The following is a 144,179-nucleotide window of genomic DNA, read 5'->3' on the forward strand; positions in this document are numbered from 1 at the left end:
TGTTCTCAACTTGCCTACCTGGTTAAATAAAGGTTAAATATATATATATTTTTTTAAATAAAAAAATCTGCATTAATGCTAAATTGTAATGATTTTGCCTCTATGGCTTATTTATTGCCTTACCTCCCTACTCTTCTACATTTGCACACACTGTACATACATTTTTCTGTTGTGTTATTGACTGTATGTTTGTTTATGTGTAACTCTCTGTTTTTTTTGTCGCACTGCTTTGCTTTATCTTGACCAGGTCGCAGTTGTAATTGAGAACTGGTTCTCAACTAGCCTACCTGGTTAAATAAGGGTTAAATAAAATAAATAAAAATAAGTAAACATGGGGCAAATAGGCAATTGCTTCTAGTGGGAATTAAACTTGAAAAGTACACATAGTCACCTCTTCAAACAAGTAAAAATATACTGTATTTCATTGCTAACAATAACTAATTGCAGTAATAATAACCCAGTGAGAACCCAGAAAAAATGTACTTTCAATATTGTTGTATCCCTTGTCTGTTTGTTTAGCATTCTCAGTGTTTGACCCTGTATTCAACACATTGTATGTTTTTGTTTTCATTCAAAATATCTAACAGCTGCTTCCAACAAATCTTTCTTGATGACTGTTCCTGAACTATGCTTATCCAACTTCATCAACTCACGCTCATGGTTACAAAATGAGGCCAGAGTTCAATGATTGTGCATAAACATTTCTGCAATGCAATTTCTCTCAGATTTGTTCATGCTATATTGGAGGTGTTGACTGCCAACGTTAAATCAATATAGAGGATGGTAACTTTTTGTACACAGTGAATTGCTAAGAGCAATGAATACATGCTGGCCTAAGAGCCTTGATTTCAATTGTAAATCGGCAGTCATTGAAAGCAGAGCAATAACAATTCTGTCAGGGGACTCCAATTTAGCGCAACATTTCACCTAATTAGTTGTTTGAACATCCGTATCTCAGTGCTAATGGACTTTTTAATCGTTAAATCAAATACTGTTTTGTTGAGGAAGGTTCTTTACACCAGTGTTCAGTGTCTAGTCCCTTTTCACTTCATGCTGTATTGTAGAGCTATTACATAACTATGATGACTTGACAGTGAAACCTCATCTATCAACATAAGGGCTGGATACTGTACTGGACCCCCATCGTCCCACATCACCATCAGCCACCGCTTGGGCTGACAACAAAGATCCTAATTCTCTCCCGAGTCCCCATTTCACAGTGGAAAAGAATGATTTGCTTATGGCTGCGCTCCCGCTGCATGCCCAGGGGAAATGCATGCTCAACTTCAAAAAGGAGGCATGATCCCAGGACAAGATCTGAAATAAGTCAGGGAATATAACATGCAGAGCAACGTGGTAGAGGGTCCCCCTCGCTGCGTGAGCTGACATGACTGATGCTCCAGCTGAACTAATTCTGTACTTCGTGGAGTCGGGTCTGTATCGTCTTAGGTTGACAGAGATGCATCAGTCTATTAGGCCAGTGTTCCTAACTTCGGTCCTCAAGTACCCCCAACGGTACACATTTCCGTTGTAGCCCTGGACAAACATGCTTCATTCAACTCATCAAGGGCTTGATGATTAGCTGAAAAGTGGAATCAGGTGTGCTTGTCTGGGGATACACTAAAAATGTGTACTGTTTGGGGTACTGAAGGAGTTGGGAACAGTGTAGTTAGGTGAAATAGTCACATTTTACTTCATACTTTTTTGTTGTTGTACTTTTTGTATTTTATGTGTGCTTTCTATCAGTCCATCAACTATATGAGAAACGCATCTCAAACTCCCCAATAGCAGCAGCATCAGCTCACTTCTGTCTGTCTCCTGTCTTTCCAGTGAGAAGCAGTGGGACTGAAGTGACAAAGAGAGTGATAGAGAAAGAGGAAGAAAGAGTCCTTCATGTGGAGAGGGGGCTAAGGTGCTCAGCACTCCCTTCTGAATGACGTTTTTCAGGGCGTTCACTGCTGGGATTTTTGGGGACTCATATTAATGTTCTAAAAAAAAATCTCAGAGGAAAGGGGTTAAGCTCTAAATGGATCTTAGAGGTGGAGGTGTGAAATTTCTCCATTAACCAAGAATACCCCTGTGTCACCCTTCGTCCCAAAGCTGTCCTCCTCACAGTCCAGAGAGGTGTCCTGAGAAAGGAAGTGATTTCAACTTTTCGAAGTCTATTAAAACTACAGTGCCTTGCGAAAGTATTCGGCCCCCTTGAACTTTGCGACCTTTTGCCACATTTCAGGCTTCAAACAAAGATATAAAACTGTATTTTTTTGTGAGGAATCAACAACAAGTGGGACACAATCATGAAGTGGAACGACATTTATTGGATATTTCAAACTTTTTTAACAAATCAAAAACTGAAAGATTGGGCGTGCAAAATTATTCAGCCCCTTTACTTTCAGTGTAGCAAACTCTCTCCAGAAGTTCAGTGAGGATCTCTGAATGATCTAATGTTGACCTAAATGACTAATGATGATAAATACAATCCACCTGTGTGTAATCAAGTCTCTGTATAAATGCACCTGCACTGTGATAGTCTCAGAGGTCCGTTAAAAGCGCAGAGAGCATCATGAAGAACAAGGAACACACCAGGCAGGTCCGAGATACTGTTGTGAAGAAGTTTAAAGCTGGATTTGGATACAAAAAGATTTCCCAAGCTTTAAACATCCCAAGGAGCACTGTGCAATCAATAATATTCAAATGGAAGGAGTATCAGACCACTGCAAATCTACCAAGACCTGGCCGTCCCTCTAAACTTTCAGCTCATACAAGGAGAAGACTGATCAGAGATGCAGCCAAGAGGCCCATGATCACTCTGGATGAACTGCAGAGATCTACAGCTGAGGTGGGAGACTCTGTCCATAGGACAACATTCAGTCGTATATTGCACAAATCTGGCCTTTATGGAAGAGTGGCAAAAAGTGTCGTTTAAAGTTTGCCACAAGCCACCTGGGAGACACACCAAACATGTGGAAGAAGGTGCTCTGGTCAGATGAAACCAAAATTGAACTTTTTGGCAACAATGCAAAATGTTATGTTTGGCGTAAAAGCAACACAGCTCATCACCCTGAACACCCTATCCCCACTGTCAAACATGGTGGTGGCAGCATCATGGTTTGGGCCTGCTTTTCTTCAGCAGGGACAGGGAAGATGGTTAAAATTGATGGGAAGATGGATGGAGCCAAATACAGGACCATTCTGGAAGAAAACCTGATGGAGTCTGCAAAAGACCTGAGACTGGGACAGAGATTTGTCTTCCAACAAGACAATGATCCAAAACATAAAGCAAAATCTACAATGGAATGGTTCAAAAATAAACATATCCAGGTGTTAGAATGGCCAAGTCAAAGTCCAGACCTGAATCCAGTCGAGAATCTGTGGAAAGAACTGAAAACTGCTGTTCACAAATGCTCTCCATCCAACCTCACTGAGCTCGAGCTGTTTTGCAAGGAGGAATGGGAAAAAATGTCAGTCTCTTGATGTGCAAAACTGATAGAGACATACCCCAAGCGACTTACAGCTGTAATCGCAGCAAAAGGTGGCACTACAAAGTATTAACTTAAGGGGGCTGAATAATTTTGCACGCCCAATTTTTCAGTTTTTGATTTGTTAAAAAAGTTTGAAATATCCAATAAATGTCGTTCCACTTCATGATTGTGTCCCACATGTTGTTGATTCTTCACAAAAAAATACAGTTTTATATCTTTATGTTTGAAGCCTGAAATGTGGCAAAAGGTCGCAAAGTTCAAGGGGGCCGAATACTTTCGCAAGGCACTGTAGGTGACCTGTTCCCCATCATTAAACAAAGTCTGAAGTGCTGAGACGTACACCTTTCAGACACAAAGTTTTCACCAAAGACCCATTTTTAAAAATGTATTATCTGAGGACTCTTGTGTAAAAAAAATTCATTTCAATCAGGGAACACATATTTCTGATTGAATCGAATAAAACCAATAAACTAACACTAAACACAAAAGGCTCTCGCGCTCTGATGTTTTTCCACACAAACTATAAATAAGTCATTCTTCATGGGATCCACTGCCTTGACAATGGCCTCAATGGACTGTACATTTCCAGGGATAATTACTGGGTAGCAGATTAAATAAACAACACATCACAGAGAATAAACATGTTAATTAAACACAGTCTCTTACGACTCATGTCTTCTTGATCAATGGTTTAGCCCTTTCCCAAAAGTTCTCTTTAAATGTACAGTTGAAGTCGGAAGTTTACATACACCTTAGCCAAATACATTTAAACTCAGTTTTCCACAAATCCTGACATTTAATCAGAGTAAATATTCCCTGTCTTAGGTCAGTTAGGATCACCACTTTATTTTAAGAATGTGAAATGTCAGAATAATAGCAGAGAGAATTATTTATTTCAGCTTTTATTTCTTTCATCACATTTTCAGTCGGCCAGAAGTTTACATACACTCAATTAGTATTTGGTAGCATTGCCTTTAAATTGTTTAACTTGGGTCAAACGTTTCGGGTAGCCTTCCACAATCTTCCCACAATATGTTGGGTGAATTTTGGCCATTCCTCCTGACAGAGCTGGTGTAACTGAGTCAGGTTTGTAGGCCTCCCTGCTCACACACACTTTTTCAGTTCTGCCCACAATTTTTTTATGGGATTGAGGTCAGGGCTTTGTGATGGCCAGTCCAATACTTTTACTTTGTTGTCCTTAAGCCATTTTGCCACAACTTGGGAAGTATGCTTGGGGTCATTGTCTATTTGGAAGACCCATTTGCGACAAAGCTTTAACTTCCTGACTGATGTCTTGAGATGTTGCTTCAATATATCCATATAATTGTCCTACCTCATGATGCCATCTATTTGGTGAACTGCACCAGTCCCTCCTGCGGCAAAGCACCCCCACAACATGATGCTGCCTCCCCCGTGCTTCACGTTGGGATGGTGTTCTTCGGCTTGCAAGCCTCCCCCTTTTCCTCCAAACATAACAATGGTCATTATGGCCAAACAGTTCTATTTTTGTTTCATCAGACCAGAGGACATTGCCAAAAAGTAAAAATGTTGTCCCCACGTGCAGTTGCAAACCGTAGGCTGGCTTTTTTATGTCGGTTTTGGAGCAGTGGCTTCTTCCTTGCTGAGCCGCCTTTCAGGTTATGTCGATATAGGACTAGTTTTTACTGTGGATATAGATACTTTTGTACCTGTTTCCTCCAGCATCTTCACAAGGTCCTGTTGTTCTGGGATTGATTTGCACTTTTCGCAGCAAAATACGTTCATCTCTAGGAGACAGAACACGTCTCCTTCCTGAGCGGTATGACGGCTGCATGGTCCCATGGTGTTTATACTTGCATACTCTTGTTTGTACAGATGAATGTGGTATCTTCAGGCATTTGGAAATTGTTCCCAAGGATGAACCAGACTTGTGGAGGTCTACACATTTTTTTCTGAGGTCTTGGCTGATTTCCTTTGATTTTCCCATGATGTCAAGCAAAGAGGCACTGAGTTTGAAGGTAGGCCTTGAAATACATCCACATGTACACTTCGAATTGACTCAAATTATGTCAATTAGCCTATCAAAAACTTCTAAAGCCATGCCATCATTTCCTGGAATTTTCCAAGCTGTTTAAGTGCACAGTCAATTTAGTGTGTATAAACTTCTGACCCACTGGAATTGTGATACAGTGAAACTTAATTGAAATGATCTGTCTGTAAACAATTGTTGTAAATATTACTTGTGTCATGCACAAAGTAGATGTCCTAACTGACTTGCTAAAACTATAGTTTGTTAACAAGAAATTTGTGGAGTGGTTGAAAAATGAGTTTTAATGACTCCAACCTAAGTGGATGTAAACTTCTGACTTCAACTGTATTCCAAAATGTTCTATTTTAGGTCTGAATTGTTGGATGGCTTTTGCCCATGTTGGACCATGCCCAACCTCAACACAAGCGGGGAAATGTCTAATCAGGGAGGAAACTTGAAAGCATTGTTACACACCGGCACACCAGCGCAGGGGTCGTGGGCTCACAATTACACATACGGAAGGCAAACTGATGTAAGGGCCTGCAAGGTGAAGATAAATGACAGAGAGCTTCCTCTTATTCTTTATTTTTAAACCACCACCCAACAGCTTACACTGAATCACATGAGCCATGGTCTGAATGCCTGTTATGTTCTGCAAGTCTGTCAAAAGGTCTTGAAGACATGTGGTGCTTTAAGGATACACTGAACTCATTTGAGATACTGTACTCGTCTGAGAAAAGACACTACATCCATGTGAGATTTCAAATTGAAATAAACACAGAGATTGAAACTCAGAATTTGTATCAGTCGAGAAGTTGAAGCAACAATGCATTGAGACTAATAGCTAGTTTAGTTTAATTAGGAAGAGATAATGTGAAAGCTACAAGCAACAGACTGAGATATTCAACTGATAGAATGATTATATATCTGAGAGATATTCATGTCAGGGAAAGTCTGTTAATAAGGAGTGTTAATGTGATCAGAAAAAAATAACTTGATGTACCTTGATTGTTTCTTAGCCCTTGGTCTCATGATAAATAGTGTTAGGTAAAGATTAAGCCATGTTGAGTGGATGATTCTCTAACTAGCTAATGTGCAATCTAATCCACTGCCGATTATAGTGCACATTCTGGGACATGAGGCTACGAAACCGCATTATGGGTTTGATACAAACATAAACTGATGTAACTTAGTCTGTATTGCTGTGGCTGATCAGTTTCTGTATTCATGACAGGTTTGAAGGCACCGATTTGTTTATTTTAAGTGTTAAACTTTTAAATCGACTTTGGTCAGCACTATGCTATACGTGGTATTGTTTGTGCTGCTTTTTTTGTGGTAGAGAAAAGTGCTGTCCATGCTCACATGGCCTTGTCTGACATTCCATCAGCTTTACCCCTTTCCCATAGAAATCATACTGTACTGTTGCCTATGTACTGCATATGAAATTCATGAGGGTCATGCGATCTACCAGCCTGGTCTCATAGACCAGACGTAACATAGTAAAGGTAAATACGAGACATTCAAATTAGTATGATATGTTACGTTTGGTGTTGTTACTCAAGACAGATGGTTACTTAAGGCAAAAACTAAAGTGGGGTGGATGGGTGGGTGTATAACGCAAACATCTAGCAACCCAAAGGTTGCAAGTTTGAATCTAACCATGGCCAACTTTAGCATTTTAGCTAATTAGCAACTTTTCAACTACTTTAGAGTGTGAAGGTGAACGGAAAGCCTCTAGAGCAACAAACCGCCCTTGCTGTCTCTGCCTGGCCGGCTCCCCTCTCTCCACTGGGATTCTCTGCCTCTAAACCTATTACAGGGGCTGAGTCACTGGCTTATTGGTGCTCTTCCATGCCGTCTCTAGGAGGGGTGCATCACTTGAGTGGGTTGAGTCACTGACGTGATCTTCCTGTCTGGGTTGGCGCCCCCCCTTGGGTTGTGCCGTGGCGGAGATCTTTGTGGGCTATACTCGGCCTTGTCTCAGGATGGTAAGTTGGTGGTTGAAGATATCCCTCTAGTGGTGTGGGGGCTGTGCTTTGGCAAAGTGGGTGGGGTTATATCCTGCCTGTTTGGCCCTGTCCGGGGGTATCATCGGATGGGGCCACAGTGTCTCCTGACCCCTCCTGTCTCAGCCTCCAGTATTTATGCTGCTGTAGTTTATGTGTCGGGGGGCTAGGGTCAGTCTGTTATATCTAGAGTACTTATCCTGTCTTATCCGGTGTCCTGTGTGAATTTAAGTATGCTCTCTCTAATTCTCTCTTTCTCTCTCTTTCTCTCTTTCTTTCTTTATCTCTCTCGAAGGACCTGAGCTCTAGAACCATGTCTCAGGACTACCTGGCATGATGACTCCTTGTTGTCCCCAGTCCACCTGACCATGCAGCTACTCCAGTTTCAACTGTTCTGCCTGCGGCTATGGAACCCTGACCTGTTCACAGGACGTGCTACCTGTCCCAGACCTGCTGTTTTCAACTCTCTAGAGACAGCAGGAGCGGTAGATATACTCTCAATGATCGGATTTGAAAAGCCAATTGACATTTACTCCTGAGGTGCTGACTTGTTGCACCCTCGACAACTACCGTGATTATTATTATTTGACCATGCTGGTCATTTATGAACATTTGAACATCTTGGCCATGTTCTGTTATAATCTCTGCCTGGCACAGCCAGAAGAGGACAGGCCACCCCTCATAGCCTGGTTCCTCTTTAGGTTTCTCCCTAGGTTTTGGTCTTTCTAGGGAGTTTTTCCTAGCCACTGTGCTTCTACACCTGCATTGCTTGCTGTTTGGGGTTTTAGGCTGGGTTTCTGTACAGCACTTTGAGATATCAGCTGATGTAAGAAGGGCTATATAAATAAATTTGATTTGATTTAGTCACTTTGCAACTACTTAGCATGTTAGCTAACCGTTCCCCAAACCCTAACCTTAACCCTTTAACCTAACTCCTAAATGTAACCCTAACCTTAACCCCTAAACATAATCCCTAGCCTAGCTAATATTAGCCACCTGCAAATTTGTTTGTCAAATTCATAACATATTGTACATTTTGCCAATTCATAACATATAATACGAATTGTAATTCGTAAAATATTATATGAAATGGGTGATGGACATGAATGAATGAATACATACCATACCAAATGTTACATATTATACTAAATGTAGTGTCTTGTATTTACATACAGAATAATATGAAATGCTCTGAGACCAGGTTGCAGCAATCCACATGTCCACATGCCTCATGCAGCAGCTGCACCAGGAGCAGCTGCTTTTTATTGGAGGTTTTTACAAGCTTTCTGAATCCCCACAGAATGTGTCTGGCTTTTCATGAAATGATAAGTGTTAATCAGAGATCAGAGTCAGACCACGTCAAGGTAGCTGAACGCAATGACGGAGAATCTCAAAGAATCATCTAAATACATTCCTAGAAGTGTGTGACCTAGATATAATCGTATTATCAACTCCTGCAACTTTATTTTTTAGTGGGAAAATCAAACCTCTGCTGAGGCAAGTCAAAACGGCAAGAAAATTGCTTTACAAAAGGTTAGAGGAAACCTGCCCTTATGGACTAGAAAAACACAATATTTCTCATGGTGCAACAGTCTTAATTAAATTGACTTATTCTCTCCTGTGAGTCGATAGCCGTTTCCCCTGTCTCATCTAGCCATGGCTGATTTATGATATTTCAAGGCAGAGTAGTTTCTGGAGAGTAGTTTAAATGAAGCTTTCTTAAGTTATTATTGTTCCATTCTCACAGCCCTGAGAGCACTCAGGAGGGAGGGGGTCCTCTTGTTCTCTCTCCTATTGTGGGTTATGCATATTCAGCAATAAGCTCTCTCCTTGAGAGGAGTGCTCGCCTTTACTGTCATAGCAGATAAACACAAAAGCAACCATAATTGTGCCTCTAGTTCCATAAAAATCCCATTAAAACATCCTGTCATTGATTCTATAATGCCAATGTCGTGGTATTGTTCAATCTTCCTGAAAGCCAAGCATTAGTGGGACACAATGGCCCCCTTTGAAGCAACATTTTAAATATTGGATGACAAGCAAATTGCTAATTCCTACAGTTTTATAAATAATTGATGACACATTTTAGACCCTATAATTACACAGGCCCTAAGCTGGAACGACACACTGCAGTAAAGCCCTTTAGTTTTACTCACGTAAACTCCTATCCAAAACAACACCACTCTTTCCTTTGCTCAGACACACACCGAGTTATGTGCTCTTCTTGAGTAATGTGGTTTATGATTGCCCTTTGGAATATTATCTTTTCCCAGATAGAACCCCTTATTAATTTGGATAGACACAAAACCACTCAATGAATTAAAACTAAATGAAAGCTGTAGACACAAATTATATCTCTGCATTCTCTTTCAGTTATCTAAGTTGTAGATTGTATCATAAATTATTCATCAGAGTTGACTGCACCAAAGGCTAATTTCCAGTAGGAGAGTTCTCTAATGACATCAGAGGCACATCCATGGCTTTCAGCGTCTCTAAAGAGCTGCTAACATCAGGGCCATAAGTCACCTGTGTGATGTTGCTTTAGCTCTCTCTCTTCCTCTCTCCCTCTCTCTGAGTGTTTTGCAAATGCGGTCACTGCTTATATTTGGACAGGTTTGTGTTTTGACTAAACTCACTGGCTCATATTCTGAGGGAAAACAACAACTTCTGATATCTTTCCAGTAGACTCACCGCCACATTCTAAAACCAAGTGGGAGCCATTCAGTTTCATAACTGAGTTATGAGGCCAAACATATGCAATCATTTCATAATCAATACACCATCTGCTGATATGGTGAGAGGCTATATTTTTTTTATTCCTTCCCACAGCAACTTTAAATAGTTACTGAATTATAGATAAAGCTAATGCACACACTATCCTTTCTAACATCAACAACACTTTTTTGATAGTCTAAATCGGTACAGCGAGGCAGCATTGTAAGGGGCTTTTTAGGGGAATGTAAGAATGTGATGCCGATGTCATACAGTACCTTTACTAAAAGGGCACAGTATGACACCAGCAGGGACAGGATTGCCACACAAATGGTTAAAATGCTCAGAAACTATGTTTTCTATCAGACCATTTATTACAGTATTCATCTACCACCTCAGCCAGTTGTTGAGGTCATCTGGCTGTGCATCGATAACCAGCTAAAATGAAGGGGAAATCTACAGCCAAGAATAATCTAAATGAAAATATCTAGTCACAGTGGCTGCCTTTCATTGGATATGGATTTGGAACCATCAGTCTAAACAGTCAGCTGTACGATAGGACTGTCTAAAAATGGCTTCTTAGTAACTGAAAATAGTCCATACTTTAGCAGCAAACTAATTTACGGACATTCCATTCCATGTTGCCAGTGCTGTCCGCTGTATCCGTGTACCTCTTACTGAATGGCAAAAATGGCTTGAACTGATGAGCATACAAACAATAATTTACAATATTTGTCTGGTTATGTGAATGGCAATTGCAATCTGAGAGTAACTCCACATTTTCCACTTGACATAGAATTATACAGCTGATTATATTCAGTGAAGCCGTGCCTTTCTCAAGGGCAAAACAGCAGTGTCTACACCTGGGAATTAAACCTGCACACCCTCTGGCCACATGCCCATCCTCCATTGCTACTCCATTTTACCACTGGATCCCCTGAGCATTTCACTATATGCCTGAAAGGTATTTTCAATGAGTGTCATATTCAAATTAAGACCTTTTTGTATTTTCCCTTATTCCCTTATTACAAATGTTGACATACATGCTTTGTTAAGGAGGTTAGAGAATATTCTACATAGTCTACTGTCACAATATGATATCAGGTTAGATCAAATAAGCAAACTGCAATGTAAAGTTGCTATTATGTGTCTATCCTAAGTAGGTCACAAATAAATCAAACATCTAGTTTAGAGCGAGGAGCTATTTTTAGAGGATGAAGCCACAGCAATATGAAAAGGTCACATATTCCTGACTTTGCAGAGATGCATTGAACGCCAACCATGGCATGAAACACAACTATGAAAACAGCTGTGCTTTTACTCACAAATTTTTGTATTAGTTAGTTTTTTTGGTGTATAAGCATAATCTTACTAGGTAGCTTTGGTTAAGAGGCAAAGGGAAACAGAGATACATTTATTTATTTTTCTATATTACTTTTGGCTATATACAGAAATATTTCAGCACTTTTCTGCCATTCAAGCAGGAGTGGATTGGCCATCTGGCATTTCGGCTGGTACATTTTTAGTCCAGTGGGCCTGTCTAACTTTGGTTTTTAGCACAAAATTATAATTGTCTGCCTAATAATGGGGGACTTAAGGAAAAAAATGGGCTGGTATGGGGGCCTCAAGGAAAGAAATGGACAGGTGTAGGGGCCTCAAGGGGAAAAAACGGGCCAGTGTGTTAGAAATGCCAGGGACATTTTAGGTCCCAGTCCACCCCTACATTGGCACGTTCATAAAGAGATCCCAAGAGACCAAGGAAGGCCAAAGGAAGATAGTTTTACCTGTGATTTGATTTAAAGCAGGAAATGATCAGTATATTTCTATTCATGTTTATCTCCATAATAGCCTACATTTAAATGCATTTTTTTACTATCTCCATCATAAATGATGGTGTGCAAAAGACATCCATGTGTTTAGCCTTGTGTTGAAATTAGATATAAGAAGAAATAATTTACATTTGAACCATATCGAGATGTTAATCAATAACGAGTTCCTAAAAGGCAACAAACTTGGAAACATCTGTTTTGCTCTTTAATTACGTGTTACTTTTATTCCTTATTATTATACTTATTTTATTTATTTATTTTAAACTGCATTGTTGGTTAGGGGCTTGTAAGTAAGCATTTCACTGTAAGGTCTAAACCTGTTGTATTCGGCGCTTGTGACTAATAACATTTGATTTTTGATTTGTAAGAGCAAGTCTGACCAATAATGGCTTTGCAATGGGCTGCCATAACTTTGATAATATACATAATTTGAATTCAAATGCATCACATATATTACTGTCAGAGAAACGTTTTAGGATAGAAGATCATAGCCTAGAATATAAAATAATAAAATAAGAATAGATGCAGCAAGATCCACTCGTGATAATGCTTTCTGTTTTCCCACAACGTTTCCATCCTTTCCGATAGAGGGCAACATTGTCAATAGTAATACGAGCCATATTAGACAAGAGTCACAGACTACCATCTTTAATTAATGAGAGACTCATCAAAAATATATGTTTTTGACTATATCAAACACCTTATAAGTAGTCCATGTAGTGAGCAACATCCTGTAATAAATGTATCATGCGCTGCTATATTAAACCTTATAAAGGCTAAATGTATTACCTGTGTTGATTGTGGAGACATTCCCGGTGCAGGCCAACATATTCACCATGTCTAATCAACACATATTTATACAAAATAGTCCGCACATATGTTGAAAATGATAAGTATCTCTTAATTGCCATGTATTCACTGTAAAAGGCCCAGACTGTACTCTGCCGAGTCCCTTCGGTCAAGGGAATGATGAACAACTGAATAATGAGAGGACTCCGCCAAACTGCCTTGATTGGTTGGGAGGTCAGGGCTATCCAAGCGTTGCATTACGTACGCAGCAGTGTGTGCGAAGGAGTATTGTATGCCAGTTTGGAGTGTGCACTGTACGCTGGAACTATCACTGGAAAAACTCCTTGCGAGTTCAAGTTAAATAGGCACAATATTTAACTTTATTTCCCAGCTGTTTTCTTTTTTTTATAGATTCTAAACTGGATTATTCACCCGTAGCCTATCAATGTCGTGATTCATGCACTTTGGATGAAGCAGTTCAGAACGGACTTCGAACATGAGTTGGTGTCTCCAATATACAGGCACACTGTAACATCTCAAGTGGATTGGAATTTCAATGCACGGGAGAGTAATTTCCACCTGAAATAAGGATTTTGCGCATTTTATCGCGAGTGTTTTGGCGTCTGCTACTACACATATGGAGTAGGCTATTTTGGAGATACGCAAAATGTTTTCTGTTAGAGCGTTATTATAGACGATACAATGAAATTGACTTATCTATAGACAACGGGTTCACCATACAAAGAAGAGTATAAGAAAACAGACGTGCCAGAGATCTTTCCTGAAGCAAGGACAAAGGGGTCACATTTACAGTATCGGATTGTTAAATGTGCATCAGCAACTGTAAAACGCACTCCAGCGCACGGGTTCGCGGGCGAAGACTCCACTTGTTAACCGACTCAACATTATTTTCTGACCAGTGACATTTTGAAACTTGTTATACCAAGGAGTTAAACGTACGCATACCTTACACATCTATTCGACACTGGAAGGTGATGAGATAAAGAATCCAGAACATTGTTTTACCTGCAATATACTCTTGTTCTGCTTGCATAGCCTGCACGGAACAGAGGAAACAGGATTTCACGATATCTATTCAGTGATGGTTATCATTTGTCATTTTAAACGTGATTTTACGCATGATCTACATGCGACACTAGCGAATGGGATCTAGAATTGTACATTTACACTGTATCCATTTTTGTTTTATGATTTCATCGTGCCGTTGATTCATTTGCATCACTGAATAAGCGTGGAAATGGCAGGCTCCTGTTCCAATTGGAAGTACTACCTTTGGTTTTTGACAGTCTTGTGCAGGTCGCTGTTGCCGGTGGCCAAAACGTTGGAATCGGTGGTTTGGAACACACAAAACCCAAAGTAAGTGTTAAATGTGCTAATCTAGGATATATTAGACATATAGCCTATATCTGTATTATCATGCATTGAATACAACATAACGCTCATGCTATTCTATTAGCATAAAGATGTAAAGATGCTAATGGTCAATACATATGCATAGGCGCCTGGACATGTTTCCAACTACTATTTGCGCTGAATGACATTCAGGGCTCTGTAATGTGCTGGCTCTGATGCCTCACACGGTGTTGAATGGAAAAGCATAGGTCTACTGTAAAACAATATGAAGTGGAGTCATGGGGAAAGCCAGACATGGTTTGATAGCCTATACATCATAAAGGCCATATTTTAAACCATCAATAAAAAGCATAGTTCAGTTTTGCCTAGTGAGTCATTCATGGATTTCTAGATGTTATGGTAAATGTATTTCATTCAAGCTATGTTCATTATTTAGATAGGATTCATTAACTCGTGTTTGTCATTATTCAACTTCCAACCAACATTTATGAGATGCCAAATTCACCTAGAATCACCCAGGCCCCATCATTTACTGTTAGGGAAGCCTACATCTACTGCAGCAGATTGGTCTCTATAATCAAGTGAGAGGCAGCAACTGCTCCTGTGTGTGTGTGTGTGTGTGTGTGTGTGTGTGTGTGTGTGTGTGTGTGTGTGTGTGTGTGTGTGTGTGTGTGTGTGTGTGTGTGCGTGTGTGTGTGTTTTCAGGTGCTCTCCTCTGGATGGATTGACACATTTATAAATGTGTTTTCCAAGTTTAACCCATATCTTTCTGGCTTTGAGGATAGATACATTGCCTAATATAACATCCCCACTCAACATACTTCAGTCCTCAGAGCGTAACAGGGATTTTTTGAAAATATAGGCCTTTAGTGGTATTTTGTTATTTACCACAAGGTAGCAGTGAGTGATGTCTCTTGCATATATTTGTTATAAAATATATATTAATTATATTATCCAAGCATCCAATTAAGCTGATAAGGTGAATCACACCTTTTTATAATTCACTTAAAAATTGGAAATATTGAGAACACATCTCTATTATTCTTGAAAGCAATAACCGAGGGCCTTGGTATTCAGGATTTAAACACCAGCCGTGGATGGAGTCAAGTGAAGTGGCCTAGTCCTGAGCTTGTTCACTCAACAGTACACATTTTAAAATAAGTCACGACACGGAACAACGTAAAAGTGCTGACAGAGACAAGTCTTTAATTGCCGTTGAGCAGTTGTTAAAAAAGGGCTGTTTTGTTTTACAACAGTTGGTGGCTGTTTTCTCAAGTAAGTTAATGTTTGTTTACTTATCCACCGAGTGGTATTGCTTTGCTTTGCCTACAATGCTGGTAGCTAGGTCGTCCAGAGTGCAGCCAGCCACTTAAAAGCTGATTACAGATCTATTGGGCCATGAGGACATGAAGACTTGATGATGTTCATACAGGCATCAAAATAAGTTAATTGATATGTTATAAATTGAATTCACACAAAAAATATTGATGATTGCACCTCCAGAGAAGCTAACTTCAAAGCATATAATAGATATATTTTCTTTCCAATGTATAAACTAAAAGTTTTCATTTTATTCAGATCTGAGGCACGTTTATTTTGTTTATTTTGCTGAATTGGTTCAGACTAAGTTTGCTCCAACTGCACCTGTGGTTTTTGAATTGGAATGTAGCAGCCATTTTGTATCAAGACATTGTATGTCAAACAAATTTGTCAGTAGTTCGGATGAGTTTCATTGTGTGTTCAGTGTGGATGTAAACTCAAACTTCAGTTCTCAAATGATCAGAGACCACACAAAATGTCAACGTAAGTAATGTATTTCGAAGAAGACATTGTCTCAAGTGTTTAATATTGCCTTTTAACAAAACAGGCCAAAGCAAGTCTTTTCAGGGACACTAAATAAACATTGTTTGAGTTCTTGTTGACTGTAATAATTTTATGACTCGAGGTGATGGCCCAGAAATAGGCTTAATAGATGTCTAACTCGGACATATGGAATAACACTACCCCCATGCAAGCGCAGGCAAATCACTCAGGAAAGCAGCTTACAGGGCTTTCCACAGTAATTCCAGGCAGATCGACTCACTTTTTTTTAAAGACACATTTACGCAAAGGCCCCTGGTACATACTTTTTTGTCTGTTAGTTGTGCAGGTTCGACAGCACTTCTTATTATATGTTAAATATAATTTACGATTCTGTGATTTCCACTTTTTTCTCAATACGAGACTTGACGTCTCTGTCAATGTTGACTCAAATTGTCTGCATACAGTTTCAAATAGGACATATAGCCAATATTGATGGATCAACACTGAACTTAGCTGAGACGTACTGTATGTTGGGACTTTTATTTTGGCACTCAGTATTTCTGTTACTTGTTCAGAGTAACAGACTCTACGAGTGAGGAAAGCTTTAGGGTTGCTACTATTCCCTTCTCCACTCTTTATTATTTTCCCTTATTAAAATTATGTAGCTGGCCCACCACATTGAGTCATACGCACTTCAGACACACTGTCTGCTGATTCCTCCCCAGTACCAGAACACTGGCGTGGATAGCCCACACTAATTTGACAGCTATACACTTAAGAAAAGCACTCCATTCATGTAATCACATGAAGTCACACTCTAACACGTAGATAGGCCTACTGTGATACAGAGATCAAAATCGTACAGCATTGAAAAGCAGATCTAGTGATTGGGTACATGAGGAACAGCTTGTGGTAGACCAGGGAACTTCACAGAATGTGTAAGAGTGTAAACACTAGACACAATACAAAGATTAATGCATATAAATGCAGTTGTTCTTTGATCACAAGTCAACATTTTAAGATATTGTTAACATTTTGGAAAAGTTGTTTCTGCAGACTTCTAATTTATATGTTCAAATCCACAATAGATAAAGCTATTCCAAATTCTATTTCAGGCATATATTTACAAATATTTACCATTACAACCAGTAGATTTGTATTTTTTCTGTGATATTACTGTAGGAGTATTGTTGTTGTTGTTTTTTTACAAGAGGGATGGATAAGCATAGATGATATTTTCCAATACATTTTTTTCTACCTAAGAGAAAGAAGGGGATATAGTTGGTAATTGGATTTATTGATATTGAACAAACTTGTTCCTTTCTAATTTCTCAGGAGGGAATAAAATTAGTAGGTAATTGAAAATCTGTCTTTCATTAACAAAGGAGATTTCTCTAAGTTCCTCTGAGAAGTGAGCTCACTGGCAACTTAAGATAGGTTTACCTGCATTTACTATATTGTAGATCTACCATGAAAAAAAGAGAGAATATTTTGTTCAAAGTATAATCAAATATATTATGACAAACCTTTCTTCATTTTGTTATATGAGCATCTTGTTCTAGCCATAGAAAAAATACTTCATGTCATATTTGTCATCTTAAAATGTAGTTTGTTGTAGCAATTTCCATGTTGGGCTCACTGATATCCCACAAACATTGAGAAAGAATATAGTAGTTTTTCACCTAGATTGACAGTGGTTATCATACATGTTTTTCACATTTTGTTGCATTACAAAGTGAGATTGAAATAGATTTAATTGTGCTTTTTTGTCATTGATCTACACAACATGATCCATAATGTCAAAGTGAAAAAAACTCTACACATTTTTACAAATTAATGCAAATTCAATAACTTAAATGTAGTCATTGCATAAGTATTTACCCCCTTTGTTTAGGCAAGCCTAAATGAATTCAGGAGTAACAAAAAACATAATAACTTATTTGGACTCATTCTGTGTGGTTGACATTATTTTTTAAATGACTACCCCTTATTCTCTCCCCCAAACATACAGCATCTGTAATATCCCTCAGTCGAGTATTGAATTTCAAGCACAGATTCAACTAGAAAGACCAAACTTTCTGAAAGCCTCATAAAGAAGGGCAGTGATTAGTAGATGGGTAACAATAACAAATCAGACATTGAGTATCTCTTTAAGCATGGTCAAGTTAATAATTAGGCTGTGGAATACGTATTAAACCAACCAGACACATCAAAGATACAGTCGTCCTTCTGAACTGAGCTGAAAGGACAGGTAGGAAACTGCTCAGGGATGTCACCACAAGGCTATTATTTTAGAAATGAGATCAATGGCTGTGATGGGAGAAAACTGAGGATGGACCAACAACATTGTAGTGACTCCACAATAATGACCTAAATGACAGAGTAAAAAGAAGAATAAAAACAAACAGAATCCAAAACATGCACATGTATGCAACAAGGCTTAGTGCAATACTGCAAAAAAAACACTGCAAAGGAATACACTTTTTGGCCTAAATGCAAAGCTTTATGCTTCGGGCGAACCCAACACCTCACGTCACTGAGTAACTGCCTCCTACTTTTCAAGCATGGTGGTGGCTGCATCATGGCATGGGTATGCTTGACATCGGCAATGACTGGGGAGGTTTTCAGGATAAAAAGAAACGGGATGGAGCTAAGCACAGACAAAATCCTAGAGGAAAACCTGCTTAAGTCTGCTTTATAGCAGACACTGGGAGAGGTGTTCACTTTTCAGCAGGACAATAAATCTACAACAGAAGGTCAAATCTACACTGGAGTTGTTTACCCGGAAGACAGTGAATGTTCCTGAGTGTCCAAGTTGCAGTTTTGACTTAATCTGCTTGAAAGTCTATGGCAAGATCTGAAAATGGCTGTCTAGCCATGATCCCTAACACCTTGACCGAACTTGAAGGATTTTGAAAACAATTATGGGCAAATATTTTTAATAGACTTATCTAATAAGACTCACAGGGGTGAATACTTATCTAATCAAGATATATTAGTGTTTTATTTTTCATTAATCTTAAAACAAAATTAATACTCAAAACAAAATACATTTAACAAATTATATGCATATAATAATCATGGCCAGAACAGCTACCATCTAGCCACACTACACAAACAGTACATTTCTCCTTCTCCTCCAGGCATTGTGAACAATCTGAGCAATCTCAAACACGCCCTGTCTGAAACAAAATTCAAGCCTCTGCTCGCCCTGTAAGCAGAATACTTCAGGGTTATTGCCACATTTTTTTATATACAAAAAAGAACATGTCTCAGATCGTCATACAGAGGGCTATAAAACACTAAATTGATTTCTTCAAGATCACACAGTAGGCATGTTCTAAAAATTATCTTCAGGCACTCTGTTAAATCTACACGTCTTTATAACCAGAGGGGGGGGGGGTGCCGGATCTGAGTTGTGCGCTAACTGACCTTCGGCTTTTTGTTAGGTTCAGGTGGACATATGGTTCAGTGATGTAGTTCTCTTTGATGAGAGTGTACGTTCTAAGTTTAGGTTTAAACCAAATATCAGCTGCTCAATTTTCCTTTTGGATCAGAAAAGGCTTGTCCTTGATTTGGTTAACGCCACATGGAAATTTGTTCCTGAAATTACCATATTTTTGGTGAAACTGTATTTCAGTTTCACAACAAATAGATAATTCTCTAGCCCATGGATAGTTAATGAGTAAGGTCCCAGTCCAATTTGTTTTTGTGATTCTGTGTTCTGGCATATTTATCAGTCTATTCCATAGACGTACCATGTCAGTTTGTCTATATATTGTAGATGTGGTCAGTATAGATGTGATCATTGATTTTGTAACTTTGTAACACAATAAAATGTGAAGAAGTCCAAGCGGGGTGAATACGTATGATAGGCACTTTACTACATGTAGGATGCTGTTCTGCTTTTGAGACCCATCACTGCTGGACCTCATAAATTCACCCTGTCATCTCTCTCCCTTGTGAGAACAATAGCAATGTAATCCTGTCCTGTATTTGTCAGATAGAGCCAAGCAGGTGGTGGCCAGTTAGTCCTACTGTATGTCTTCAAGAGACTAGATTAGCTGTTTTTAACCATTGGTGCATGTGAAATACAGGCAAAGGCAAGCTTTTAGACAACTTGCATTTACACACTAACAATACTAGTTTCATAATGTTGTTAAGGTCTCCTCGCGGAGGTTATGATAGGATAACAGGACAACAGGCTGTTAATTAAGAAGAAAAAAAGTTTGAATGCAGTATCATTCCATTTGATGGGGCACTTCATACCATAATTATACTGTAGTCAATGATTCAGAAATGATCTTTGCCTTTTAAAGCCAGGGAGTATTATTTTTGTCTGTGCTCAGTGCGCTATCTTGAAATCAGACCCTCTAACTAGGTAATTTAACTAATCCCATATTAAATCCTCAGTCAAAAACGAGAAAGGAGACACCAAAGGTTAATGTTTTAACTATCCAGTTAATCTATTATTAAAGTTATCAATTAGGGAGTGAAACCTCTGAAATCCCACACGGTGAAGACCAATATGAGAGACTATCTGTCTTCAGTGACTGGTTTATGGTTATGTCAACAGTTCGACATGATGTTGTAAAACGGGAGAAAACATTGCATTTGATTTGTGTTTTAATTATTTTCACAAAGTCACATATAGACATTTACGGATATAGCTTGGTCCGGAGATTTAGCAGCGTATGATAAATGGAGAAGATATCGAGTGTCCTGTGTGTTTAATACATTAGAGCCAAGTGGAGTAGCTCAAGCTTTGCCTGACTGTGCCATCATGATCAATGCGCCTGTGATTAAAAGTGACAGTCTAGAGATTAACTCTGTCACTGTTTAAATAGGCTGTGCCAACCCTCCAGCCTTTAATAAACCCACCCATGCCCCTGCTCCCTAGGTTTCAGCCGTAGTTTACACAAGAAAGAGATTCCTTTGAGAAGTGTCACAGGAGTGGTTTTGTTCTCTTCCTGCCCTCATCCCTTCATGCTGGTTCTGATAACGTTTCACAGAAACCCAGACCCCATCACAAAGAGGAGAGACTTAGAGCCACCTCAGGACGGCTTAACACAAAAATGAAAGGAAAGTAAAAGCAGTCATTGTGTCATTAGGCACTCTAATATTCCACTTTTAGAAAGTAGTGGAGCTACTATTCCAGACAGTTGTCTGAGTCTACCTTTTTCAGCCATTAATGGCTTGATTCTGATCAACTGTGCACCTGAGGAAGGTCATTGTACGTACATACCATTGTGAGATATATAAGGCATGGTTTTAGACATTTTATTATCTTGGTTAACCCAGAACTAAAGTTTTGCGTAATTGGTTAGATTCTCAATTAAGTTCTGGGTACATACATTTGAAGTTGGAAGTTTACAAACACCTTAGCCAAATACATTTAAACTCAGTTTTTCACAATTCCTGACATTTAATCCAAGTACAAATTCCCTGTCTTAGGTTAGTTAGGATAACCACTTTATTTTAAGAATGTGAAATGTCAGAATAATAGTACAGAGAATGATTTATTTCAGCTTTTATTTAATTCATCACATTCCCAGTGGGTCAGAAGTTTACATACACTCAATTAGTATTTGGTAGCATTACCTTTAAATTGTTTAACTTGGATCGAATGTTTCGGGTAGCCTTCCACAAGCTTCCCACAATATGTTGGGTGAATTTAGGACCATTCCTCCTAACAGAGCTGGTGTAAGTGAGTCAGGTTTGCAGGCCTCCTTGCTGGCACACACTTTTTCAGTTCTGTACAGAAATTCTCTATAGGGTTGAGGTCAGGGCTTTGTGATGGCCACTCCAATACCTTGACTTTGTTGTCCTTAAGCCATTTTGCCACAACTTTGGAAGTATGCTTGGGTTCATTGCCCATTTGGAAGACCCATTTGCGACCAAGTTTTAACTTCCTGACTGATGTCTTGAGGTGTTGCTTCAATATATCCATATAATTGTCCTACCACATGATTCCATCTATTTTGTGAAGTGCACCAGTCCCTCCTGCAGCAAAGCACCCCCACAACATGATGCTGCCACCCCCGTGCTTCACGTTGGGATGGTGCTCTTCGGCTTGCAAGCCTCCCCCTTTTTCCTCCAAACATAACGATGGTCATTATGGCCAAACAGTTCTATTTGGTTCCATCAGAACAAAGGACATTTCTTCAAAAAGTACGATCTTTGTTCCCATGTGCAGTTGCAAACCGTAGGCTGGCTTTTTTTATGGTGGTTTTGGAGTAGTAGCTTCTTCCTTGCTGAGTGGCCTTTCAGGTTATGTCGATATAGGACTCATTTTACTGTGGATATAGATACTTTTGTACCTGTTTCCACCAGCATCTTCACAAGGTTCTTTGATGTTGTTCTGGGATTGATTTGCACTTTTCGCACCAAAGTACGTTCATTTCCAGGAGACAGAGTGCGTCTCTTTCCTGAGCGGTATGACGCCTGCGTGGTCCCATGGTGTTTATACTTACATACTATTGTTTGTACAGATGAACGTGGTACCTTCAGGTGTTTGGAAATTGCTCCCAAGAAAGAACCAGACTTGTGGAGGTCTATAATTTTTTTTCTGAGGTCTTGGCTAATTTCTTTTGATTTTCCCATGATGTCAAGCAAATGTAACCGATGTGAAATGGCTAGCTAGTTCGCGGGCTAATAGCGTTTCAATCGGAGACGTCACTCGCTCTGAGAACTTGAAGTAGTTGTTCCCCTTGCTCTGCAAGGGCCGTGGCTTTTATGGAGCTATGGGTAACGATGCTCAGGGTAGCTGTTGTCTCTGTGTGCAGAAGAGGGTCCCTTGTTCGAGCCCAGGTAGGGGCGAGGAGAGGGACAGAAGCTATACTGTTCACAAAGAGTTACTGAGTTTGAAGGTAGACCTTGAAATACTTCCAGAGGTGCACTCTAATTTACTCAAATGATGTCAATTAGCCTATCAGAAGCTTCTAAAGCCATGACATAATTTTAATTCTGGAATTTTCCAAGCTGTTTAAAGGCACAGTCAATTTAGTGTATGTAAACTTCTGACCCACTGGAATTGTGATACAGTGATTTATAATGGAAATAATCTGTATGTAAACAATTGTTGGAAAAATTACTTGTGTCGTGCATCCTTGTCCTAACCGACTTGCCAAAATTATAGTTTGTTAACAAGAAATTTGTGGAGTGGTTGAAAAATGAGTTTTAATGACTCCAACTTAAGTGTATGTAAACTTCCGACTTCAACTACGTGTTAAGAGAAGATAGAACGAAGATCGGAACTGGAACAAATAGCTCCACTATCTCTCTCTTTGCAAGTTTCAGGCAAGTCTATGGGCCAAATGTCCCATCCCCTTCTGAAATAGAAAGAAGCTAACACCTGCAAAATTGTGATTTGTCCGAATAACCAGTGAAGAAAAACCCAACCTGGAACTAATGCTGCTCATCTCACGCATCCCGTTGTATCATGACAGATCTACGGTCATAGAGATTCTATGAAATGACTAGAGGGGCTATGTCATAAAACCTCAAAGTTCCAGAATAAGGTGAAAATGAAAACCATTAAACGCAGAGTCAATATTCACGACATAAGAAGGAGTTCCCCTCGACCACGCCCACAAATTGGGGAAAACAACATTCCTTCCCATTCACCCCCATTGTAAAAGAGACATCTTCGTTGTTGTTTTTTAGTTATACAGAAATAACAAAACATGCCGAAATGTTGATGTGTTGTTCAATGTACATGTAACCAAGTCAAAAATCCCGACATATGGATCGCAATGCTCCTATTTAGGAAAAAATAGAGCATGCGAAAAGAGCCCTGTGACTTGTAACCTAGGTAACCACAGGTTGTTTTCCCAACAGGCGGGCATTCTATTTAATACCGATCGGGACTATTGTTTGAATGTAATGTTGGCATATTGGCAGTTTAAAGGTGCACTATGCAGAAATCGCTCGGCCATTTCCTGGTTGCAAAAATTCTAATAGTTACCTAATTTCAGTTTATGTGACAAAACAAGCAAGTATAGTGTTGAGAATTATTGTGCCATCTAAACCGATGTGAAATATATTTTCCATAATCCAAAATATTGTATTTTCAGCTGGTGTACAAAAGCGAAAGTAAAAAGACGCAAAAACGAAACCTAAAGCATCAATATGTAATTTTAGAAATGTGATGTATTTTATATATGTACTTCTCATTGAAAGCAAGTCTACAAATGTTAGATCAGTTCTATATGTGCTATTTTTATGCTTCCTGTTTTCAAGTTTTGGCATCTTTTGCTTTCAGTTTTGTACACCAGCTTCAAACAGCTGAAAATACAATAATTTGGGTTATGGAAAATATATTTTACAGTGGTTTAGATGATACAATGATGCTCCACACTATATTTGCTTGTTTTGTCACATAAAGTGACATTTGGTGAACTATAAGAATTTTAGCAACCAGGAGATGGATGAGCTATTTCTACATAGTGCATCTTTAAGAACAGGAAGCATAGAAATAGCGCACATAGGACAGATCCACCGCTTCTTAGACTTTCTTTCAATGAGAATGACAGATCTATAACTCACATTTCTATATGACTTTAGTCAGATTGCCCAAAAAGTTGCATATTGGAACTTTAATAATAAAAAAATGGAACCATTCCTCGGTCTGGCTAACAAACATACAGTGCAGATAAACTATTACAATTAATTATTTTACATAATATCTTATCACATAACTGGAAAACCATGATTGACCAAAGTAGCTGACCTTTATCCCATCATATGAAGGTTCATGTCCATTTGTGTGTATGTCTTCTGCCCACGAGAGATTAGACATTTTGAGATGAAGACTTGAGAACTGTTACGTCATCTTATGTCTATGAAAAGATTGATGTATCACCATTCTCATGTGGGCCACATTCTCCTATCTGAGTGCTCTGTAACAGACTGATAAGGTCACTTTAAGTGGCCTTTCCCTTTTAGTTACTTATTTAAATCAATACATGAAAAGGGAATATTCAGGGGAATGTTTTACAGCATGTTTTCTCAGGGCTACTCTGGGGAGTGAGCTTTCCACCCAAATGCACTGTTAATGGATGACCCAAATCTCTTGCGCTAACATATGTATTTTCTAGCTGTTACAATTACATTTTTTTTCATGTGACGACTAGTATGTGCAGGACCTTTTATGAATCTGTTGACAGTCTGGATGTAAAGTTCCTTAGCACTGACTCATGCATTCACAGCCCTTTTAAATGCAATGAAAGATTCCCAAATGCTGAAGGGGCAACTAATAATTCATGTTGTCTGTTAATGTCTGATTGTTGAACATGTGTCATTAGATTGGACCCCAAAGCAGTTACCGTTACAAAGGGGCTCATATGTAGACAAAGGAAGCTGAGAAGCAAAAATCAGTTATTTCAAGTTTCTGGATATATTTGAAAGGCACATTCAGAAGCATAGTACATTAGTGGTAGTCCTATAGAAAATTATATCAAATAGCCAGTGGTGTGTGGTTCGGAAAGGTTATATTTTCATTACCGACATTTTGTATAAAGTTGCATGAGAAAATGGATGCATGCGTTTTTCCATCTCTCGTCACAGCCGTTACATGCAGTTGACTGAAAACCATTGAGTTCATATTTATTGGCAGAGTAGGCTGAGTCATTGTTGAGCGCCACAAGAACGGCATTGTTTGGCACCCTCGATCCATGACCATTCCTAAGTTAACTACAACATTCATTTAACTCTACTAAACAATCAAGGGCTTGGGATAATGCGGTTGGGGGTTGTCAGTTCTACATGCCTAGCTCATGCTTGCACAAAAATGGCAAAGAGGTTACTGTACAGAATGGGGATTGTGTAGCACAAGGGGAGAAAAACAGATGTTAGATATCAGAGGCACAGATCACACAAAGGGTATTCCACCAAACACTCTCACCTTGGAACTCAGCACACACATCGCCCCAACCAACTGTTTTATTTTTTATTTTACCTTTATTTAACTAGGCAAGTCAGTTAAGAACAAATTCTTATTTTCAATGACAGCCTAGGAACAGTGGGTTAACTGCCTGTTCAGGAGCAGAATGACAGACTTGCCAGCTCGGGAGTCTTGAACTTGCAACCTTCCGGTTGCTACTCTAACCACTAGGCTACCCTGCCGCCCCAACTGTGAGATTTGGATACAGATATTGCTTTCCACAAATGCATATGGTACCCCTAACTTAGTGCTCTTTGTTGTTGAGGGCTTCAACAATATAATAGTTTTTGCATTCACAGTTTGTAGCAGAACTTATTTAACTTATGGTGGTTGTGTTAATACAAAAAAAGTTGTTTTGAATCGTTTTGTTTTAATGGTAAGGACGGCTATGTATAGACATGCTATGTCTCTTCTTGTATTATCTTGTATCTTAAAATCAATGTTATACACACACACACACACACACACACACACACACACACACACACACACACACACACACACACACACACACACACACACACACACACACACACACACACACACACACACACACACAGAGACTCTGATCGGATCTGACTCCATTAGTTACACTTATGTATTGAGCAGGATCCCAAACAGGGAAGCAAGTGGTTTGATCTTCTTCATGGAGAGGACAGCAGTAGGGAAACCCTTGTGTCTCTCTGCATTCCAAATCTAGTTCCTGGCTCTGGAACGGATGGATGTGACAGCCATTCCAAAGCCCATTAGAACTGGCGTTTCAGAATAGATTTAACTAAATGGCTGATGCCGTGAGCCTGATAGGCCGAGTCTTCCGTAAGTGTGTCACTGCGCCAGATGGACTCTTTGCTAGAATACATTTTATTATTAATTATGAAACAGACCCTTTAATTTGTACCGTGCATCATGAAAGAAATCACACAGCAGAAATGGCATAACACAGACAGAGTGATTATAACTATATAGACCCTGACTGTGACAAATAGATAACAGCCACCTTTCAAATTTCATGAACATGATTTTTCTCCCTCTCTGAGGGTGCACGTCAGATGGGAGCCGCCTTGAGGTTTGCTGAGGTTTTCCTCTCTCCTTTGTCTGGCCGTCCAGCTCTATGAAGGCTAGTGATCCAATGTGTCTGTAAACCAGGGCTTTCTCCATGCCACCTTTAACCCATTCTACTGGGGCTCCTTGAAGGCCCTCTCAAGGCGTTGCTATGTGAATGACCAGCATGAAAGGATTCCCTAGTCCACTGCACAGAGTTTGGGGGGAGGAGGGGGGTGGATTAAAAGTCACGCTGTTAATGGTACAGCTCCCAAGGATTGGCGGACCCTCAAACCGCCGAGTGCCCTGGCAGCTGGAGAGGCCAGCTCAAAAGCCCCACGCCGGGAAGCATTCTCTCCCGCTCTTTACAGGAGGCTGCTAAGGAATCTGCACATACACAGAGGGGAAAAAACAACCCCCTTTTCTCACATTTCTGACAGAGTTTAGGCAAACTATAGACAGCCCATAGTAGATCATTCTGCACATTCATCTTCTGCCGATCTACCATTCCAGTGTTTAATTGCTATATTGTAATTACTTCGCCACCATGGCCTATTTATTTCCTTAACTTACCTAATTTGCACTCACTGTATATAGACTTTTTGTTTTCTTTTGTTCTACTGTATTATTGACTGTATGTTTTGTTTATTCCATGTGTAACTCTGTGTTGTTGTATGTGTTGAATTGCTACGCTTTATCTTGGCCAGGTCGCAGTTGCAAATGAGAACTTGTTCTCAACTAGCCTACCTGGTTAAATAAAGGTGAAATATATATATTTGTTAAAATCATTTGTTGTGCATATAACTTTTTACCATGTGGATTTATTTGTAAATATAAAAATACATAGTTTTTCTTTTTAGAGATTCTGAGAATAGTGGTTTTGATCTTTATAAACCTTCTGTTAGGCTGCAGTTAAATCCACAGCGGCTTAAAGCAAGTGGGATTTCAGGTCTATTAATGAACTGTTTTCATTGCTGGTTTGAATGATTAAGTCAGATAGTCACAGATTTCGTGCACATTTTCTCTTTTTATGACCCTGATGTAATTATTTTACCTGACAGTCAGGGATATGGAGAATATTGAACACAATGCAGGCATACCAATAGAGGATTAAACCTGCAGACAAAAGCATTTGTTTTGAAAAGAGGCGGTGAGCTGTCAGGTTAAAGTTTCAGAGAGAAAAGAGGACAATGAAGTCCAAATTGAAATTCCTCCCAGTGTGGCCTTTCACATTAAAAATAAATGACATTGTTTGGAGACCAGGTACTCCTCCGGGGGACTGGGCCATTGTCTGCCTGCAGTGAGGTTACAGTGTGGCCACAGGTCACCCCGTTGAGGCTCTGACTGATGATGAGGCTGTGACATAAGCCACCGCTTCTTCCCACTGGAATGGCCTTTATGGATCTGGCAGCTTAAAAACTTTAAAGGCACTCTGAAGTAAAATGGGACTGAGAAACCTCAGGCTATGCATCTCTGAAGCTTGTTTATCATAATAGCATCAAAATATATGCACCGTTTATCATCTTGCATCAGTAATGCCTCTTACTAAAACAGTAATAAGAGACAAATGTTTTGATTCAGATTTTTCAAGCAATTTTTTCAATAGGGTGGTCATTGTTATCATGTGACTGTATTGGCTGGAACTTGATCGCTTGACAGCCACTGTTATAGGAATAGTGGGACACTGATTTACTGAGTTTAGATTATGTGTAATGAAATGTATACTCCAGTGACTGATTTAACCTAATATTTGAGTTTGAATTTTCTCCACACTAAAACTGTCTTAAAGCAATTAGTCTTGGAGCATTTGTCATGAGTGCTGGCTGGTGCCCATACGTAGCTGTAGGGGAAATTAAACGTGATTATGTAAACTAACAGATGTATTGTAAATCTAAGGCAAAGGCAAGGAGCTCGATGGGAGGGGGGAGTTGGAGCACTTGACACTTCAAACAGCTCCTTCAGCTCAACATCTGCCATACTAAAGCATCCAACATGCAATACCCAAGTCCTAATGGTTATTTAATACAGGCAACAATATCCAAGCATTAGACTTCTCTCTGACATATCAGGGGAGCTGCTGTGCTCGATTCCGATGATTCCAGTTTTCCCAAATTTAGTCGGTCTGAATAATCTGCTGAAAGAAGAGGTAGGAGGAAGCTCTGAAAACAGCAGTCCTCTGGTGCATTGTGTTGGCATTAAGGTTGCCAGCTGCGTGACAAGTGTTATTATAGTGTGTCAGCATTTATCCCCTCAGAGTGAGGTTTGAAAAATAGCCTGGCTTAGCACCCAGAAAGTCTATTCAGGATTTTTAATGTATTTCTTATTCTCTGTGGGAAGGAAACAGAACCAGGGAAGAATTAAGTCATCAAGAATCAAATGTAGAAAATATCACATGGTTAGAATAGTTTAATTTATAAATCCCAATAAAGAGAATGAACTAGTCTTATGCAATATTCCATGAAAACTTTTTTTCCTGGGAAGAAAAAGTTGCCAAAGAGGAAACTTGCTGTGATTGGACAATATGGCTGTGGTGGTCTTCTCCATTTAGCATTGTGTCTGCTCAAGCACATCAACCACTTTCTATCTGTGTTCTGGTCAAGTGCTAGATGAACAGTGCGTGTCCACAGTCACATTGCAAGGCAAGGTTGCAGCTGTCTCCACAAAAGGGAAGACTTGTTGGGTAGAGGGAGTCTCCGGTGTCAGTGTGGCCAAACTCAGTGAGATTAAGGCCCAGTATCTGTTGCAGATGGTAGTAATATAGCTTGGTGATAATATAGCTTCCCTAATAGCGTGTCTTTCCCCCTGCTGTCTTAAGCTATTAGCCAGCTGTTCCTCAAAAGCAAAACCAAATGGTATCTTGAGAAGACTATAATTAAAAAGGAAATAACCCTACTGAAACAAAAACGGAATAACTGGACTGTCATCTTTCTGTCTGTCAGACCAGAGCTGTAATACACACCACAGGCACTAAAACAGACCTGTTCCAACCTTATCACAACAGCTTTGTTTGGATTTCTCCTGTTTCTTGTTGCTCCTGACAACTGTTGTTGAAACTTTGGTTTCACAAGAGAGAGATTTGCCTTTTTGCAATTAGCTATTTAAATGAAATGATGCAGCAGCAGCAAGTTTAGTATGTTCCATACAAATAGTCTGTATGTCTAGTTTTAACCTACACTGAGTGTACAAAACATTAGGAACACCTTCCTAATGTTGAGTGGCAACCCCCCTTTGCCTTCAGACGAGCCTCAATTCGTCGGGGCTTGGACTCTACAAGGTGTCAAGGGCATTCCACAGGGATGCTGGCCCATGTTGACTCTAATTCTTCCCACAGTTGTGTCAAGCTGTCTGGATGTCCTTTGGGTGGTGGACCATTCTTGGTACACACAGGAAACTGTTGAGTATGTAAAACCCAGCAGCGTTGGAGTTCTTGACACAAACCTGTACGCCTGGTACCTACTACCATACCCAATTTAAAGGCACTTAACTATTTTGCCTTGTCCATTCATCCTCTGAATGACACACATACACAACCCATGTTTCAATTCAATTTCTCAAGGCTTAAAAATCATTATTTAACCTATCTCCTCCCCTTCGTCTACACGGATTGAAGTGGAGTTAACAAGTGACACCAATAAGGAATCATAGCTTTCACCTGGATCCACCTGGTCAGTCTGTGTCATGGAAAGAATATGTTCTTAATGTTTTGTACACTCAGTGTATATTTTAGTTTACTGGTTGACCTTTCATCTGAGTGAGTTGTTAATATTGAGATTATTCACCCTTATTTAGCATTGTTCTGTGGTCGGCCTAACTTGTTTCCAACCAGCATGACAAGGAATCACACAAAGTGTTGAAAAGGTCAAAGTTCAATAAGTTGTTTTATCCTTGATTCCTCTTGACAGTAAACAGAAGGTTCCAATCATGTTGGGGTGGCAGGTAGCCTAGTGGTTAGACTGTTAGACTAGTAACCAAAAGGTTGCAAGATCAAATCCCTGAGCTGACAAGGTAAAATCTGTTGTTCTGCCCCTGAACAAGGCAGTTAACCCACTGTTCCTAGACCAGTTAACTCACTGTTCCTAGGCTGTCATTGAAAGTAAGAATTTCTTCTTAACTGACTTGCCTGGTTAAATAAAGGTAAAACCCCCAAGAAATGTGTTGGGTGGAGAGTCTATTTGCATTTATATAGATGTGGCTGGCTCTATCTCTCTTGTTAACTGACATTGTTGCGGTCAACAGGTTTTTCAAGACAGACCTGTGGTGTGATATGTTGATATAATACATCACAGACTATGCCCTCTAATCAGAAATACTGTGATCACCAGCAGTGGAATTGTTACATTGTGCTACTCTCAATTAAACAATATGAGATTGAGTTGTCTTTCCCAATGACAGGCTGTCATTCGATCCTTTTTGGTTCCCCTCGCCTACTATTACCCCGTGTTCTTTTCTCATCCCGACTTGACTCTGAAAGGAGTCTCTTTGGTGTGGTAGTTAATAAAAGGGAGTAGGGGCAGTCAGATGCAAATCTGGTCAGGCCAAGACATGCACTTATTTTGATTTATGTGTGCGTTTAGTGGGTTTTGGTTAAACCCATTAGAAATGACTTCTCGGTTGTGCAGGGCTCAACGTGTGAAGTGGTGTAATACTCCTCTAGAAAATGATCTGTTTTTGATTAATGCAGTCTTACTATGCACCTGGGACAAGTCTTGACAATGAAATGGTTGTTGTCATAGATGTTTGAACTTGCTCTGAGCCAGGTATTTTGTGAGCATACAAGGCTTTTTTCCTTGGAGAGGTGTTAGCTAGACAGACTAGTTACATTCTTACTTGTCTACATAGGGTTAGCATGGAGACGGCAGCTTCGATATCAGCTCTTACTGCCAAATTAATTAGTTCTGTCTACTGTAATGGTGAATTAGTGCTACTGATTCCTCTTGTAGGATAGAATACACTATTCATGCCAATGCAGCCCACTGAGCGAATCAACTAATCACATTTTCCGTCTGTTTTAAATCCAAGGCAAGGGACTTTTTTTGGCCCCTTCTCTTTATTCACGTTAATGGAAGTTATATTACAATTATTGACATGGGTCTCTCAGGCTACTCAGGTTATGCGTTCTTCCAGTCTGCTGAGTAAAACCTGTTTATTTGCTGGTTCTTTGGGCAGAGGGTAATCAGTTCTCAGTGTGTAACCTGATCAGCAACACCATTGCGGTGCCAGATCCTCATTAAGTCCTTCCTGTAACAGTAAGTCTATGGAAATTCCCGCTGAATTCAGATCACCCTCAATCACATCAAATTCTGCCTGAGAATGTCAGTGAACAATATTCTGCATTAACTGCAAGGTTTGTTTTCCCCTCGAGCGAGACTGCAGTCTCTCTGATAGGAAATATAGAGTATAGCATTGAGAAATACCATGAATAATATTATTTGTTGACAAATGCAGCTTAAAGGAGTATGTACATTGCTGATGTATTAGCTCAAAATCATTTGGAAAATGTTCTTATGAGTCTCAAGGTTATAGGAGTTTATAGGAGTAAGTAACCTGTTGCCAGTGGGCCGGTTAGAGATTGTATTATTGAGAGACTTTCCCCCCCAGTCAGAAACATAAAGAGAGCTGCCAATCACGCATTCCATGTCAACGCTAAAGGGGGATGGAAGGAGCCAGCCTCATCGTCTCATTCCTCTGACCTGTGGCATTCTTTCCTCCTAACCAAAGCGATGGGAATGTGGGCAGAAGTCATGGACGTATCTGGGGAACCTGCCCCAGGAATGCTCCGCTTGTCCAATTGAGTCTTGGACAATAGTTGTGATGGTTCATTTCCTAACAAAGAACGATAAATATTGAACACTGTTACAAGGGGGTAGAGAATAAATAAAAACCATTATACCCTCCCTTGTTTGTTCAGTTGGATCATAAATCTTGTCTCCCGTCAGGTTTTGTCCTGAACTACTGTTGCCATGCTTTTGCATATGGGAACTGTCCTAAGGTCATATGTGTTCTTTAGACTTATTACCGGCAAGGACTTGCTTCTGTGCTGCCGGGCATGAGCAAGACAAATTATGCTGCCTTTCTGGAGTCGAAGTAGCTAATTATCTTCCCCAAACCAAGGCAAAACTGGGAAAGAAGCAGAGAACACATGACCTGAAAGCAGTGTTGAGGAGGCGACTTTTAAAAATAAGTTTAGTAAAAGAAAAACAAGTTTTGTCTCTTATATGCAGTGGTGTAAAGTATTTAAGTAAAAATACTTGAAGGTACTACTTAAGTTGATTTTTTGGGGGGTATCTGTACTTTTACTTTTACTTCACTACATTCCTAAAGAAAATAATGTACTTTTTGCTCCATACATTTTCCCTGACATCCAAAAGTACTCGTTACATTTTGAATGCTTAGCAGGAAGAAAATGGTCCAATGCATGCACATATCAAGAGAACAAACCTGGTCATCCCTACTGTCTCTGATCTGGCGAACTCACTGAACACATGCTTTCTTTGTAAATGATGTCTGAGTGTTGGAGTGTGCCCCTGGCTATCAGTGAAAAACAAGAACATGTTGCCGTCTGGTTTGGTTAATATAAGCAATTTGAAATGATTTTATTGTATTTTTGATACTTATTTTTGATACTTTTATTTTTGATACTTAAGTATATTTTAACAATTACATTTACTTTTGATACTTAAGTATATTTAAAACCAAATACTTTTAGACTTTTACTCAAGTAGTATTTTACTGGGTGACTTTCACTTTTACTTGAGTAATTTTCTGTTAAGGTATCTTTACTTTTACTCAAGTATGATATTTGGGTACTTTTCCACCACTGCTTATGTGTACCATTGGTTTGTATTGTTTTCTTTTTCAACTAGCTTTTTCCTAGTGGCCTTGAAGGGATATAACAGCAGAAGAGACACAATCAGAACATCTTTATGGCGGTTTTAGTTGAGCATTTCTGATGAATGGCAGCCACTGTGTAGGAGTATATTGAAAAAATTAGGTTGCTTTAGTTTTGCCCTCTTTGATATCACAGATAAGACCAAACAATGAACACTGAGTGGTTGAACATTTATTATATGCCCCTGATTCAAATGTCTGTCCATAACTAGTGCTAGCTAGCATTTCCTCTTGTAAATTTGTGATACATTTATGTCCATGTGCCATGCAGCCAAATATATATGTGGTATGTTCTTCAGGGCACCTGCCTCAGAAACACATTACAGAGAAATGTTGTTAAAGCCCTTTTGATACTGAACAGAAAAACTCCCCCTCTTATCGAGTAGCAGGGGATGTCAGATAAATGTAGCACTAGTCTTAATTTACACCCTCCATTCACACCTTTATCTCCAATCCCAGGTAATAGCCTGCCTTCCTCTGAACCTTATATCACAGAATGTCTCATCATGTCATCCCCATCTCCATGAGGCCACACTGATATATCCTCATTAGAAGCACATACAGTATTACAGTCAGAGGCAGACGCCCAAATTAAACCCATTTAAGGAGCATCCTTCCCTGAGGACCTGTGTTTTGGCCACCGTTCAGATCAGGGCTGGGCAGGCTGGGCTGCCACTAGCCCCCGGGTCTGTAGTGGGTTTCCTCAGCTGATCAGAGTCCATCTGGGGTTGGGCTTCATCCAGGACTGGAAACATGTCTCTCAGAACCACAGTGACCCTGGTATGTCTCTGTCTCCAGACAACTTAGAATGGACCTAGATTTGATTGATTTATGGTACAAATTTGTACATTATTTGATTGATTTATGGTACAAATTTGTACATCTAAATTGAGGAGTGTAGGTAACGATCAGTATTTTCACATCTCAGCAAAAAATATTAAAGCAAAATGTACAGTATGAGGTCTTTGTGGTCAAAGTTGCATAGTTAAGAGTTGCCAACACTCAGATGTAGGCCCTAACCACCCATTGATGCTCATGCTGGCTTCGCTTGCCAAGTTGCATTTTTACGGTGGTACATTTTTTTGTGATGAATCCCACCCTCATTCCTAGGCGGAATTCATAATTTAGCAATCTTGTTGGTATTCTACAGCATAGGCTGAGACATATTTAGTCATACAGGCAGCAGGAAGGATGTGTGGAAAATCTTCAGTTGAAAAGGGAGTGTCTAAATTAGTCATGCTGCAGATACAGTACTTTACTGCTTCTGTGGCTGATTCCCTATAGCTAGTGTTTTCTGCAAGTTTATTAGTGTGTAAGCACTGTGTAGGAGACTATGATATGATTTCTTCGTATTCAACTACAGTCTGCAGTGCACTTCTATGATGTGACTGATAATTATCCAGTGAATTATTAGGTTAAGCCATTGGTCACTTTTCGATATGTAGTAAAATGCTGCTACAGTGAACCAAACCCCAGTCACAGTGACACAACTCTTCATACTGCCACAGAATCCTCAGCCTGTTTGAAGGTAATTGGTATAATGAGATCATTCACACAGCCAGCCCTGGGCTGCAGTCTCCAGCCCACGAGAACTGAGAACTGATATACTCCAAACTGGGCTCTTGATCTGGAGGAGTCACAGCCATGTTGCCAATTACTGTATCCCTGGTAATCTCAGGCAGCTCCATGCACTGCAGACCAAAATAGACGTCAAAGCAAAGCAGATGTAATGGAGATAGTAAGGAGGGTGATTATTTCTCTCTACCTGTAGGGGGCATCTGTCGCTGTTGCCCCTGGGCTCGCCGAGTCGCCGTGTCCCCTTCGATATGTAATTGAACATTTCTGTGAGGGTATTGCAACTTTAAGATAACACATTAACACCCTTCTAACTGTTTATGCGTGCCTGATCCTCTGTCTACGTACTAACTGCCCATTTGCTTTTCAAAGCCGGGTTGAAGGTAAAATGTATTGAAATTGCTATGATACTTACAGCAGAGCACTGTGATGCATGTGCCTTGAGCGCCTCTGTAAACCAGACTGTAGCTCATTGACACAAATGCCATTATTCCACACTGAACTCACTAAACAATGAACAGTCTGTATTTGAGCAACATTAACCAAGGAATTGGTTTGGTGTGAATGCTATCACAGGTCTTTTTTATACTGTACCCCATTAATGGACGTAAATATACCCGTGTTAATGTGTATTTGCTGTTAAAGATACAAAAAAGTTATGTTATTTTTGGCAATTATATGAAGTTCAAACACAATCAACCTGATTTGAATATATAACATGTGTACAATATGGCAATCGTTTAATAATGCTACACATCATTTATTGACCAGTACCAACAGTTTCAGCTGCAATTGTCTGTCTTTTGGACAGGGTTGCAACATCCATATCATGTTGTAAAATATCGTATTTTAACACAATCACAGACTTGTAGGAAAAGTTTTAAAGATTGGATGCAATGTTTAGAGCGTGTTGATTTGCTTTTTTGAGGCATTTATTTTTCTTCTCTCACTGCATAACAGCTTGTTTGGGTTGCGGTTACCTTACCCTCAAATTACTGTCAAAGCAAGAATATGTTTTTCTGTTAGTTAATGATTTGCAGGCTTGAAGGAAAATAATACCTGCCAATCTCCATTTTTATCCAACCTTAAAAACTAGGACCACAGGAAAACTACTTCTGGTGAAATAAACAACAGATATTATTCAAAGAGCCCAAATCCTTCAACTGCAAAAAAATGATGAGCAAGTTTGCATTTGTCAATTTTGTCTTCAACTGGAATTGACTGATAATTGTAAATGTTAAATAACTAAGTATTCAACGTGCACGTTTGAATGTTTAGAGTGTATCCTGCCCTCTAGCTAGCCTGAGGCCTATTGATGGAGTTGTATGAATGGTGACGGCTTTAGAGTCCCAGACTAGTTGCACCCCTCTCTGATATTCCATTGGATAGCCTAAATCCTCCAGCAACGGGGCATTGTGGGATGGAAGGGTCTGCCAAGTCATGTGCTTGAATTCCCCCTTGGAATGTGTGATGGGGAGGTGGGGTGGGGAGAGTGTGGCCATGCCACTCATGAGAGATCTTTCCCCCGTTGGCTGTGTGAAGATCTCAGTAGCATTGTGAGAGCATGTGAATGAATAACCTTCATTTGCATGGACTACGTATAGCAGCTCTTTAATTGGTTGCATTCAAGCCAGTCTTAAGTCTGTGTTCAGTTGTTTAAAAGTGTGTGTGTGTGTGTGTGTGTGTGTGTGTGTGTGTGTGTGTGTGTGTGTGTGTGTGTGTGTGTGTGTGTGTGTGTGTGTGTGTGTGTGTGTGTGTGTGTGTGTGTGTGTGTGTGTGTGTGTGTGTGTGTGTGTGTGTGTGTGTGTGATAGAGAGAGGCAGGGAGAGAGTTTAAGTCATGTGCGTAATGTTAAAATAGGAAAGCAGACTGCTGTGATAATGATGCACTGTGAAGTTTATCGTTCGTCTGAGCACGCCTTGGGGAGGGGCGATTCTGAGCTCACTCTATAAGTGGGGATGGGGGGGTGTTCCATTCAATCACATGAATTACTGTGCTGTTGATTAATAAATATAATCAATAACAAATGCAACTGAAAATAATTGTGTGTGACTACAATGCAAATTAAAACTTACACTTTATATTATTTTCCTGGCTTTGAATAAATTGACTTTAGTTTTATTCACAGAAAAAAAGTATTTACCTTCATTTTGAATAAGATTAGAAAATATTTGCTCTCCTCTCCCTGTGGACTATGTAATCATTTTTAATCAGAGATGATGGTTGGAGCGAGAGAATGTGGGAAAGGGAGAGAGGAAGCGGGAAAAATTGCACAGAAATCATAACGTTTCTATGGAAACTTGTTTATGCCCGACTGGTGCATCTTGTAAATCCGATTGGCGAGAGAATGAGGCCTTGTCTCCTCCAAAGCCTGAAAGGAACTGCCCAGGCTCTAAGTGTGTAGGAGGCCCAAATGAGTGAAGAACAAAGGAGGGCTATTTTTTCAGTCTTTCACAGTTGATAATGAGCAGCGCAGACAATGGAGATGAGTTTGCTTCTTCAAGTTTCCCATATTGCTTGAGCTTGTCCCCTTGCACCTGGTATATTTGACACATATTTGATTGTCGTTTTCCTAGCAGTGGGAAAGATACTGGGACATATGCATTTTATTTTATTTTTATGCCTACTTGGTTTGTTCAAGCAAAAACGTGCATCAGTGACAGTTCACAGAAGTTGATGTCTTCATTGACAGGCTGAATGAATGTCTCTGATTCAGTGTTTGACCACATTAGTTTCCTGGTATAATGGAGCCAAATGTCTGCCAGAGGTTGTAACCTTAGGAAGCTGATTTTAATGCAAATATGTTGACTCCTAAACCATCCAATTTAAGATTTGAATAAAATATTGTCTTCACTTGTTTTTCTTGCAAAATAAGGCCTTAAAGGTGGGTTAATTTGGTTTATCACTCACTCAATGTTTTTATAATGATGAAACTAAGATAACAATGTTGTAAAACGATAACAGAAGCTGGATTAATCCGGTGGCCCCTTATCTATAAGTAATCATTCCCCACGGCTTAAAAGGCTGTTTTTTTAATGATTACTATACTAGATTATAGACTTTGAGGGGCTGTGTCTTGAGATTGAGAGCAGCAGTCACAATATGTCTTTGGGACTGTGTCTCTGTTGGACCCCAGTGATTTTTATTTAGCATGTGAGGCTGAGATAAGGTGTTGGCCTGGTACCTAATTATGTTAAACAGTATCCCAGGGGCCTTGAAGTGGAGGCAGCATCAGGCCTGTCAGGTCCAGGGTGGCAATTTATGGCAGGAGATGAGGCAACATGGCTATGGAGGATTAGCTCAATATTGAAATCAAATCCACTGTTATTTTTTAAAATCTGTTTTCACAAATGTACTCAGTGCAATATTGCTATTTGTCCCTGCCCTGGAAGACCCTAAAAATTGAATTGCAGATAGTTGCAGATGTTATACTTGCTAGTTATTGTGCTCGCCATCATTGTATCATTATCCAGTAAAAGGACTGACCACCCACTGTTTTCCCCCACTATTGTCTGTGATAGTTTATTATGTAAATGCAGGTTACTTGTTATAACAATGAGTTATGGTGATTCGGACATGCTTGTAACCATATGATATATAATGCATTTTATTTGAGGATCACCATGCATCCTAAACTGAATGTTTATGTATTACAAAAAGATCCTGGTGTGCTAGCTGCATGTAACATCACTTTAAAACCCTACTGACCGTGGAGAAAGCAGTAATAACACCATTCTTTCTCTGATGAAAAATGACCATTGAAAGGATTTGTAAGATGGCAAACGGAATGAAATGGCAATCATTTAGCACCCCTGATGAATATGCTAATCAATCTCATTAATATTCATTACGCTTTAAAACTCACATAATACCCCACTGTGTCTGCTGATTTCTGTCCCTGAAAATAATAGTGATGAAAACGAAAAAACTCTTGCCTGCCATGTCAAATTGTCACTCTTTAAACCGCATTTCCTATGGAAAGTGGTGGGAGGATATTCAGAGCTCAAAGCCCTAATCGTAAAGATGACCTGTAATTTCCAGTGTTCAGTCTGGAATTTGAACACTGTCTTGGCTTTGCTTCTTAGCTCAACAGAGCAGCAGTCCTGTTTGATCAGCACAAAGGGAATGGAGGATCTGTTTGGGCATCCCTTTGGTAGATGGAGTAGTAATTGGTAGATGGAGTAGTAATAGGCAGTCAAAGCTTTACAAAACCTGAGACATCTTAATCGGCACAGAGGAGCAGCAGACAGGGTATTGTGTTGTTTTTAAGGTATCCTTGTCTTATATCCTTCTCTGACATGTATAGCTACTCGATCATTGTTGTTGTGCATTTAGTCAGGGTTGTGTTTTTGTAGGTGTATTATTCTCTATTTTTGTTGGACCACACATGGTACTGCAGGCAAGCATCAACACAAGTTGCTCTGACACAGTTTATAGAGAAATACCTAACATGGCTTTTGTCATATTGTTCTATTGATGTACTCTATTTTGAGGTGCTTGTGTCAGACCATAACTGTGAACTGAAGAGGGGGCTACTGAGAGACAACAGAATGAGACAGGCAGTGTCGGTGTTGCAGACAGCCATGAGTTATGTGTTGCTCACTTTAGTTTAAAATACAGTTTGTTTTTATTTCTTTTTTATATACTGCTAGTCGGCAGCTACCTCAAATGCAGTGAATCCTTTGTTAGGTGCATGACTTTATGCTGGCCCCTGGCCGTTTACCTTATCCTCTGAGGATCCCATGACCGTAAATACAGAGGATTATAACAGAGAGAGCATTGCTGCTTTGTGGAGGATTGAGTGTTAGTTTGAGAAAGTTTGCTAACAGAGCTACATTATATACACACTTTGAAGAAGGCATTTCCATTGGCTCAGAAATACTTTGGAGACAATACGGAAACTAAAGCCAGACACCTGATCAGTCTCTGAAGAAGCCTGAGGATAAGGGCAAATCAAACAGGTTTGGGAAGCCAAACAGAGGACCCAGTGTCTGAGAGACAAAGACAACACCAATCTAACCGCAGGCCCAGGCAAGCTGTGCTCACTCCAGGCTGTGCACTCTGCTTCGTCTTTATGTACAGTAATAGAATGCTGTCGTACAGTTCCGCTTCAGTATATAGTGAATAATAATGCATCATCACATCTCCTAAGCTGTTAGCGAACGCAAGGGACCCTTTTTTATGTTACAAATCACGAGTCCCATCATGCATGGCAAAGATCTGTAAATCCACATAGAACATCATGACGAAGGGACGAGAGAAGGAGAGACTAATTACTCGTGAGCGAATACAGCAAGTAGAGAGACCGGGTTGTTGCAGACTGGATACTAAACGAGCCATGACGGATTGACATAGTGGAACCAGGGCACATACTTTTGTCTAAGATATCATACTAGCATACCTTAGTTACTAAGGTTTCCCACAGACAGGCAGACTGACTGACTTACAGACAGACATAGCTTACTGTTGATTAATTTTAGTGTTGGGAGAATTAGTCGGCCTCCTTCTATCCACCAGGGCCTTAAGATGAATGAGTCATGAAAGCTGTTTTCTTGTCTATTAAACCATGTTGAAAGTGGTTGGGAACAGTGTGTATGCAAATGAAATGTAAATAAGGATCAAGTTGTACATTTCCGTCTCCATCGCAACCAAACACATCATCATCATCAAACTGAGCAGCATCTCTCTAGTAACTAGGACAAGGTTGTTTGGACTTTAAGCTGAACAAAAACACATTCATCACAATACCGATTTGTTTGACTTCTACGGGACCAGATCAAAAACAGACAACATCAGCTCTTCTCTCATTTTGGATTAAGCATGTCAGCAGACCTAAGGGTTCTTATCAAAAAAATAAAAAGAAACCACTTGAGAAGTATGATGCATCAAAGGCAATCAGCAGGCCTAAATCCTCAAATAGAATTCAGCAGGGCCTGTTGCTTTGAGTTAGAGAGAGAAGATATCAAAATGAATTTTTTGAAAGATAAGGCGTGGAGCATCTAGATAAGGCATGCATGCCATCTGTCCATCAGCGCTTTGTGTTTATCTGTACTCTCTCCTCACTTGCCGCAGATTAAGCTCAATCAGGGCCCGGGCAGCCCTCTGTCATACTGATTTCCTATTGACATCTGCCCTGGTATTGTGCTGTATGTTTGCTGAGGTAAAGATATGAGATGTCTGCTTTGTTTACAGTGTTTTAAATCAATGGGCATTCATGTAAATGAATGCAAGTGTTTACATTATAACAGCTTGGGCTCTTGGTTGTTATCTGTGTGTTTGATGTTATCAACCCCAGATGTAAAAGCATGTCCCAAAGCTGTCCTCGACGGTCGGCCATGTTTATGTGGCGTTGTAATCTGCCTTTGGGCAGATAATGTCCAGCTTGTCTCCTATCTCGGGATACATCACCAAGCCGCTTCCCTTAACCTGTTCCTTACAATTAATTCACCCATGATTTGTTTTTCACCGGCCTTTAAGTGAAGTGAAATAACAAAAAATGTACATTAAATTAGTCACTGTTGCTCAAGCAACTGCCAGACAGACACGGACAACACTATTGTATTCCCTTAACCTGTTCCTTACAATTAATTCACCCATGATTTGTTTTTCACCGGCCTTTAAGTGAAGTGAAATAACAAAAAATGTACATTAAATTAGTCACTGTTGCTCAAGCAACTGCCAGACAGACACGGACAACACTATTGTATTAACCTGTCACATGATTTGTTTTTCACCGGCCTTTAAGTGAAGTGAAATAACAAAAAATGTACATTAAATTAGTCACTGTTGCTCAAGCAACTGCCAGACAGACACGGACAACACTATTGTATTGGGTAGAGAAGAATCACATTTTATAGAGAGTTATAACACACTGTTATGCAGTGCATGTGATGTATGTCCAGACCTTATATGCATTTCTGTTATTAGAGTATTTGATATTCTTAACTTTCTCTGTCATATTTTGTCTGTTTCAGATTTCAGTATGGGAAGGGCTTGGTGATGTATCCCGAGATAGGAGACAAGCTGGACATTATCTGCCCAAAGGCAGACATGGGGCGGCCGTATGAGTTTTACAAGCTATACCTGGTGAAGAAGGAGCAGGCAGACCAATGCAGCACAGTCATGGACCCCAATGTGTTGGTCAACTGCAACAAGCCTGAGAAGGACATCAAATTCACCATCAAGTTTCAGGAGTTCAGTCCAAACTACATGGGCCTGGAGTTCAAAAAGAACGTCAATTACTTCATCACATGTGAGTATCTGGTATTTAACCACACCGATGCATCTTATTTTATACCATCTATAAACTTTGTATGGATGCTTAGAAATTACAACACGATTGTTCCTAGATTATTCATTGTTTAATACAGCCCCGACATGGAATAGAATTGCGAACAATTCACAAGGCTTTTCCTTAATCTGTCATTTAGAAATGGGTATTGTAGTGCTGCGATAAGATCAAACAGTTGTATTTTCCATGAGCTTAAAGGGGTACTTCTTGATTTTGGCAATGAAGCCCTTTATCTACTTCCCCAGAGTAAGATGAACTCGTGAGTCTTGGGATACCATTTGTATGTCTCTGCGTGCAGTTTGAAGGAAGTTACTAACTAGAGTTACCGCAATTGCTAACTAGTGTTAGCGCAATGACTGGAAGTTTATGGTAACTGCTAACAGGGTAGTAGATGTACGCTAACACTAGTTAGCATTGGCTTGCGAAACTACCTCTAACTTCCTTCATACTGGATGCAGAGACATAAAAATGGTATCCGTGAGTTCATCTGACTCTGGAGAAGTAGATAAAGGGCTTCATTGCCAAAATCCCGAAGTATCCCTTTAACGTTCCTTAGTATGCCACATATAGATACTGGCTCTTTTTCTTGGAATACAAGGCTTCTGAAATATTTGCTGTGATCTGAAAGAGACCTGTCTAGTACAACTGAATTGATTATCCTTCTGCTGAGCCTGAAATCATTACAGCTCACATTAAACTCCCTCAGCACAACATGAACATTTTCTTAAGGTCATCTGACTATAATGTATGTTGAATGAAAATCTTATCAGGTAGTCCTTGGTCGGGAATGCCTGAGCGTCCTTGAGTATCTTTTGACCCGTTGTTTTTAAGTGCAGCCACTACTAGCCTAGTTCTCCCCGCTCAGCGCGACTCTAAGCGCAGAGGGGTCTCTGAATTTTCTGAGGTGAAATCGTTTCTGTCAGATCCGGTCAGTTGCAATAACACTTAAACTCTGGCAGAGGGGTCAGCTCCAGTCAAGCAGGCCTGATTTGTTCTGTTACACATCGCTGAGCCGAGCCCATTGGCTCTGACACCCTAACACCAGCATATAATCGACTTCACCCGACTCCACAGGTCCACAGGCCCAAGGCTTCTTTTCTTTAACCCTTTGATCCACATGGTATGTCTTTAGATCATCACTGGTGGCTGGCTGGGGAAGGAGCTCTGCTATTGTCCTGTCCTCTCACAGATCTAGCATCAGAACATCAATGACACCATAATGTCCAGTCTCAATGATAACTGGTCTTCAACCCAACGTGGATGGCCCATAAAAACACACTGAATGACTGGTGAAGCATGAAAAAGTGCTTCCAGCTTTGATACTTCTCTAATAGGAAAGCAAACATATTGTGTCTTTGCCACAAACTGATTACATTTCTGATTATCCTTGAAAGTAGTCTGTATATTTTCCTCATGTTCTTTAGTCCTGTTCCAAAAAGAACAATTTATGATGTGGTTGCAAGAGTAAATGGGCCACATTTATCAAATCATGTGTGCAGACTGAATGTGTAAGAGCAGTCCCAGCCACACACGTACAGAACGTTGGATAAGGTGTCCGGTATTCTTGTGACAGTGACTCTTGTTAAACAGTGACTCTTGTTAAAGGGGAAATGAGCTCAAGCGCTTGTTTAATTAGTGAACTCTGCAGCTCTCTGAGTATTGGTGGATTAGTGATGAAGATGAGAGGCAAGGCACAGTGCACTCTACACTGCTGATTCACTTGTTTCTTCATAAATCAAAGTGAGGTTTGATAAAAACGCACAACTTCCATTGCCAAGAGTGCTGCTTTCTGTGAGAATATCTCTCTGAGATCTGACTGACTTTGTCTTTGATCTAATCCAGGGTTTCCAAAACTCGGTCCTTACTTTACCCTCTGTAACAGTATTTCAATGCTTGGTTTGTTACATTTGAAACGCAAAGGTGGCTTGTAACGTCCGTTTTTTTATTTTACTACGTTTTCTACTTGAATCGTCTTTCTCTCTATCCTGGTGCATGCTACTTCCCACACAAAGCCCTGCTCCCTGTCACTCAAGGAGAGCAGTTGCTCGACCACAGAATCACAACCACTTTCTTGCTGTTCATTCTGCAGCCTGCATGGTCAGATAGATGCAACAAGATGTTGGTGACACGCTGCTATCCACTATTCCACTATTAGTTAGTGTATCTTACTGTCTGCAAACTACTGTCTGCTAGTTTGTCTTTTCATAGCAAATTGTGGCTCAAATAAATCTTGTTAACCGCTAGTAAGCTGGCTAGCTAGCTTGCTAAATGTAGTAAGAGTCAGAGCAAACATAGCTATCGAATACAGCATGGTACCAGTAATGGTGTATGCATACAAAAGATAGGTCTGTTATTTGTGCAACAATATCAAAGAAATGAATCATAGTGGGCAGAACAAGCAAGGAGGTGGGCAGAGCCAAGCATGAGCTAGTGAGATCCTATTGGCGTGTTCTAACAATGTGTAAAACTGCAGCATCCAACTTAAAACATTAAACTGGTCCATCTTTTCCCGCTCTTCTTTATTATTTATGTTCTAACCAGAAGCACACAGCAATGCTGACCATATTTAGCTTTTATGAGAAATTTGCATTCAGAAATGCAAGCTGCCTCACTTTCGAGGGGCTGACGCGGTTTCTTCACTCAGTAATTATTTGTCCCGTTTTCGAAAAGACCCTCTCAGGGGGAACAGATGTGGCCACTATGCAGAGTCTCCCTGTCATGACTTTAGTAAGCCGTGGGTAGACAGAGGCCTTGTTCTTCCACCAGCGCAGAGGATCTGCAGACCTTTGGAGGGGCTCCTCCAAATAGGGACGGACCTCCATTATGGCATCTGCTGAGGGATTCCTTCGTGCTACATCCCCAGTTGTTCTCTCGTCAAACAGCATCCAAACAGCAGACGTTTGTGGCACTACTGCTGGTGCTTCTGCTCCATCTGATCCCTCTTCTTCCTGTTGGCCTGGTGCCTGAGCCAACTGACTGCTGGGGCTGTCCCTCCCTGCTGCTGAGGTTATTCTTTGAAGAGCCTCATCAATCGCTCTGGCATCACTGAAGGCTGACTTCTTAAACCTGGGGTCAAGTGCAGCGGTTTCTGATAGCACGTGATTATATTCCATTCTGTGGATCTTTCTGTCCATTGATGAACATAGGGTGTCCATCAACTCTGTCACATGTCCTGTGGTTACATTTGCTCTCTCTGGCGACCCTTACACAGGAGTATCATTTCTGAAGCTGTCGCATAGCTGAAAAAAGAGATCAGTAACTTATTAGTTCAGGTTCATGTTTTGTCGACTGATACTACATTCTCATCTACCGGTCATATACATATATAATACTGGATTGATGTAGTAATGATGTAGTAATAACTGCCTACTGTACCTCTCTCCACTGATCTCCACAGTGACCTGCTCAAAGGGTCCCAGGACTCTGCACACCTAATCCACCACCACCTCCCATTCCTCTTGGGTCAGAGCATCAACAGGTGGATTGACAATGTCCAGGGTAGAGATGACGGCATTCTTTGACTCAAGAAACTGCTTCAACATATAAAATGCTGAATTCCACCATTGTCCATTGTTTAGGCCCCAGCTCAGGCATCCCCATCTGGCGTTGTGTAGACTTTTTAGTTTTTCAGCACCTACTGTGCCCCTGTGGAAGTATTCCACAGCTGCTTTCACTTTGTCCACAGTGGGCTTCATCGCCTTCAGAGCATCTCTTTCAATCAGGTTGATTGTGTGGGCAAGACATGGATGATGGGTCCATTTTAAAATGTTCATGGCTTTGGTCATGTTAGCGGCATTGTCGCTAACACAACAGAACACTTTTCCATTTACTTGCCACTCTCAACAGTTCCTCTCCCAAGTTCTCTGAGGTGTTTCTATCGCTGAACTCAAAGCAGTCCAGAAGACAGCTAGACATCGAAAAATCTTCAATGAAGTGACATGTAACCGACATGTAAGAAGTGGTTACCCTTGATGTCCAGCAGTCAGTGGTAAGGAAAACTGCAACTTTTTGGACTCTTTCCCGTACTGAAACCTGTGTGCTCTCGTACAGTTGTGGAATAAGTGATTTTGAAAGGGTTTTCCTGCTTGGAATTATGTACATTGGATTTAGACTATTGCGATAATTCTAAAACCTCTGTCTTCCACGATCGAAAATGGCTGGAAATCGGTGGCAATCATTTTAGTCAATGCAATATCAATTTGGCCTTGTTTTGCTACAGACATAGACCTTGGCATAAACTGGTCCATAGAAGACTGCGTTGCTGTGGGTCGCGGAATAGGCCTACTTGACTGGGTGGATACTGGCTCTACCACTATCACTAGCAGGCCCGCTAGTTTCTCGAAGCTCCGCTACAGCTAGCTTCACAGTTGGGTGCACAGTTCACATATGCTGGTGTAGGTTGTGCGTAGAACTGGCTTTATATGAGATTTTGTTTTGGCAAATTCTACACTGTGCTCTAACATTGTGTACATTATTAAAATGCATCCAAATGCTACTGTGCTTCCGACTCATTTTCCAGCTGTTGTTTTCACAGCTGTCCTTCATCTCTCTCCTCGGCTGCTAAGTGTGTGACTGTGAGTGAGTTGGCTCGGCCCTCCCTCACGCATCTTTGGTTCATTGGTTGACAATGCGTGTCTGATTGACAGGAACAACAGGTGAGGCTGTTAGTCTGAGCAGACAGTCAGAACGAATGTGTGTGCGATTCAGCATTTAGGCCTATATTATTTTATTTATTTTTTTGTTCTTTGAATTAGTTAATTATATTCATTTAAATCTTTTGATTATTCAGATCTTAATTTTTTAAATATTTTTATAAATATATCCGGCTCTTTTGATATGCGAGTTGGCTCCCAACGTTCACCTACAAGTGCTGGCTCTTAGAGCCGACTCGTTCGTGAACGACCCATCACTACTCTGTGAAGTACGCGTGTGCAATAACTCCATTTGCCCTTGCTCTCCTTCTAAACAACACCGCTTTTGTAAACTTTGGCATAGGGTAAAGTCTACAAAAACGCAGTCCACTCTGTTTGTTACAGATTATCATTTTGGAAACAGAAAACTGTATGGAAATCAAATGTTTCATTGATGAGAAAATTAGAAGAATGTCGGCCAAAATCCATCTCACTCCATCTTCTCCCACTAAGGGCCACTGGGCATCCTCTCATCACCTAGTTTGGTAGTGAGTGGAAACGCCAACCAGATGCTTCACATTTATACACGAGACAGAACATGCTGTCTCCTTGTTCTATCTGTGGCAGTGTCTTCTAAATCAGAGAGGAATAGGCGAAGCATGTATATGTTAGCTAGCTACATGAGGTAAGAAAACGTCTAATGTAACATCTAATTAGTGTCACCTGGAAACACTGGCCAACAATTTTGGTTGTTGTGTTGTTATGTCAAACAACAATGAGCCCGGTTACATGCACACAATAATATGATTATTGTGGATAATCAGATCAATATAATGTTTAGTTTTAAATGTTTGCATGCTTTGCGAGAAGAACGATTTTCCTAATAATCCTGTTTACATGGACATATCTGAAATCAGGCTACCTGATGGGACTTAAATAAATGCAGAAAATCAGCAATGAAAATAAACGTTCTACCACAGTGACCATGTTATTTTTGCAAAGCCTATTTGATTTTGTGTTTGGACAACTATTTCTAAAATGTTCACTTTCAGTTTATCCGAACCCACTTCACTTGCGCATGAGAGAGAGTTTTGCGCTACCGGTGCTTGCACATGCGCAGATCAAATACACCACTGGAACGCCGATTAAGCTGTTTGCATGTCCTAATAATTTGAAAGATTGCTCAGAAAACCAAGTGTTTTAATTGGCGAGTGTTTAATTCACCAAGTGTTTTAATTGGCGAGTGCTTACTTCGATTTTGACCTTACACCGATTAACCTCTAGCGCCCGTATCCGGGAGCGTAATCATAGCCTCAAGCTCATTACCATAACGCAACGTTTCCTATTCATGAAAATCGCAAATGAAATGAAATAAATATATTGAAACACAAGCTTAGCCTTTTGTTAACAACACTGTCATCTCAGATTTTCAAAATATGCTTTTCAACCAAAGCTACACAAGCATTTGTGTAAGAGTATTGATAGCCTAGCATAGCATTAAGCCTAGCATTCAGCAGGCAACATTTTCACAAAAACAAGAAAAGCATTCAAATAAAATAATTTACCTTTGAAGAAATTCGGATGTTTTTCAATGACGAGACTCTTAGTTAGATAGCAAATGTTCATTTTTTCCCAAAATATTATTTGTGTAGACGAAATAGCTCTGTTTTGTTCATCACGTTTGGCTAAGAAAAATACTGGAAAATGCAGTCACTTACAACGCCAAACTTTTTTCCAAATTAGCTCCAATAATATCAACAGAAACATGGCAAACGTTGTTTAGAATCAATCCTCAAGGTGTTTTTCACATATCTATTCGATAATCTATCAGTGGTGGCAGTTGGCTTGCACTTCCTGATTGGATTTTTATCTGGGTTTTTTCTGTAACATCAGTTCTGTGGCACTCACAGACAATATCTTTGCAGTTTTGGAAACGTCAGAGTGTTTTCTTTCCAAAGCTGTTAATTATATGCATAGTCGAGCATCTTTTCGTGACAAAATATCTTGTTTAAAACGGGAACGTTTTTCATCCAAAAATTTAAATAGCGCCCCTCTTTATCCAAGAAGTTAAGATAAGGTAATTGTATTACAGAAAACCTTTAATGACCTGAAATTAGTACTGAATGCAGGTAAACCTAAGTCTATGTAAATATAAGTATGATGATTTAAGCATGTGTACTTTGGATGGTGTCCATATTGATCGTGTCCCTGCTTACAAATATCTGGGCATCTGTATAGATGAAAAGCTGTCTTTAAAAAAGCATATTGATGAGTTAGTTAAGAAGCTGAGAATAAAAATGGGTTTCTTCTATAGAAATATGTCCTGCCTCGCTAAATAGTAGAAAGCAGATCATTCCCTTTACGTTCCTAGACTATGGCAACATCATCGACTGTATATGAACACAGCTGCCACTTCATTTAAGCCCTCAGATGCAGTTTATCATAGCACATTGCGCTTTATTACGGGATACAATTTTTAGTACTCATCACTGCATTCTCTAGCAGAAAGTTGGTTGTCCCTCTGATGTCACGTAGGTTGATACATTGCCATGTTTTCATTTAAAAAGCCCGGTCTCAGGGATAGCTAACTCTGGAAATTCCTTTGGTCTCTACTGAGTTAGGTAAATCAGCTTTTAGTTTTCTTGCACCTTATTTGTGCAACTATCTTCAAAATGTTTTTAAATTTGATGCTCTAGTGCCTCTAGGGCAATTCAGAAAGCTGATTGAGGACCTTATTACTGAAGAATGTGTTTGTTTTTATGACCATGTTTTTCTTCCTGCTTGCATTTTGTATTTATATTCTGATGTGTGTATCTTCTGTAGTTTGTCATTCAGGGCTCATATGTGAAATTAACCTTGGTCTCAGTATGACTCCCTGATAAAATAGAATGAAGGTTAAGCAGAGTAAGGTGTTTACATTACTATTATGATACTTTGCCTACTGGTATAATCAGTTTAATATCGAATTATTAGTGTGCATGTAAACGTACTCAGTATATTCAAGGTGCGGCCCACTACAGTCCAACTAGGGTTACAAAGGGAGGATATATTACTGGAAACCTTCGAAGTTATCAGTACACTACCAGCATTTTGCTACTTTTAAGGATGTTATGTAATCTATAACAAGACATCTAGTGGTCTTTTGGGTGCTTCGGATGATCACAGTTGTCTAATTGTCTCTGGTCCTCTGTGTGGCCTTATCACATGTAAAATATATAAAATAATTAAGTAAGATGATAAAAAAAATGTTTGAGGAATGACAAAATATTTAAGAACAAAGCTGTAAAACATTATCCTAAATATAAACCATCTATTTAGTGAATACAATTAGTGTTTATTATGAAGGTTTCAGCATTCCTTTTGTTTACGCACATTTATTTTACTATGTCAATGTGTCTTTTTTGTCAATGTTTTGGCGTCAAACTGGTGGCGGTTGTGAAGAAAAGTCAATATTTGGAAGAGTTAATAGAAAATAATCCTGTTGTTGATTAAATGCTTGTTTTCATTAATTAGGCTATTTTCTCTTTAACCATATGGTCTATCTACTACAAACTCACGGACAATATGGACACATATATAACAAATAAAAGTAGACATGAATACATTTTTTAAAAGTTATTCAAGTGTAAATGACCAAAGTTACGATGGCTTGCCATAGATTGTCAGTTACTTAATTAAGATTCTGGTAACTTTGGTAAATACTGGTGGCTTTGCAACCCTAATTCCAACTAAAGAATTTGAATAATAATTGTATTTCCATGATTCCAGCAGTTCACCAGTTAACTATGCCAAGATTTGTTTTCCCATATGATGCAGCCCTGCGTGGCACCGTTTGGAAATTATAACAAAAGTGCAGGAAATGCTGACATTTATGAAAATGCTGAAAATTAAGTTGGATTGAACAGTATAGAACAGTCAGAATAGAGAAAGCCCCATTGAAATCACTTATAATGTATTTGTTGCCAGCCTAGGGTAATTTACTAGTCATAATGCATATTGAAAACTTACCGTCAAATACCGTCAAATACCATTGAATCAAACATTTGAAAAATATCTGCATTTTCTTTCACCGGAAAATTGTGAGATATCTTAGGGGTTACATTTAGACTGTATCAAGGGCATATAAAGCTGTTTTATGGGCCCAAGTAGTTCTTAAGACGTTAGGGAAAAAAAGTACCTTGAAGAGTTTCCCTATTGAGGTCAGATCTTTGTTTCCTTTGACTCAAAACAGCTGACCATGAAAACTCCTCAGACAGAACAGATTCATCATACACTATATTCAATTGGTATGCCAAAACGTCTCAATCTAACTCTGGGATAACGATTTTTCTATTAGGTATCACTCTGCTGATAAGATTAAACTTCCTTGGCACTTTTATATAAATGTCTCAAGGCAATGTGACCCAGCTGCTCCAGCTCTGTGTGCATTTTAACTCTGTCGCTCAGAATAACTGTTGCTCTATGACATACTTGTTATTGCTCTGTGGCAGAGGAGCCCTAATGCTTCATCACATTTTTTTATACTCCACTGTAAACATCATTAGACCAGAGATAATGCCTCTAATTTGCTTCAGTGTTGGGTGGGGGGAGAGGAATGCAACACACGGAGGAGGCTAGCATAAACTTTTTATCTCACTCTCACCTCAGAATCAAAAGATATGCTCTTTGGTATAGTTCCCTCACACTGTGTACACGGACATGGAGAGGATTATCTTTGTTGACTGTATGCACACTGGTATAGCTTTCTCATATGCCGTGCGTTGGGAGTCAGTTCTTGCACTGGCTGCACCACATAGTTCATCCCCACAGTAAACATACGACATGATCCGTATGGGCCTGTGGTGGTGGTCCTACCCCCCCCACCCCCTCCCTGTGGTGGTGGGTCTTTCCCTGTGTGCCCCTGTGCAGAGGGTCAGCGAGTCTCAGCAGGAGGGGTGTCAGTGATAACCCACTGATGTCAACTCCAGCCTGACCACCATTTGGCAGCAGGGCCAGTCGGCCAGACCACAGGGCTGCAGTAGAAAGAAACAGACATACTGAAGTGATTATACTCCCAGTTAGAAAAAAAACAATCCCCCAAACAAAAATCCATTTTAGCATGGAGTTCGTCCATGCTAATCATCTCATGCTCTTTTCAAAAGACAACACATCCCCCTACTTTGAACAATGTGTATGTCTATGGAGGTTTTTTGTTGGGAGAACCTATTTTCTAATCTGCACACTGATTGATTCCCTGTTACCCGCCACGGCTGAAGTTGACACATTGTGACAGCTGCCACTCCAGTTTCGGTGGGGGATTGGAGGCCCATGAGTGGGTTTGAGAAAGAGAGACCGAGATGTGCGTGATGTTGTTTGTGTGAGTGTGTGTGGGGAAGTGCACATATAGTACGTGAGTCTGCATGCGTACGTGTGTGCATATTTAATTGTGTGTGTAAGTGGGAGAGTGTGTGTGTGTACTGGGTGGGATGGTGGGCTGTTGGCAGGACATGGCCATAATCTACTAAATGTCTCTGGAAACTGAGCTGATTGGCACCACAGCCTGAATTTCCATCCAGTGCATTGTAGGGGCAGAAGAGGACATGTGTGCAAGAAAAGCTGAGTAGGGAGATGTTACAAGATAATAAAAACAAGACCTTATGCACTATAGTACACTTACAAGAGAGGTATTGTGAAAGAAATGCTTGAAGCTCCTCAGAAAACCACAGATTTGAACAATTACATAAATATAATGAGTACAATTTCAAGCAAACAAACCATTTGAATGATTTTCAACATTAAAATGTGACTAGTTATCCCCATTATGTCTCCCGAGTAATTTGATATGGCCCCTGCTGTTCCAGAAAAACACAACAAAGCCTTCCGAGGCAGCGTCTTTCTGGATCTGTTACTTCCATGGCTCTCACATCATGTGTAGTGCATTTGCTTCTCCCATAATCTGCCTCTTCTCGATTCAGTTCGTAAAGCTCTGTGTCTGTAGAATTCACAGTAGCTTTGAAGATCTTCAATCCTGGGCCCGATTACAATTAAACTCTTTCATCATGTTCCGCTAGCATCCTCTCTCGCTGACATAACTTCTCTAAAATGTTACACTCACTGGGAACCTTGATTATAGTACTCGCAACATTAGAATGCGTTACACACAAAAAATCTGTCTATCAAGAAAAAGATGACAGAAATGAGCTATTCAAGCAGAACATCACCAATGCTTAGTCATTGGTTCAACTACTCTCTTGTTAATTTTGACTCCGTGGCTTGCTGCTTGGTGAACTGGTTTCTATCACAAGGCCATGTTACTTGTGTATCCAGTTAACTGGTCTCTGTTACTGGTCCAGCTCGCTAACTGAGCTTGACTCAAAAGCCTTCCTCTAGGAATTTAAATCAATGTGAAACACAAACATAGCAAAACAGCTGCTCAGGCATTACTCCAATTTTATGACAGACTGCACCGATCATATATTCCCCATGTTGCCTCGTATCTATTGTCCTGATTCCTCTTGGTCTTCCATTCCTGGCGTAAACCCTCTCTGGAGGTGTCCTTCATAGCAGTTTAGTCAGGAAGCAGCCAGAGAGCTGCACGAGCCTTGTCACTGAGGTAGAGGGAATCACAGTGTAATTGGGCCAGATATAGCACCGTTTCCCCCCTGAGCACTGTGGATGCAGGAGGGGAAGGGGGAGATTTGTCATGGAGGCTCCCTCCGACAGCTGACTCTAATCTTCAGCCCAGCCCCAGGAATGATGTCATCTGCTGCGCTCCATCTTACCTCTGACACACCATGACATCTCCACTGTCTACCAGTCTAAGACCTTAAAGTGACAGTCTCTCATCGCACACGGGCCAAGATGCAACGAGAGATACACAACTGGGCCAATATTCTTCATATGTATGCAGTGCGGGCTGTAGGCCATGGGAGAATATGCATGTCTCCTTGCGAAACTTGGGAGTTAATTGTCATGTCTTATACAGTGTAATTACTGTCATTTGGCATCAAATGAAATTGGCTTTCCCTTGACTTTTGAAAGGCGTAAATGTGAGAAAAAAGAAAAAAAAGGGTCTGGTATTGTCTAAGAGAGAAGATAATGTGAAAAGCATGATCCTGGAAACATTAATGTCATGCTCTCTAGAGAAGTATTAAAAAGCTGGAAAAGACTGAAAAATGAAGAACAGGAAATTTACATTTGAAAGGTTCTCTTTTTATCACTAGTTCAACTGGTCCCTGGATACTCCTAATGTTTTTTAAAAAATCAGGAATAGATCCAAATGTAGGCGTAATGAAAAATGTAAGGCCTAAGTGTATTGTGTTGCACATGTCACAACAATGGTGCTGGAGTGTAGGACTTTTGCTCAGGGTTTAATTATCTAGGGCCTGGTTTATTCTAAAAGAGCCTCTGATTATTTATTGATAGTTATCGCAGGCCTAGACTGCACCTTGAGGGTGAGATCAGAGCCCTTCCGAAACTGACTGGGATGCATAAGGAAGTTGAATAGCCGGTCACTTTGGAATAAAGAACAGATGATTCTGATTTTGAGGACATAACCCTGGCTTTGATCTACCGCTATGCAGCCACAGCTTTTGGAGCTGGCCCGAGCCAACATTTTTCATATGCCACAGATGAAGAATGAGAATTACCGGGTTCATTTTCTTTTACAGTGGCTGCCATGTGAGAGGGGTCAAGTTTCCCTGAGGTGGAACCAAGGGGCTTTCCATAGTGGTCGCTGTTATAGTGTTGAGAACATCCTATTCAGATGTTTATTCAAATGATGTGAGGTGGTAACTAAACTCCTAAATCTCTGTGTGACCCACAGTGTCAAAAGCTTGAGTTATATCAGACAGAAGCAGTGTGCAGTGAATAACCTTTTTTTAAACTGGAAATAGAAATCAGTCATAGAGTTGTCAGTCATATCAAATGTAAAGGAGTCAGTTGTCCCATAAAATAGTGTGATCCTGTGTGTTAAATAGCAACGTATATCTACCAGATCTGCATTTTTTGGTTCATCCACTTCCCTGTTCTTGACTTGTTTACTCTCTTGATGTGAATGTAATGGGCGTTTTGGTTAGAAGACGCATATTTATCATTCGCTCTCCAGACAACACATTTGATCGCAGGCTTTGGAGCTCCAACAAAGCATGTGCTTTTGATTTTTTATCTAATTGCAAACATAGGCACTGTCTAGATCATAAGCCAAGCTTTCCTTTTGTTTCCAGAAGCCTCTGCTTTCGTGGTATACATCCAATCTTAGATCATTTAAAAAACGTTTTTTTTTTTTTATGAACTGACCTCATTGAAAGCTTGAATTTCTTAAAAGGGGCCCAATCAGCAAACTACTTTTGACATTACTAGTCTGTAGAGCAGTTCTGTTTTAGAAATACTTTTACCCTCTTCTCTCCTTTCACTTGTGTAGGGGTGAAGATGAGAATGAACTAGCGTTGTTTAGCTTTTTATGAGATTCCCGTGTGGAGCTGTGGAGATGATTAAAGTTGACCTTTGCTTCTTCAGAGAGTAGCTGTTTTTTCAGTTATTGGTCACTCTGCTTCTTCAAAACACTGAACCATCTGCGCCTCCACATGGATCAGATCCTCTACCTGTTGCCATAGCGATGTCCCTAAGGTAGTCACCTTGGCCTTTGGGGGCCAAAGAGTGAGGCATGATGGGACGTAGTGATGATGCGTGTTATGTAGGGTAATGAGTGCGCCCCCTGCTCCCTGTGCATACACAGCTGAAACTAAGGCTAATTTAACACCAATTCCTGCTTTTAGGGAGCTGAGGAGAGAGGGTATTAAGTCAATGTTCTTTCAGAAAGCTCACCATGTAAGATCAAGCTTGCAGTGTTCCAACAAACTGGCCAAAAATCCTGGATATATTTTTTAAAACATTTAAATAAAATTGCTAGGAGAAGCCTTAGAACACGCACCGCGATTATAAATGGTAGGCTACAGTTCACTATTTTGGAACAATGTAATTTTGAATAATAGTCCATTACGATCTGAAATTTGAAAATGACTGCAGTAGTTGTGTTCACTTATATATCATTAAGATAAATGAGAGCAATCATAATCAGAGAAAAGTGTTGCTGCTAATGGGATTTCTAGCTGGATGTGAAATTCCTCTTTTTAAACCATCCATCTCAGTCCTGGGTAAAGGATCGGTTGTTGTGGAAAGTATTTCATGTGTTAGGGTTTCACAAGTCACTGTTGACTTTAACCATCAATCGATGAAATCAGAAGGGCACTATGAAAAGGTCAGTGCTGGTGCTGTCAGATCCATCATAGACAGGGCTGCACATTGGGGCGTGCCTAGTTTTCTTCAATCTACTGTCATTTGTCTTTGGTTATGAGCAACAATAGAGTGTGGAAGCAAAACATCCTCCTAACTAGCCTTTCTCCCAGTCTTTGATGTCTCAGCAAACTCTCTATTGATGCTCTAAAACAAATAGATGTGCTAACATGGATATTGCTAGTCGCTCTCAATTTGAAAATGTCTAACACCTCTCCACAGGTCCTTACAAATATTAATGTTGTCTTCCTTTCTCATTACATCTGAGATAAAACTGTAAGCAAACACTCAGTGGGCATTCCACCTTTCATTCTATGAATCTACTTCTCAGAGTTGTTTAGAAAACAGTTTTACTGAAATATTTTTTTTTAAACGACATGGTGCTAAGAACCATGATTTGTTTTGTATATCATTGATATGAGTAAAATGTCTTAAGTTGAAGTTTCTGTTGACGTTATCATAATATACTGGAGTTCGTCTTGGAACAGTAATTCGAAGTGTTTGATATCCCTGTAGAGTAGATGATAGTGTGTCCTTGGAGAAGATATTTGAGATATGTTTACTCAGACCTCAGAGTCACTCAGACAAGAATAACTATGAGATAATTGTGAAAATATGCTTCATCATGAATTTCCTTGTGTGTTCTGTGTGCTGGAAAACCAGCCATGTCAGGTTTCCTGGCTTCTCAGGCTGTATGATAGGGAGTGGCTTGTATACCACCCACACAGTTAGACAATCAATATTAAGTGGTACTTCTGTGTCCAGAGACCTGGTACAGGCTGCTGTGGGAATACACGTTGAGCTGCTTTTACAGTGTCTCGTGTGGTAAGTACTTTGTCCTTCAAAAGACCATTTGTTTTATTAGAAATAGAAAACATCAAGAAAAGTAGAGAAGCCCAGTGAGAGAAACAAAACATATCTATCACGCCCACCCAACAAGCACAACCAAGTACATATACACACCACCAAACTATGTAATATGTCCTGAGTTCTACCCCATGTATTCCTTATACCAGTTTGGGAGCAGCTCCATCTTGTCCAGTGTATAAGGGTCTGATAAGGTTTGTCCCACTGCTATCTCATTGCACCATTTGCACTGATCCATAAATGCTCCTGACATCTATTGGATTGTAAGGGGGCTGTTTAGTCCCAGGGCTGTCAATCCTGTACAGAATGGATGGTGCGACTTTACAGGGAGCAAGTTAAGATGCCATTTTTCTCATTTAAACATCCATCACTTTAGCATAAATAAAAGAGTGAGGACACAAATGTTTGAAGAACCCATATATCGGTGGATAGCAGTGTGTTTTGGGGGGGTTTTACTCTACTTGTGGCGACCAGAATTTTTATTTTTATTTAACCGTTATTTAACTCACACGGATATCCCTGAAATCCTCACAAGGATAGTAAAAACAAGGAAAGTTCGGACAAGTGGGGACATTTTGCATGTCCCCACAAGGAAAAAGGCTATTTTAGGGTTAGGGGTTAGATTTAGGGCTGGGGTTAGAATTAGGGTTAGGTTTGGGGCTAGGGTTTAGGTTAGGGTTAGGGGTTATGGAAAATAGGATTTTTAATGGGATTCAATCGTTTGGTCTCCATAAGGATAGTAATACAAATGTGTTTGTGAGTGTGTGTGTGATTAAATATTGTAGGTGTTCTAGCCTGTGGTAGTCCCAAGGGTTGGCCCGGGAATCAAACTCACAACCCTGGCGTTACAAGCGCAGTGCTCTAGCAATGCTCTATCAAATTAGCTACAAAGTCCCACAGTACACTAAATATCACATCTGCGCATTGGAGAGGGAGTGAATAGACGCTAAAGCACTTCAGTTCCAGTGTTAGAATGCTGGCAGGCTTCTCTCTACTGGAAGAAAAGCGATATGTGAGGCTACACCATTCAAGTAATATGCAATTTCCATCCCTACATTGCGCCAAGATTTCTGTAGGAAAAGAAAAGAAAGAAAGATCTAACTTTGTCCCTAGAGAAGTCAAAGGTTCTTGTGTATACCTAAATTCTGCCTACTTAAAGAAAATCTTTTGTTTAATTTTTCATTTGAGGGATTTCATCTTGTTTGGAAGTATGCAGCATGAAGGAAAATATGTGCACAGAAAATAATAGGTTAAATAAATATGTTGCCATTACGTTCTACTTTTCACGCCACGATTTCTGTTTTAATTACATCTGAAACTGTTTTGATCCCATTCTATTTGATCCCACTCTACGTGAATCAGTTTGGACAAGAATGAAAAATGACATCCCCTCTCAACCATTGTAAACCTTGTAAAATCCCTATTTTAGTATGACCTTGAGAATAAAGGATCTTTGAAAGCTGTATTCAGCAGTATCAAATTTTAGTTTTCAGTAGTTTTCAAATGAATCCCTTCTGGTGTCTCTTGAAGGCTTGTATATTATCTCTGTAGTTTCCTTTGAGCGAAATCAAATAATCACAGCTTGCAGGAAGAGCCTTCGAGGCATCGTCTCCTCTGTCACTCTGCAGCACCCAAGTTTGGGTTTCAGTGAACAGTGGTAGAGAGTTACCCAGAACAAGTCTTTTGGGGTCTCTCCAACTCACTATTTCTGTGAAAAACGCTGCCTCACCAATGGTAAACAATTACAGTGCCTGTGCATCATCTTTAAACATGGGTTACAGCTTTGATCTGTGCTCTGTGTGTAATTACAGCTATGCCCGTTAAACTGGGGATTTGGGCAAAACTAGTCATTCCCTGGTCCCTGTCAAGCTCAGACAACCAACCCAATACATAAATGAAGTCACATGGAACCGAAGTGAATGTTGACTTTTCAATTTACACTTGACTGCTGTCAAAATGAAAAAAAGACACATCTGAGGGCTTTTCATTATTGCTACCTTGCTGGAGTGTTTATAGCCATACAGAACCTTGTTGTGGAAATATTGAGCACATGTCTCTCCCGGATGTGCTTGAAAGACAACACTCATAACCCACAATTAAATGTCTGTTCAAACACTGGCACCCTCTCAGGCGCCCTCTATACACCTACAGCCATCTTAGCAGCCATGGGGACCCTCACAGATCCTGCTGACAGGTTCAGCGGGAGAAATAAAAAAATGTGTCTCTCCCTTAATTTCTTTCAAAGCCCTGCTTTGGTTCTGATGTCTAGTAGTGAGCCTGTGGTCGCATTCTGATGTGAGGCAGGGAGACGGTGGCAGCGGCGGAGCTGATCTCCCCCTCCCCCTTCCTGGTCTGGGACTCCCAGCTCCCATGGTGCAGCTGGCACCCGGGATTTAAAGGTCGTCCTTAATATCATTGGCGGAGCTGAGTGTGCTGTAATCTCACAACAGCGCTGAAATCTCCCCTCCAGACCCTCAGCTTAATTTGGCAGCAGGCTGGTCAACTGTGCCTGATCTGATGGGACAGCCTTAGGCCTTAGCCACTCTCCATTGAAGCCCTAAAATAACTGCTTCCAGTCCTAACCCAAATCTTTAGCATCTTAATATCTTACTGACCGTAAACACGGCCAAAACCAAGCTTCTCCCTAAAGATAGAGTGAGTCCAAAATGTTCTCAACATTTCACAAGCATATAATTATAATTATAATCTGCATAACATACCAGTTTCTTACTTTTCCAGATTTTCATATGTTTTTCTATATGTACAGAGTAGCTAGCTGTGTTTCCAATGTTTCCAGTGTCCCCTGTGTGTCTGTATGATGTGGGTCAGAGTAGCCGTGTCCTTGTCTCAGAATGCTGAATCCCACTCCAGTTTCTGTCAGGGTGGCTGCCTGGCGTAGTCCTTGGAACACAGATGTCAGTGCTCATCTGGGAGTTGAGTTTACAACGACCCATTCTATCCCCTAAGCCTATCACCTATCTGCTTGCTTTGTTTTCTCTGTGCCTTTCCTGGCCGTTTGTCCCAAAGTTTTAAAGCGGTGGGTCAGTGAAGGTCCTGTCACCACTGGAACAGATTAACTGTGTTTCTGTCAGATGGGGCAGAGCTCAAACATCTCAGATGGTGTTTGGGGCAAAGATGCCACTAGTAGTTACAGTAAGCTACAGGAAATAATACAGAAGCTGTGGCCTAAACATTATTGGCATGTGGTCCTGTATACAGGAGAGTTCTGTAATACCCCTAAATTAATATGTAATAAAACATTGTTTATTGAGAAATGTTTGACATTTTTGCAAATGTTTTATAATCACAGTACATATGGACCTTGTATGCCACATGTTGATTCATGCATGCATGAATACATGTTCTTGCTCAGTGAACACTTGTACAGGACCTTGTACATGTGCCTTTCTACGCATTATAGAAGCATGCTACAGAGCACATTGAGAATTCAAAATGGATTGCATGATTTTTTGTTTTTGGAGGGTGTCTTTGTTATTTGATCTATGTACACACAGAAGATCCATTTTTGGATGTATCGTGTTTGCTTCTAAAGATTACGTGCATTGGTGTACATGTGGTGATGTGGTATTGGCTGCACTCAGAGGAACATCCATACAAACTGAAATGACAGTTAAGCTTGGAGATATCTCCGTATGTTGTTTGTTGGCTAAATGAGGATAAACCACAGAGAATGTCAACCCTATAACAAACTGTCTTGCTTCATAACCTCACCCACAGTCTTACAATGAGTACACAAGTCTCCCTTCAGATTGGCTTACGTTTAAACAAGCAGCACAGTATCCGTGCTGTTGCAGTTGCCTACAAGTACTCTATGATAGCCTGCTAGATGATGCATGCTTGTCTGGGACTTTTTGTCCTCGGAGCGAAGACAGAAACCATAATTCAAGAGGAAACATGTTGGAGTTAATTAGAGGTGCTAAAGGTAAAAAACTAGAACGGCACACCATTTATTTTACAGTCATGACAGAAGCCTACCTCGGAGCAACACACTAAAGCATATAGCGCATATTCTTGGCAAATTAATTATGTGCTAATGCCAGTTGCTTTCCTCCCCCAGTGGTAAGGAGCCAAACAACCATGCTATGATTCAAACGGAAGGGTATTTTTTAAATCATTTGTGTCCTTATCTTGTGGTAGCTATACAGTAGGGAGAGTGGGGAAGAGGTCATCATTTCATTGAGTCTGTGAAGGAAGAAACCACATGGAAAAAGTGGTGAGGAAGTTGATTTCACCGAGTTGTTGGGGTAGAGGTTTCATGATGCTTCTATCTAAACCAAAGTAGATCATTTTTAGATTGTTGGGGTCTCTATAAGCTTCAATACGAGGTCCTAAACCTAGCATGAAAGTGCATCCTTGTAGCTGTTCAAAAAGATGCCTGTCACTTTTAATAGCTGGGCAACGGCACACATTTCAGCAAATAAACATCTCTTTCAAATAAACGCGGTGTCTAAATCAAATCAAATCAAATTTTATTTGTCACATACACATGGTTAGCAGATGTTAATGCGAGTGTAGCGAAATGCTTGTGCTTCTAGTTCCGACAATGCAGTAATAATCCAACAAGTAATCTAACTAACAATTCCCCCCCCAAAAAACACAAAAAAACTACTATCTTATACACAGTGTAAGGGGATAAAGAATATGTACATAAAGATATATGAATGAGTGATGGTACAGAGCGGCATAGGCAAGATACAGTAGATGGTATTGAGTGCAGTATATACATATGAGATGAGTATGTAAACAAAGTGGCATAGTTAAAGTGGCTAGTGATACATGTATTACATAAAGATGCAGTAGATGATATAGAGTACAGTATATACGTATACATATGAGATGAATAATGTAGGGTATGTAAACATTATATTAGGTAGCATTGTTTAAAGTGGCTAGTGATATATTTTACATCATTTCCCATCAATTCCCATTATTAAAGTGGCTGGAGTTGAGTCAGTGTGTTGGCAGCAGCCACTCAATGTTAGTGGTGGCTGTTTAACAGTCTGATGGCCTTGAGATAGAAGCTGTTTTTCAGTCTCTCGGTCCCAGCTTTGATGCACCTGTACTGACCTCACCTTCTGGATGAACAGGCAGTGGCTCGGGTGGTTGTTGTCCTTGATGATCTTTATGGCCTTCCTGTGACATCGGGTGGTGTAGGTGTCCTGGAGGGCAGGTAGTTTGCCCCCGGTGATGCGTTGTGCAGACCTCACTACCCTCTGGAGAGCCTTACGGTTGTGGGCGGAGCAGTTGCCGTACCAGGCGGTGATACAGCCCGACAGGATGCTTTCGATTGTGCATCTGTAGAAATTTGTAAGTGCTTTTGTTGACAAGCCGAATTTCTTCAGCCTCCTGAGGTTGAAGAGGCGCTGCTGCACCTTTTTCACGATGCTGTCTGTGTGAGTGGACCAATTCAGTTTGTCTGTGATGTGTATGCCGAGGAACTTAAAACTTACTACCCTCTCCACTACTGATCCATCGATGTGGATAAGGGGGTGTTCCCTCTGCTGTTTCCTTAAGTCCACAATCATCTCCTTAGTTTTGTTGACGTTGAGTGTGAGGTTATTTTCCTGACACCACACTCACCTCCTCCCTGTAGGCCGTCTCGTCGTTGTTGGTAATCAAGCCTACCACTGTTGTGTCGTCCGCAAACTTGATGATTGAGTTGGAGGCGTGCGTGGCCACGCAGTCGTGGGTGAACAGGGAGTACAGGAGAGGGCTCAGAACGCACCCTTGTGGGGCCCCAGTGTTGAGGATCAGCGGGGTGGAGATGTTGTTGCCTACCCTCACCACCTGGGGGCGGCCCGTCAGGAAGTCCAGTACCCAGTTGCACAGGGCGGGGTCGAGACCCAGTGTCTCGAGCTTGATGACGAGCTTGGAGGGTACTATGGTGTTGAATGCCGAGCTGTAGTCGATGAACAGCATTCTCACATAGGTATTCCTCTTGTCCAGATGGGTTAGGGCAGTGTGCAGCGTGGTTGAGATTGCATCGTCTGTGGACCTATTTGGGCGGTAAGCAAATTGGAGTGGGTCTAGGGTGTCAGGTAGGGTGGAGGTGATATGGTCCTTGACTAGTCTCTCAAAGCACTTCATGATGACGGAAGTGAGTGCTACGGGCGGTAGTCGTTTAGCTCAGTTACCTTAGCTTTCTTGGGAACAGGAACAATGGTGGCCCTCTTGAAGCATGTGGGAACAGCAGACTGGTATAGGGATTGATTGAATATGTCCGTGAACACACCGGCCAGCTGGTCTGCGCATGCTCTGAGGGCGCGGCTGGGGATGCCGTCTGGGCCTGCAGCCTTGCGAGGGTTAATACGTTTAAATGTTTTACTCACCTCGGCTGCAGTGAACGAGAGTCCGCATGTTTTCGTTGCAGGCCGTGTCAGTGGCACTGTATTGTCCTCAAAGCGGGCAAAAAAGTTATTTAGTCTGCCTGGGAGCAAGACATCCTGGTCCGTGACTGGGCTGGTTTTCTTCTTGTAGTCCGTGATTCACTGTAGACCCTGCCACATACCTCTTGCGTCTGAGCCGTTGAATTGAGATTCTACTTTGTCTCTATACTGACGCTTAGCTTGTTTGATAGCCTTGCGGAGGGAATAGCTGCACTGTTTGTATTCGGTCATGTTACCAGTCACCTTGCCCTGATTAAAAGCAGTGGTTCGCGCTTTCAGTTTCATGCGAATGCTGCCATCAATCCACGGTTTCTGGTTACGGAATGTTTTAATCGTTGCTATGGGAACGACATCTTCAACGCACGTTCTAATGAACTCGCACACCGAATCAGCGTATTCGTCAATGTTGTTATCTGACGCAATACGAAACATATCCCAGTCCACGTGATGGAAGCAGTCTTGGAGTGTGGAATCAGCTTGGTCGGACCAGCGTTGGACAGACCTCAGCGTGGGAGCTTCTTGTTTTAGTTTCTGTCTGTAGGCAGGGATCAGCAAAATGGAGTCGTGGTCAGCTTTTCCGAAAGGAGGGCGGGGCAGGGCCTTATATGCGTCGCGGAAGTTAGAGTAACAATGATCCAAGATTTTTTCAGCCCTAGTTGCGCAATCGATATGCTGATACAATTTAGGGAGTCTTGTTTTCAGATTAGCCTTGTTAAAATCCCCAGCTACAATGAATGCAGCCTCAGGATGTAGAGATTCCAGTTTGCAAAGAGTCAAATAAAGTTCGTTCAGAGCCATCGATGTGTCTGCTTGGGGGGGAATATATACGGCTCTGATTATAATCGAAGAGAATTCTCTTGGTAATCTCTAGATAATGCGGTCGACATTTGATTGTGAGGAATTCTAAATCAGGTGAACAGAAGGATTTGACTTCCTGTATATTTCTGTGTTCACACCACGTCTCGTTAGCCATAAGGCATACGCCCCCGCCCGTCTAAATTAATTGGTTACGAAGTTACTGTGAATTACCATTAATTGTTTATGAGGTTTAATGTTTTTGATTTGTTACATAAATTCAGTAATGACTCAACAAAAATTATTGCGATCATCCGTTTTTATCGCCAGTAAGAAACTGCTAGCCATTGGTTGCTAACAGCAGAGAACTGCTAGCTACAGTACCTGGCGACCACAAAAACAGTCAACAACTACAGTACACGGCCTCCCGGGTGGCGCAGTGGTTAAGGGCGCTGTACTGCAGCGCCAGCTGTGCCATCAGAGTCCCTGGGTTTGCGGCCAGGCTCTGTCGTAACCGGCCGCGACCGGGAGGTCCGTGGGGCGACACACAATTGGCCTAGCGTTGTCCGGGTTAGGGAGGGCTTGGTCGGTAGGGATGTCCTTGTCTCATCGCGCACCAGCGACTCCTGTGGCGGGCCGGGCGCAGTGCGTGCTAACCAAGGTTGCCAGGTGCACGGTGTATCCTCCGACACATTGGTGCGGCTGGCTTCTGGGTTGGATGCGCGCTGTGTTAAGAAGCAGTGCGGCTGGTTGGGTTGTGTATCGGAGGACGCATGACTTTCAACCTTCGTCTCTCCCGAGCCCGTACGGGAGTTGTAGCGATGAGACAAGATAGTAGCTACTACAACAATTGGATACCACGAAATTGGGGAGAACAAGGGGTAAAATTAAAAACAAAAACAAACAAAAAAACACACAAAAAAACAACTACAGGACAGAACCCTAGAAATTGACAGATCGCCCTTTAGTGGTGAAAGTGACAAAGGGCAAAAATGCTCAGTCAGGGGAGAGTAATATTTTTTTATTTTTTATTATTTTTTCTAAATAGAGACATACTAAGACAAAAGAGACACTGTGTAAATGATAATTCATTAGTGAAATTGATTCAACAATTAACTATGCTCATGTGATTGTGTTCATCTGCGTTCGGGAAATAAAGATAGACATGGTTTTTAAAAGGTAGTGGTAATATTTCATTCAGTACAGACATCTGATTATTTCAAGGGATACACAACATCCTGAAATATATTTGGATATTTTGGGATATATTTCCCGTGACGGAGTGATGCTGAATGTAAAAAAAATGGCTCAGTTTACCCCACCCTTTCCTAACTCATTTTTATCTTCAGCGCCATAAATTAACGAAGGGTCCCATCTCAGTCATGTAAACATACATTTATATTCTGATACCATGCAAATGCTATTTTCAGTTTCACTAACCAAAGGTTTTTCTGTCTTTTTTTGTACTCTTGCATTAGCTCACTCAATGGAATTGAACAAGCTATAATAGTAGAATTAAAATAATTCTCAGATCTGGACTATGGACTATTTGATCCACATTCTGTGCATATAAATGAACATTTGTCCTGATCATTTGAGGTAGTAAAATACCAGTAGTTTAGTAATGTTACAGATAACGGAGAAGAGGTATTTTAATAAACTTAAATCATTGATCGATTGGATAAGAAGGGATCTTTTTGTCTACAGACTGTCAGGCAAGACGTGTCCCCAGTCCCTAAACTAATCTGTTCATCTCAAGATGTCCTCAATATGTTTTTGGTAACTACAATACAGTTAGGGACAAACGACTACATTTTCCTAGTACCCCCAAAACGGACGAGTTTGAGTATTGTCCTTATTACTATTTTTTCAGACTCTGTTTCGTTGCACGAGAGCAGTTGCTGTGCTGAAGGTGAATCATAGAGAACGGTGTTGTAGCAAAAAAAAAACAGAGATATCTTACCAACATCTCAGAGCCCCATAAGTTGTGAAACGTGACCCCATAGTTCACTTGAAAACAGAAGTCAGTTTCAGCAGCTGTGGAAGAGATGGGACTGCTGATGACCACACCCTGCTTCATATCATGTGTTAAATGATGTTTTCTCAGTTCAAAAGTTGTCCTTGAACCAACTAATTGTTTCCTCATTGCAATGGTGAACAACAGTATACAGTGTTTGCAACAATAGCAGACAACTGCAATGCATGTTATATAATTCCCTTATCCTTCCTCAGTGATGCTGTGATTTCCTTTCCTAGAATCTAACAAAGTGTTCCTCTGATGGGCAGCAGAGTGGGCCATATTTGGAGGCCTTGTTGGATAGAGTTGCCTTGTCTGTCTCTCTGCCCTGCTTCTCGCGGGCACGGTGGCATGCTCACACTGTGCATGATGACTCGGTCGGAGCCTGGCACCTCTCCCAGGCCTATGCATCTTAATAGTTGTGACATCATTCAAGGCAGCAGAGCTCTCTTCCACTCACCGCCTCAACCTTCCACTAACAGAGTGTTAAGGATCCATTCTGTAAACTAAAACACAATTTGTTCTTCGGGTTAAGTGCTGTAAGCTATTGATTGCTCCTGTTTCTAACACATCCGTTCCCACTTCATGAGTGCTCTAAACCTAATAAGACCATCCCACATGTTCGATGACAGAATTCCCACTGAACTTTATTTAAAAGTTGACCTATCAAGTGAAGAGTTCTATTTGTGGAATACAGGACAACTATAGGATGTCTGAAACAGTTGGTTTCTGAGAAACATGCTGAGTCTATTTCGTGGTCAATGCAATCAGAAAAGACTAATGAATTGTCGAGGGGTTTTCTTCCCTTGCTCCATCAAACCATTCAAGGTTAGCTTGTCACTTTTATTTAAAGCCGACATTAGTTTGCTGGGGCCTCTCTCGGCTGATGGAGAGGTCTCAATTGGTAGTAGTAGTGAAAGAGAGTAACAGAAATTACCCTGCATGATAGAGCATGAAATGTGAAGGAGACAGGCAGGTAATGTAATCAGCTAAGGTCAAGGCTTGTAGATTGATAAGGCTAGGTTCCACGTTTAATCCCTGCATGGGCCAATAGTCAATGAGATTGTCTTCTCACTATACCTCTCAAGCTCCATACCTTAATGAATCAGTTTCCATTATAATGTTTCTGCCAATATATTCAGGGTCTCATTAGTACATTGGCGTCAATGTAAGCTCCTTTTAAGCTTTGCCTGTAAAACAAAATAACTCATTCTCCTTTTGTTCTATCTGGCTACGCCATAAGAATGATTTGCTAGTCCAAAATGTTTGTAATGAACCCAGTTTGGTTTGTCCTCTGTCTTCTAATTGCATCCTTGAAGAATGAAAAACTAAATGTGGGAAAGAAAGAGAGAAATCAGGTTCACAGGCCTCCCATTCTGTGTTGTTGAGCAGTTGGTGATTTGAGCCAGTGGTGTGGTGGGATACCTCTGCTGGAGCAGCGCCACATGCCCCATTCTCACCGGCCCACCGCCATTGTGACTGGGCTCCACTGAGAGGGGCTTTGATTCTCCTGGAGAGGGACCTTATTAGTCAAACACTCTCCTACATGGCAACTCATTCATGACTCTTAATGAGGGGGGAATCTGGACCAGCTAATAAGGTGGCCGTTCCTTTAGTGCCATGTGAGGGGGAGAATGGAGCAGATGGAGAAAAAAGCGGAGGTTTCTGAAGGTGAAAATACCCACGGAGCAGGTCTGAAAAGAATCAAACGGGACAGGGCGGGGCACCGGCTTTCACTGGCATGGAAACCACCCCCTTGTATCTATGGGCTGAGAGAATTATCCAGAACCCGATCCATATTCACACTCCTTGGTCTTTTCGGTCCCAACTTAGACTAGAGAGTTCCAATTGCGCCCCGTTTCTGTGACTTAAGTCCTTGGGAAGCAGAGCTGACAGGAGCAACACAGGGAGACAGAGACCCTATTGGCTTCCCCTTTCCCCTGGCCTCCTCAGCTCCCCTCAGTGGGTATTGATTTGAAGGAAAGCCCCTCCGAGATAAGGGCTGCAGGCCACTGTGCCACCCAGTCTCTAATTACAGGGCATGCCGAAAGAGAAAGCTAAGCCCCTGGCATTTGCAGCTCGCCATAATTGCTTCTGGCATAACTTGCCTTGCCAAATGTTTGGTACATTTCTTCAGCAAAAAGGAAAGAACAAAAACCTCTTTAAGCTTTGGAGAGGAGGGGTAGAGAGTCAGGGGGGGAAGGTGGGTAAAAATGTGATTACCACACGTAAAAATGTTGAACTGTGCAGTGTGTACACCTTCCTCTCTCCACATGTATGATTTCAGCAGTGTTTTGAAAGCACCACATTCCCCTGGGATCAGATTACTATCACAGCCATGTCTTAGTAAGATGAGAGCCCACTCAAGGGCTTTTCATCATCCATTTTCATCATCCATTTCCTTCCTCGTGTACAGATATACGCAGCGCACACAAGAAGAATGTATAAAGAGCCTTGTATTTATGTGGTGCTCAAACTACAACCCAAGCGGACATTACCAGTGTGCAGTTAAAAGATGAAAACCTGTTGTAAGCATCAACAGGTTTATACCTGTATCTACATTATGGGGTTAGAAAAGTGTTTTCTCAGCACAAGTTGTTAGATGATATCTTTTGAGGCATGGACAGCAACCATTGTCTAGTTTTTAGAATGATCTATTAAATAATTGTATCCATCAGTGTGCGGTGATATAGCCATATATAGAGATTTATAGAGATCTCTTCATGAATGAACAATCAATCTGTACATTAATTCTGAGTGTCTGTAATTATTATTTATGTTCCAATGCTGTTTCCTGTCTCTCATCACAGCCACTTCCAATGGGACCCTGGAGGGCCTGGAGAACAGGGAAGGAGGGGTCTGCAACACCCTCTCTATGAAGATCGTCATGAAAGTGGGCCAGGGTAAGTAAGCGTCTCTGTGGACTGGCTGGAACACCAGAAAAAGAGTAAAAGGCAGTCACAATAGAGCCAGGCAGGATATAACTATGGATGAGTGATAATGAAAGCTTTGTACGGGGAATGTCATTACGAGGAGCATTTAATTAACTATTGTTCATATAGCCAGACAACCAGACATTGTTTTTTACAGTGGGCTACTCCGCTCTGCTACTCACAGTGTGTGGAGTCGTCTAGTGACTTCATCTCTCATAAAATAAGGGCCTCAGACATCACATTTCACTCCATTCTTTACTTTTCTTTTTTGAGAAGGGAAAGATGAAAATAAAGAAAAGCTCTTGTGCAAATACAGACAGAGACACATTGAAGACTTTCTCACACATACCAAAAGAACTCACTCACACAATGAGAAAATGAAAGCTGTGGAAAATATTCAGGACATTCTCGGAGAGCATGTTACAGGCTACCTGTTGTCCTATTACTTAGACAGCCTGTCGGTCTAACATGAATGAGATTGCTTTGCCTGAAGAGTCCAGGTTTCTCACACACTGTCACTCTCTTTAACATATTTAAACCTTGTCTCTCACACAGTGTCACAAACTCAAATAAGTGTTGACATTGTTATCCAAATGAGGCAGCAGCCTCCGAGTGCTCCTTAACAGAATGTCAATGCATTGAGATAAGTGGGGCAAGAGTTCCCAGGCATTCTACATTGATGTGATGTGGGCTGTCTAATCTGCCATGGCATGCCCCCACTAGCTTTTATAAATAACACTGTGCAACATGTATACACATTTGTCTCAATACATTACCACACTGACAGTGTATTATGAGGCCAACACAAACCATTTCAGCAGAAATCAATGTGATGAAGGAATAAGACATATACCGCATGCACTATCAGCCGTGTAAAACAGATGAGACCATTGGAGAAAAAAACGGGGGTCCCCATATAGATACCATCAATCATCACGTGCACTCTCCCTCTCCTTAACCCCTCACTGGTATATTGGCCCACTCATCTGGGTTTGGCGTCAGGCTAGGAGTGTCAAGGTCGGTCTAAAACCCTGCCCTAGTCCCCGTCACATCCAAAACAAACAAACCACAAAGAGAGGGTCCGCCGATAAGACTCTGATTCTACACATATGGGCTGTTAAGGCATAGGCTGGGGATTATTTTTATAGCTGACTTGAGATAATAATTATCATCATTGGTTTGACATTCCTTTTGTCTTTCTCAAGACTTGTTTGCATAAAGCTGTGTTTAATACACGGTAACCACTATGATAGGAGCTAGGAAACAGTTAAAAGATTATATAGGCTATGTCATTAACATTGCTGTCTTGTGCAGGCTGTTACGGTTGGAATGCAACAGTTTATTTCTTTATGATTTGGAGCAATGACGTTACTGACCCTAGGTCATAGTACATTCAGCTGTGTGTTTGCTGAAGGATTGTGTCTTATTTTCAACCAGTGAGTCATAGAAACTCTATTGCCACAAATAATGTGGACACAGAGAAACAAATCACATACAATGAAGTAATGAGGAAATAGTATCGCTCCTTAGTTTTTATTACACTGACTCATCCAGGACAACTGTCACTAAAGTATGATTGTAAACAACACACAAAACAATGAACAAAACAACATATTATTAGAAGATGATATACAGCACAGTACTAATCCCTTGGTAAAAATAAAAAATAATGGTATGCATATCTTTTTCATGGAGAGAACTTTGTCTCTAACAAAATGCATTTGTTAACCAAAATGTCAATGATTGGAGAAGAGTATGACTAATATCTGAATATGTAACGACAGTTAGTGCTATCCGGAATCCTTGAGACGTCCCTACCCTAAACCATAAACCTAACCTTAACCCTAACCATATATCTTACCTAACCCTAACTTTAACCCTTACCTTAACCATTTGTAATGTCAACTTCAATGGGATGACTTCAGAGTTGGGATGTCCCAAGGACCCCGTTTAGACTTTTCCATGTAACAACAGACTGTGTCAGAATCAGCTGATGCACTTCCTCATACTGAGTCACTCTTGTATTACTGCACACTGAGATTTAATTTATTGATTTGTGTGTGAACATTGAATTTTATGTAATTATCAGATGTCAATTAACCCATGAAATTAGATGGTGTGGCACCGAATGCTGGTTAGTTTAAATGGAGGCTGATGGCTTTGATGGCCTCACTCTCATCTCTAACCAAAGCTTTTACAATGTTAGTATAATGAGCTAGAGCAAGGCCTGTCGATGTTTGAAACTGCTGAATTGGCCACTTTGATATTTATAGCTATGGATGTCACATTTATTTTTTAAACAGGCTGTCATTTTGAGATGTGTGATATTGTTTTGGAGGTGGAGATTCTTCAGTTGTTGTTGACAGCCCCATATGTTGTGCTGCCTATTAGGAACCAGCAGTCAGCAGTAGCAGACATCACACCACCAATGCTTCTGGCACAATAGTTCTTTTAACTGTAATCAAACTGAGAAAACTGAGGGTGCCATTTCGATCAGTGATTCTCAACTGGTGGGTATCGACCCAAATTAGGTTTTGTATGGGTAGCGACTAAAACCAGGTAGAAAGTGTGTAGAAATTATAATGAACCTATATTTGTTTATAATTTAACCTTTAAACTATTTTTTTTCAATCACAGTATTTTCAAGATAGTTATTAGCAGTGCTATTTCACAGATTTGGTTGATTTTTGTGGTCTCAAGCCAGAGAGCTTAACATTCTTCATCAAGAATATGGGCAAAATGGAATTATTGACAATGAAAAAGTTGGGACTGTTGTTCCCTTGTCATATAATTGGTACATTTACTATCAATCTAGTATAAAAAATAGTTTTCCAGATTACATTTTAAAGTCTGATTGTAAAAGACTAGAATGGAATTAATGGAACGGTATCAAACACATCAAGCATATAGAAACTCTGTTCTATTTATTGTATTGACTCTGTTCCATGTATTCCATTCCAGCCATTACAATGAGCCTGTCCTCCTTTAACTCCTACCAACAGCCTCCCATGTACACTTCAATGATTTTCCAGTCGATGAAATCTCCCTTAATGCCAGTGTATTCAGACTACTCCCCTTCTGCTTCTACATTGATGGCACTCAGGGGAACAATGCAAAAAGGGTAACACTTTACTTGACACCACTCATAACCATGTCATAATATGTCACAACAGCTGACATAACCTGACATAACATGTCATAATATGGTCATAACACTGTCATGACCCATATTTACACGTTTGGTGACATACAGTATATTACATTATTTTATGGCTGGTTATGAGACCTACATTTATTCAAATTATTTATTCAGATAATTGTTTTCCCTGCTAAGAAGTTTCCTTTTGTTCAAAAGTTTGTTTATAAAATCCTTTGTTTGTAATGAATTCTTTACAGTGATGTTTTTTCCCATCATATTTTAAATAACTTGTAGAAAATATGACACTGTCATAAATCATTATGACCATCCTGTGTCACTTTACTTGGACTAAGAAAATACACTTTATGACACTGTCAAGAAGCATTATGACCATCCTGTGTCACTTTACTTGGACTAAGAAAATACACTTTATGACACTGTCAAGAAGCATTATGACCATCCTGTGTCACTTTACTTGGACTAAGAAAATACACTTTATGACACTGTCAAGAAACATTATGACCATCCTGTGTCACTTTACTTCGACTAAGAAAATACACTTTATGACACTGTCAAGAAGCATTATGACCATCCTGTGTCACTTTACTTGGACTAAGAAAATACACTTTATGACACTGTCAAGAAACATTATGACCATCCTGTGTCACTTTACTTGGACTAAGAAAATACACTTTATGACACTGTCAAGAAACATTATGACCATCCTGTGTCACTTTTTGACCATCCTGTGTCACCAGCCATAAAATAACACAATATACTGTGTATCACAATAGGTCTAAATATGTGTCGTGACAGTGTTATGACCACATTATAACAGGTTGTCAGCTGTTATGACATATTATGACATGGTTATGATCGTGTCATAACGTGTTATGAAGCTATGTGTCAAGTAAAGTGTTACCGCAAAAAACTACTAATATCATTTTATAGCTTCATTTCTCAGGTTATAGCAGACACTGTCATGCATGCCTCAGACTTTATATTGGCTTTAATTAGGACATAAAATTGGGGTCAAAGGAACTGATTACTATGGCTCCCATTCCACGCCCCATGTCAAATCTTTATTGGAAAATGATACTAAAAGGACCAACAGCATTTACAATATTCACATTGGAATCTAAATTTGTTAACGTTCTTCGTCCAAATTGCAGACCCGAACACAGTTGTACCGGACCCAGTGATAACAGAGAAGCCCAGCCAAGAGGAAAACGTTGTGAAGGAGACAACCACCAAACCAAATAAGAAGGGGGGCAGTGGTGGGGCCGTGGAGCCAGGCAACAAAGGTGAGGATGCTCAGACTTTTGGGAAAAGGAGTATTTGCCACAGTATGACCCCTGTTTCCTGGTTTTGTGCTCTAGTCCTTATTATCAGTGTTCAAGATTTGACTGTAACCTTCAATGCCAAAAGGTCATGGTTTTGCTTCCAATACTGTATCCCACTCTGTGAAACCATTGTTCTCTGTACAATGCTCCGCCACACACACGCACGCACACACACACACAGTATTGTATTACTAAACTTGTGGGGAAACCCAATTCAGTCCCATTCAAAATCCTATTTTCCCTAACCCCAAAACCTAACCTTAACCCTAACCTTTAACCTAACCCTAGCACCTAACCCTAATTCTAAGCTTAACACTAATTCTAACCTTAACCCTAAACCCACTAGAAATAGCATTTGACCTAGCGGGGACTAACAAAATGTCCCCAGTTGGTCAAATATTTTGTCCCTATACAATTTTGTGGACACACACACACACACACACACACACACACACACACACACACACACACACACACACACACACACACACACACACACACACACACACACACACACACACATATTATATTTTTCCCTTTTGGTTTGAGAAAGTTACACTGAACCACTTTTTTAATTATGCTGAGTAGTAATGTGGATAGACACGGTGCTCAAGTGTGGCAATGAAAAATTAAAATCCTAGCTGTTAGGCTGAGATCAAGCCGCAGATAAAGAGCAGGATTTCTGCATATTGGATAGATCCATTTGTATTTATTTTGCTAGGGTTTCAGTCACCAGAATGGTATTTTTTTAACGGGGAAGCAGAAAATGCTGAAGTTTATATAGGTTTAGAAAGTCATTTGGGCCCAAGGGTTCTGGCTCTGCTGCAGGACAAAATAAAATCAGATGTTCTGGAAAAAGTGGCCTTCCCTCACATCATGGACAGCTGCCAAGTCTCCCACAGTGCGGTTTTCTTTCAATGTGAAGGTTTGGCAGACATTTTTCTTGATGTGTGTTTCTTTGAACTTTTGTTTCTGTCCTATTCCTTTAACTGCATAGAAGGAAGAAGAACGCCGCCATAACAACCTGTTGAGTCTGATTTACCCGAGAGCTCTCATACCTCGGGTGAAGAGGAATGTAATAAAGGTCGATGGTTTATCATGCCTGTCTGCACAGCTCCACAGCTGAACGCGGCCAAACGCACACAACTGATCCAAAGCCAATCAGGACAGCAGACAAAATATGCATGGGTTTATTATCAGAGCTGCCAGCAGGACCAAAATGATACGTTTCAACTTACAAATACTTCATCAGTTAAACATTTAGGGATACTTTTGGGAGGTTTATCCCTCTGCTATAAAGTTAAAAGATACTGTGAGACATTCGTTACAATGCTTTGCCTTTGTTGTGTTGAAGCATCGCCCTGCTTTGACAGAGGAGCACAGATATCGTAGGTAAATCCAATCAAATTTTATTTGTGACATGCACCAAATACAACAGGTGTAGACTTTACCATGAAATGCTTACTTACAAGTACATTCCCAACATTGCACAGTTAAAAAGTAAGAAATAGTAACGTAATAAATAATGAGGCTTTATAGAAGGAGTACCCGTACCAAGTCAATGTGCAGGGGTACGAAGTAGTTGAGGTAATATGTACATGTAGGTAGGGGTAAAAGTGACTAGGCAATCAGGATAAATAATAATCAGCGTAGCAGCAGTATATGTGAAGCATGTGAAAGTGTGTGTGAGTGTGTGTGGCATCAATGTGCATGTGGGTGTGAGCATATGTAGTGTGTGTTGGAGTGTCAGTGTAATAATGTCTGAGTGTGTGAGTGTGTGCATAGATTCAGTGTAAGAGATTCAGTGCAAAAAAGGGTCAATGTAATGGTGGCCATTTGATTAAATGTTCAGCAGTCTTATGGCTTGGGGGTAGAAGCTGTTCAGGAGCCTTTTGGTTCCAGACTTGGCGCTCCGGTACCGCTTGCCATGCTGTAGCAGAGTGAACAGTCTATGGCTTGGGTGGCTGGGCTCTTTGACAATTTTCCGGCCTTCCTCTGACACCGCCTGGTATAGAGGTCCTGGATTTCAGGGAGCTCGGCCCTAGTGATGTACTGGGCTGTCTGCACCACCCTCTTTAGCGCCTTGTGGTCAGATGCCAAACAGTTAGTTGCCATACCAAGCGGTGATGAAGCCAATCAAGATGTTCTCAATGGTGTAGCTGTACACCTTTTTGAGGATCTGAGGGCCCATGCCAAATCTTTTCAGCCTCCTGAGGGGTTAGAGGCGTTGTCATGCCGTCTTCACGACTGTGTTGGTGATTGTGGACCATATTAATTTCTTAATTATGTGGACACTGAGGAACTTGAAGCTCTCGACCCGCTCCACTACAGCCCCATTGATGTGAATGGGGGCTTGCTCTGATCTCCGTTTCCTGTAGTCCACGATCAGCTCCTTTGCCCTGATAACGTTGAGGGAGAGGTTGTTGTCCTGGCACCACACTACCAGGTAACTGACTTCCTCCCTATATGCTGTCTCATCGTCGTTGGTGATCAGGCCTACCAAATCAAATCAAATCAAATGTATTTGTCACATACACATGGTTAGCAGATGTTAATGCGAGTGTAGCGAAATGCTTGTGCTTCTAGTTCCGACAATGCAGTAATAACCAACGAGTAATCTAACAATTCCAAAACTACTACCTTATACACACAAGTGTAAAGGGATAAAGAATATGTACATAAAGATATATGAATGAGTGATGGTACAGAACAACATAGGGAAGATGCAGTAGATGGTATCGAGTACAGTATATACATATGAGATGAGTAATGTAGGGTATGTAAACAAAGTGGCATAGTTTAAAGTGGCTAGTGATACATGTATTACATAAAGATGCAGTAGATGATATATGTATATGTATATACTGTACTCTGAGATGAATAATGTAGGGTATGTAAACATTATATTAAGTAGCATTGTTTAAAGTGGCTAGTGATATATTTGACATCAATATATATTCCATCAATTCCCATTATTAAATTGGCTGGAGTTGAGTCAGTGTGTTGGCAGCAGCCACTCAATGTTAGTGGTGGCTGTTTAACAGTCTGACGGCCTTGAGATAGAAGCTGTTATTCAGTCTCTCGGTCCCAGCTTTGATGCACCTGTACTGACCTCGCCTTCTGGATGATAGCGGGGTGAACAGGCAGTGGCTCGGGTGGTTGTTGTCCTTGATGATCTTTATGGCCTTCCTGTGACATCGGGTGGTGTAGGTGTCCTGGAGGGCAGGTAGTTTGCCCCCGGAGATGCGTTGTGCAGACCTCACTACCCTCTGGAGAGCCTTACGGTTGTGGGCGGAGCAGTTGTCATACCAGGCGGTGATACAGCCCGGCAGGATGCTCTCGATTGTGCATCTGTAGAAGTTTGTGAGTGTTTTTGGTGACAAGCCGAATTTCTTCAGCCTCCTGAGGTTGAAGAGGCGCTGCTGCGCCTTCTTCACGATGCTGTCTGTGTGGGTGGACCAATTCATTTTGTCTGTGATGTGTACGCCGAGGAACTTAAAACTTACTACCCTCTCCACTACTGTCCCATTGATGTGGATAGGGGGGTGCTCCCTCTGCTGTTTCCTGAAGTCCACAATCATCTCCTTAGTTTTGTTGACGTTGAGTGTGAGGTTATTTTCCTGACACCACACTCCGAGGGCACTCACCTCCTCCCTGTAGGCCGTCTCGTCGTTGTTGGTCATGAAGCCTACCACTGTAGTGTCATCCACAAACTTGATGATTGAGTTGGAGGCGTGCGTGGCCACGCAGTCGTGGGTGAACAGGGAGTACAGGAGAGGGCTCTGAACGCTCCCTTGTGGGGCCCCAGTGTTGAGGATCAGCGGGGTGGAGATGTTGTTACCCACCCTCACCATCTGGGGGCGGCCCGTCAGGAAGTCCAGTACCCAGTTGCACAGGGCGGGGTCGAGACCCAGGGTCTCGAGCTTGATGACGAGTTTGGAGGGTACTATGGTGTTAAATGTTGAGCTGTAGTTGATGAACAGCATTCTCACATAGGTATTCCTCTTGTCCAGATGGATTAGGGCAGTGTGCAGTGTGGTTGAGATTGCATCGTCTGTGGACCTATTTGGGCGGTAAGCAAATTGGAGTGGGTCTAGGGTGTCAGGTAGGGTGGAGGTGATATGGTCCTTGACTAGTCTCTCAAAGCACTTCATGATGACGGACGTGAGTGCTACGGGGCGGTAGTCGTGTAGCTCAGTTACCTTAGCTTTCTTGGGAACAGGAACAATGGTGGCCCTCTTGAAGCATGTGGGAACAGCAGACTGGGATAAGGATTGATTGAATATGTCCGTAAACACACCAGCCAGCTGGTCTGCGCATGCTCGTAGGGTGCGGCTGGGGATGTTGTCTGGGCCTGCAGCCTTGCGAGGGTTAACACGTTTAAATGTTTACTCTGTTACGGTTTTCTTGCGTTGAAGGAGAGGCGGACCAAAATGCAGCAGTCATTTTTATACATCTTTAATAAAGATGAAAACGAACAATACAAAAACAAGAAACGTAACACGAAAACCTAAACAGCCTATCTGGTGCAAACTAACACAGAGACAGGAACAATCACCCACGAAACACTCAAAGAATATGGCTGCCTAAATATGGTTCCCAATCAGAGACAACGATAAACACCTGCCTCTGATTGAGAACCACTTCAGGCAACCATAGAGTTTTCTAGAAAACCCTACTAATTCACAATCCCAATACCTACAAAAAACCCAAGACAAAACACACCACATAATAAACCCATGTCACACCCTGGCCTAACCAAAATAATAAAGAAAACACAAAATACTAAGACCAGGGCGTGACAGAACCCCCCCCAAGGTGCGGACTCCCGGCCGCCCACCTAAACCCATAGGTGAGGGTCCGGGTGGGCGTCTGTCCACGATGGCGGTTCCGGCGTGGGACGTGGACCCTACTCCAACAAAGTCTTAGTCCACCTGCATCGCGTCCTTTGATTGGCGACCCTCGCCGCCGACCTTGGCCTAGTAACCCTCACCAAGGACCCCACTGGACTGAGGGGCAGCTCGGGACTGAGGGGCAGCTCGGGACTGAGGGGCAGCTCGGGACTGAGGGGTAGATCGGGACTGAGGGGTAGCTCAGTACTGAGAAGAAGCTCAGGCAGGTAGTTGGCTCTGGAAGATCCTGGCTGACTGGCGGATCCTGGCTGACTGGCGGCTCTGGCTGCTCCATGCAGACTGGCAGCTCTGGCTGCTCCATGCAGACTGGCAGCTCTGGCTGCTCCATGCAGACTGGCGGCTCTGGCTGCTCCATGCAGACTGGCAGCTCTGGCTGCTCCATGCAGACTGGCACCTCTGGCTGCTCTATGCAGACTGGCAGCTCTGGCAGTGCTGAACAGGCAGGAGACTCCAGCTGCGCTGTAGAGGAGGAAGGCTTTGGCAGCGCTAAACAGGCGGCAGACTCCGGCAGCGCTGGAGAGGAGGAAGGCTCTGGCAGCACTAAACAGGCGGGAGACTCTGGCAGCGCTGGAGAGGAGGAAGGCTCTGGCAGCGCTAAACAGGCGGGAGACTCCGGCAGCGCTGGAGAGGAGGAAGGCTCTGGCAGCGCTGGACAGGCGACGCGTACTGTAGGCCTGATGCATGGTGCTGGCACTGGTGGTACTGGGCCGAGGACACGCACAGGAAGCCTGGTGCGGGGAGCTGCCACCGGAAGGCTGGTGCGTGGAGGTGGTACTGGATAGACCGGACTGTGCAGGCGCACTGGAGCTCTTGAGCACCGAGCCTGCCCAACCTTACCTGGCTCGATGCCCACTCTAGCCCGGCCAATATCAGGAGCTGGTATGTACCGCACCGGGCTATGCACCCGCACTGGAGACACCGTGCGCTCCACAGCATAACACGGTGCCTGCCCGGTCTCTCTAACCCCCCGGTAAGCACAGGAAGTTGGCGCAGGTCTCCTACCTGGCGTCGCCATACTCCCTGTGAGCCCTCCCCCAAGACATTTTTGGTGCCGACTCCTGGGCTTCCTTCCACGCCGCCGTGTTCGTCTCGCCAACCTCATTCTCCTGTAACCTTCCTCGCACTGCTCCATCGAATCCCAGGCGGGCTCCGGCACTCAACCGACCACCTGTCTATCTCTTCCCAAGTAGTGTAGTCCAGATTCTGCTCCCATGTCACAAAATCCTGACATCGCTGCCTCTCCTGCACCTGGTAATGCCGCCTCTCTGTTTTCGCTGCCTCCAGCTCTGCTTTGGGGTGGCGATATTCCCCAGCCTGTGCCCAGGGTCCCTCTCCATCCAGGATCTCCTCCCAAGTCCAAAAGTCCTGTGATCGCTGCTCCTCCTACCGCTGCCTGTCACCACGCCGCTTGGTCCTGTTGTGGTGGGTGATTCTGTTATGGTTTTCTTCTATCTCCTCCTCTGAAGAGGAGGTGTAGCAAGGATCGGACCAAAATGCAGCGTGGTAATTTTTATACATCTTTAATAAAGATGAAAACGAACAATACAAAAACAAGAAACGTAACGTGAAAACCTAAACAGCCTATCTGGTGCAAACTAACACAGAGACAGGAACAATCACCCACGAAACACTCAAAGAATATGGCTGCCTAAATATGGTTCCCAATCAGAGACAACGATAAACACCTGCCTCTGATTGAGAACCACTTCAGGCAACCATAGACTTTTCTAGAAAACCCTACTAATTCACAATCCCAATACCTACAAAAAACCCAAGACAAAACACACCACATAATAAACCCATTTCACACCCTGGCCTGACCAAAATAATAAAGAAAACACAAAATACTAAGACCAGGGCGTGACATACTCATGTCGGCTGCAGTGAAGGAGAGTCCGCATGTTTTGGTAGCAGGCCGTGTCAGTGGCACTGTATTGTCTTCAAAGCGGGCAAAAAAGTTATTTAGTCTGCCTGGGAGCAAGACATCCTGGTCCGTGGCGGGGCTGGTTTTCTTTTTGTAATCCGTGATTGACTGTAGACCCTGCCACCATCTGGTCATCAGAAACCTTATGGATGGTGTTGGAGTCGTGTGCGGCCACACAGTTGTGGGTGAACAGGGAGTACAAGAGGGGACTAAGCATTCAGAAAAATGCTTTTAACAAGGGAAACTGCTTCCTTCTGCCAATCATTCAATCGATTTAAATGTAAAATGCTGTTTTCTCTGTAATACAAAGAGGTTAAACCTCTTTAATTTGTATGCACATTTTTCCTGAGCTATTAAGTTCTTTGGAGGCAGAAGCGGTCTCCGTAGAATGTGAGGAAAACACATGATAAATAACACGTTCTGTACAGTCATTCATGCTCAACATCTAAATGAAACTGGGTAGAGAGATAGCCAGAATAGATTTCTATAAATTATTCAGAACATTCTGAAGTGTTGGCATGGGCCTACAGTTAGGTGCAAATGTGAAAATTTGTTCACCCAGAAGTAATTTGAATAATTCTAGTGTTTCATAATCATTCAGACGATCTTGAGGAAAGCCAATGTTCCGTGTCACGATAACGTCCTCTTATTAACTGGCAGGTGGTCTTCATTAATGTGAGTGAGAACAAACTAGTCTTTTGTTCACGCAACATATTTTTGACAAGCAGGAAAATAAAAGCAGTGGGGACCGACAGACTTCCATTGCCTTCAACACACACATTGGGCTCTATGGCCTCATGTACGATCAATAGTCTGTTGTTTTCCATCTGCCAACTTTGAAATGGGATTTCCTTCCGCTTTCATCAAGGTCATCTTACCCTGCCAAATAAATGAACAAATAATAAGAGCTGAGATTTGGTTCACTGTGGAATCCATCCCTCCATCCCCAGTGTTAACATACAGTGGCTTACGGAAGTATTCACCTCGTTGGCATTTTTCCTATTTTGTTGCCTTACAACCTGGAATTAAAATTGATTTTTTGGGGGGTGTTGTATCATTCGATTTACATAACATGCCTACCACTTTGAAGATGCAAAGAAACAAACAAGAAATAAAACAAAAAGTCTGAACTTTGTAGAGCCACCTTTTGCAGAAATTACAGCTGCAAGTCTCTTGGGGTATGCCTCTATAAGCTTGGCAAATCTAGTCACTGGGATTTTTGCCCATTCTTCAAGGCAAAACTGCTCCAGCTCCTTCAAGTTGGATGGGTTCCTCTGGTGTACAGCAATCTTTAAGTCATACCACAGATTCTCAATTGGATTGGGGTCTGGGCTTTGACTAGGCCATTCCAAGACATTTAAATGTTTCCCCTTAAACCACTCAAGTGTTGCTTTATCAGTATGCTTAGGGTCATTGTCCTGCTGGAAGGTGAACCTCCAGCAAATCTCTGGAAGACTGAAACAGGTTTCCCTCAAGAATTTACCTGTATTTAGCACCATCCATCGTTCCTTCATTTCTGACCAGTTTCCCAGTCCCTGCCGATAAAAAAAAACATCCCCATAGCATGATGCTGCCACCACCATGCTTAATTGTGGGGATGGTGTTCTCGGGGTGATGAGAGGTGTTGGGTTTGCACCAGACATAGCGTTTTCCTTGATGGCCAAAAAGCAACATTTTTGTCTCATCTGACCACAGTACCTTCTTCCATATGTTTGTGGATTCTCCCACATGCCTTTTGGCGAACACCAAATGTGTTTGATTATTTTTCTCTTTAAGCAATGGCTTTTTTCTGGTCACTCTTCTGTAAAGCCCAGCTCTGTGGAGTGTACGGCTTAAAGTGGTCCTATGGACAGATACTCCAATCTCCGCTGTGGAGCTTTGCAGCTCCTTCAGGGTTATCTTTGGTCTCTTTGTTGCCTTTCTGATTAATGCCCTCCTTGCCTGGTCTGTGAGTTTTGGTGGGCGCCCTCTCTTGGCAGGTTTGTTGTGGTGCCATACTCTTTCCATTTTTTAATAATGGATTTAATGGTGGGATGTTGGGATGTTCAAAGCTTCAGATATTTTTTCATAACCTAACCCTGATCTGTACTTCTCCACAACTTTGTCCCTGACCTATTTGGAGAGCTCATTGGTCTTCATGGTTCCGCTTGCTTGGTGGTGCCCCTTGCTTAGTGGTGTTGCAGACTCTGGGGCCTTTCGGAACAGGTTTGTACATATACTGAGATCAATGTGACACTTAGATTGCACACAGGTATAATTTATTTAACTAATTATGTGACTTCTGAAGGTAATTGGTTGCACCAGATATTATTTAGGGACTTCATATCAAAGGGAGTGAATACATATGCACGCACCACCTTTTCATTTTTTGAATTTTTTTAAAGAAGTAATTATTTTCATTTCACTTCACCAATTTGGACTATTTTGTGTATGTCCATTACATGAAATCCAAATAAAAATCCATTTAAATTACAGGTTGTAATGCAACAAAATAGGAAAAACGGCAAGGGGGATGAATACTTTTGCAAGGCACTGTAGCTAGCACCCTCCGGTTTGACAGTGCGGCAGCAGCATTGGGCAGGCAGTCAGCAGTGGAAGCCATGCTCCTAGGCAGGCAGCCCTCAAAGCCGTGCTTCCAGGCAGGCAGGCAGCAGCGGAAGCTATGCTCCCAGACAGACAGGCAGCAGTGGAGGCTATGCTCCCAGACAGACAGGCAGCAGTGGAAGCTATGCTCCCAGGCAGACAGGCAGCAGTGGACACTATGCTCCCAGGCAGCAGTGGAAACTGTGCTTCCAGGCAGGCAGAGCTGGGATGCAGTGGAGTATAAAAAGTGAAGAAGGGGAGGGAGGGTTAGGGAGGGAGGCTTCAGGACCACACAGGAAATAGGCATGCCACTCTAATTGGACTCAGTCCTCATCCTCTGTGTCTAATGAGAGACTGGTGTTTTCTTTTCCCTCAAGCCGGTAATATACATTTAAACAGTTTCTCTTCCTTTACCCCCTCATGTGGAGTTATAACATATGGCTAAACATACACAGTTTAATCCTCCCCTCGCTCTCAAGATGCATGCCAAGAAGAAATGAGCTATCATCTGTCTAAAACTGACACCCCCACATGCTCACAAAGGCCACACAGTCAGGAAGCCCCTAGTTACTCACTCAATTCAGAGAAATAATGGAAGAAGCCTTTTTTCTCTTTGAGAACCCATTTGCACACTCGCAGGGTTCCACCTCTATCATGATCAGCTACAGTACAGCTTTGTCTGACAGTCTGCCAAGCAGACCACCGCTCGTTCTTTCCCTGCTGCTAACTGATTCCTTTTTTCTTCCATCAACAGACACCATGAACCAGGACAACAAGTCAGACTCGTCCGACTCAGTGGAGGGTTTCTTTGCCTCCAAGCCAGCGCTGTTTGCAGTCATCGGGGCGGGATGCGTCATCTTCCTCCTGATCATCATCATCCTCATCGTCCTGCTAATCAAGCTGAAGAAGAGGAACCGTAAGCACACCCAGCAGCGGACCACCGCTCTGTCACTCAGCACGCTGGCCAGCCCCAAGTGCTCTGGGAACGCCGGCTCCGAACCCAGTGACATCATCATCCCGCTACGGACTACAGAAAACAACTACTGCCCCCATTACGAGAAGGTGAGCGGGGAATATGGCCATCCGGTTTATATAGTCCAAGAGATGCCAGCGCAAAGCCCAGCCAACATCTACTACAAGGTCTGAGGCAACGACTATGTCTAGGATGCTTGCTGTAGGGGAGAATTCTGGCCTACCTTTTACTACCCTGTCCGTCTGATGTTGAAAGACACTTTTGATGTTCAAAATAGTGACAAGAACAGAAATGAAAGAAGGTTGTCCTGGATACAGTAGTTGAAACATGAAACATGTTTCCGGATAGGCCAAAGGCAGGTTTTTGGAGAGATTGTGTCGTCTTCTCTTCCTGCTTCAAGCTAGAAATTTTAATTCACCCAAGTTTTGCTATACTGTGTGTCTGAGAAGACTGTAAGACGGTAAAGCCTATGGCGTAGAGAAGCCTTCACTCTGACAATGGAGACGAGTTGCAAACAGGGTATACTACACAAACAAAGGACCCTGCAATAGGGCTGTCACTCATGGGCTCCATTCCTGTAATGAAGCCTCCATTGTTTGCTCAGAGACAGAAAAAGGCACAGTGTGATGACAGCAAAATACACTTCCCTTTCACAACAAATGTGTTTTACCTGCGCTATTGTTTTTTATCAGTCACCTACAGTAGCTTCCTTTTCACCAGTGTCTGCTCCTTCAACATTGTGTTTCTTTTCTACTGAATATCTAGTTAATACATGCTATATTATGGTAAATATTAATATTTCTACTGAATATCTAGTTAAAACATACTATATTATGGTAAATATTAATATTTTTCATGTATCCTTTACTGATACTTTGTCACATGTAGGAGGATCTGTGTCATTAATGGCTATTTTGAGGTTGTCCGCTTTCTGTTTATAAAAGAAACAAACACTTACATATGTAGGTCCCATAATTGTGTTCAGTATGTGTCTCCTGTTATACTTCTTTAAGCGTGTCCAAACAGGCAAAGTCAGGTATGCAACTGTGGTGGGAAAAAACTAGCAATGAACATGTCTCACCCTGGATGTGAATTAATGAAAGACAAATAGCTCATACTCAATTGCGGTGAGAGGTCATCATGACTGAAATAAATTTAAAGAAAACTAAAAGGTTATGTTTCAAAATGACAGGTCACTTCTGTGTCTGAGCGGCCTCGAGGGTTTTCACTCCGAGTTTTCCCCTTTGTGAAAAAGAATAACAAGATCAAATTTGTTTGAGCAGAAGAAAGTGTGGAAGCAATTAAGATGCTATCAAAGGAGCAGAGCCTTTTGCTCCCACCTAAAGGCCGTGCTCTCAGAAGAATTGGATGACTTCGGAGGGAATGATTTGCGTTCACCTAACGGTATGACATTTGTAGTGATAGTTCTGCTCCCGGAGACAGTGGAATGCTAGGGATGTAGCTAAGGATGGTTTTATTGTTTGCCACATTCATGTTTGAGTCTGAATTCATTCATAGCCACTTAGGCATCGTGCCTGGATCAGTCGTGTGCTCAGAATGAGAAGGGATGCAGGTAATGTCCAACGTGCTGTGCATCTCCATAAAAGCTTGTTTGAGGACAATGGAAAGAGTTTGGCAACCAGCTCCAATCCCTATTCTCCTCAGCTGTGCGATGATGGGAAAACCAAACCTTTAAAAGAAATTAAAAAACAGCGCAGACAAGAGAGGTACAGAGTGGACACTTAAAGTAAGTAGTGATTCTGCTACATTATAAATTGTTGTACAAACATAATTGCAGTACAGTACATATTTATCTTAAACTGTTTCTACTCACAAAAAGGCTTTTTTAATTCCTAAAGAGTTTTACCCTTGTTACAACCGCAACGGGATGGCGCCAAAACATCTCTCGTGTCTTCAGGAGGAGGACTAATGATTTACCATTCCTATCACCTGGCATCCTCAAAGACCAGGCAAGATTACACTGGTACCAAATCGTTTTCAACATGAATCATCACACATGTTTTCTGTTTCAATATCTTATCTCCATGTACTTAAGTGGGTCCCATAGTCTAGTCCTGTGTGTTTATTTTGAAACAAGATAGATACTGTCATGTATTTACAGTAGAATTACTCTGGCATACTTTTCATGTTGATAACATTGAGATTATTTTAAGTTATTAAGAAGTTTATCAGCGAGAGCAGGACATGTGCCACCAGTTTGTTGGCATTGTTTCAGATAAGAGAGCAGATTCACTGTTATTTAGATGGATGTGACTGTAGACTGACATATTTGTTTGCTTTGAGGGTTAGAGCAGATTGACTCTTCTTTTGAAACATTATATAAATCTTTTTTTCAGTCTGGATTTATTTGGATAAATTAACATTGTTTCGCTCAAAAATAGCCTCAAAGTTTACTTTTGCTTTCCCGGTGTCTTGTACATTATCACTTACATTACAAAAATAAATTATGTCTACAACATATGCAAATATGACTCTAACCATGATTTGACATTTTTTAAACATATTTTGTTTGTTTTGAACTGAATTATACTGTAACTAAGTTTTATTTAAAAAAAGTGTTAAGAATAAAGCTCAAATTAAGTCAATGACAAACTGGTGACAAACAGAATCCTAATTTTTTAGATATTGAAAAATCATTGTTTTATTGTTGTGTGTTGTTTGTCATTGGGTAAAGGTATAGTTTATTACACAATGATCATCTTCACAATGTTTAAGGATAATGTGTACACCACTGTGTGATCTTCAATTATTTACAGTAACACAATACCCTGTAGTCCTAGAAGTAACATGTGATGTCCCTTTACTGCTTGTTTATTGTTTGTTTTTATTTTTGGTAATACAGTGGCCTAAAATAATGTAAATATGTGGAAAAAGTATCATTTTAAAGTTACATTTAATAGAGACCCATTTATGAACATAATGTGTTTTTTTATGCAGAATTTTGTAAATAGGTGTGTTTCTGGAAAAACATTTTGTATAAATCTTGATTTTTTTATAGACACAAATCTCTTAGAGCAGGTGTTTTAAGTGCCAGGCCTAGCAAGGAATGAAGAAAATTGTATCATTGTTCACCACATACATACAACATGAGAAACATTATTTCCCCTCAGTTTCATTCTTGCTGTCACAGACTGTTTGTGGGTGGGGGACTGGATTGGGAGTCTAGAGAAGGGCCAGATACTCTCCTATACATTTTATAGATTTTCTCTGTGACACAGTCACCTCTTAAAATTGATGGATATGTTAGTGATCTTAAAAACAGGGTATGGTGAGCAACCAAGTAAATACTTGATACCTTGATGTTTTGATCAAGATGAGTCTGAGTATAATACAAGGCTGCAAAGGTAAAAAATAAAAAATAAAAATGTTTTACCCATGCTGATTAGAAATAGTCAGATGAGCAAAACATTATTTCGGGCATCTTTCCGTGCAAGTTTCCCTGAACTCTGTATGGTCTCACTGACCAAGGATACAGTAATCCCATCTCTAGTCGTGAGAATCCAAGGTGAAGAAGAAGCATCGTGCTTGGAGGAGGTCTGCTGAGCTTGCGACTTTGGGAAATAAATAAGGCCAACATACATGGCTCTATCTCAGTCCTTCGACACCCCTCAAGGTGAAATGGACACGCTCTCTTGACCTCCACAGATTATCACGATATTATCTCTGGCTCGCTGTAATGAGAAAGCAGCTCAAGCCCCAGACATTTCCTCAGCTATCAGCCACACAGCCAAATTCAGCCCACCTCCGCTGTGCTGTGTATGGAGGCCAGGCCACTCGCATAGTTGAAAAATATTACAGCAGTACTTAGCAACCTGAAAGCTGAAGTGTGTGAACATCTCCATGCTATTGGATTAAGAAGGAAAATATCTACATTATTTGGTTTAGTTTTCCTGCTCAATACAGTTTAAACAGTAATGACTTGTTCAGTGTGGCTGGTTGCTCACTTTCCCTGCCCTCAGTAAGTCATTATTGTCATTGTTTTATTTCTGTTCATGATTCAGTATTATTTTCAATGTACATGTATGCAATCCCAGTGAATTTGTTTTTTTTTTGCGTCTGCTCCATGTTCATATATTTCGCCTTTCATTCACACACAGCTTCAACCCATGTTCAACATAACCAGTTACTATGGAATGGAAATTCCATGAGCCAAGTTTGAAATCCTGATATTGCATATTGATAAATAAATTTTTCCTATGGATTTATCTGGTGTCGTCTTTCATTAGAAAAATCGCTAGCATATGGTGCATTGACCCTGCACAGTAGAATGTGTGTCTTATGCAAGGCACCACTGTGTGTGTACAAAACATTAGGAGCACCTGACAGACTGGCGAGGTGAAAGCTATGATCCCTTATTGATGTCACCTGTTAAATACACTTCAACCAGCGTAGATGAAGAGGAGGATATATGTTAAAGAATGATTTTTTTAAAGCCTTGAGACAATTGAGACATGGATTGTGTATGTGTGCCATTCAGAGGGTGAGTAGGAAAGACAAAAGATTTAAGTGCTTTTGAACGAGGTATGGTAGTAGGTGCCAGGTGCACTGGTTTGAATGTGTCAAGAACTGCAATGCTGCTGAGTGTTTCACGCTCAACAGTTTCCTGTGTGTATCAAGAATGGTCCATCTCCCACCGGACATCCAACCAACTTGACACAACTGTGGGAAGCATTGGAGTCAACATGGGCCAGCATCCCTGTGGAACGCTTTCGACACTTTGTAGTCCATGCCCTGATGAATTGAGGCTGTTCTGAGGGAAAAAGGGGGTGCAACTCAATATTAGGAAGGTGTTCCTAATATTTTGTACATGCAGTGTATATTTCAACAGCCACATTTCTTAGCTGAACAAAATAAATGTTGGTTATCATTATTTTACATCCAAAACTTTGATCTGTCTCTGAAGCCTATGTTTTAAATAGATGGCTTAGAGAGTGCTGCTGGATTCACAGATCCTCTGTTTCTCTCCTCTTTAAGATGCAAAACATTTAGTAAATACTTGACTGGGTCCAATATGAAGCACATATGGCATGTCATTTGCCTTGTGTCAGGGATTCAAAAACTCAGGATGTTCTCTGAGAGATACTCCAGACATCTTGCAACCATGGAGTGGCACTTGGAGGGCATGCATGGAATGAGATTCCCAACCTCTATCTGAGAGCAATTCAATATAGGCAACAGCCTGGGGGAAGATATGCTCATCTGCCACTAAGTCCAGAGAGAGTTTGTTTGTTTATTTGGATTCCCATTAGATTTTGTAGAGGCCGCATCTATTCTTCCTGTGGTCCACAAAAAAACACAAAACATGACAAGTAACAAAACACTGATACACTGTTAGACAAGGGCAGTAACACAAACTTTAAATAACGTGATATACAAACAATATGAAAATAAATAAATAATTATTTACAAAGAATAAAATAAAATAAAAATTGTGTGTGTGTGTGTGTGTCGCCTCACAGTCCCGCTGTTCCATGAGATGTTGTTGGATCTTTTTTTAAGGTAATTTTGCTGTTTGCGTGAGTAATTGGAGGTGGAAGGGAGTTCCGTGCGATTGTGGCTCTGTATAATACTGTGCATTGCCATGAATTTGTTTTAGACTTGGGGACTGTGAAGAGACCCCTGGTGGCATGTCTTGTGGGATATGAATTGCAGATAATTTTGGAATTTTCATTACAGTAATACTAATCATAAAAAGTAGATCAGAAGCAATTAATCTCTCTTCAACCCTCAACCAGGAAAGACTGGCATGCATGTTGTTTATGTTAGCTCTGTATGTGCAGTTAAGGGCAAGGCGTGCTGCTCTGTTTTGAGCCAGCTCTACCTTTGCTAGGTCTTTCTTTGCTACACCATATTACAGGACAGTAATCAAGATGGGACAAGATCAGAGCCTGAACAACTAATACAATTGATTTTTGTGTAAAACTCAGAACATCTTTTAATAACAGACATACAGTTGAAGTCGGAAGTTTACACACACTTAGGTTGGAGTCATTAAAACAAATTTTTCAACCACTCCACAAATTTCTTGTTAATAACAAACTGTAGTTTTGGCCAGTCGGTTAGGACATCTACTTTGTGCATGACACAAGTCATTTTTCCAACAATTGTTGACAGACAGATTATATTGTTTATAATTCACTGTATCACAATTCCAGTGGGTCAGAAGTTTACATACACTAAGTTGACTGTGCCTTTAAACAGCTTGGGAAATTCCAGAAGATTGTGTCATGGCTTTAGAAGCTTCTGATAGGCTAATTGACATAATTTGAGTCAATTGGAGGTGTACCTGTGGATGTATTTCAAGGCCTACCTTCAAACTCAGTGCCTCTTTTCTTGACATCATGGGAAAATCAAAAGAAATCAGCCAAGACCTCCGAAAAAAATGGTGGACCTCCACACGTCTGGTTCATCCTTGGGAGCAATTTCCAAAGGCCTGAATGTACCACGTTCATCTGTACAAACAATAGTATCTCCTAGAGGTGAACGTACTCTGGTGTGAAAAGTGCAAATCAATCCCAGAACATCTGGAGGATGCTGGAGGAACCACGTATAAAAGTATCTATCTCCACAGTAAAATGAATCCTATATCGACATAACCTGAAATTATACATCATTTTGAAGCTATGTAGTCATAAAAAAATGATGTTGAACACTTATTACACACAGAGTGAGTCCATGCAACATATTGTGTGGCTTTAATTGTTTTATTCCTAAACTTTAGGCTTGCCATAAGGTTTTATCAATTTAAAAAAAAATCAAAAAACACAATTCCACTTTGAGGGCACAATGGGGCATTGTTTGTAGGCCAGTGACACACAATTTATATTTAATCCATTTTAAATTCAGGCTGTAACACAAAATGTAAAAAAAGTCAAGGGGTGCGAATACTTTTTAAGGCTCTGTATGCTGCAACACCTACCCATAGGCATTCCTGTCTTTTCTGTAGATGTTATATCCTTGTATTGCTACTGCTGTATTATCAAAGGAATTATCTAAATGAGTTTAGAAATGGCCAGTATATGAATCTTATCCGATGTTAGCAAGTTATTGATTTCATGAAGCATATTTATAAGGCTACATATATTAATATGGGTTATTCTTAGCCCTTTCCTGGGTAGCTTATCTGAGATAGACATAATATAAAATGAATAAATAAAATAAAAACATTGTTTAGCTACAGTAATAGAGTCAGTCAATCAGGTGTTTGTGAGTGTCAGTCGGTGTATCTTTGTGTGTATATGTGATGTTGGGCTGAAGCTACTGACCCGGAAGCTTGGCTCTCTCAGTCCTCTCTGGCTTTTGGGAGGGAGGGAGGACAATGAACACGCAATTAGGGACAGGCAATACAAAGCCAGCCCGATTCCAGCATACCCGGAAGCTACAGAGACGGAGAGAGGGGAACAGAAACAAACAAACAGAGTGCTCATCCAAAAGTACAATAAACATCCTTAAATGAAACATCAAAGCCTGTATGCGTATTCTTTATACCAGTTATTCCCCAACTGGGGTACAAGCGATGTCTTCAGGGTACACCAAATAAAAATGTAAATTTATATTTTCCAACGGGGCTATACATTTGGGTGAGGTTTCTTTCTCGCCTGAGTAGCCTCGTTTCACTGCCAAAAATACAATTAAACCATCTAGTGTTCAGTGAAATAACAACACAATGTCCAATACAGGTAGCCTAGTCAAATAATTAACATCCAATCACATTAACCATTACTCTCTCATGGGAATTCCACTAATGGTCCGTATGTAGCCAAATGTAACTGCTGCTCATGTTGGTACCTGTACTGATGGCTCAAAAGCCTTGACAGGGAGACATAGTGGAGTGGTAACGTGCATGCAAGCAGTTGCTCCCGACGCCACTTGCTTACATTGCAGCATCCACAAAGAGGCTCTTGCTGCCAAGGAAATGCCTGACAGCTTGAAAGGTGTTTTGGACACTACAGTGAAAATGGTTAACTTTGTTAAAGCAAGGCCCCTGAACTCCAGTGTATTTTCTGCAATGATATGGGCAGAGACCATGTAACGCTTTTACAACATACAGAAGTACGCTGGTTATCAAGGGGCAAAGTATTGACACGTTTTTTTAAAATTGAGAGACGAGCTTAAAGTTATCTTTACTGACCATAATTTTCACTTGTCTGACAGCTTGCATGATGATGTGTTTCTCACACGAATGACACAAACAACTGGATTCGTTATCCCTTTCATGCCCTGCCTCCAGTCCACTTACCGATATCTGAACAAGAGAGCCTCATCGAAATTGCAACAAGCGGTTCTGTGAAAATTGAATTTAATCAGAAGCCACTGCCAGATTTCTGGATTGGGCTGCACTCAGAGTATCCTGCCTTGGCAAATCGTGCTGTTAAGACCCTGATGCCCTTTGCATCCACATACCTACAGTATGTGAGAGTGGATTCTCGGCCCTCACTGGCATGAAAACTAAATACATGCACAGACTGTGTGGAAAATTATTTAATCTTTTGGAACTACCCATCCCGGGTCTGGGAGAATTGTCATCAACTACACTAATTATCATAGCGCAACGGTCAAAAGATATTACTAGAAAATATTTATATTCATGAAATCACAAGTGAAATATAGTGAAACACAGCTTAGCCTTTTGTTAATCACCCTGTCATCTCAGATTTTGAAATGATGCTTTACAGCCAAAGCAAGACAAGCGTTTGTGTAAGTTTATCGATAGCCTAGCATAGCATTATGTCCAGCTAGCAGCAGGAAGCTTGGTCACGAAAATCAGAAAAGCAATCAAATTAACCGTTTACCTTTGATGATCTTCTGATGTTTTCACTGACGAGACTCCCAGTTAGACAGCAAATGTTCCTTTTGTTCCATAAAGATTATTTTTATACCCGAAATTCCTCCGTTTGTTTGTCACGTTATGTTCAGAAATTCACCGGAAATAGCATTCACGACAATGCCGAATTCAAAATATATCCATAATATTGACAGAAACATGGCAAACTTTTTTATAATCAATCCTCAAGGTGTTTTTCAAATATCTATTCGATAATATATCAACCGGGACAATTGACTTTTCAGTAGGAGCGAGACTACCTCTGTCTTTTACACAAGATTCACTCAGAGCCCTCAGCTGGCCACTTACGCAATGTAGTCGTTTACGCTCATTCTTCAACATAAAGGCGTGAAACTACGTCACAATGCTGTAGACACCTTAGGGAATACATAGAAAAAGGAATCTGGTTGATATCCCTTTCAGTGGCCAATAGGGGTGCATAGGAACACAATGGTTTCAAAACATGAGTCACTTCCTGATTGGATTTTTCTTAGGCTTTCGCCTGCAATATCAGTTCTGTTATACTCACAGACAATATTTTGACCGTTTTGGAAACTTTAGAGTGTTTTATATCCTAAGCTGTCAATTATATGCATATTCTAGCATCTGGTCCTGAGAAATAGGTGGTTTACTTTGGGAACGTTATTTTTCCAAAATAAAAAGACTGCCCCCTAGTTTCAAGAGGTTTTAAGACTGAGACTCTCTCCAATACAACCCAACATTGCAGAGTTATGTGCATCCTTTCAAGCACACCTTTCTCATTAAAGTTATTCACAATTGACGATGAACAAATAAGGTTTTATATGTAAGATGGTTAAATAAAGAGCAAAATTATTGATTATTATTATATTATTATTTGTGCCCTGGTCCTATAAGAGCTCTTTGTCACTTCCGACGAGCCGGGTTGTGACAAAATCTCACACACATTCTTAAGTTTAATAAATGTATCGTATAGTGTGTGTGTGCCAGGCTTACAATGATGGCAAAAAACAACATTTGAGAGTGCTCTGACCTGGTGCTAGAGGGGGTACACAGCTTGAGGTTGAATGTTTGACCGAGTATGGGACTAAAAAGTTTGGGAACCACTGGTTTATACCATACCAAACGGTTACTGAAGAGAGGTAAGAATAATGTGCACAATGTATGAACTGAGATCGCTAGGTGAACTTGAACGGAGCAGGGAGGGGTGATGAGCATGTGTGTGCGGGTGTGTTATCATACCAAATGCTACCTGCGACCAGTGAAGGACTTCTCCGTCATAAGGTTTCATTTGGAGGCTGGTATGCCATCCATAATTATGTTATTCCTCCTGGATTGTCCCTCTAGATCAGGGATATTCAACTCTTACCCTACGGGGTCCAGAGCCTGCTGGTGTTGCATTCTACCTGATAATTAATTGCACCCAGTCCCTGATTAAGGCGTCCGCATGCATCCCAGCTGAAACAGTTCGGAAGAGTTTATGCATATATTATGACAACATTTTGTTAGTTTTTGTTAGTTTTTAAAAAACTTTGGTAAGAGTTTTTTTTCCGGCTGTTCGGGCACATATTTTTACTCTAGGCCAGCCAAAGTTTGGGAGCCGAAGTCTACGCTCCTTCGCCTGTGATTGGTCAACTGTAGGGATTCTTCAAGAGACTGATTTTCGTGCAATTTTGTTATTGAGAAATACTCCATCAAACATCTTAGTTAAATGTAAAATTGAGCGACTAAGATCTCCTCAGCAGAAATGTCACAGAGTTATCTTAGATTCATTCCTGACTATGCTACGGCATCTCAGTACTACTAGACAAACAGTACTATTGCTGCTTTTTTCATCTTTCAAGTGAAGATCTTTAAAGGGAGTATTTGAGAACACTCATTATGTTCGCCTAGCCGAACTCGGCCAGCCGTAAGCCGAACTGAAGCATGCTGATGCTTTTAGAAGGGAACAATGAAAAAATGCATTGGAACTGGCTTCGAGGTCCAGAGTTGAGTTTGAGGGCTCTAGTCTATTTTACGTCATCTCTAATAATGATTCACAGACAGTGCTATTGTCATCTCATGTAGACTTACAGTTTGTTGCCATCTTGCTGCTAGTCTCTTTCATGACATCCACCTTTCTCTTGGAGAACTGCAAACTGTTACAAAGGTCTTGGCCTTCTCTGTTCAGATCACCCATTCTGTTGTTAGTTAAGTCCACCAGTATTTGGACAAAGCTTTTGAAGCTATTTTCCTGTTGCAGTTACAATTGCTTGTAGACATCATGTTGGTGATTTAAAAGATCACGCACCTTTGATAGCGAAACACTGTCCTCTCCATTACTCCAACCTTTTTGAACTTTGACCGGCAAACGTAGGCTAACGCTGGTATTCCACACAATTCCAGCCAGCACAGATCGCAGGGCCGATGAGAGAGAGACAGAAAGTGAAAGAGAGAGTTTTATTGTACATTTCCTCTCCACTGACTGCTTCTTTGATGCTATCCATTTGTTCTGAGCTTCAGCGCATAGCACACATGTAATGAGCAAATGTTGTTCTCGTGGCTGGAGCTAGTACAGGAGGTCATGTAATGAATGTGTATTTGCATGTTGGTCGCTAACTACTGTATGTATAGCTATGCTGTTGAGGAATCCTGTCATTTGAAATCCTGGCATACGACAACCTAACTGCAGATTGATCCAAATGAACAAATCATGTGTTGTTGTGGTGATCCTTATTAGCTCCCCGAAGTCCTGTTTCCACAACAATTATTTCTACTGTATACGGTAGCATTTTAAAAAATTCTCCAAGGTGATCATTTATTTAGATATTGCCTATAATTTTAATCTAAAACACAATCACTTCAAATGGAAATCCAATCAAACACAAGTTTTGGATGGTATTAATTGGAATGAAAAAATAATAATAATCTCCTCCCATTTCACAATATGACCTGAATTGTATAGTATCCTGCTTCTCATATGGTTTGCTAGATGTTTGTACGAAGCATTGCATTGCCTCTTAAACAGTACCAGGGGTACTGGTTGTCAGCAAAGGCACCCCACAAAACATATTTCATCCTCAACTCTTTCTAACACTCAGTTTGTGAAAATTCAGCACATATTTCTTTGGCGTCTCAAAAGTTTCATAAGAGCCACTGTCAGCGAATATCTTGTCATGAATATTTAAAAAAAATACTTTTAGTGCTTTAAGGAGTGAAAAAAACTGGAGGGACAAATCGTTTCATGCAACCCCTTCAAGTGAAAAGTAAATGCTAATGCTGATAACTTGGAAACTTTCCGCTTTTTCCTGCCACTTTAATTTGTTTATCTAGGAACAGAACAGCAGAGCTAGAGAGTGGTGCTGGGCCATGTGATCTGGAAAGGCAGCAGACTTCCCATTAGAGAAAGGGTTCCACCTCTCATGACCCCTCACTTCAATATGAGAATTAGAATAAAGAGATCTATGCTGTTATAAAACTCATCTAGGTGGGCCACATCTCAGGAGGGACATGTATTATCTAGTGTTTGAGAGAATCTGGTCTGCTTTTACTTACACTAGGCGGCAGGAAGCCTAGTGGTTAGAGCGCTGGACTTGTAACCGAAAAGTTGCAAGATCGAATCCCCAAGCTTACAATGTAAAAATCTGTCGTTCTGCCCCTGAACAAGGCAGTTAACCCACTGTTACTAGGCCGTTGTTGAAAATAAAAATGTGTTCTTAACTGACTTGCCTAGATAAATAAAGGTAAAATGTATATATATACTTAAATACTGTGAAAGACTCAATAAGACAACAACCAATGGATTCACAGGAAGACCAATAATGTGATCCAATCGAAAAAAAACATTTATTCATATATATTTGGAAACTGGGTGGTTTAAGCCCTGAATGCTGATTGGCTGACAGCTGTGGTATATCAGACAGTAGACCACAGATATGACTAAACATGTACTTTTTCTTCTCTAATTACGTTGGTAACCAGTTTATAATAGCAATAAGACACTTCAGGGGTTTGTGGTATATTGGCCATATAACAATTGTTGGAAAAATTACTTGTGTCATGCACAAAGTAGATGTCCTAACCGACTTGCCAAAACTATAATTTGTTAACAAAAAAGATTTGTAGACCTCCACAAGTCTGGTTCATCCTTGGGAGCAATAGTACGCAAGTAGAAACACCATGGGACCACACAGCCTTCATACCGCTCAGGAAGGAGACACATTCTGTCTCCTAGAGATGAACATACTTTGGTGCAAAAAGTGCAAATTAATCCCAGAACAACAGCAAAGGACCTTGTGAAGATGCTGGAGGAAACAGGTACAAAAGTATCTATATCCACATTAAAATGACTCTTTTATCGACATAACCTGAAAGGCCTCTCAGCAAGGAAGAAGCCACTGCTCCAAAACAGCCATACAAAAGCCAGACTACGGTTTGCAACTGCACAAGGGGACAAAGATTGTACTTTTTGGAGAAATGTTCTCTGGTCTGATAAAACTAAAATAGAACTGTTTGGCCATAATGACCATCATTATGTTTTGGAGGAAAAATGGGGAGGCTTGCAAGCCAAAGAACACCATCCCAACCATGAAGCACGGGGGTGGCAGCATCATGTTGTGGGGAGCTTTTGCTGCAGGAGGGACTGGTGCACTTCACAAAATAGATGGCATCATGAGGGGTGAAAATTATGTGGATATATTGAAGCAACATCTCAAGACATCAGCCAGGAATTTAAAGCTTGGTCACAAATGGGTCTTCCAAATGGACAATGACCCCAAGGTTGTGGCAAAATGGCTTAAGGTCAACAAAGTCACGGTATTGGAGTGGCCATCACAAAGCCCTGACCTCGATCCTATAGAAACTATAGAGACAGCCTTAGTTAGAGTGATAAATTATCTTAGAGCCAACACAGATGCCAAACTGCTCTCTGATTTAAGTGCTGCATTCAACACTGTTGACCATGATGTCCTTCTGGGCAGACTGGAGAGGTGGGTTGGCCTCTCCGGTCCAGTTCTATAATGGTTTAGGACTTATTTTACCAGTCAAGAGTTTTTTGTCACCTTTGGTGAACATAACTCAGAGAAAATACATATCATATGTGGCGTTCGACAAGGTTGGATTTTGGGTCTGTTACTGTTGAGTTCATATATGTTACCCCTTGGAAGCGTAATCAGAAAGCACAACATTGATTTTCACTGCTACGCAGACAATACACAGCTTTGCATTTCTGTGTCACCAGATGATTTTTCCTCCACAGATAAATTATTAGACTGAATTAGTGATTTAAATACTTGGATGGCTCACAACTTCCTCCAGCTAAAGACTTATTGTTGGAGCCAAAGTATAGAGAGAGAATCTAGCCACATATTTTAATTCATGGGCAATAAAAACAAAGCACCAGGTAGAAAACCTAGGTGTTATTTTAAATTCTGAACTAAATTTCGAATCACACTTTAGGATATGAACAAAATAGAATGTTTTGCTTTAGAATGTGAACAAAATATTTTTTTTTACCACCTGAGGAACATTGCCAAGGTGAGGCCATTTCTCTTTCAGGCTGATACAGAGAGATTCATCCATGCTTTTATTACAAGCAGGCTTGACTACTGTAATGCTCTCCTGTCTGGTCTACCCAAGAAACCATTGGACAACTGCAAAACATAGAGAATGTTGCAGCACGGGTACTGACCAAGACCATACGGAGAGCACACATTACACCGGTGTGTAAGGTCTCTGCACTGGATACCTGTGAGTTTTTGAATCAATTCACGATTGTGCAACACAATACATGTCAGACATGCTTTTAAGTTATGCACCCAGTAGGTCCCTCAGATCCTCTGGCACTGGCCTTTTAACTATCCCAAAGCCTAGGACCAAGAGGCATGGCGAGGCAGGCTTTAATTATTATACCCCAAGCCTCTGGAGTAGCCTGCCAGAAAACCTGAGAGGGGCTGAAACTGTGGACACATTTAAAGGAGCTCTTAAAACACATTTTTAGCTTTGTTTTTACTTAGGGTGCTTTTTTAGTTGTTTAGTTTGTGTAATTCTTTTGTTTTCAATCTTATGTTTGTTATGTAGTTAATATTTCAGCTTTTATTTTCATCGTTTTTTCAAAGTATTTTCCTGTAAAGCATATTGCATTCCATGTCTGAAATGTGTTGCATAAACCACGCTTGATTTGATTTTTAAATTTTTATTTCAACTTTATTTAACCAGGTAGGCAAGTTGAGAACAAGTTCTCATTTACAATTGCGACCTGGCCAAGATAAAGCAAAGCAGTTCGACACATACAACACAGAGTTACACATGGAGTAAAACAAACAGAGTCAATAATACAGTAGAAACAAGTCTATATACGATGTGAGCAAATGAGGTGAGATAAGGGAGGTAAAGGCAAAAAAAGGCCATGGTGGCAAAGTAAATACAATATAGCAAGTAAAACACTGGAATGGTAGATTTGCAGTGGAAGAATGTGCAAAGTAGAAATAAAAATAATGGGGTGCAAAGGAGCAAAATGAATAAATAAATAAAATAAAATAAATACAGTAGGGAAAGGGGTAGTTGTTTGGGCTAAATTATGGGTGGGCTACGTACAGGTGCAGTAATCTGTGAGCTGCGCTGACAGCTGATGCTTAAAGCTAGTGAGGGAGATAAGTGTTTCCAGTTTCAGATATTTTTGTAGTTCGTTCCACTCATTGGCAGCAGAGAACTGGAAAGAGGCGGCCAAAGAAAGAATTGGTTTTGGGGGTGACCAGAGATATATACCTGCTGGAGCACGTGCTACAGGTGGGTGATGCTATGGTGACCAGCGAGCTGAGATAAGGGGGGACTTTACCTAGCAGGGTCTTGTAGATGACATGGAGCCAGTGGGTTTGGCGACGAGTATGAAGCGAGGGCCAGTCAACGAGAGTGTACAGGTCGCAATGGTGGGTAGTATGTGGGGCTTTGGTGACAAAATGGATGGCACTGTGATAGACTGCATCCAATTTGTTGAGTAGGGTATTGGAGGCTATTTTGTAAATGACATCGCCGAAGTCGAGGATTGGTAGGATGGTCAGTTTTACAAGGGTATGTTTGGCAGCATGAGTGAAGGATGCTTTGTTAAGAAATAGGAAGGCAATTCTAGATTTAACTTTGGATTGGAGATGTTTGATGTGGGTCTGGAAGGAGAGTTTACAGTCTAACCAGACACCTAGGTATTTGTAGTTGTCCACATATTCTAAGTCAGAGCCGTCCAGAGTAGTGATGTTGGACAGGCGGGCAGGTGCAGGCAGCGATCAGTTGAAGAGCATGCATTTAGTTTTACTTGTATTTAAGAGCAATTGGAGGCCACAGCAGGAGAGTTGTATGGCATTGAAGCTTGCCTGGAGGGTTGTTAACACAGTGTCCAAAGAAGGGCCAGAAGTATACAGAATGGTGTCGTCTGCGTAGAGGTGGATCAGAGCAACAAGAGCGACATCATTGATGTATACAGAGAAGAGAGTCGGTCCAAGAATTGAACCCTGTGGTACCCCCATAGAGACTGCCAGAGGTCCGGACAGCAAACCCTCCAATTTGACACATTGAACTCTATCAGAGAAGTAGTTGGTGACCCAGGCGAGGCAATCATTTGAGAAACCAAGGCTGTCGAGTCTGCCGATGAGGATGTGGTGATTGACAGAGTCGAAAGCCTTGGCCAGATCAATGAATACGGCTGCACAGTAATGTTTCTTATCGATGGTGGTTAAGATATCATTTAGGACCTTGAGCGTGGCTAAGGTGCACCCATGACCAGCTCTGAAACCAGATTGCATAGCAGAGAGGGTGTGGTGAGATTCGAAATGGTCGGTAATCTGTTTGTTGACTTGGCTTTCGAAGACCTTAGAAAGGCAGGGTAGGAAAGATATAGGTCTGTAGCAGTTTGGGTCAAGAGTGTCCCCCCCTTTGAAGAGGGGGATGACTGCAGCTGCTTTCCAATCTTTGGGAATCTCAGACGACACGAAAGAGAGGTTGAACAGGCTAGTAATAGGGGTGGCAACCATTTCGGCAGATAATTTTAGAAAGAAAGTGTCCAGATTGTCTAGCCCGGCTGATTTGTAGGGGTCCAGATTTTGCAGCTCTTTCAGAAGATCAGCTGACTGGATTTGGGAGAAGGAGAAATGGGGAAGGCTTGGGTGAGTTGCTGTGGGGGGTGCAGTGCTGTTGACCGGGGTAGGGGTAGCCAGGTGGAAAGCATGGCCAGCGGTAGAAAAATGCTTATTGAAATTCTCAATTATAGTGGATTTATCAGTGGTGACAGTGTTCCCTATCTTCAGTGCAGTGAGAAGCTGGGAGGAGGTTTTCTTATTCTCCATGGACTTTACAGTGTCCCAGAACCTTTTTGAGTTAGTGTTGCAGGAAGCAAATTTCTGCTTGAAAAAGCTAGCCTTGGCTTTTCTAAAAAAGCTGCATATCACGGGGGCTGTTCGATGCTAATGCAGAACGCCATTGGATGTTTTTTGTGTTGGTTAAAGGCAGTCAGGTCTGGGGAGAACCAAGGGCTATATCTGTTCCTGGTTCTAAATTTCTTGAATGGTGCATGCTTATGGTTAGGAAAAAAAAAACAGGCATCCTCTACTGACAGGATGAGATCAATATCCTTCCAGGATACCCCGGCCAGGTCGATTAGAAAGGCCTGCTCGCTGAAGTGTTTGAGGGAGCGTTTGACAGTGATTAGTGGAGGTTGTTTGACCGCTGACCCATTACGGATGCAGGCAATGAGGCAGTGATAGCTGAGATCTTGGTTGAAGACAGCAGAGGTGTATTTAGAGGGCAAGTTGGTTAGGATGATATCTATGAGGGTGCCTGTGTTTATGGCTTTCGGGAGGTACCTGGTAGGTTCATTGATAATTTGTATGAGATTGAGGGCATCAAGCTTAGATTGTAGGATGGCTGGGGTGTTAAGCATGTTCCAGTTTAGGTTGCCTAGCAGCACGAGCTCTGAAGATAAATGGGGGGCCATCAGTTCACATATGGTGTCCAGAGCACAGCTGGGGGCAGAGGGTGGTCTATAGCAGGCGGCAACGGTGAGAGACTTGTTTTTAGAGAGGTGGATTTTTAAAACTAGAAGTTCTAATTGTTTGGGTACAGACCTGGATAGTAGGACAGAACTCTGCAGGCTATCTTTGCAGTAGATTACAACACTGCCTCCTTTGGCAGTTCTGTCTTGTCTGAAAATGTTGTAGTTAGGGATGAACATTTCAGAATTCTTGGTGGTCTTCCTAAGCCAGGATTCAGACACAGCTAGAACATCCGGGTTGGCAGAGTGTGCTAAAGCAGTGAATAAAACTTAGGGAGGAGGCTTCTAATGTTAACATGCATGAAACCAAGGCTATTACGGTTACAGAAGTCATCAAAAGAGAGCGCCTGGGGAATAGGAGTGGAGCTCGGCCCTGCAGGGCCTGGATTCACCTCTACATCACCAGAGGAAAAAAGGAGGAGTAGGATAAGGGTACGGCTAAAAGCAATGAGAATTGGTCGTTTAGAACGTCTGGAACAGGGAGTAAAAGGAGCTTTCTGGGGGGGGCGATAAAATAGCTTCAAGGTATAATGTACAGACAAAGGTATGGTAGGATGTGAATACAGTGGAGGTAAACCTAGGTATTGAGTGATGATGAGAGAGATATTGTCTCTAGAAACATCATTGAAACCAGGAGATGTCATCGCATGTGTGGGTGGTGGAACTAATAGGTTGGATGAGGTATAGTGAGCAGGACTAGAGGCTCTACAGTGAAATAAGCCAATAAACACTAACCAGAACAGCAATGGACAAAGCATATTGACATTAAGGAGAGGCATGCTTAGTCAAGTGATCAAAAGGGTCCAGTGAGTAGTGAGGTTGGTTGGGGTCACGGCGATTCAGACAGCTAGCCGGGCCATCGGTAGCAAGCTAGCATAGGATGGAGGTCTGTTTTTAGCCATCTCGTGCATTTCCGTCGGTAGGATTAGTGGTTTGTTTTACACTATTACCTTGTTGGTGGACATGGGAACCCTGAAATTCCAACAGCATATCAATACAAGCCAAAACACAGCCGATACTGAATACTCAAAGGAAATAAAACATTCTGATGGTTTCATAGTTTTGATTAGATTACGTTACATCATGACGGGACATTCTAAAAATACATATTTAATGTTTTTGAGGACAACATATGAGGACAAACATGTGCTCTAATCCCTGTCCCATCATCTCAAATTGCACATGATAAATGATTCAAAGTGCTAGTCTCATGATTCTCCATGTTTCACTGTTGGCCTACTTATTGAATTATCTTTGTTACTGTGAATCAAATCATATGGTAACACCAATATAAAATATGCCCATCTTTTTTTGGGGTGGGGGCTAAATGTGTTTACAGTGCCTTCAGAAAGTATTCACACCCCTTAAATTATTCCACTTTTTGTTGTGTTACAGCCTGAATTCAAGATGGATTAAATCTATGTTTTTCTCACCAATCTACACACAATACCCCATAACGAGAAAGGGAAAACATGTATTTATTGAAAATTAAATACAGAAATACAGCAACCCCTGAGTTAATACATGTTAGAATCACCTTTGGCAGTTGTTAGTCTTTCTGAGTAAGTATCTAAGGAATTTGCACACCTGGATTTGTCAGTATTTCCACATTATTCTTTTAAAAATGATTCAAGCTCTGTCAAGTTGGTTGTTAATGTCACGCTCTGACCTTAGTTCCTTTGTTTTGTCTTTTGTTTTAGTATGGTCAGGGCATGAGTTGGGTGGGTTGTCTATGTTAGTTTGTCTATGATTTTCTATTTCTGTGTTTGGCCTGGTATGGTTCTCAATTAGAGGCAGCTGTCAATCGTTGTCCCTGATTGAGAACCATATTTAGGTAGCCTGTTTTCCATTGTGTTTTGTGGGTGGTTATGTGTTGTACCTTACAGGACTGGTTGGTTGGTTGGTTGGTTGGTTGGTTGGTTGGTTGGTTGGTTGGTTGGTTGGTTGTGTATTTTTCTTGGTTTCAGTGTTCATTAAAATATTGGTTGTGATAGGAGAAAACTGAACACTTACCACGCTGCACCTTGGTCCTCCTCTCCTTCCCCAGACGACAAGCGTTACAGTTAATCATTACTAGACAGCCATTTTCAAGTCTTGCCATAGATTTTCAAGCCGATTTAAGTCAAAACTGTAACTAGGCCACTCAAAGTCATCTTGGTAAGCAACTCCAATGTATATTTGGCCTTGTGTTTCAGGTTATTGTCCTGCTGAAAGGTGAATTTGTCTAACAGTCTGTTGGAAAGGAGACTGAACCAGGTTTTCCTCTAGGATTTTGCCTGTGCTTAGCTTTATTCTGTTTTTATCCAAGAAAACTCCCCAGTCCTTGTCAATGACAAATACTCCCATGACATTTTAGTCATTTAGCAGACACTTTTATCCAGGGCAACTTACAGTAGTGGGTGCCTACATTTTTATACACTGTTCCCCATGGGAATTGAACCCACAATCCTGGCATTGCAAGCACTATGCTCTACCAACTGAGCCCATGATGCCACCATCTCCATGCCTGAGAATATGAAGAGTGGTACTCAGTGCTGAATTGTGTTGGAATTGTGTCAAACATAACACTTTCTATTTCAAGGCATAAAGTTAATTTCTTTGCCACATTTCTTGCAGTTTTACTTTAGAGCCTTATTGCAAACAGGTTGCATGTTCTGGTAGTATTTGTATTCTGTACAAGCTTCCTTCTTTTCACTCTGTCATTTAGGTTAGTCTTGTGGAGTAACAACAATGTTGTTGGGTCCATCCTCAGTTTTCTCCTATCACAACCATTCAAATCTGTAACTGTTTTAAATTCACCATTGGCCTCATTAAAAAAATCACGTTAACTATTATTGCAAACAGAGTGAGTCCGTGCAATTTAATATGTGACTTGTTAAGCACATTTCTACTCCTATTTAGGCTTGCCATAACAAAGGGGTTGAATACTTATTGACTCAAGACTTTAAGCTTTTAGTATTGTAGTCATTTGTAAACATTTCTAAAAACATAATTCCACTTTTACATTATGGGGTATTGTGTGTAGGCCGGTGACACAAAATCTCAAGTTAATACATTTTAAATTCAGGCTAAAACACAACAAAATGTGGAAAAAGTCAAGGGGTGTGAATACTCTCTGAATGCAAAATGTCAACTACTATTTTTTAGCTGTAAAGTTAACATCATCAAACAACCATTGAAGGGGTTGTCTAACGCTTCATAGACTGAGCATTGCATAACTGTTACCGAAATCCCCTCACCCTCGTACATAATGTACAGTTCAGTTCTATCACTATCAATTGTGTCATGTGAAAAGTGCGAAGCGGCAGCCCCGTTATCTGAGTTATGACCTAAGTCTAGGAGCCATGTGTAGACGGTGGCAGTGTAGGGGCAGAGGTAGGGCGGAGGAGACCGTAATACCATCTAAACACACCACCAACCTACAGCACTCCCACTCACTGTCACAAAGGCAACATCCCCCATATCTCATTCAGGTTGAGGCAGAACTTAGCGGTTTTCGCTAGAAGAGCCAGATGCATCGTAAAAACGTATTAAAACAAAAATGTGCTTTTAAGTCTTATTTTAAGGTTAAGGATAGGCATTAGGGTTAGCAGTGTGGTTAAGGTTAGGGTTAGGTTTAAAATCAGATTTTATGACTTTGTGGCTGTTCCAGCTAGTGACCACTCTGCAGAGCGGCCTCCAGTACATGAGTCATCTCAATAAATGCCAATCTTCATATCTGATGGCCATCACTCAAGTCTAGATGGAAAAGGTACAGTATTTAATCTATTGTGACACCTTCCTTTGTATTTAGAAAAATGTAGTGAAGAGGAAACACATTTGCAGCTCTTTCTTGGTTTTTATAGAAGATGGGCACAGTATGTTGGACAATGAGTGGAAACATGTCCATCCTACTTCAGATGTTTATTTTCGTGTGGTTTGAATCATTGCTTCTGATTCGAGTGTCTCTGTGCAGAAAGATAAATCATCCGTTCTCTGGCTTTAATATGTTATTATCTATATTTGGGATCTACTTTTGGGATGCCAACTACAGTAGAACTGGAATCATTTAGTCTTGCGATTTTGTACATGTTCTTTTTTGTGAAGGGAGGCGGGTTGATTTGGTTAAGGCTAAGCAATGTTATCCTACAATCTTAAGAGAGAGCAGAGGGAAATTGTAATTTGAATATCATGCACAGTCATGGCTTTAGGACCTGGACCACTGCCCATTCAATGGTGCCTCTACCCCAGGGCCAGAGCAAGGGGCCTCCACAGCTCTTAATACAGCTAGCTAAAGCTACAGCTAAAATGGTGCGATCTGATCAAAGACCATAGCAATGTGAAAAGCATACAGTATATGTTTGTGACCTGCAGTAACATTTCAACTAACTATCTCCTAAACCTAACCCTAACCTTAACCCTAAACTTAACCCTTACCCTAAGCCTAGGCTTAACCCTTGCCCTAACCTTTATTCTAAACCAAACCGTAACTCTAGCAAGCAGTTGCTTATCAACAGATAGCTTGTTGAAAATATGACCATCTGTAGAACATCTACAGATGGACTATCCGGACTATCTGAATGAAGTGTGACCCAGTGTATACTGGTATACAGTATATGTTTGTTAAAAAAAGTATACAGGAGATTCATATATTTTTTTCACGTGTCTTTTCACTTCATATACAGTGAAACCATTTGTTTTCTATCAAGCAACAGTAGCCATACGCAACCCTCCACTCCGCCTGAAAATGAAGATAAAGTAAATATTAATGTTGGAAAAAGAAAGCAAGTCTGTCCCACACCCCATTCATCTCAGCTCGGAGTAATCTCCATGTACTGTATTCATAACTTAAATACTAGCGTTAAAGCTATTGCAGATGGGAGGTCCTTTGCAGATGACAGTGGAATGACAGTGTTAATGGTTCATTATAAATCCCCTGACAGTAAAGTACACATCCTGAGAAATCCAAATCAACGCTGCCAAGAGGGCTGACTGTCATGTTATTCAGAATATTTAAACAAAATGGCAATTTACTCCTAACAGTATGCTTCCTCTGTGAGTCAACCAGACATTGAGAAATAAGACAGTCGTGGTTTACTCAAGCCTTTAGCTAATGTGTGAGACAGTCCTCCAGTTATATATGTGTGTGTGTGTGTGTGTGTGTGTGTGTGTGTGTGTGTGTGTGTGTGTGTGTGTGTGTTTGAGAAGATAATACACCTTGAATGACCCTAAATAAACCACAAATGTTTCCCTCTAGGATTCTCATAAACAACTAACTAACTCTCTGATAGAGAACCTGCAGCGTTAGATTATTTAAATGCAACTAAAGAGCAAGGGCATTCAGTTGGTTTTAGCTTATGAACCCTGCATCATGACTACATCTGCAGACAATTAGACTTAACCTCTGACATTCCCAGGCCCCTTAGCCAAGCCGCTCAATAAGCCTCACCATTTCAAACAATTCATCTCTGCACACTAACATTTGGTATCAATTAAAATATTTCTCATTGGTTTGGGAGGAATTATGTACAGTAGCTAAATATCCCACACTTACTCCTTGCAGAAAAAACAAACCTCAAAAAGCTTATTCATGGGAGTTTTCCCCACAGAAACACTAACACTAAGGTGCCTGAGGCTCTTGGAAACCTGTTACGATTAGCAAGCTTTGACACATTTACTGAACACATACACACATCGTTAAAAGTCCCAGTGTGTGAAAAATGTCCCATTTGTTGTCTTAGTATTTACATTTAAGTCATTTAGCAGACGCTCTTATCTAGAGCGACTTACAGGACAAATTGGTGCCTTGCTCAAGGGCACATCGGCAGATTTTTCACGTAGTCGGCTCAAGGATTCAAACCAACAACCAAGCTTAACAGCCATTGTATTATGAGGTTTGTAGGTTGTCACTTTCTTTTTATCTCTCCCTCTGTCATGTGCACGGACACACACACACACACACACACACACACACACACACACACACACACACACACACACACACACACAAAGTGATGAGGGAGGATGTTTTGGAATGTCAGGTTTAATATTGCCTTCCTACTCTCGACCGGAGCAAAATAGCCTTGGCTTAAGACAAATAACCAGAACGTCTGTCAGGGAGCTTTGCAGACATTATGTATTGGGGAGAAAGAACAAAAAAATGACCAAGAAAAAACACGTTTTTACAGCTCCAATTGCAGGGCAGGAAAAGTTGCTTTCTTGTGAATTAAGTGCGTTTATGTGTGTGTGTGTGTGTGTGTGTGTGTGTGTGTGATCATAAGTGTGAGATTCATTCAGTTTTTCACAGACTTCTTTCTTACAGTATATTTTATTCAACTGTAGTACATCATTTCACAATGCATATCACATTGAACAGGATCCATTAACACTTTCTCGTCTATAACCTTGTGCCTTGACGGCTTGAACAAAAATCAGCAGCTTATCTGGGACATTCACATCATGTGTGGAATACTGTGACACAGCCCACAAATTGCTGCATCGTATTGTTCATCACACGATCATTTCCAGAGGTCTCTGCCTGTATATATGATAATGTGCTTTCCACTTTCTCCTGGATATTGTGCAGCAGCAGACTGACTGATGATGCATTACAGACTCATCCACAACCACCACATGAATTAGCCAAATTGTTTCACTTTCCAATTTGTACGTAACCATACCTACAAATATAGACTTTGTTTCAGAGGTATTTCTAACATGTTTATTCTTTTATGTGCAGGTGATGGACAGTATGGTTGATGTTAGCTGAATGATTATAGTGGTAGTGAACAACCAAAACACGCACTTGAAGATAATGTCCTTTGAGGCTTTATTTGTTGTGATGGGAGAGCTACATTGAATTCACCTCAACACGTCAATACAGAGAGGTAAACGGTTTTGTTGACATGCCAAAATAGGTTCAACACAGTTGAACGTGAACATGATCAGACTGACACTTAATTAAACTGTTCTCAGACGTGCTAGGACACCAGCATGAAGGACATGCCAGGTGTATGTGTCTCTCTCATGCCCCCCCCCCACCTCTCTCTCTCAGTGCACGTGTGCATTATTGTGTCTGTGTGTGTTAGAGAGGAGCAGGGGTAATAATGTATGTCCTTCATGGTTTGTCAGAGTGCCTGCCATATGGGGCTTCAAAAGGTTTTGGGGTCCCCTGCTGCAACTGCATCTTTCATGATCTTTCAGAGGCAGAAGATGACATCTCAAGTCTATTGCACTGCAGAAAACCAAGGACATTGATTTTCTCCTTTTAATTACAGTACTTTGAGGATAATAGATTTTCACCTTTTGATTATTACAAGTTAATGGCACATGTAAAAAAAAACATTTTAATGTTGTGTGATGATTGTACAGTAGTTTATGTAATTGAAGTTCAAATATTTATGTGAATGTAGAAATGCATATGAATCTTATTATTAACAATACTATTCCTAACAATAATAATTTGTATTATTATAAAGTAATAATAATACTTAATAATAATAATTAATAATAATGTATTACATTTGTAAAGCACTTTTCATTGTACAAAATAACATCATAAAATACAGGAATGAGATTTCAATGCCGACTGATGACACGACCGAGGGAGAGCATGCACAGGACAAACCCATGATAGGTCCAAGAAAAGGTCCGTGTGGGACATCGCAGGTGACATGGTGGGTCTGGATCCTGGACCCACCTAGCGACACTACTCATTCCTGAGAGGTAGGAGTGGAACCAGCTCAGTGCTGGTCCAGACTGTCCGATGGTGTCCCGGAGGCATTCCAGGAGGATAAGGTTGTCGAGAGTGTTAAAAACTGCTCTAAAGTCCAGGAGGATCAGGAGACAGCATCAGTCACTACTCCAGGTCATTGGTGATCCTGAGTAGGGCTGTTTCAGTTTTGTGGGCCAGACGGAAACCTAACTTGAACTTCTCAAATAGGTTGTTCTGATTGAGATGGTCCTGGAGTTGTTCAGCATCTTATAACTCCAAGTAATTGGATAGGGCTATAGTGATTTTGTGTATTTTGTGTCTTCAGTAATTACAGGGAAGAGCAAAGTATTCCATGCCATGTTTCTGTCCTTGTTTCTAGGCTGAAAACAGTGGTAGTGTTTTTGTAAACAAAATCCCATAATGCAGAACATAATTCACACATCCTCCAAGATGGATGCTTTTGTGTAGGGTCTTTTACGATTGCTCCCCTTCTGTCACCATGTGTTCTAAATTAGCTATCTATATACAGCAGCCAGAAATAGCTTCCAGGTCTTTATACACCAGCATGGGAGACCAGAATATAGCATAGCCTTCCAAGAACACACACCAGATATTTATTTGACTTTGGAGAGATAAAATGGAGCACGAATATTACAGATTATTGGGACTGATAGGCTTAAAACATGGTAAATATATTAACAATTTGGAAATGTTGATATAACGTATCATAATCGAGAGGTAACAGATATAAATCTTCTCGCAGATGGCATTACTGTATGAAGTAGCCTTCAATATTTTTTATTTGTGTTTGTGACAATATTCTAATCATTTTGAAACTCCATCAGTTTGTAATTTCAAGCAGATAGTACATAGAGATTGTATAAAGTGACACTTTGGTTTTCAAGTTCACAGAGTTTTACATGGACACGAATTGCCTCATCAAAGCAAACTAGTCCATTTACAAGTCATCTATAACCTTATTAGATTTTTTCTAAATTGTGAAAAGCAAAATGCAGCCACTACAATAAATAGAGCCTGGTTAAACTCAAGCAGGTGTTTCTCTCCGCTGTGTCAAGCCCTGGTATGGTCCATGATCCGTTCCAGCAGGGTGCGCCATCTTTTTCAAAGCTCTTTTTATATCTTCTGCTGCCCAGCAAAATCTAAACTGAATAGTTTGAATAGTTGGCCATGAGGTTTCCTGGTGACGGTTCCATCAGGATGACTATGATTTTCTCTCAAGCATGCAAAACCCCTAAAATGTGGTATTTCCTTAGTCATTAGTCACCAGATAAACCCTGATAAATATTTTTTTGTACCATGTATAGTACAGTATTATCCTCTCAAAAATGTTCTCTATGTACTGTAGATGGTAAATCCAACACCTTGTCATTGAAAATAAGACTTGAAGTGGAAATTACTGAACTTTTCAGTTTTCCTCAGATCACTGCAGTTGGCAAATCTGAAGATATGACGTTTAATTTCAACTCCCAAACTCTGCTCATAATACTGTCTGTAAGATAAATGAATTACTGTAAGATAAATGAATTACTGTAAGATAAATGAATTATTGTAAGATAAATGGATTACAGTATGTTACCAGAACGGCTGTGGCATAAGGAGCATTGCTCTCATATCCAACCAACAGTGTAAGTTTTCATATCAGAGTTCTCTGGCACTCCCAGTACTCACACATCAACCCCAGAGCACTCAGGCCTGGGATGCAGAGTTGGGGGTGGAATTTAAAAAAACATGTGGATGAGATTAAGTGATATCATGTATCACACATTATGACTTTAGCAGCCCTCCCATTAGAAGGAGTGCAGAGTACAACCCAGGAGATAACATCTGAACTGGGGCAGAGCTCTGTTTTTCACCATTCAAAAAATAGGAAGCCTTAACTCGTCTTAATATGAGTGAATATAAGTGAATGCAAGATAATATGAGTTCATTGTTTTCATGTGAACAAGAATGACGTGACTGAAAACATGAGCACCTCAAATCTGAATGAATGAATCAGCAAGCCTTGTATCTGTTTGAGTTAATTCCTTGTACAGTACAGTGGTTTGACTAGGCATAAATGAAAGAGTGAGCTTTACCTCATCTAAAATGGATGAATATGAAAGGATTTTATTCTCACCACTGGAAGGCATTTTAAGGCTGTCACCTTTGAAACAACAGAGTAGGCAGTTAATAAATGTGTGGATGAAAGGGCCAAGAACATTTATTATGAGTCTATCTATCCAAGCGTGTGGTACACACATATTATGACCACAGACGTCATCAACAGTCATTATTTTAATTAGAATCATTTTTGAGGCAACACCAAAGGTTTGTGTGGACTTGTTTTCCACAATTACTTCAATGTGTTAATTGACATGACCTCACCTTTGTGAGAATGAATAATTTGATTACACACAATCCTGCATCAGGTTGATATGCTGTGTTCATATTTGCTCATCAGTGCATACAATATGTAGCTATGATTTACAGTACACACATGCTGTGTACACAATTACACATGCGCAGACATGCTTGCAGTATAAATTGCATCAACTGTAGATATTTTAAACTCCCCATACCATTACATTTGTGTCATTTAGCCGACACTTTTATCAAGAGCAATTAGGGTTGTTTTGCTCAAGGACACATCGTCAAACTCTTCACCTAGTCGGCTCCGGGATTCGAACCAGCGACCTTTTCCAACCTTTCCCAATGCTCCTAACCACTAGGCTACCTGCGTAGAGTAGAGTAGAGTAGACACACAAACTGGGGTAGCTAGGATATAGGATGATATAACACTCATACGTTAACAACATTTACTGTATAGAGTTACAGCCATATGAAATGGACATCTTCACACCAAACCCTCCAGTGGAGGAGAGGATAACGATCCATGTCTCTGGATCAGGATGTGGATCTAAAGTGAGCTATGGCCACATGGACAAGCGGAAAGATGGGGTGAATCAACCTTGGCCCGGAATTTTCCAGAATCCATAAGATGAAGTGCGCGTAGACACGGTCGGAGACAATGACTTAGAGACGGTGTGTCAGAGGAGGACAACACATGGAAGTCATCAGAGGCATGGAGAGAGATGTGACTGGTAGAGGAGCACGTATATTGAGGGAAGTGTGGGTTTTTATGGTGAGGAAGAGAAGGACCAGGACAGCATGCGTTTAGCTGAAAGCTCTACCCACTCTCATGCATGGGACACAAATGACAAACCCATATGTAGGGATTTTATAGAACCTGCAGTGACTAAATTCTTTCCTAACAGCCTGCTAAGAGATATAACAGAGCATGTGCATTAAATAACAATTCCTGATGGAACGGGCCCAGAGGCAATTGTGTCGTCTACCCCTCTCCGTGTTGGTAGGGAAAGGTCATGATAAGAGAGCATACAAAGCAAGTGATTCAACCTCATGCATTTACAACAGGGATAAAGCGGAGCAATCAAAATGCATCCATTCAGCCTTGTTGAAAAAAATTATCTGACCACGATAATACTAGAAAGGAACCTTGAGAGGCTCCATATTCTCATGCATGCCCTCAGATCCCCCAAATCATCATTAGAGGGTGAGGACCGGAGGAAACAATAAGCAGAGCCGGGGTTCTCTTGGCTCTTTGGGTGTCCACACTTAGGACTATATGCAGTGTTGTCAGTGTCGCTCTGGCAAAACAATTATTTCATCAGGTTACTCCTGCAGGCACCTTTGACGAAAGGCTCCAGTATTTAATTGCACCCATTCCATACAACTGGATCATGATTGGTTACACTTGGGAGTCTCCAGTAACAGGTCTTGTATATTAATGAAGGATTTGAAACTGTATCACAGTCAAACACTTTTCTCTGTTGGGAAAATGGCCTCCCTAGAGTATGAACCGGAAAATAACTGTTTAAGGCAACCAAAGTCCTTATAAACACATTTGTTTTTTATTGATGCTGTTTTATTGAATTACATCAGTTGATTGATGCTCATAGCAATTCCGCCAAATGAAAGATACATTTCACTTCAGGCTGTACGCTATCTATCATCTCAACGCATTTCTCTTTGTAAGAAACGACAAAGACATACTTTTTTCCTAGTGCCTGGAGGCCTTATTTTAATCTCCACTTTAACAACACCACTTTGAATCAAAGATTATCTTGGTAAATTATATTTTGCATATAAACAACTAAATTATTCCCAAAGTGCAATGGTGTTTTAAATTACTGCCACTATTGTTGTTAATTTCAGGGCACAACATGCCAATTCCTTTTCTCTGATAAGGGCCTCCTCCTCTAATTGTGGGGTTAGTTTAGATCCAAGTTGTTTGGCACAGTTTATGTACTCTGTTACAGGGCATCTGTCGGCTTGACTAGTCCCAGCTTTTTTGGCACTCTGCTCGTTGTCTTTGAGAGAGCCAGGTAGAGAGAGAGAGAGGGAAAGGCTGAGAGCGAGAGAGAGAGAGAGAGAGAGTGAAAGGCTGAGAGAGAGAGAGAGAGAGAGACTGTTTTATGGAACGAGTCTTTTCCATTTAAATAACTGATGGCTTGGTGGCAGCTTTCCTAGACTGCGTTGGCGCACAAAACCGCATATATGCGTAGGTGGACTCAATCTAGCATACAAAGATTAAAGTGTTGGTTCAATTAAATTTTATGTGAACGCCTCAGCGTGCATGTGCAATACTGCATTTTAGCATGTTTTATGTGGAAACAGGTACAATTTGCGATGATACAAGAATTGCCATTCAGGGAATGAGAGTGCGTATTATATTTGCCTAATTTCTTGATTATTTTCTGGATGTCCAAACTGAAATACAGCAGAGAAAACAATGATGCATTGTTGAAATTGTATGCACAAGTAGAGAAGATATTGCAATATGCTCTTTGTATAAACAGCAAAATATTTCTCTGAGGGTTTAATGAGACAATATTACAAAGCTTTCTACATATTCTGTGAGGACATTGTACCAGAACACCTCCATTTATGGGTGACATAATCTGTGGATATAGAAGATAAAAGACCTTTTCTCAAAGAGGATATTATGGAATAGAATCTCATCAGAAGCACATTCCTTCATAATATCCTGTGCCTCCCTGGGGCATAAAGTAGCACAACAATACACAGTAAAGTGATGATCATAGGCTCATAAATAGTGATATATAGGTTTGCAAATGGCCAACATCGCCTATATGATCATTACAGCATTCACAGTTGATGTTCAAGAGACTGGAGGTTGAAGAAGCAGTTATGCAAGTCCTTGATATGCAAATTTGAAAGTACCATTAAGTACCAATTAGATTAGGTACAAAATGCTCAAAGAATGAAATATTACCTCACACACACAATGTGATTCTCTGGAAAATAAGTTAACGGCTCAGACTCCTGGCCTGATCATTGCCAGCCTGTTGTTTCAGGTGGTTTATGTTGATGCTACCCTGGCAGGAAAGATGCTGTATTGGATCTGAATAATACTGCGCAAAATATTCCACAGTATGGTTCTTAACCAGACTTAAAAGTGAAGGTTAATTGATCATTTATCATACATTAATTATTCAGTTAATTTCTAATAAACTAAGGGCAATGTTTAGATGTCCATTGTCTTTCTTTCAAATCGAATGGGTTTTACAATGCAAATGCCTCACTGGGAGTACCCTCGAATCACTCAAACTCATTAAAGTTTTTTAAAAATGGTCTTCTCAGTACAAAAATTCTCTATTTGCAGATCAATTCTACAAAAACAAGTGTCCTCTCATAAAATGGTCATTGTCATCTGAAATATATTGTATGTTGCTAATCTCTTTTTATGTCAGAGAATGAGGAGATGAGTAGAAAGCTGTCACTGCTCAGCGAGCAGCGTTTTACTTCAGAGATGACAGCACCCTGCTATACCTGGCCATTTGGGGAAGATTTACCAGCCCAGTTCACAGGGAGGACCAACAAAACATGATTTGTATTCAATGCCTTTACCATTAAAGTCATCCAATATGCTATAAGAAAGACAACAAACAAAGTCCTGTTTTCTCATTCAACTTCTCAATCTGGGCATGATTCAATTCATTTCTGTTTGAAAGTGGGATAGACCACTGTATTCACAGACTTGGGCATAATAATATAATATATGCCTTTTAGCAGACTTTTTAAAATCCAAAGCGACTTCCAGTCAAGCATGCATACATTTTACGAATGGGTAGTCCCGGGCATTAGACACTTCCAGTTTTTGTCTGGTCGGAACATACTGTATGTGGCCAAAAGCATTGCTAATGTGTTTGCTTTGACACAGAGACATACTGTACGCCATCCAAGCAGTGACCTATTCACATCTGTTCTGCTTTATGGAGATGAGAAAGGTTATTTTTACGGTGTAATGGGGGAAAAATCCTCAAACACACATCAGTCTCACTCTTGGGTTTGCCAGTCTGCACACATCATTTCATTTTATTTACATGCTAATACGCTGAGAAAGTCGAGTGGAGGTTTGAAAATGCTTGAAGTTCTACTAGACTAAAGCAGAGACATATCACTGACACAGATCAAGAGTTTAGATCCATAAAAGCACAAGATCAAAATGAATGAACCTCCAGATCTGTGGTGAGGCTTTGCATACACACTATCCTTTTTATGTGCCTTCCCCCTAAACCAAGTGCAATGAAATGTACAATTAAATTGACTCAAGCATTTATGAGACTAAAAATAACGAGAGCTGCAGGGGTTGCATGCCCATACGTTGCCCTGGGTCTGCCCTATGTATCTGTGACTTTGTGAAAGAATATAGGTGGCCCAAGTGATGTTTATTACAGCATCTGTTCTGCATGGAGAAAAAGGCACAGGGAAACTGAGTGATGGCTTCCCCAGCTGTGAGGCAAAAACACCATGGAGAATACTCTGACTGGATATCACACTTGATTGCAGTTACACCACTAATCTAAGGTGAAAGCTGTCAACTTTTGACTCCAGCCATGATGCTGGTCTCACAAATTTGAATTACGGTAAATGTATAGTAACATGGTGTTAGATACTTTCACGTTATGGTCAGACATTGCCGGGGTCAAATGTTCACCTCTAAAACTTTAACATTGCAGTTATAATTTATTGTAATAGTTAAGTGAATAATATTTAGAGACCTACAGTATATAATGCATAACAAAACACTTTGGGTAGAATCCAATGTGAGAGGTTGTAACGGTTCTCTTTTGGTGAAGGAGAGTCGGACCAAAATGCGGCGTGTAGATTGCGATCCATGTTTAATCAACAAACGTAAAACACGAATCAATACAAAAACTACAAAAAAACAACAAACGTGGAAACGTAACGAAAACAGCCCTATCTGGTGAAAACACAGAGACAGGAACAATCACCCACATACACAGTGAAACCCAGGCTACCTAAATATGGTTCCCAATCAGAGACAATGACTAACACCTGCCTCTGATTGAGAACCATATCAGGCCAGACATAGAAATAGACAAACTAGACATGAAACATAGAATGCCCACTCAGCTCACACCCTGACCAACCAAAACATAGAAAATACAAAGTAAACTATGGTCAGGGTGTGACAGTACCCCCCCCACCCCCACCAAGGTGCGGACTCCGGCCGCAAAACCTGAACCTATAGGGGAGGGTCTGGGTGGGCATCTGTCCGCGGTGGCGGCTCTGGTGCTGGACGTGGCCCCCACTTCACCGTAGTCTTCCTCCACCTTGTCCGCTTCCGTGACCTCCTAGCCACGGCAACCCTACTTAATAACACGGGACAGAGGGGCAGCTCGGGACAGAGGGGCAGCTCGGGAGTGAGAGGAAGCTCGGGAGTGAGAGGAAGCTCAGGCAGGTTGATGGATCTACCAGATCCTGGCTGGCTGGTGGTGTTGGCAGATCCTGGCTGACCTGGTGGTGTCGGCAGATCCTGGCTGACCTGGCAGATCCTGGCTGACCTGGCAGATCCTGGCTGACCTGGCAGATCCTGACCGACTGGCAGTTCTGGCAGATCCCGGCTGACTGGCGGATCTGGAAGAGTCTGGCGGATCTGGAAGAGTCTGGTTGACTGGCAGATCTGGAAGAGTCTGGTTGACTGGCAGATCTGGAAGAGTCTGGTTGACTGGCAGATCTGGAAGAGTCTGGCTGACTGGCAGATCTGGAAGAGTCTGGCTGACTGGCAGATCTGGAAGAGTCTGGCCGGGCTAGACTCTAGCCGAGTCTGGCTGACTGGCGGAACCTGGCAGACTGAAAGATCTGGCTGCTCCATGCTGACTGGCGGCTCTGGCTGCTCCACGCTGACTGGCGGCTCTGGCTGCTCCATGTAGGCTGACAGCTCTGGCGGCTCCTTGCAGACTGACAGCTCCTTGCAGACTGGCAGCTCCTTGCAGACTGGCAGCTCCTTGCAGACAGGCAGCTCTGACTGCTCCATGCAGACTGACATCTCTGGCTGCTTCATGCAGACTGACAGCTCTGGCTGCTTCATGCAGACTGACATCTCTGGCTGCTTCATGCAGACTGACATCTCTGGCTGCTTCATGCAGACTGACAGCTCTGGCTGCTTCATGCAGACTGACAGCTCTGGCTGCTCCATGTAGACTGACAGCTCTGGCTGCTCCATGCAGACTGAAAGCTCTGGCTGCTCCATGCAGGCTGGCAGCTCTGGCTGCGCTGAACAGGCATTTTTATTTTACCTTTATTTAACCAGGTAGGCAAGTTGAGAACAAGTTCTCATTTACAATTGCGACCTGGCCAAGATAAAGCAAAGCAGTTCGACAGATACAACGACACAGAGTTACACATGGAGTAAAACAAACATACAGTCAATAATACAGTATAAACAAGTCTATATACAATGTGAGCAAATGAGGTGAGAAGGGAGGTAAAGGCAAAAAAGGCCATGGTGGCAAAGTAAATACAATATAGCAAGTAAAACACTGGAATGGTAGTTTTGCAATGGAAGAATGTGCAAAGTAGAAATAAAAATAATGGGGTGCAAAGGAGCAAAATAAATAAATAAATAAAAATTAAATACAGTTGGGAAAGAGGTAGTTGTTTGGGCTAAATTATAGGTGGGCTATGTACAGGTGCAGTAATCTGTGAGCTGCTCTGACAGTTGGTGCTTAAAGCTAGTGAGGGAGATAAGTGTTTCCAGTTTCAGAGATTTTTGTAGTTCGTTCCAGTCATTGGCAGCAGAGAACTGGAAGGAGAGGCGGCCAAAGAAAGAATTGGTTTTGGGGGTGACTAGAGTGATATACCTTCTGGAGCGTGTGCTACAGGTGGGAGATGCTATGGTGACCAGCGAGCTGAGATAAGGGGAGACTTTACCTAGCAGGGTCTTGTAGATGACATGGAGCCAGTGGGTTTGGCGACGAGTATGAAGCGAGGGCCAGCCAACGAGAGCGTACAGGTCGCAATGGTGGGTAGTATATGGGGCTTTGGTGATAAAACGGATTGCACTGTGATAGACTGCATCCAATTTGTTGAGTAGGGTATTGGAGGCTATTTTGTAAATGACATCGCCAAAGTCGAGGACTGGTAGGATGGTCAGTTTTCCAAGGGTATGTTTGGCAGCATGAGTGAAGGATGCTTTGTTGCGAAATAGGAAGCCAATTCTAGATTTAACTTTGGATTGGAGATGTTTGATATGGGTCTGGAAGGAGAGTTTACAGTCTAACCAGACACCTAAGTATTTGTAGTTGTCCACGTATTCTAAGTCAGAGCCGTCCAGAGTAGTGATGTTGGACAGGCTGGTAGGTGCAGGTAGCGATCGGTTGAAGAGCATGCATTTAGTTTTACTTGTATTTAAGAGCAATTGGAGGCCACGGAAGGAGAGTTGTATGGCATTGAAGCTTGCCTGGAGGGTTGTTAACACAGTGTCCAAAGAAGGGCCGGAAGTATACAGAATGGTGTCGTCTGCGTAGAGGTGGATCAGGGACTCACCAGCAGCAAGAGCGACCTCATTGATGTATACAGAGAAGAGAGTCGGTCCAAGAATTGAACCCTGTGGCACCCCCATAGAGACTGCCAGAGGTCCGGACAGCAGACCCTCCGATTTGACACACTGAACTCTATCAGAGAAGTAGTTGGTGAACCAGGCGAGGCAATTATTTGAGAAACCAAGGCTGTCGAGTCTGCCGATGAGGATGTGGTGATTGACAGAGTCGAAAGCCTTGGCCAGATCAATGAATACGGCTGCACAGTAATGTTTCTTATCGATGGCGGTTAAGATATTGTTTAGGACCTTGAGCGTGGCTGAGGTGCACCCATGACCAGCTCTGAAACCAGATTGCATAGCAGAGAAGGTATGGTGAGATTCGAAATGGTCGGTAATCTGTTTGTTGACTTGGCTTTCGAAGACCTTAGAAAGGCACGGTAGGATAGATATAGGTCTGTAGCAGTTTGGGTCAAGAGTGTCCCCCTTTGAAAGGGGGATGACCGCAGCTGCTTTCCAATCTTTGGGAATCTCAGATGACACGAAAGAGAGGTTGAACAGGCTAGTAATAGGGGTGGCAACAATTTCGGCAGATAATTTTAGAAAGAAAGGGTCCAGATTGTCTAGCCCGGCTGATTTGTAGGGGTCCAGATTTTGCAGCTCTTTCAGAACATCAGCTGAATGGATTTGGGAGAAGGAGAAATGGGGAAGGCTTGGGCGAGTTGCTGTTGGGGGTGCAGTGCTGTTGTCCGGGGTAGGAGTAGCCAGGTGGAAAGCATGGCCAGCCGTAGAAAAATGCTTATTGAAATTCTCAATTATGGTGGATTTATCATTGGTGACAGTGTTTCCTATCTTCAGTGCAGTGGGCAGCTGGGAGGAGGTGTTCTTATTCTCCATGGACTTTACAGTGTCCCAGAACTTTTTGAGTTAGTGTTGCAGGAAGCAAATTTCTGCTTGAAAAAGCTAGCCTTGGCTTTTCTAACTGCCTGTGTATAATGGTTTCTAGCTTCCCTGAACAGCTGCATATCACGGGGGCTGTTCGATGCTAATGCAGAACGCCATAGGATGTTTTTGTGTTGGTTAAGGGCAGTCAGGTCTGGGGAGAACCAAGGGCTATATCTGTTCCTGGTTCTAAATTTCTTGAATGGGGCATGTTTATTTAAGATGGTTAGGAAGGCATTTTTAAAAGATATCCAGGCATCCTCTACTGACGGGATGAGATCAATATCCTTCCAGGATACCCCGGCCAGGTCGATTAGAAAGGCCTGCTCGCAGAAGTGTTTCAGGGAGCGTTTTACAGTGATGAGTGGAGGTCGTTTGACCGCTGACCCATTACGGATGCAAGCAATGAGGCAGTGATCGCTGAGATCTTGGTGGAAGACAGCAGAGGTGTATTTAGAGGGGAAGTTGGTTAGGATGATATCTATGAGGGTGCCCGTGTTTAAGGCTTTGGGGAGGTACCTGGTAGGTTCATTGATAATTTGTGTGAGATTGAGGGCATCAAGTTTAGATTGTAGGATGGCTGGGGTGTTAAGCATGTTCCAGTTTAGGTCACCTAGCAGCACGAACTCTGAAGATAGATGGGGGGGCAATCAGTTCACATATGGTGTCCAGAGCACAGCTGGGGGCAGAGGGTGGTCTATAGCAGGTGGCAACAGTGAGAGACTTGTTTTTCGAGAGGTGGATTTTTAAAAGTAGAAGTTCAAATTGTTTGGGTACAGACCTGGATAGTAGGACAGAACTCTGCAGGCTATCTTTGCAGTAGATTGCAACACCGCCCCCTTTGGCAGTTCTATCTTGTCTGAAAATGTTGTAGTTTGGAATTAAAATTTCTGAATTTTTGGTGGTCTTCCTAAGCCAGGATTCAGACACAGCTAGAACATCCGGGTTGGCTGAGTATGCTAAAGCAGTGAATAGAACAAACTTAGGGAGGAGGCTTCTAATGTTAACATGCATGAAACCAAGGCTATTACGGTCACAGAAGTCATCAAAAGAGTGCGCCTGGGGAATAGGAGTGGAGCTAGGCACTGCAGGCCTGGATTCACCTCTACATCGCCAGAGGAACATAGGAGGAGTAGAATAAGGGTACGGCTAAAAGCTATGAGAATTGGTCGTCTAGAACGTCTGGAACATAGAGTAAAAGGAGGTTTCTGGGGGCGATAAAATAGCATCAAGGTATAATGTACAGACAAATGTATGGTAGGATGTGAATACAGTGGAGGTAAACCTAGGTATTGAGTGATGGAGAGATATTGTCTCTAGAAACATCATTGAAACCAGGAGATGTCATTGCATGTGTGGGTGGTGGAACTAATAGGTTGGATAAGGTATAGTGAGCAGGACTAGAGGCTCTACAGTGAAATAAGCCAATAAACACTAACCAGAACAGCAATGGACAAGACATATTGACATTAAGGAGAGGCATGCTTAGTCGAGTGATCAAAAGGGTCCAGTGAGTGGAGAGGTTGGTTGGTGATTTAGACAGCTAGCCAGGCCATCGGTAGCAAGCTAGCATAGGATGGAGGTCTGTTAGCCACCTCTTGCGTTCCGTCAGTAGATTAGTGGGGTTCCGTGTGGTAGAGGGGATTAATCCAAATCACACAACAACAAAAATAAATTACAATAGATATAGTTATAGAGGCCCAAGAAGAAAACATAATAATAATAAAAATAAATAAATTGACATGAGACTCCAGCAGCGCTGTAGAGGAAGAAGGCTCTAGCTGCACTGAACAGGCGGGAGACTCCGGCAGCGCAGGAGAGGAGAAAGGCTCCGACAGCGCTGGAGAGGCGGGAGACTCCGACAGCGTAGGAGAGGCGAGGCGCACTGTAGGCCTGATGCGTGGTGCTGGTACTGGTGGTACTGGACCGAGGACACGCACAGGAAGCCTGGTGCGGGGAGCTGCTACCGGAGGGCTGGGGTGTGGAGGTGGTACTGGATAGACCGGACCGTGCAGGCGCACTGGAGCTCTTGAGCACCAAGCCTGCCCAACCTTACCTGGCTCGATGCCCACTCTAGCCCGGCCGATACGAGGAGCTGGAATATACCGCACCGGGCTATGCACCCGTACTGGGGACACCGTGCGCACCACTGCATAACACGGTGCCTGCCCGGTCTTTCTAGCCCCCCGGTAAGCACAGGGAGTTTGCGCAGGTCTCCTACCTGGCGTAGCCATACTCCCTGTGCTTGGTCCCGTTGCGGTGGGTGATTCTGTAACGGTTCTCTTTTGGTGAAGGAGAGTCGGACCAAAAAGCGGCGTGTAGATTGCGATCCATGTTTAATCAACAAACGTAAAACACGAATCAATACAAAAACTACAAAAAACCAACAAACGTGGAAACGTAACGAAAACCGAAACAGCCCTATCTGGTGAAAACACAGAGACAGGAACAATCACCCACAAACACACAGTGAAACCCAGGCTACCTAAATATGGTTCCCAATCAGAGACAATGACTAACACCTGCCTCTGATTGAGAACCATATCAGGCCAGACATAGAAATAGACAAACTAGACATGAAACATAGAATGCCCTGAAAGCATAAGCTACAGCTAGCTAGCAGCTAGCTAGCACTGCATAAAATGTGGTGAGTAGTTGACTCAAAGAGAGAGAAAGACAATAGTTGAACAATTTTGAACAAATTAAAGTCTTCCAAAATGAAGGAGAAGCAAGAGAGAGAGAGAGTCAGAGCTAGCTATAGTTCATAGTATATATATTTTTCACTTACTTAGCTTGTATCGAATGCAGCTAGCTAGTTTAGCCTACCCAAACACCCAATTCAAACAGAGAGGAAGGGGAAGGGGAGGTAGCTGACTATGGCTACCCATAGCTACCATGACTCTACCCATGACTCTTCCAAGTCAAGAAAAACTTTTGGTTTTATTAATTTATTGACACCGGGGGCCCACCGGTGTAACTTCTAAACTGCTTGCTGCTGACTGTACACTGTACAGTATGATTGTAGAGGGTTTACTAATGTGTTAGTTCCGGTGGTGGTTGGTTTAAGATGAGGGAGGATGATTATGTAGATAACGATGTAGGCTATGTGTAGCGATTAGCGGTCATGAGCCTGGTCACAGACAGCTGATGTGTCGTGCACTGAAGTCCCCAAGCAAAGGGAAAAAGTGATAGGAAGAGTGCGCATAGATAGATGCAATAGGGAATTACAACAAGCTGTTTGTATGTGGCTGCTATTATAGTGAACTGTGTTTGAGTATGATCTGGGGTGTATTTGTTGCGCCGATTCTGTTGAAAAACATTTCTTAAACAGAATTTGTTCAACAGAAACTCTCGTTTGCTAATGATTACACCCTATATCAGCCAGATGCACCCTATATCAGCCAGATGCAGGCAAAAGTGTGCAACACAGTATTGAATGTGTCACTGTCTGTCACCTTGATTACTCAAAATTCTCTCGACCTATGTTGTAAACTTTCATTGATAGGCTACGTTGTAACAACCTCATGATGGGTACAGGGAAAATCCGTAGGCTAAATCTATCAATGTTACACTGAGCTGGGTGAATGGAATATGAATGACAGTCATCCAATATGATGTAATAGAAGACAAATTATCATCCTCCCCCATCTTAAACAGCACTGACCGCCACTGCTTTGAATAGAATAAGAAAAATGTATATAAGCTGTCTTTTCCTCTTTAATACACAAAGAAATATCTAGACAAGCCCTGGCATCTTAATTACCTTAAAATGCTTTTTTCGCTTGAGGATAATAGTAAGCAGGTGTTTTTCTGAATTCAGAGCGATATTCTTATAAATTCATATGATGGCTGCAGAATGCACAACTGTGGCAGCATATTTATCTTATTCCCAACGTATTTTTACCATCACATGCTATACAGTAATAGAAGCCCAGGGCATATGTAAGTATTTTAGAGCTGGCATAGTGCTTCAAAAGACCAGTCGACTGTTGATTGCCAGCTTCCAGATTCAGTGTCACTGCTCCAAATAAAGGGACAGAAATGTTTCATTAAATGCACTGGCAAACAGCTGGACTCCCCGTTCATAATTGGAGCCATAGGCACATATGAAAAGTGGTATCCATCAAGTGAACAGAAATGTCATTACCCTGCTGAAGATAAGGCAGGAGGAATAGAGTGATCATTAGCAGGCTGATGTCCTACTTTTGTCTTTTCAAAGGGAAGACTGGTTTTCAATAAGCTTTGAAGTTTGGGGACGGCCCCCTGCAAATCTTTTAAGTGGATGACAGGTATGATTGAGTGATGCTTATCAATGAGGTTCCTCTGTTTCAGTGAAGAAAAGAAAAACACTCTTGCTGTTCTCCTCAGTGTATCCTTCATCATAGCTGCATTGTTGTGTGGGAAAGAGGCAGAGACAGGGAAGACTGATCATGTGCACTTTTTCACCAAAGTGTTTGGGGTTCTTCTCGGACAGAGATATTATAAAGATTAGGAGTAGCTTTGACAGTAATGTCAAATGTGTGTCTTCATTTTACTGATCTTTATCTGTAATCTTACTGTCATTCTTCACACACACACACACGCACACACACACACACACACACACCGATCCCTCTTCACCCTGCCCACCCCATGCGGAGCTGAAAACTTTTGAGAGGTTACAAACACCCCTGTCTCCGCGCCTGCGGAGGAGTTCACAGGGATCTGGGGATAAGCGTTTGATGTGTGTTGTGGGTGCTTTGACATATAATATAAGTTCATAAATCAAAAAGCCGAAGACATGTCAGAGTTTGTTAGGCTGTGGAGGTGAGAGGACCTCCTCAGAAACAGCAGGCCAGTGACAGTTTAGCCCAGTTGGTAGAGGAGTGCAGCCAAGCTGAGACGGCATTCTTCTTCCCCCAGAGCTAATCCCAATGTGACTTGGCTTTTAACGCTTTCGAGATAATGTTATGAAAGAACGTTTACGGAAGTCATATGAAGCAGTAATCGAGACCATCAAAGAATATCACAACACATTTCCTGTATGGTATCATCAAATTGACATCCATGTGCAATTTAAGTATTGCATATAAGGTCATGTAAAAGGACTCATGGGCAGCAACATGTGAAGTTCCGTAACCAATATGTGACATTCCGTTACCAAACACCCACATATCCAGAATATATTTTCACATTTCTCGCCCTTGTGAGGAGGGAGGATAATGAAAGTTCACTAAAGTAAGAGGTAGAGGTACACCTATCATTTAGTTACGTACAGTACCAGTCAAACGTTTGGTAACGCCTACTCATTCCAGAGCTTTTCTTTATTTGTACTATTTTCTACATTGCAGAATAATAGTGAAGACATCAAAACTATGAAATAACACATACGGAATCATGTAGTAACCAAAAAAGTGTGAAACAAATCAAAAATTTGTTATATTTGAGATTATTCAAGGTAGCCATCCTTTGCCTTGATGACAGCTTTGCACACTCTTGACAATCTCTCAACCAGCTTCATGAGGTAGTCAACTGGAATGCATTTCAAATACCAAGTCCATATAATGGCAAGAACAGCTCAAATAAGAAAAGAGAAACAACAGTCCATCATTACTTTAAGACAAAGTTCAGTCAATACGGACAATGTCAAGAACTTTGAAAGTTTCTTCAAGTGCTGTCGCAAAAACCTTCAAGTGCTATGATGAAACTGGCTCTCAGGAGGACCGCCCCAAGAAAGGAAGACCCAGAGTTACCTCTGCTGCAAAGGATAAATTCATTAGAGCCTCTGAATTTGCAGCCCAAATAGATGCTTGTCAAAGTTCAAGTAACAGACACATATCAACATCAACTGTCCAGAGTAGACTGTGTGAATCAGGCCTTCTTGGTTGAATTGCTGCAAAGAAAACACTACTAAATGACACCAATAAGAAGAAGAGACTTGCTTGGGCCAAGAAACACAAACAATGGACATTAAAGTGGTGGAAATGTCCTTTAGTCTGATGAGTCCAAATTGGAGACTTTTTGTTACAACTGCCGTGTCTTTGTGAGACGCAGAGTAGGTGAACGGGTGGTTCCCACCATGAAGCATGGATGAGGAGGTGTGATGGTGTGGGGGTGCTTTGCTGGTGACAATGTCAGTGATTTGTTTAGAATTCAAGGCAAACTTAACCAGCATGGCTACCACATCATTCTGCAGCAATCCCATCTGGTTGCGCTTAGTGGGACTATCATTTGTTTTTAAACAGGACAATGACACAACACACCTCCAGGCTGTGTAAGGGCTATTTGACCAAGAGGGAGAATGATGACCTGGCCTCAGATGACCTGGCCTCAACAATCACCCCACCTCAAAAAAATTGAGATGGTTTGGGATGAGTTGGACCGCAGAGTGAAGGAAAAGCAGCAGACAAGTGCTCAGCATATGTGGGAACTCCTTCAAGACTGTTGGAAAAATATTCCAGGTGAAGCTGGTTGAGAGAATGCCAAGATTGTGAAAAGCTGTCATCAAGGCAAAGGGTGGCTACTTTGAAGAATCTAAAATCTAAAATATATTTGAATTGATTTAACTTTTTAAGGCTAGGGGTCAGTATTCGGAAGTTTGGATGACTGAGGTGCCCAAAGTAAACTGCCTTCTACTCAGGCCCAGAAGCTAGGACCTGCATATGCATAGTAGTATTGGATAGGAAACACTCTAACGTTTCTAAAACTGTTAAAATAATGTCTGTGAGTATAACAGAACTGATTTGGCAGTCAAAACCCTGAGGACAATCCATCAAGGATTTCTTTTTTAGGTAATTGGACTTTTCAATGCTTTTCTATGGGAAAGTCTAATAATTAGGACCCAGATTGCAGTTCCTATGGCTTCCACTAGATGTCAACAGTTTTTAGAAATAGTTTCATGCTGTTTTTTTTTTATGAAGAAGTATTCGAATTCTTTCAAAGTATCCCTCAGAAGGACTCTAGTCTTTTGGCACGTGAATAAGTGTGCGCGCATCGTTCTTTTTCTCTGGTATTGAACACAGTTTATTCCGTCTTAAATTTGATTGATTATTTACCCTATTAGGGTACCTGAGGTTGGATTAGAAATGTTGTTTGAATTGTTTGGACGGAATTTACAGGTAACCTTTTAGATTCCTTTGAAGCCATGTTGGGCGAGTTGGAACATGTGTATTTCTGAATCAAACGCGCCAAATAAACTGCCATTTTTGGGAAATAAAGAAGGACTTTATCAAAACGGGACCTTTTGGATTGCAAAAAGATGAAGATCTTCAGAGGTAAGTGATTTATTTTATTGCTATTTTTGAGTTTTGTGACACCTGTGCAGTTTATGAATTCATGTTAATGCAGGAAGTGGGTGAGGTGCTGTCCTCAGATGATCAAGAAGCAGTGGCTTCTTCCTTGCTGAGAGGCCTTTTAGGTTATGTCGATATAAGTTTCACTGTGGATATAGATACATTTGTACCTGTTTCCTCCAGCATCTTCACAAGGTCCTTTGCTGTTGTTCTGGGATTGATTTGCACATTTCACACCAAAGTACGTTCATCTCTAGGAGACAGAACGCGTCTCCTTCCTGAGGGTTGTGACGGCTGCGTGGGCCCATGGTGTTTATACTTGCATTCTATTGTTTGTACAGATGAACGTGGTACCTTCAGTTATTTGGAAATTGCTCCCAGGGATGAACCAGATTTGTGTAGGTCTACAATTGCTTTTCTGAGGTCTTGGCTGATTTCTTTTGATTTTCCCATTATGTCACGCAAAGAGGCACTGAGTTTGAAGGTAGGCCTTGAAATACATCCATAGGTACACTTCCAATTGACTCAAATGATGTCATTTGACTCAAATGATCAGAAGCTTCTATAGCCATGATGTCATTTTCTGGAATCATTTCCAAGCTGTTTAAGTGCACAGTTAACTTAGTGTATGTAAACTTCTGACCCACTAGAATTGTGATACAGTGAATTATAAGTGAAATAATCTGTCTGTAAACAATTGTTGTAAAAATGACTTGTGTCATGCAGAAAGTCTGTCCTAACAGACTTGCCAAAACCATAGCTTGTTAACAAGAAATTTGTGGAGTGGTTGAAAAATGAGTTTTAATGACTCCAACCTTAGTATATGTAAACATCCGACTTCAACTGTATATGACGGGGTTCCCACCTGTACTCCCTGTTCTTCCACGACTGTGTGGCTACGCACGACTCCCACACCATCATCAAGTTTGCTGACAACACGACGGTGGTAGTCCTGATCAACGGCGACAATGAGTTAGTCTACAGGGACAACAATCTCTCCCTCAACGTCAGTAAGACCAAGGAGCTGATCGTGGACTACAGGAAACGGGGGCAGAGGGGGGGAGCGAGCACTCCAACATCCACATCCACATCGAGAGCTTCAAGTTCTGGGTGTCCAACTCACTAAGAAGTTAAAATTGTCCACTCACATGCACATAGTCGTGAAGAAGGCTCAACAGTGCATCAGGAGGTTGAAAAGGTTTGTCATGGGCCCTCAAATCCTCAAAAAGTTATATATCTGCACCATTGAAAGCAATTTGAGCATCTTGGCATGGCACTGCAGAGGGTGGTGCAGACAGCCCAGTACACCGCTAGCATCGAGCTCCCTTCCATCCAGGACCTCTATATCAGGCGGTGTTGAAGGAAGGCCCTGAAAATCATTAGAGACTCCAGCCACCTAAGCCATAGCCTGTTCTCTCTGCTTCCACACATCAAGCGGTACCGGTACATTAAGTGTGACACAAACAGGCTCCTGAACAGCTTCTATCCACAAGCCATAGGACGCATTAATAGAAAAGAGAATGGCTACACAGAGTATCTGAGTTGACCTTTGTATTTTATTATTATATTTGCACACACACAGGAATCTCTTTGCACACACACAAGAATCTAAACACGCACACTGACACTACAACACACACACATAACATGCACACAGATTTATACTGACTCAACACAAACGCACACTCACGTACAATCATAATTTACGCTGCTGCTACTCTGTTTATCACTTTACTTGGACTAAGAAAATGCACTTTATGAAACTATCAAGAAGCATTCTGACCATCATAGGCCTATCTGGCTTATATGATTATCACGTAGATGCCCTTATATCAGTTATCAGTCAAAAAGAGGGTGTCTTGTTCTGTTCCTGAAATCTGCTCCTGCATTCATCCCAGTCATCAGCAACAGAGCATTGGGGTAGCTGCATATCTTACATCAATGTGTGCGCAATTACAATGATAATGTAATATGGTCAATTAAATATTATATATATATATATATATATATAAAACATTAACATACTGTTGAACATCTGAGCTTGTGGTTGTTTGTGGGGGAGGAGTGTGGAGTGTGTGTGTGTTTGTGTGTGTGTTTGTGTGTGTGTGTGTGTGCGTGTGTGTATCCCACTGTTGCTATGGAGAAATTATGTTAGGCACAATACAGGATGAATGCCAATAATTGCTTGCCAAAAATGTAATTTTTGTAATGCCAATCCTGCTTATAGGTAACGATCCTTTGTACTGTATGAACTGCTAACATTATTACGCATATTATTCATTAATTATGGAAATAAAAAATAAAAATGATATATTTTGATACTATAACAGTTAGGATCAACTTGATATCCCCCTTTAAGTAAAGGATGCACCGTGGCTGCCTTACAAGCAATGGGAACATCCCCAGAGAGGAGAGACAGGTTAAAAAGGTCAGAGATAGGCTTGGGGATGATAGGGGGTGTGCAACTTTAACGAAGAAGGATCTAAACCATCTGACCCGGATTTTTTGGGGGGTCAAGTTTAAGGAGCTCCTTTAGCACTTCAGACTCAGTAACCACCTGCAGGGAGAAACTTTGTAGCGGGCAGGGGAAAGAGGGAGGAGCATCGGGGCTAGTTGCATTAGAAGGGCTGGGAGATGTTGAACGGGCAAGGAGGCATGGCTGAATCAATTATAAATCCTGACTTAATGAATTGGTGATTAAATCAAATCAAATTATATTGGTCACATACACATGATTAGCAGATGTTGTTGCGAGTGTAGCGAAATGCTTATGCTTCTAGATCCGACAGTGCAGCAGTATCTAACAGGTAATATCTAACAATTCCACAACAAAACCTAATATCTAACAAATTCCACAACAAAAGCTAATACACACAATATAGTAAGGGAATACCCCCCTGAAATGGACAAAAATGAATCAGAACCTATTGGCACCATACGAAACATATACACGATGTACAATACCACTCAAATGAACGCCATTTCATTCTAAACTTATTGAAAATGTCATATGGCAAATGCCAAGTGTCACAAAGCAAAAATCCAATAGATGGCGAGCGCGCTCCAAGGTAAATTTTCATATTGCAAATGCACAAATGCAAATGCACAAGAGTCAAATTTGGAAATTCTTTCAAAAACGTATCACCCCCTTAAAAAAGTGCTTTCTGGACCGTTCTTCAAAATTCTTTTGATTTTTTTGTCAATTATACATGTATGAGAACTGTATGAACATACTGTTGTTATATTTTATTGTCATATTTTTTTAACTTGTCCATAAGGCATACGTTTTGTCCATTTGCAATATGATTTCATAGGAAGTCAAAAGTCGAAGTCAAAAGTCAGTGAACCATTGACAAATGCCATAAGAAATGTCCAAATGCAATATGAAAATATTGAAAGTGCCAAATCAGGATGTTATGTCAATTTGCCATGTACAATCATAGGAAGTTGGTTTCCAAACCCAAAAGTCAGTGAACCATGTCCAAATGGCATTTATACCTCCCAAATCATATATAGCACTATGTTAAGCCATTAATCAACCTAGATGGTCTATTTGTCATGTATGATGAGGGAGAAGTGGGACTCTGTTGTTTTTTTACGATTTTTTGAAAAATGTCCAAGATAATCAGGGGTGCCCCCTATTGGATGGGCACGGGTGGGGGGTGCTCCCACCCAACCGTATACCCCCTGCACCCCCCTAAAGGCATTAAAAACCATTTAAAAAATGTGCTCCTGGTAACACATTCCAATCACCAGGCGCACGGCTGTCCATTTGCAATATGTTTCAATGGGCATTTACCATCACGAATTTGACATGCTCAAAAATACTGCAGAAATGCAAAATTGACTGGCCTGATGAACTCGGGATGGCCGGGCAGTGATAGTGGTTCCTGTCCATCGCTCGATGGTGACATGAGAGAAGTGGGACTGTCGTTTTTTAATGATTTTTTTAAAAAATTCCCAAATGAGCAAGGGCACCCCCTATTGGATGGGCACGGGGGGTGTTCCCTGCCCAACTGTGGACCCCTTGCACCCCACTAAAGGCATTAAAAAACATTTAAAAAATGTGCTCACCAGGCTGTCCATTTGCAATATGTTTCAATGGGCATTTACCATCAGGAGTTTGACATGCTCAAAAACACTGCAGGAATGCAAAATTGACTGGCCAGTTGAGCTCGGGATGGCCGGGCAGTGATTCTGGTTCCTCTCCATCGCTCGTTGGTGTTGATTTCAGAATGTCAATTTGGTGATGGTCTATCACTGTTTAAACATATTGCAAATGGACAAAAGTCAGCCAGCCAGTCACCGTCCATCAGTCAATTAGATATCATTCTGACACCAAACTGATACCAACTGACACCACACCCACTTTTCCAACTATCAGATATTTTAGAGCAGGCCCAAAATTCACAGCGTCTTGCGACTCTGGGACTTTTCTAAATGTTGTCATTTTCATGATGGTCAAAATGAATTGAAGTTATTGCAAATGTATGAGGCTGTTTCTCGGTCTGAGAACTTTCTAGAGCCACATAACTCACCGTGCACTATCGACTTGAGCTCTAGAACAGGTTTCCAAAGTTTCAGAGCTGTAGGTCTGACAGTTCTTTGATAGTTCGAACGAAGGTAACTATTGCAGGCTATGTGTGGCTGTAAGCCCAACACTCTGTCACTCCATCCTTGCTCTGTGTGTGAGAGAGTTTTTCTTGGAAATCTGATGGGAGACATGACTGATTTACAGTTCATGAGGGTTGCCTAATCACACATAGGAAGTTTTGGAAAGATGTGAATTTTTTAACCCTTCGAAACAGCCCCTATGACCCCAATTTAAGGTTGGCACCGGATGCTAAAAGTAAACACATATCCTCATTGGGGTAGGCTTTTACAGAATCCTGAGTTTAAAGTTTTTACGTTAAGAATTGACTGATTTACACAGGGTTGAATGCGGTGATTTTCACAAACTTCCGGTTTCTCCAGGAAGCTTAGAATAAACACAGGTAAACCTCATAGTAGCCTGATGAATTGTCATTAAGACAGGTTCATAAGGCATTCATAACCCACATAGGCTTCAGGTTGAATTTAGGGGAGCAGGCAATGTATTCCTATGGGGAGAGAAGTCATTGCAAACTGTTTGATATAAACACCTTATTTTCACTGTTAAGGGTTAATGCCCCAAGGTTAGGCTCATGCATCGATTACTAATCATGTCATGAAAAGCCCCTAGTGGGTTAGCCCGATATGATGGCTGGTTACACAAAGGAAGGGGGTTGGGTTTGAATGAAAGAGTGGGAAGACTGAGGGACAAGGTTATTGGGTCTCTATCGGACCTTGAGAAGTTATGTTACCGTATATACAGAATCTTATGCATTATAATAACCTCCCATGCGGAAAAGGAAAATGCAAGATATACATTGCTCAAAAAAATAAAGGGAACACTAAAATAACACATCCTAGATCTGAATGAATGAAATATTCTTATTAAATACTTTTTTCTTTACATAGTTGAATATGCTGACAACAAAATCACACAAAAATTATCAATGGAAATCAAATTTATCAACCCATGGAGGTCTGGATTTGGAGTCACACTCAAAATTAAAGTGGAAAACTACACTACAGCCTGATTCAACTTTTATGTAATGTCCTTAAAACAAGTCCAAATGAGGCTCAGTAGTGTGTGTAGCCTCCACGTGCCTGTATGACCTCACTACAACGCCTGGGCATGCTCCTGATAAGGTGGCGGATGGTCTCCTGAGGGATCTCCTCCCAGACCTGGACAAAAGCATCCGCCAACTCTTGGACAGTCTGTGGTGCAACGTGGCGTTGGTGGATGGAGCGAGACATGATGTCCCAGATGTGCTCAATTGGATTCAGGTCTGGGGAACGAGCGGGCCAGTCCATAGCATCAATGCCTTCCTCTTGCAGGAACTGCTGACACAATCCAGCCACATGAGGTCTAGCATTGTCTTACATTAGGAGGAACCCAGGGCCAACCGCACCAGCAAATGGTCTCACAAGGGGTCTGGGGATCTCATCTCGGTACCTAATGGCAGTCAAGCTACCTCTGGCAAGCACATGGAGGGCTGTGCGGCCCCCCAAAGAAATGCCACCCCACACCATGACTGACCCACCGCCAAACCGGTCATGCTGGAGGATGTTGCAGGCAGCAGAACATTCTCCACGGCGTCTCCAGAGTGTCATGTCTGTCACATGTGCTCAGTGTGAACCTGCTTTCATCTGTGAAGAGCACAGGCAAATGCCAAACGTCCTGCACGGTGTTGGGCTGTAAAGCACAACCCCACCTGTGGACGTCGGGCCTTCATACCACCCTCATGTCTGAGTCTGTTTCTGACCGTTTGAGCAGACACATGCATATTTGCGGCCTGCTGGAGCTCTAGCAGTGCTCCTCATGCTCCTCCTTGCAAAAAGGCGGAGGTAGCGGTCCTGCTGCTGGGTTGTTGCCCTCCTACGGCCTCCTCCACGTCTCCTGATGTACTGGCCTGTCTCCTGGTAGCGCCTCCATGCTCTGGACACTACGCTGACAGACACAGCAAACCTTCTTGTCACAACTCGCATTGATGTGCCATCCTGGATGAGCTGCACTACCTGAGCCACTTGTGTGGGTTGTAGACTCCGTCTCATGCTACCACTAGAGTGAAAGCACCGCCAGCATTCAAAAGTGACCAAAACATCAGCCAGGAAGCATAGGAACTGAGAAGTGGTCTGTGGTCACCACCTGCAGAACCTCTCCTTTATTGGGGGTGTCTTGCTAATTGCCTATAATTTCCACCTCTTGTCTATTCCATTTGCACAACAGCATGTGAAATTTATTGTCAATCAGTGTTGCTTCCTAAGTGGACAGTTTGATTTCACAGAAGTATGATTGACTTGGAGTTACACTGTGTTGTTTAAGTGTTCCCTTTATTTTTTTGAGCAGTGTATATTTACTCTGAACTGTGCTTCGATAGATGGGTCGAAAATGGAAGACTGGTTTGCCCAGCAGAGATCGCCATTGTCAACAAACTGGATGCAGTCTATCACAGTGCCATCCGTTTTGTCACCAAAGCCCAATACACTACCCACCATTGCAACCTGTATGCTCTTGTTGGTTGGCCCTCGCTTCATACTCGTCGCCAAACCCACTGGCTACAGGTTATCTACAAGTCTCTGCTAGGTAAAGCCCCGCCTTATCTCAGCTCACTGGTCACCATAGCAGCACCCACTCGTAGAACGCGCTCCAGCAGGTATATTTCACTGGTCACCCCCAAAGCCAATTCCTCCTTTGGTTCGTCTTTCCTTCCAGTTCTCTGCTGCCCATGACTGAAACGAATTGCAAAAATCTCTGAAGCTGGAGACTTACATCTCCCTCACTAGCTTTAAGCACCAGCTGTCAGAGCAGTTTACAGATCACTGCACCTGTACATAGCCTATCTGTTAAACAGCCCATCTATCTACCTACCTCATCCCCATACTGGTATTTATTTATTTATTTTGCTCCTTTGCACCCCAGTATCTCTACCTGCACATTCATCTTCTGCCGATCTACCATTCCAGTGTTTAATTGCTATATTGTAATTACTTCGCCACCATGGCCTATTTATTTCCTTAACTTACCTAATTTGCACTCACTGTATATAGACTTTTTGTTTTCTTTTGTTCTACTGTATTATTGACTGTATGTTTTGTTTATTCCATGTGTAACTCTGTGTTGTTGTATGTGTCAAATTGCTACGCTTTATCTTGGCCAGGTCGCAGTTGCAAATGAGAACTTGTTCTCAACAAGCCTACCTGGTTAAATAAAGGAGAAATAAATAAATAAAATAAATTGTCCTTTGAAGAATCTTTTTGGTCGTAGTGTTGTAGAGCGGATACGTTGAAATACCCTGTCATTCTTAGGGTATTGTCTGTCCTTTCCTAGACCATGACGTCTAGAATGTGTCACTTAGTTCATATCAAGTTGCCATAATCAGCTCGCGCTGATTTAGAAGCTAAAGTCACATTTTATCTTCAAACAAATAGTTTCATATTTAAACATTTAAATTGCACAACAATTCCATGTGAATCTGATAACTAGAATGTGTAGACTTTTACATTTATTTTGCAACCGTTTTTGTCCTCAAATGAAACTGGTATATTTTTCTATTTATTCCTATTATTTTCAGCCAATTTGTATCTTTAATATATGGCAGACAAACAAGTTCCCTACCTTCTCCCTCTTCCACTTGCCTCCTCCTTTTGTGGTAATGCTTCAATCAGTTGGTTACAAGTTTGGATTGAGCAGACATTCCCATATATGTTTGATAGCTGCATGTGTGACATAACTCCACCATTTCTATTCATAATATAATTAATATAATTAATATAATTAATATAACAATACCATTCAATTTTTTTAAATTAATCAGTATATTTGAGTTTAACCATAATATTTTTGGGAAATATTTGTTCTATCTTTTATGGAGGATAAAACTGAAATTGCAACCAGCTTTGTTTAAGAAAAGGTAACACTTTCATTTTCAAGTAGTTGAAATGAGAATTTATAATCTGTATGAACGCAAAAAGGCCATTTTTGAACAAAGAATGAGCCTTTCATAATAATCTATTGGAGAACCATTTTGGGTTTAAGTATAACTTATGCATGAGTTAAGCTTTTAGTGAGAGGTTTAACTTCTTGGCGCACCCATCCCGTTAGCGTAATCATTTTCGTCAACATCCGCTGAATTGCAGAGCGCCAAATTCAAATTAAATTACTAAAAATATTACATTTTCATGAAATCACAAGTGCAATAGAGCAAAACACAGCTTACCCTTTTGTTAATCCACCTGGTGTGTCAGATTTTAAAAAAGCTTTTTGGCGAAAGCATACCAAGCGTTTATGTAAGGACATCTCTCTCAGCAGACAAAACATTACAAATAGCTAGCAGTAAAGTAGATTGGTCACGAAAGTCAGAAAAGCAATAAAATGAATCGCTTACCTTTGATGAGCTTCAGATGTTTGCACTCACGAGACTCCCAGTTACACAAAAAAATTTCCTTTTGTTCCATAAAGATTCTTTTTATATCCAAAATAACTCAATTTGGTTGGCGCGTTATGTTCAGAAATCCACAGGCTCGAGCGGTCACGACGGGGCAGATGAAAATTCCAAATAGTATCCGTAAAGTTTGTAGAAACATGTCAAACGTTTTTTATAATCAATCCTCAGGTTGTTTTTACAATATATAATTGAAAATATTTCAACCGGACCGTAGCTTTTTCAATAGGAGTGAGGGAGAAAAATGTCTGCTCTAAGCTGCTCGTGCATGCAAAATGCTGCTGGCACCCAGCCATCCACTGACGCAATGTGATCTTTCCCACTCATTTTTCAGAATAAAAGCCTGAAACTATTTCTAAAGACTGTTCAGACCATGTGGAAGCCATAGGAAAAGGAACCTGGTTGATATCCCTTTAAATGGAGGGAAGGCATGCAATGGAACAGCGAGCTTTCAAAATAGAAGGCACTTCCTCTTTGGATTTTCCTCAGGTTTTAGCCTGCAACATCAATTCTGTTATACTCACAGACAATATTTTGACAGTTTTGGAAACGTTCAAGTGTTTTTATTCCTAATCTGACAATTATATGCATATTCTAGTTTCTGGGCCTGAGAAATAGGCAGTTTAATTTGGGTACGTTTTTCATCCAAACATCAAAATACTGCCACCTACACTCAACAAGTTAAAGCTTAAATATTTAATACTTTTACCCCCCCAAACTTCATTATATAAATAGACATGTTTAATTTTGTCTGGCTTACCATTCCAAATAAAATGAAATATCTTTTGCTCATATGATTTAAAAAAGGATTTATCTGGAGTAGGCAGCACCATTAGTAAGTAAGTAAACTGTGATAGGACAAATAGTTAATCTATGTGATTTTTCCATAAATAGACAAGTATTTATCTCTCCATGGTTGCATAATCTTATCTATTTTTGCAAACTTTCTATTGAAATTGATTGTGGTAAGTTCATTTATATTTTTTGAGCTATGAATACCAAGTATGTCAATATCCACATTTTCGATTGGCAATCTACAAGATATAAACACTGTGTTTTTTAACGATTCAACACGTAATATGGTACACAATTGAGAGCATCCTGATGGTCTGTATCACCGCTTGGAACGGCAACTGCACTGCCCTCAACCGCAGGGCTCTCCAGAGGGTGGTGCGGTCTGCCAAACACATACCTACCTGCCTTCCAGGACAGCTACAGCAACCAATGTCACAGGAAGGCCAAAAAGATCATCAAGGACAACAACCACCTGAGCCACTGCCTGTTCACCACGCTACAGATGCATCAAAGCTAGGATAGAGAGACTGAAAAACAGCTTCTATCTCAAGGCCATCAGACTGTTAATTAGCCATCACTAGCACATTCGAGACTGCTGCCTATGTACATAGACTTGAAATCCCTGGCCACTTTAATAAATGAAACACTAGTCGCATTAATGATGTTTACATATTTTGCATTACTCATCTCATATGTATATACTGTATTCTATTATATTCTACTGTATCATAGTCTATGCTGCTCTGACACTGCTCATCTATATATTTATATATTCTTAATTCCATTCCTTTACTTAGATTTGTTTGTATTGGGTATATGTTGTGAAATTGTTAGATATTACTTGTTAGATATTACTGCACTGTCGGAGCTAGAAACACAAGCGTTTCGCTACACTTGCAATAACATCTGCTTAACACATGTATGTGACCAATAACATTTGATTTGATTTGTCACAATTAGGTTTTAGTCCAGGTCTAGAAAAGTGATCAAGATCTTCAATGAGACAATGCAGGGATCCAGATTGCGGACATAAGAAAAACTTGAGTCATCGGCATATATTTACACTTTTGTTTTTATCCCTTGGATTTCTAACTCCTTGCTGTTCTTGTTGGATCTAATTTGAATAGCTAGCATTTCAATGGCCATAATAAATAGATATGGAGACAATGGAAAGCCGGTTTTAACTCCTCTTTAAAGTTCAATACTTTCTTAGAAGAAAGCAATTTACACCTGGGGTACAAAACTTTAACCCATTGAATAAGAATTTTTCCGAAATTAAAGGTATCCAGGCATTTATATATAAATTCTAGTCGTACTTTATCAAACACCCTTTCAAAATCTGCTATGAAGAACAGGTGTCATGTTCTGACCTTAGTTCCTTTGTTATGTCTTTGTTTTAGTATGGTCAGGGCGTGAGTTGGGTGGGTTGTCTATGTTCGTTTTTTCTATAATTTGGGATTTCTGTGTTCGGCCTAGTATGGTTCTCAATCAGAGGCAGCTGTCAATCATTGTCCCCGATTAAGAATCATACTTTGGTAGCCTGGTTTCACTTTTGAGTTGTGGGTGTTTATTTTCCGTGTCAGTGTTTGTGCCACATGGGACTGTTTAGTTTGTGTCGTTTATTCACGTTTATTGTTTTGTTTTTCAGTGTTCATTGTGATTAAACATTATGGACACTTACCACGCTGCGCATTGGTCCTCCGATCCTTCTCGCTACTCTTCCTCAGAAGAGAACCCTTACAACAGGCCTGGTATCTTTGATGTTTTTATAATGTTAAATTGTTTCAAGTAGTTGTATATTATTTTGCATCACACATTGAAGTGTAAGAGGCCTCCAGTTTTTTAAATGGACTGGATCTTTATACTTTCCACCTGGGTCCTGTTTAAGTAGCAATGAAATCAGACCTTCTTGTTGAGTCCATGAAAGTCTACCATTTTTATATGATTAATTAAAACATGCCAATAATGGATCTTTGAGTACTTCAAAAAAGGTCTGATATCCCTCTACTGCTATACCATCAAACCCTGGTGTTATTCCAAACTGAAAAGATTGAATTGCCTCAAAGTTCCTCCTCTGTAAGTTGGCCGTCACACAGGTCTTTCTGTATGTTAATAAATGTTACATTCTTCTTCTTTCTTTCTTTATTTTGGTACTGGGAGGCACAATTGGAAATCAGTCTGTGGGCGTGCAACGAAGAGGACACACACTTGCTAATTTTACTTTTCTATTGAACATACTTCTTTCCGTATGAAATATTATAGTTTAATTACATTTTAGGGTACCTGAGGATTAAATTGAACCGCAGTTTGACCTGTTTTAACAAAGTTTAGCGGTAGCTTTTTGGATTCCTTTGTCTGCATGTTGAACGAGTGGATTACTGAAATTGATGGTGCCAACTAAACAGACTTTTTGGGATATAAAGATGGATTTTATCTAACAAAACGACCATGCATGTTGTAGCTGGGACACTTGGGATTGCAAACAGAGGAACATTTTCAAAAAGCAAGTTATTATTTAATCGCTATTTGTGATTTTTATGAAGCCTGTGCTTGTTAAAAAATAAGTTGATGTGGGGCCGCGTCCACAAACAATCACATGGTATGCTTTCGCTGTAAAGCCTATTGTATATCAGACAGCTGCGTTAGATTAACAAGAATTGAAGCTTTTAACTGATAAATGTTTAATATTACGATTATTTATTTGAATTGCGTGCCATCCAATTTCACCGGATGTTGTCAACAGGTGTCCCGCTGACGGGATGCCTAGCCCTAATTAACTACATGAGGGTGATATGTTGTAGTGTGATTTCCTTTATGATCCATTGAGGAATTTAAAACCGTATTATAATCTCCCACCATAACAATAGATTAATTCATTGCTTGTGAGCTCAATAGATTATTATATTTTCAAAGAAGTCTGGATCATCATTATTTGGCCCATATAGATCTGTTTTTGATCCAATAGCATATTTTAAATGACCCATCTTCTTTGAGAATCTGTTTGGAATTTTCACAATCGGATCAAACTTGTTGTTTAATTAATATAATCACCCGTTTTGAGTTACTTTATCCATGACAGAAATACATTTTTCCATCCAACCTCATCTATATTTGTAGAGTGAGTTTCCTTCTCTTTTAGCCAGGTAAAACTGTATCTTATTTTTTATGATCTGCTAAACCATTACAATTGTAACTGGCAATACTTATTTTTCCACTTAGCATAATGATACACACATTTCAATTATACTTACCACAACCAATGATTGTAAACTTACCATTTAAAAGCACCATGACGATTAAGTGTCCATATAGCTGTACTGTACCATAATATTTGCACTGTCAAGCACACTGTAGTTGCAACTTTGCAAACCTCCAATTGTCCTAATATTCCACACACTAAAACCTCCTCCCATAACTAGGTCTGTTGTCACTAAGTCCATCAGACCATCTCCCTGTTTCATGACGCACCTTTGCGTCCTAAGGCAAATCCTCTGTCACCAATTTACGTAGGCCAGTTGGAAATATGGGGAGTCCCATAATAACATAATGCAATACTGCCACCCTTCACTAACACATTCAAAGCCCCATAGGTCTATTGCATATCTATCAGGGTGCTTTTTAAGATAACTACTAAAATAACATGTGAAACAATAGATAATATTGAAAAAAATAATAACAGCACAATTTTATAGACTCATACTCATATTTAGAAAGTCCTAGCAAGGGCTATAAGCATGTCAGCCCAGCCTGCTCAGTTCATTGGATCCAATTGTTTGAAAAAAATGAGTTTTATTTTTGAAAAAACACCTATAAATATCGCAAGACCAGTTCTTTATGTTCATTACATGCAAGACATATCTGATGTATTCATTATATCATGTTTAATTCCGACAAAAATGACATGGACCTCGCATGGACCTCACTTTGTGCATGGGGGCATTGTCATGCTGAAACAGGAAAGGGCCTTCCCCAAACCCAGATTTGTGGGACTGCCAGATAGTGAAGCGTGATTCATCACTCCATAAAACGCACATCCACTGCTCGAGAGTCCAATGGCGGCGAGCTTTACACCACTCCAGCCAACTCTTGGAATTGCGCAAGGTGATCTTAGGCTCGTGTGCGGCTGCTCGGCCATGGAAACAAATTTCATGAAGCTCCCGACGAACAGTTCTTGTGCTGATGTTGCTTCCAGAGGCAATTTGGAACTCAGTAGTGAGTGTTGCAACCGAGGACAGACGATTTTACACGCTACGGGCTTCAGCACTCGCCAGTACCTTTCTGTTAGCTTGTGTGGCCTAACACTTTGCGGCTGAACTGTTGTTGCTCCTAGACGTTTCTACTCCACAATAACAGCACTTGCAGTTGACCATGGCAGCTCTAGCAGGGCAGAAATTTGACGAACTGACTTGTTGGAAAGGTGGCATCCTATGAAAGTGCCATGTTGAAAGTCACTGAGCTCGTCTGTAAGGTCATTCTACTGCCAATGTTTGTCTATGGAGATTGCATGGCTGCGTGCTCGATTGTATACACCTGTCAGCAATGTGTGTGGCTGGAATAGCCAAATCCACTCCTTTGAAGGGGTGTCCACATACTCTTGTAAATATAGTACATGTTAATTGAGTCGTCTGACTCTTCGCCAAGTTTGTTGGGTGGAACAGATGCCCTCTTGCTATACTTGGGAGCCTGGGGTTGGAAATCGTTATCACTGGCGAGTGATTTAATCTAGCTAGTAGTGTGGAATCGGTTGCCTGAAACAAATACAAGGTAGATGAAGACATTTGGAGGCGAAAGAAACACATACCTGTTTAGGCGAGGTGCTGGCTAGTGGAGTAGAACACTTGAGAAAGAAAAGGAGAGCCACACACTCTAAGAGTGTGCGGCTCTCCTTTTCTTTTTCAAGAAGAAAACATTTACCAGAGTTAGGCTCATTGGTTAGGCTTAAGCCTCTTTCCCTCTTTCCCAGTCTAAATTACATTTAGCCTGGCATAACTGTAGCGTGAAGGATGGACAAGAGTTACAAAAATGCCAATTAACTTTTTAGGGCTGCAGGGGCAGTATTGAGTAGCCTGGGTGAAAGGTGCCCATATCAAACGGCCTGCTTCTGCTTCTAATATTTGCATATTATTATTAGTATTGGATAGAAAACACTCTGATGTTTCTAAAACTGTTTGAATGATGTCTGTGAGTATAACAGAACTCATATTGGCAGGCAAAATCCTGGGTTGAAATCAAAACAGGAAGTCAGAAATCTGAGCTTGTATGTATTCACCAGAGTCCCCAATGAAATCCCCTTGAGATATGAATGATGTTGCACTGCCTAGGGGTTCCACTAGATGTCAACCATCAATATAAATTATAATGAGGCTTCTATATTGTTGTGGGAGTGAATGAGAGCAGAATATATCAGATGTCCATCAAGCAGCCAATTTGTGATCACACTTTTTCCTCATGGTAGTCACTTGCGTTCCATTGCTCACGAAGACAAGAAGGAATACTCCGGTTGGAACTTTATTGAAGCTATATGTTACAAACATCCTAATGATTGATTCTGTACTTAGTTTGAAATGTTTCTTTGACCGGTAATATTACTTTTTAAAGTTTTTGTCCGATCTAACGCTGACCAGAATTAGCGTTTGGATATGTATACCAGACGCGCTAACAAAAGAAGGTATTTGGACATAAATAACGGACATTTTTGAACAAAACAAACATTTATTGTGGACCTGGGATTCCTGGAGTGCTTTCTGATGTAGATCATCAAAGGTAAGGGCATATTTATCATGTAATTTCTCGTTTATGTTGACGCCATCTTTGCGGCTGTGGTGTTTTTACTTTTGAGCGCCGTCTCAGATTATTGCATGCGTTTCTTTTTCCGTAAAGTTTTTTGGAAATCTGACACAGCGGTTGCATTAAGGAGAGGTATATCTATAATTCCATGTGTATAACTTGTATTATCTACATTTATGATGAGTATTTCTGTTGAATGATATGGCCTTGCAAAATCACTTGTTTTTGGAACTAGTGAATCTAACGTACCAATGTAAACTCAGATAAATATGAACTTTATCAAACAAAACATGCATGTATTGTGTAACATGAAGTCCTATGAGTGTCATCTGATGAAGATAATTCAAGGTTAATGATTAATTTTATTTTTGCTTTTTGTGAATGCTATATTTTG

At 41.1% G+C, this 144,179-nt stretch overlaps 1 protein-coding gene across 1 annotated transcript; it reads left to right on the top strand.

Moving 5' to 3' along the window:
• Positions 1–13,083: 13,083 nt before the first annotated feature.
• Positions 13,084–88,761, top strand: LOC112257667 (ephrin-B1). Its single transcript, XM_024431423.2, has 5 exons — positions 13,084–14,203; positions 42,425–42,702; positions 69,542–69,634; positions 73,976–74,107; positions 84,321–88,761. The coding sequence occupies exons 1-5, from the start codon at positions 14,085–14,087 to the stop codon at positions 84,710–84,712; spliced, it is 1,014 nt and encodes a 337-aa protein (XP_024287191.1). The 5' UTR covers positions 13,084–14,084; the 3' UTR covers positions 84,713–88,761.
• The last annotated feature ends 55,418 nt before the right edge of the window (positions 88,762–144,179 follow it).

The sequence above is a fragment of the Oncorhynchus tshawytscha genome, linkage group LG09 (assembly GCF_018296145.1).
Source record: "Oncorhynchus tshawytscha isolate Ot180627B linkage group LG09, Otsh_v2.0, whole genome shotgun sequence".
Classification (NCBI taxonomy): domain Eukaryota; kingdom Metazoa; phylum Chordata; class Actinopteri; order Salmoniformes; family Salmonidae; genus Oncorhynchus; species Oncorhynchus tshawytscha.

What these genes read in the sequence shown, in the direction of transcription:
- LOC112257667 (XM_024431423.2), top strand. Translation starts at nt 14,085, where the DNA reads ATGGCAGGCTCCTGTTCCAATTGGAAGTACTACCTTTGGTTTTTGACA. An exon ending in TGGAACACACAAAACCCAAA is followed by an intron (nt 14,204 to 42,424) that starts GTAAGTGTTAAA and finishes TGTCTGTTTCAG; the next exon opens with ATTTCAGTATGGGAAGGGCT. An exon ending in CGTGGAGCCAGGCAACAAAG is followed by an intron (nt 74,108 to 84,320) that starts GTGAGGATGCTC and finishes TTCCATCAACAG; the next exon opens with ACACCATGAACCAGGACAAC.